The sequence below is a fragment of the Sciurus carolinensis genome, chromosome 15, assembly GCF_902686445.1.
Source record: "Sciurus carolinensis chromosome 15, mSciCar1.2, whole genome shotgun sequence".
Taxonomy (NCBI): Eukaryota; Metazoa; Chordata; class Mammalia; order Rodentia; family Sciuridae; genus Sciurus; species Sciurus carolinensis.
The window spans coordinates 41,243,957-41,388,135 of NC_062227.1; the positions used below are offsets into that span (position 1 = coordinate 41,243,957).

The 144,179-nt window shown below is 38.5% G+C and overlaps 1 protein-coding gene and 1 non-coding gene across 3 annotated transcripts; both read right to left on the minus strand.

Moving 5' to 3' along the window:
• Window positions 1–506: 506 nt before the first annotated feature.
• On the minus strand, window positions 507–62,518 carry B4galt6 (beta-1,4-galactosyltransferase 6). 2 transcript variants are annotated; one of them, XM_047526862.1, is made up of 9 exons: window positions 61,321–62,517; window positions 46,332–46,448; window positions 38,253–38,366; window positions 25,920–26,044; window positions 20,046–20,162; window positions 4,484–4,671; window positions 2,015–2,137; window positions 1,658–1,759; window positions 507–1,167 (listed from the first exon to the last, which is right to left on the minus strand). In XM_047526862.1, exons 1-9 carry the CDS (start codon window positions 61,433–61,435, stop codon window positions 1,020–1,022), a joined length of 1,149 nt encoding a protein of 382 aa, XP_047382818.1. In that variant the 5' UTR covers window positions 61,436–62,517; the 3' UTR covers window positions 507–1,019. The 2 variants fall into 2 exon arrangements, with proteins under 2 accessions (XP_047382818.1, XP_047382819.1); XM_047526863.1 differs by lacking the exon at window positions 38,253–38,366 and having other exon boundaries at window positions 61,321–62,518.
• Window positions 62,519–95,084: 32,566 nt separating this feature from the next.
• Trnad-guc (transfer RNA aspartic acid (anticodon GUC)) lies at window positions 95,085–95,158 on the minus strand. The gene has a single exon. It is a non-coding gene; the product is annotated as a tRNA-Asp (tRNA).
• Window positions 95,159–144,179: the final 49,021 nt, after the last annotated feature.

Genomic DNA, 144,179 nt, shown 5'->3' on the forward strand with positions numbered 1-144,179 from the left:
TAGCTCATTCTTTAAAAAGAAAACTAATTTTTTAAAAATGAAGATACTGGATTTTTTTTTTTTGACTCTTCTGAACTTAGAAATAATAAAACTGCTATTCACTGTGAATTAAAAAAAAAAAAAAATACAGTGTATAAACAACCTTGGGAACATTTTTTGAGGCACAAAATCCCTGACACACCAGAGGTACATGAAAGACATTTAACATAAAGAGGTCCTTTATATCATGTCACATCACAACTTTTAAGATTTTCTTGGTAATACTCATGCAATATGCATAAACAATATGGTTGTGATTTAGCAAAATCTGATGAGATTGCAAGCAAGGAAAAAAAAAACAGGTAATCCTGGCAGGAAGAAAAGCTGTTTAAGTCCTTTCTTCTTTCCCTTTAAAGCCCTACAAAAGCTGTGACTTTTTCCATATGAGAGGCTGGAGATCTAAAGCTGAAAACTAGTATAACAGTTTTTACTGTATTAATTTACTGTCAATTATTGACAGTTCCTTCATTTCACACAAGGGTTAACCTTTGTTTAGTGACATAGATTTACAGTGTTTTTTTTTTTTTTCCCATGCAAATAAAAAATGTCTATAAAAGTCCAATGAAAGCATAACCAATTACATGCAAAACTGTAACACATCTTATTTCTCAACAATTTGAACACATTAATTTACATCACATATGTACAAAGTATGTTTAAACGGAAATAAAAGCATTCTCTTGAATTAAATTATAGATTTCAGTATAAAAAACACTTTCTCTTTGTGGGGAGCTCTCTCAGCTTCCAATCTCAAGCAACAGCTCTGGTTTCTGCAGTGCTCACCATGGGGTGTGTCTCAAAGTAGAGAGGAGGGGTGTAAGAAGGATGATGTATATAATCCCACACTGTAAACATTGAGGACTACTGGCTCTTCTCAGAGATCAGGGTACTGAGACATCCAAACGCTGACCTCCACTAAGAGTGCACTCCAAGTTTATGATCCAGCACTGTGGTCTACCCTGCCATGAGAGCTACTTCTTTTAATAGTCTTCGATTGGAGCTAACTCTGGCATGAGGTTCACAGATATATTTGTATACAACCTATCAACCAGTATTTTTGGCGTGTATAATAAATTGTTCAACCCATCGATGTACTGACGCTCCTTAGAATACCTTAGTAATTTATACCTACAGTGTTAGAGGAGAAAAAGAAACAACACAAACACGTTCAAAAAAGGAAAGCTGATGAGAAAATATTCTAGGTCAACTTACAGTTAAAGCATTTAAAGCTCTTTACAATTTCAGGTTTTTATACATAATTAAAAATCTCTAAACCATTATTCTAAATTAATCTTTTTCCTGGACAAAAAAAGTATTTTTCACTCTTACAACTTAGACATCTTGTGAAATAAAATGTGTTGTTTTATGACAAGGAAACATTTTAAAAACAAATAGTTAACTTAGTTCCTAAATACAATGTATATCTGGGTTCTTAATAATGTAAAATGTGTGTATATATATTTTTTTCACTTCACAACAAGCACAAAAAATGCTTTCCTTCCATAGATAACATTCTCTTTGGCATATTTTAACCTGTAAAACGTTAATGGATATTTTTAACCTTTCATCCATTTAATGCCTTTAAAATGTTGGTATCTGAAGATGACAGTTAACTTACCGTCCTAAAAACTGGACTTCCCCTCGATGGTGATGAGGGATAGACTTGTATTTTCCTAGGTCTCCCTCTGGTCTGGTTACATTATATCCAGCATAGTGAACTCTATAATACAATATAAAAATACATTTTGAGTTTAATTTCAAAATGCAAAAAAAAAAAAAAAAGCTCTAATGTGTACACTGCCAATAATTTCAGAAGGCACGCCTAATGAAATAAGGAAGAAATGTAAAATATGATTTAAGAACTTCAAAATTTTTTCATCCCAAAGAATTCTTTCTTGAAGCAGGCAAATACGATTTACTTGATAAAAATGAAATTTACAAATTCTATTATCAAGGAATTTGTACCTCAACCTACCTGTTCCAAAGGTCATCATCTTCTCCTCCCCATCCCCAGAAAGCATTAGGAAAACCATTGATCTTTCTGAACTGTTCCACTGTCAGTCCACTTACACCACCAAAAAATTCTTTATATGGCAGACTAAAAAAGAAAGCAGGACACAGCAGTCTATAAATGAAATCATAACAGTTTACCATGTGAGATCAAATTTTCAGTCTTTCATGTGCTTCACAAAATGTACCTGTGTCTTCTAAATAAACAAGTAGGCAGATGAAATTGTATTCTGGAAAACGTAGAGTAAATCAGGAAACGTTTTTTTACATTCTAGTGAAGCAAGTATATGTGTTATGTTAAACACCAAATAAAACGTGTGGCAACTAAAATTTAAAATTTATTGTCATTACTTTATATGACTCGAAACTGTGTTCAAAAATTATGTAATATTCTCACAACGTAAGCAAACTTGATTAAATACATTCATAACTGTCAATGCAATGTTAGAGCATTCTAAACTAATAACACTTTAAAAGTTAACTGAATTTATTTATAAATGCATTATTTATTATATAGAAGAGAAAAATATAAATTAGAAAAAATTCTTGCTGAGATACCCCAAGGCAGTAAGAAGAACAGTGACCCTCAAGGCAACCATACTATCTCAGAAGACCCCATAAGGCCCACAATGAGGAGCTCAGGGTTCTAGAAATAATGCTGGTAGGGGTCCCATAGGGCTAATATGTGTCCCTGCAGTGATGTTTTCTCCACACCAGTTGGACTGCTCTTGCCAGGCTAGTGGTTTGGAGAAACCCAAGATCATTAGATATGAGATATGAATGAACGTGTGTGTGCTTACTGACACGTATAAATCAGCAAGCATATCAATTCTACTTGCTGTTCTGCTTAAGTAGAAACAAATAATGGCATTACATACACAATGGGTAAAGATTAGAAAAAAATGAAGGTATAACAGATAAACTAAAGGCAGAAAATGGAGCAACATTTTTGTAGTATTTATCTTAAACTGTCCAAAGTAGGAGAGACTCTAAATCTGGGGGACCTGAGTTTTCAGGTCAGTAGGACCAGAGTGTGATCAACATTGTGGGCAGGGATGCTTCCTCAAGCTTCCCATAACTGCATGTCTAGTCCACACCTGGACCTGCCAGCACCTTCCCTAAGTTACTTTCCAAGGGATAGGCATACTTTGTTTATTAGCAACTGATATTTTCAAGCATTAAAAATTAATTTAGGATTCTTAGTTTTTATGACCTTTATGATATTTTATAGTGGAAAACAGCTGTCCTGGAACCCCTCTGATTCTAGCAAAATCAAGTTTCCAGAAGAGCTAAGAACCAGATCATAAACCTTGATGGACTTTTCCAAAGTAACCCAGACCTGAAGTTCAGATACAGGAGTAATAAGGAAAAGGTTTTCTAATGATGACAGTGATCAGTCAAAAAACAAAGAAAGAAAAAGAAATTTTCCTGTTCTGATGCCAATTAATCTGCTTGTTTGATTGAGACTTTGTGCTTCTCTCTATTCTGTATGTCGGACATCAGCCAATACTATGATGCAGGCCATATCTTCCCTGCTCCAGGCTACAGACTTCTATTCTCTCCATTTCCATTAGCCAGTGAATATTGTTATCTCTTTTCCAGAGTAGACCTGCATTCTTTGATGTCAATTTAAGTTACTCTCACAGCTCTAATAACTTTACATTTTAAGGTATCTCTAATCAGAAAATGAAAAGGTTTGTTTCTTCTAATTAAAGAACAAGTCAAGAACACATAATTTAGGAAGAAGATAACCTGCTGGGTTGTAGCTCAGTGGTAGAGTGCTTGCCTAGCATGTGTGAGGCACTGAGTTCAATTCTCAGCACCACATAAAAATAAATAAAATAAAGGTATTGTGTCCATCTACAACTAAAAAAAAATGTGTGCATATATATATATGTATATATATATATATATATATTTTTTTTTTTACATTTAAAAAACATATTACTAAAAAAAAAAAAAAAAAAAAAAAAGATACACTGCAGAAGCAAGGACTTCACGTCCCTCAACCAGCACTAGAGGGAGGCAAAGCAGGGGCCAGCATGGGCTACACATGTACACGTGGCAGGCTCTGGGCATGTGTGACTCCACAGAATGGCCCTACAGATGGGCTCTATATCAATGAAAGGGAAACCAACCTTCAGAGGTCCAGGTAACTAACCAAGACCTACAAATGTGAGAACACAAATTTAAACCTATATGCCTGCCTGCCAGGTTCTCCTTTCCCCCACACAACACTCTCCAAACCTCTACGTAAGGGAAGTGCCTCGAGAGATGACAAACCACTCCATGTCCTGGCTCCTCACAAGGACAGGTTGGAGTTAAAGATGACATTCTCAAGCTCTCTGATTTAGGCGCCTGATGCTGCTACCATTTCAATGCTACCACTGTCCAAGTACACTGTATGATGTGAGGAAGAGAGCACGCTACTTACATATACATGTATTTATCCAGCTTTGCTGCAAAGTGACGAGGCATTTCTCCACACCCATAATAGTTTCGGTCATTTTCAGGTAGATGATCCACATCGTGGAAGATCACGCAGTCCCAGATGTTGTCCTTCATGGCCTCCTTGAAGCCCACGTTGAAGAGCATCGCACGATTAAAAGGTTGTGTGCCAGTCTTGACAGAGTAGAGAGAAAAGCAGAAATGCACTAAGACTTTGTCATTTTTTTTTCCTACAGTTTTCTCATTTGTTGACTGGTGGGCAAATAACAATAATAACCACAACCCAATCAAATAGAAAAGTCACGACATATGTCAGAGTTTTTAAATGTAGCCAGGAGTCACTGAACAATGCAGATACATTCCGAAAACATGTCATTAGGTGATTTCATTGTTGTGTGAATACTGAAGGACACATACACAAACAAAGCCAGTAATAATGTCACCAGGCATATAACCTTAGGGGACCACCCCTGTGATCTGCTGCTGACTGAAACATCGCTATGCAGTGTGTGACTGCACACTGGTTAAATTTACTTGCACTTGCCATATTTCATTCTTTAGTAAGAAAAGAAAACTAGATACTTAACTGTTATTATCTAGCCAACTGGTACAATGTCACATTTATATAATAATATAATTTACATTTCTGCTTTACATCAAACATATCACGTCATAGATCATAACCAAAAAAATATATACCTTTTATTTTTTAGTGACACTTTCCATCAAGACTAAGGCAGGAAAGTGAAAGCAACTCAAAAAGCAGTAACCTTTCTCTTCTTTTTGTCTCTACATCAAAGCCAGGGAGGTCAAGCTCTGCATTACTAATGCTTATAATAAGGACCAAGAGCATTTTAGAGACAAAAACATCATAATGTACTATACAAACCTAGCCTCCTTTATTATAACCATTTTCCTTTATTTGGAAAAATTCAATAAAGTACACAGACAAGAGTTTGTTTTTGTTATTCTTGCTTATAATAAAGAGAAGAGCATTGTAATGGATAAAATATAGAAATATACAAAACCCAACTTCAGATATCGTCACCATTTTCCTTCACTCAGTAATGAAATATATTAAAGTGTGCTGGCAATAAAAAAGGTATTACCAGTATCTAAAGATAACTAAGGTACTTTTCCCAATGTCTTAACATTTCTCAGTTTTCCAAAACATAAAAAAAAAGGGTTATGACAGAAGTGAATGAGACATGAAAACAGAAGGGAGATCAGCAGAGTAAGTGAAGGGAACCGAGTGGAGAGAGGAAGGGAGGTTTGGAAAGGGGAAGTGCTGAGGAACAACACTGACCAAATTAAACTGTTAAATTGTGTACATGTGCAAATATGCTGTTATGTATAATTATAAACCACCAAAAGGAAAATACATAAATAAAAGAAAGTAATTGATCTTAATGACACACACTACTGTGCTGACTCAAGAGGGGGAAATTACTCATTTTTAGTCCTGGGTCCTGCACCAACTTGAGGTCACAGAAATCATTTTTACCCAGTGCAGTGGTGCACACCTGTAATCCCAGTGGCTTGGGAGGCTGAGAAGGAGAACTGCCAGTTCAAGGCCAGCCTCAGTAGCTCAGCAAGGCTCTGAGCAACTCAGCAAGATCCTGCCTCTTAATAAAATATAAAAAAAAGGGATGGGGATTTGGCTCAGTAAGCACCCCTGGGTTCAATCCTTGGTATCGAAAAAGAAAAAAAAAAAAAAAAAGAAATCACTTTACTTTTTGAAGACTTTTTTTATCAGTGAAATGGAGAAAAGAAAAAGCAGGTAAACTATAACATCACTACTGCAACAATGGCTTTGATAAATAATTTTCTTTTAAGATTTAAAATTTTGTTTTCACTAAATGTTGGCATAATACTCAAAAGGCTTATAATAAAAATAAGTCCTATGTTTAACCCATCTTCATCAGCCAAGATAATACATTTCAATTTTTCTGTTTATGCTAGTGTTCATCTCCATATTCTGAGGTAATGAGAAATCTGGTTATTTCTTGACTTCTTACCATGGAAGTAGAAAAGGTAAAAATACCACAACTACTGTCCCTCCCTCCAGTGCCCCACTATAGTTACAGCACACGTTTTGGTTAAATCAATAGAGTTTAGTTTATTAGAACTACATAAATATTTCTTTGGTGATGAATAAATTGTTTTCTTTGTTAAGCTGAGGGTAACTATTATTTTCTATGTAACAATTATTACTTTGTGTAAAAGGTCCCATAGATATACCCTACACCTATTAATAAGTGATATGATCATAGAAACACATCAGCCTCTCTCTATCTCCCAAGCTCAACTCTCCTGCCCTCATTTCTTGTTTATAGTTGGACTGGAACCATGGGTGACTATCATCTGGGGCTTCTTCATGCCCTAGATCATGCACATCTTTTACTTGGTTTGCTTAATTTGCTGAGGCACAAAATACAGTAGCTCCCTAAGTAAAAGAGCTTGGGCAGGGGGTAAAAATGTATGTGTGTGTGTGTGTCTAGTCAATGAGTGATGGAAAATGCAACTGTCTACCCCTACACCTGAATTGCCATTTTGTCTGGGTAAAAACTTCTAGGTTGAGAGTATGTGAAAGGTCCCGGGTTCAATTCCCAATATTACCGGTCTCCCACCAAAAAAAGAAAGAAAAATATTAGGCCAAAAATTACTTTGCCCTAGAATTTAAAAGGCATGATTCCATGATCTTTCAGTTATCAGCATTGTTAAGAAAATTCCTACATCTCTGATTGATTTGTCATTTTTCTTATAGACCCTTTTAAATATCTTCTTTTACATTTTTATTCTAAAATTTCAAAATAACATACTTCATAATGGATCTATGCTTTATTCATAAGTCCATGTGGGGTCTCTAAAATCTAGCCTTCATGTCAGGAAAATTTTCTTATATTTTTTCTTTGGTCACTTCCTTCCACTCCCAGAAATTTTTTTCTGCTCTAGTTTTTCTAGAACTCTGATTAGTGAGTATATAGTTACCACTTGATGTATTACAAATCACAGCAAAACTTAATGGCTTAAAAATGCCAGGGGTTGTGGCTAGGTCTCAGCAGTACAAAGCTTGCCTGGCATGCATAAGGCCCTGGGTCCATCCCCCTAGCACGAGCGGGTGTGCAGTCATTTATCATGCTGACTGCTTCTCTGGAGAGAGAATTCTGGGAATAGAGAAGAGAGCCCCATCTCTACTCCAGTGTGCGCCCAGCCTCAGCTGGAAGACTGGAAGGCTTGACTGAGGCAGGAAGATCCACTTCCAAGGCAGCTCAACTCACACGGCTGCCACGAGAATGCAGACAAGTCATTTCTTCCCCACAGACTGCCTGAGCACCCCCATGACGTAACAGATGGCTTCCCCAAGAGCAAACGATCCAAGAGGACAAGACAGAAGCAGCAATGTCTTTCATGACCTAGCCTCAAAAGCCACCTCCACAGAATTTGGTTCCTCAGGCAATTCAACGTTACTCCTGTGGACCCTCTTAGAGGGTGGTTATCCCCAAGACACACTGGGACTCTTAGATCCTCCTCTTTTCTTATCTTTGGGTTCTATCTTAAGAATTATTTTATCTTCCAGCTGTCCTAAGTTTTTTAGTTATCACATTTTCATCTTCAAAATTACTCTTATTCTGATTATTCATTATGATGTCCTATTTTTGTTTCACAGATTATTTTTCATTATCTTTCCTTTGCTCTCTGTAGATTCTACTATGAGGTCTATTGACCATCCTTCTACCTTAAGGATCTTCTCTGATTGTCTCTATTTTCCACGTTCCCTTTTTCTGCTTGGTTTCGTCTCTGTAGTGGAAGATTTCTTCAAAACCTGGGACCCTTGACTGCCTATTCACATTGCAGAGTAAGGCACTGCAAAACTAACAGAGTCTCCACTACTGTACCCACGAATTGTTAGAAACCACACTTGACTCACACCACATATACCCCTAAACCCAACTAAAACAACAAATATTCATTGCCCAATGTCCTCATGCCTGCTGCTCAGGAAACAGCAATGTCCTTCCCTATGCAAGACAAAACCCATGGCATCAAGTCTGACTGTCCATCACTCATGCTTCAAGTCTAACTTATCACCAAATAGTAACATTTTTAAAGCAACACAGCCCAAACCTGACCACTGCACACCACGACCACAGGAGCCCAAGTCACCATCATCTCTCCTACTGAAGAATGCAGAAGTTTTCTAACTCCTCTCCTTGCTTCTTCCTGGTCCCACCTGCAGCTTACTCTCTACACAATACCCAGTGTCATTTTTTAAAACAGTAGTTCAATCATGCCAGTTCCTCACTCAAAACCCACCAGCATTTTCTACCTCACACATAGAATAATCCAAGTCCTCACACGGACCTAATCATTAAGTTCTTCATTATGTGCTTTTCACCCACTTTTCTGACTTCCCAGAGTTCTTCATTGGATGCTCTGGTGACACTGACCTCCTGGAGCAATCCACACACCAAGCTTCCTCCAGCCACCCCCTCTTCCCACACTGCCCGTCATCAGTGTGGTTGCTCCTTTGCCTTGTATTATTGGATGTTCTGAGCTCCCCTCCTCATCCATCGAAACTCTCTAGATTAGGGCACCTCTCCTCGCTGCCCTATGCCTTTGGTCTTAGTCCCAAGCTCCATCTGACAGATCATACAATTATCTCCTCTTTCCTCACCAACAGAATGAGGCCTTACCTGGTGTGTGCACTGCAGTACCACCTTTATTCAATGAAGGAGACTGAACTGCATGGAGGTGATAGTGATGAGGAGCCCTATTCCTTTGGAGACCTTCATATATTAGATCTGGAATCTTCTTTCTGGGCATCATCTATTTCTCTGATGAAGTCACCACCATTCATGGCCTGCCCCAGTTGAAGGGGTAGAGGAATTCCTACCTGATAGCTGTCCTCAAAAAGTTAGGGCAAAGGTCTGAGGGTCCCCAGTGTTGGCTGTAGATTGACTTACCACTGTCTTCAGGACCCACAACATAGCTGTGTTGACAGTCTGGAGCTTCTCATAGTTTCTCCAGAGGATAAACTCTTCATTTTGTATATAATACCAGAGAGTAATCACCTAGCACTGAAAGCAAAGACAAGGAACTGGGGACCTCACTGTTTTGTAATCAGACTTCTAAACAATCTCCTCACCACAGCCTGGTACTTCAGCCTAACTTCTCTATTTCAAGAGGTACGGTTGGACTCATTCTTGTCACGATCACCCTCTACAAGAACCTGGTTCTAAACATTCTCTGCTCCTGGGGCAGCTGTCAGTTCCATCACCTACTTAAGAGATTTTTTTCTTTCACTTCCATTTTTGGAGTCTGGAAAGGAGAAGAGGTAAACCCATGCACAATCCTCCATATTCAACTCAGATTTCTGAGTTGCTCTTCAAATGCTTAGCATTTCTCCTGGGCACCCATCCAGCAAAAAAATTAAAAAATAAGAATAAAAATATTCTTCTATTTCATAGATAGATATGTGAAGATATTTCTAGTCAGAATCACACACTATCCAATGTGATCCTGAATTAATACTGATCAAGGCTGTATACAGCTGAGATTCAGGCTTAGCTCTGAAAGTACAAGTACAGATCTTAGTTGTTTTGCAAAGATGTCGTCCTCAACTTCACAAAATAATTAGATGATACTAAACTCACAGGAGAGTATGCCTTGGAAAACACAGACATCTATGTTCTGTCCAAGTACTTTATGGGGAACTGAAGTTTTAAAAAAAGGAAACTAGCAATTGGAAATACTAACCTAGAAATCCACAATTAAGGCTAACAAAAAAGTAGCAGAAAATTCTGACTTTTTATCAAGTAAAAAAAGGTAAATTTTCTGAGTATGGGTTGTTACATTAAGAAGTATCCAGTCAAAAAAAAAAGTAACCAGTCATGACATACAACATTATACACACATAGAAGAAAACTTAAAGGATGATTTCCATATACAGAAGTATGTTATACTAAATACCAATTATTCCAGGAAAGAAAAGCAGAGGAAAAACATTGGAGTGGTGTACGGAAGCAGATCTGGAATCAACCAATAAACCACAAAGGAGGAAATACTATATAACTTAGGAGTAAAAATTTCAGTATCTGCTACCAAAAAGGAAAAAATAGTAATATCACTAGGTTACTTTGTCTATTATTCTAACTTATCTATAGAAAAAGAGGAAAATAAATCCTACCAGGTCTTTCTGACAAGCAAACTGAATGGAATAGAACAGAGAGATTGGACATAGGCCTAATAGATGATACATATATGTTAACTCGTTTTCAACAAAGGTGCCAATGAGAAAAAGATAATCTTTTCTGATAAAGAGTGATAACTAAATAGGTTAAAAAAAATGTATTACCTCATACCATATATACAGAGAAACTCAAAATGGAGTAGTCCAAGAGTTACAACTATAAAACTTCAGGAAGAAAACAGAAAAGGTGAGGTAGCACATGCCTACAATCCCAGCAGAGCAGCTCAAGAGGCTGATGAGTTCAAAGCCAGCCTCAGTAAAAGTGAAGCACTAAGCAACTCAGTGAGACTCTGTCTCTAAATAAAATACAAAATAGGGCTGGAGGGTTGGGGATGTGGCTCAGTGGTCGAGTGCCCCTGAGTTCAATTCCTGGTACCTCCCCCCCCCAAAAAAAAAACACACAGAAAAGCTTAGAGTACAGTTTCACAAATACAAAACAAAAAGCATAAGTTATAAAAAAAAAAATGGACTTCATTATAATTAAAACCTTCTACTTTTCATAAGACATTGTCAAGAAAATAACAGGGGGCTGAGGTTGTGGCTCAATGGTAGAGTACTTGCCTCACGTGTGCAAGGCACTGGAGTCGATCCTCAGCATCACATAAAAATAAATAAAATAAAGGTACTGTGTACCTCTACAACAAAAAAAAATTAAAAGAAGAAAATAAATGGCCAAGTCACAGACTAAAGATAAATAATTGCAAAACTTAAGTCTTACAAAAGACTTAATACTTGAAAAAACAACAAATTCTTACAAACTCAATCAGAGGACAATACAATTTAAAAATAGGTAAAGATTTGAAAAGTTTCCAAGTAATATAGGTAGAAAGTGAATAAATATAATGAAAAGGTGATCAACATCATGAGTCATGAGGGAAACACAAATTAAAATTTCAATAAGTTACTACTTCAGATGCTCTAACCTGCCAAGCACTACCAATGACATAAAGCAATTGAAAAGGTCAGTATACATTAATATAAATTCCCATGCATCACACCCATATGAGGTAACAATGATGAGAGTGTTATAAGCTGGCAAAGAGACCTGATCTTCAAGTGTTACACTTTTTTTTAGATTTTTGAAACATCACTTTATGCACATTTAAAAAGAACATACATAAATTCTTCCTTATGTTTATAATTCACAGTCTTTAAACAAAGACACAGACTATAAAATTAGATCAAGGTCATTTTAATTCTATGTAAACCATGTTCAGGAAATATTGTTTAACTCAGCTTTAACAGTATCTGTTCAAAACAAATGGAATGAACTTTCTTGGTTTTGCCATTATTTGCTAAATCCACTCTCTTCTGGTTATTTCTGTTTCTAAAAGAATCACAGAATCTCTAATTTGGAAGTAATCCTGGGCATCACATGGTTTAGGCCTCTATGAAATGTTTGGCTTTTTGACCTGTCAGTTCACTGGATGCCTATTTACGCGTCAGCTATTGAGATGTGTCCATCCACGGGGAAGGCTAATGCTCCACTGCTAGTGCCAGGCTAAGCAAGGTTAACAAATTAAATATGCGCAGCTACAACAGAAACAGACCAAATTCCTCTACCAGGAAAGATGACTTTCAAACACTACAAAAACAGGACAGCAAATGTTCAATGGATACCACGTTTTTTCTGACTCTCATTCAGGTACCCTTGATTACCTAATAAAGTTGATTCAATATTAATTTTCAGGGCTAGCCAACAACTACTCCACAGTATAAAGACACCCTCAATCACGAACTACCTACGTTTTGCTATTAAAAATCACAATAGGGGTTTCGGGATGGCAGACTAGAGGGCGGCTGCGTTTCGTGTTGCTCCAGGACGCAGGATTGGGGGGGGGATGGTGGGAGACTTGGGACCGGCTCAGGGCCGCTGGGTGGGTCTCTCCCGTTGGGGAGGCGGCCCCAGAGCGCAGGGAACTTTGTGGAGTGGAGTTGCTCGGGGAGACGCCACTCCCCCCACAGGAGCGGACACGGACGGCTGGGATCATCGTGGAGGGGGTGGCTCGGTGCAGCGCTTGGACTCGGAGCGGCCACTGGGGCTCCGGGCGGCTGCCTGAGGAGGAACAGCGTGGCGAGCTGTTTGGACTCAGAGTGATCGCTTCTGGACACCAGGGGTTGCCCGGGAGAGGAGGAGAAGCGCAGCCGATCGCTTGGTCTAGGAGTGACTCATCAGATCTATGGGCGGTTGCCAGAGGAGGAGCTGCGTGGTGAGCTGTTTGGACTTGGAGTGACCGCTTCTGAACACCAGGGGGTTGCTCTGAGGAGGAGGAGAAGCACGGTGGGTCGCTTGGTCTAGGAGTGACTGCATCAGAGCCGCAGGCGGTTGCCAGAGGAGGCAAGTGGTGAGTTGTTTGGACTCAAAGTCACCACTCCTGAACACCCGGGGGGCTTCCCTGAGGAGGAGGAGGAACAGGGTGGGTCACTTGGACTCGAAGTGACTGCCTAGGGCTGCGGGCGGTTGGCGGGAGGAGGAGACGCGAAGTGAGTTGCTTGGACTCCTAGTGACTGCATCAGAAACCGGGCGGCTGTCCGGGGGGAGGAGGTGTGTGGCGGGTCTCTGGGTCTCCGAGCTATTGTGCAGGGCTCCAGGTGGTGGCTCAGAGGAGGGGCCACATAGCCAGGCGATTAGGTGCAGAGCAGGGTCCCAGGAGCTAGGTGACTTCTTGGTGGAAGAGCCACACAGAGACACACCTAGGGGCGGAGCAAAGTTTCCAGGACTGTGGGCAGATTCTCTGAGGAGAGGCAGCCTAAGGAGACCCGTCTGCGAAGGGTGAGGCACCCAGGAGGTAGGTCCGGGCCCCTGGGAACGTTGCAGAGGAAGACAGCCCAGCCCAGGCGGTAGTTGTAGATTGAGGGGAACCTCTAGGAGGGGAACTGACCAGCGAGACCTCCCCGCTGGGTGAGTCTTCCCTGCCGGGTGAGGTTTTCCCACAAGGACGGTAAAACCAGAGACACAGGCACAAACAAGCCTTGCCTCAGTCTGCAGCCTAGTTCCCCTTTGGATGACCATTGGTCAACAAGTGGAGGCACCTCTGCCCACTATCAGGGAATATACCCCACCTGAGGGTCACCATCCCTAGAGAGGCAGCTTCCTTGGGGAGCACCACATTATTAACTTCCTCCAAGAGTGCAGGCTACTGAAGGATAAGAGGGGATATACTAGCAATCTTCAGGGACATTATAAGTCAATAGAGGAAATCTGCAATATCTTAAGGACCCACTGATTCCTGAACAATATGAGAAAACAAGGGAAGAAAATGCCCCAAATATAGATGTTACATCAATAAAATCCAATGACAGCATGGCAGAAGAAATGACAGAAAGGGAGTTCAGAATGTACATAATTAAAATGATCAGGGAAGCAAACGATGAGATGAAAGAGCAAATGCAGGCATTGAATGATGAGATGAAAGAGCAAATGCAGGCATTGAATGATCGCACCAATCGACAGTTAACAGAGCAAATACAGGAAGCAAAAGATCATTTCAATAAAGAGTTAGACATATTGAAAAAAAACCAAACAGAAATCCTTGAAATGAAGGAAACAATAAACCAAATTAAGAACTCCATAGAAAGCACAACCAATAGGATAGAACAGCTGGAAGACAGAACCTCAGATATTGAAGACAAAATATTTAAACTTGAAAACAAAGTTGAACAAACAGAGAAGATGGTAAGAAATCATGAACAGAATCTCCAATAACTATGGGATATCATGAAAAGACCAAATTTGAGAATTATTGGGATTGAGGAAGGCTTAGAGAAACAAACCAAAGGAATGAACAATCTATTCAATGAAATAATATCAGAAAATTTCCCAAATCTGAAGAATGAAATGGAAAATCAAGTCCAAGAGGCTTATAGGACTCCAAATACACAAAATTACAACAGACCCACACCAAGGCACATTATAATAAAAATACCGAACATACAAAATAAAGACAGAATTTTAAAGGCTGTGAGAGAAAAGAACCAAATTACATTCAGGGGGAAACCAATACGGATATCAGCAGATTTTTCAATCCAGACCCTAAAAGCTAGAAGGGCCTGGAACAACATTTTTCAAGCTCTGAAAGAAAATGGATGCCAACCAAGAATCTTATACCCAGCAAAACTTACCTTCAAATTTGTCGATGAAATAAAATCATTCCATGATAAACAAAAGCTAAAAGAATTTACAAAAAGAAAGCCAGCATTACAGAACATTCTCAGCAAAATATTCCATGAGGAAGAGATAAAAATAAAGAAGCAAAGCAGCAAAGGGAGGAATTATCCTAAAGGAACTGTCAAATAAAGGAGGAACCAAGTTGTGTCAAAATAAATAAATAAATAAATAAAATTTTAAAAATGAACCAAATGACCGGGAATACAAATCATATCTGAATAATAACCCTGAATGTTAATGGCCTGAATTCATCAATCAAAAGACATAGACTGGCAGATTGGATTAAACAGAAAGATCCAACAATATGTTGCCTGCAAGAGACTCACCTCATAGAAAGAGATACCCATAGACTAAAGGTGAAAGGATGGGGAAAAAGATACCATGCACATGGACCCAGCAAAAAAGCTGGAGTATCCACCCTTGTTTCAGATAATGTGGACTTCAAGCCAAAGTTAGTCAGAAGGGATAAAGAAGGACATTTCATACTGCTTAAGGGAAGCATAAATCAGCAAGATATAACAATCATAAACATCTACGCCCGAAAAGTGGCTCATCCATGTATGTCAAACAAATCGTTCTCAATTTTAGAAACCAAATAGACCGTAACACAATAATACTAGGTGATTTTAACACGCATCTCTCACCACTGGACAGATCTTCCAAACAAAAATTGAACAAAGAAACCATAGATCTCAATAACACAATCAATAATTTAGACTTAACAGACATTTATAGAATATACCATCCAACCAAGAGCGAATACACTTTCTTCTCAGCAGCACATGGATCCTTCTCTAAAATAGACCATATATTATGCCACAAAGCTAATGTCAGCAAATACAAGAAGATAGAGACACTACCTTGTATTCTATCAGATCATAATGGATTGAAGTTAGAAATAAATGAAAGAGTAAAAAACAGAAACTACTCCAACACCTAGAGATTAAACAATATGCTATTATATGATGAATGGATAACAGAAGATATTAGGAAGGAAATTAAAAAATTCTTAGAGGTAAATGAGAACAAAGAAACATCATATCAAAATCTCTGGGACACTATGAAAGCAGTACTTAGAGAAAAATTTATTTCATGGAGCGCATTTAATAAAAGAAGTAAAACTCAACAAATAAACAACCTAACACTACAGCTCAAAGCCCTAGAAAAAGAAGAACAGACCAACACAAAAAGTAGTAGAAGACAGGAAATAGTTAAACTCAGAGCTGAAATCAACGAAATTGAAACAAAAGAAACAATACAAAAAATTGACAAAATAAATAGTTGGTTCTTCGAAAAAATAAACAAAATTGATAAACCTTTAGCCACACTAACAAAGAGAAGACAAAACCCAAATCACTAAAATTCGGAATGAACAAGGAAATATCACAACAGACATGACTGAAATACAAAACATAATGAGAAGCTATTTTGAAAATCTATACTCCAACAAAATAGAAAATTTCAAAGACATCAACAGGTTTCTAGAGACATATGAATTGCCTAAACTGAACGAGGAGGACATACACAATTTAAATAGACCAATTTCAAGTAATGAAATAGATGAAGTCATCAAAAGCCTACCAACAAAGAAAAGTCCAGGACCAGATGGGTTTTCAGCCGAGTTCTACAAAACCTTTAAAGAAGAGATCATTCCAATACTTCTCAAAGTATTCCATAAAATAGAAGAGGAGGGAACCATCCCAAACTCATTCTATGAAGCCAATATCACCCTGATACCTAAACCAGACAGAGACACATCGAGGAAAGAAAATTTCAGACCAATATCCTTAATGAACATCGACGCAAAAATTCTCAACAAAATTTTAGCAAATCGCACATAAAAACATATTAAAAAGATAGTGCACCATGATCAAGTGGGTTTCATCCCAGGGATGCAAGGTTGGTTCAACATCAGGAAATCAATAAATGTCATTCACCATATCAATAGACTTAAAGTCAAGAATCACATGATTATTTCAATAGATGCAGAAAAAGCATTTGATAAAATACAGCACCCCTTCATGCTCAAAACACTAGAAAAAATAGGGATAGTGGGAACATTCCTTAACATTGTAAAGGCCATCTATGCTAAGCCCATGGCTAATATCATTCTAAATGGTGAAAAACTGAAAGCATTCCCCCTAAAAACTGGAACAAGGCAGGGATGCCCTCTTTCACCACTTCTTTTCAATATCGTCCTTGAAACTCTAGCCAGAGCAATTAGACAGACCAAAGAAATTAAAGGGATACGAATAGGAAAAGAAGAACTCAAACTATCCCTGTTTGCTGATGATATGATTATATACTTAGAGGAACCAGGAAATTCCACCAGAAAACTTTTAGATCTCATAAGTGAATTCAGTAAAGTAGCGGGATATAAGATCAATGCACATAAATCTAAGGCATTTTTATACATAAGTGATGAATCTTCAGAAAGAGAAATTAGGAAAACTACCCCATTCACAATAGCATCAAAAAAAATAAAATACTTGGGAGTCAATCTCACAAAAGAGGTGAAAGACCTCTACAGTGAGAACTACAGAACACTAAAGAAAGAAATTAAAGAAAACCTCAGAAGATGGAAAGATCTCCCATGTTCTTGGATAGGAAGAATTAATATTGTCAAAATGACCATACTACCAAAAGTGCTATACAGATTCAATGCAATTCCAATTAAAATCCCAATGATGTACCTTACAGAAATAGAGCAAGAAATTATGAAATTCATCTGGAAGAATAAAAAACCCAGAATATCTAAAGCAATCCTCAGTAGAAAGAGTGAAGCAAGGGATATCGCAATACCAGATCTTCAACTCTACTACAAAGCAATAGTAACAAAAACCGCATGGTATTGGTACCAAAAAAGAAAGGTGGATCAATGGTACAGAATAGAGGACACGGACACAAACCCATATAAATACAATTTTCTCATACTAGACAAAGGGGCCAAAAATATGCAATGGAGAAAAGATAGCCTCTTCAACAAATGGTGCTGGGAGAATTGGAAATCCATATGCAACAGAATGAAACTAAACCCATATCTCTCACCATGCACGAAACTAAACTCAAAATGGATTAAGGATCTCGGAATCAGACCAGAGACCTTGCATCTTATAGAAGAAAAAGTAGGTCCAGAGCTTCAACATGTCGGCTTAGGACCAGACTTCCTCAACAGGACTCCCATAGCACAAGAAATAAAAGCAAGAATCAATAACTGGGATAGATTCAAACTAAAAAGCTTTCTCTCAGCAAAGGAAACTATCAGCAATGCAAAGAAAGAGCCTACAGAGTGGGAGAAAATCTTTGCCAATCATACTTCAGATAGAGCACTAATTTCCAGAATCTATAAAGAACTCAAAAAACTCTACACCAAGAATGCAAATAATCCAATCGACAAATGCGCTAAGGAAATGAATAGACACTTCACAGAAGAAGATATACAAGCAATCAACAAACATATGGAAAAATGTTCAACATCTCTAGTAATAAGAGAAATGCAAATCAAAACCACCCTAAGATTCCATCTCACCCCAATTAGAATGGCGATTATCAAGAATACAAGCAACAACAGGTGTTGGCGAGGATGTGGGGAGAAAGGTACACTCATACATTGCTGGTGGGGCTGCAAATTAGTGCACCCACTCTGGAAAGCAGTGTGGAGACTCCTTAGAAAACTTGGAATGGAACCACCATTTGACCCAGCTATCCCACTCCTCGGCCTATACCCAAAGGACTTAAAATCAGCATATTACAGAGATACAGCCACATCAATGTTCATAGCTGCTCAGTTCACAATAGCCAGATTGTGGAACCAACCTAGTTGTCCTTCAATTGATGAATGGATAAAGAAACTGTGGTATATATATACAATGGAATATTACTCAGCCATAAAGAATGATAAAATTATGGCATTTGCAGGCAAATGGATGAAACTGGAGAATATCATGCTAAGTGAGATAAACCAATCTCAAAAAAACAAAGGACGAATGATATCGCTAATAAGTGGATGATGACACATAATGGGGGGTGGGAGGGGTTAGTGTTAGGGTTAGAGTTAGGGTTAGGGAGGGGGGCAATAATGGAGGAAGGAAGGACTGTATAGAGGGAAAAGAGGGGTGGGAGGGGTGAGGGGTAAGGGAAAAAAATAACAAAATGAATCAAACAGCATTACCCTATGTAAATTTATGATTACACAAATGGTATGCCTTTACACCATGTACAAACAGAGAAACAACATGTATCCCATTTGTTTACAATAAAATAAAAAAAAATTACATACCAATCATTTAAGTAAATTATTGTTATAATATGATTCTAATAAAAGACTGAGATGTACAATAAAAAAAAAATGATTTCCTACTTAGCAATAAGAATTTTTTGAAATGTAAAGGTGAGGTCTATTCTTTTGCATTTTTTTAAAAAATAAATATTTCTGAGTTTGAACTCCAAAAAAAAAAAAAAAAATCACAATAAAAGATCTTGTCTTTCATTTTCTATACTTAAGTTCAGAAACTGAAATGCTCTTTCAAAATCAAACACTATGAATGCACCTAAGGTGATCCTAGAGTGCTTTGGCGCAATATGAAACAGGACTTTGAGTTACATTAAAATGTGCACTTGCTGAATCTAGAAGGCAGTACACGAGTTACGTGCCCCCAAACAGTCTAAATTACAAAATAAACCATTTCTCAATTACATGAAACTCTACAAAGTTTTCAGGAATAAACAAAACTTATAAACCTAATGAAAGCACAAAATTGGACAATAGTACGAGTCAAATAAATATTAATCCTATTAAAATGAGCAGCTGTACAGAGGTTATTTGAAAATCACAGTTTGACAATCTAATGTTTATAATGTCATTAAAACATACCACAGCTATCATACTAAAGTCAAACATAATTGCTTATCAATTCATCTGACCAAATTAAAATTATTACAAGAAAACTATAATTATTATAAGGAAAAAAATACAAGCTCAATCCAAAATATAACTTTACTGAACTCTAAAAACCAAAGATTTGCATTACCCCATTGATCTTAGCTAGACATTTTAATCAAACCATATCTAAGAGTTTAAGTTTTGAAAAATATTAATATTTTGACCATTCTGAAAAATATTCTTACCTGTTCAATGACATAAAAGGCAAATTCCAGCCGCTGTTTCTGAAGCATTGGAATCAGGTGTAAGAAAAAAATTGGAAGATGTTCATGGCGATTACGGAAAGGAATGAGAACTGCCACCTTTAAAACAAAGAGTCACATTTGTAAATAAGTATAGCAGCAAACCCTGGAGGTGAAGATAAAACAGATCCTTAAAAATTTCTGATGGCTTCAGACGCCTACCCTCATGAATCTCCTCACCAGACAGGACAGTGAGCACACCCACCCAGGTGTGGCCTTTGCCTTCACTGCTTATGGTCTTAGGAAGTTGGGAGGTATGGATGGGCTCTAAAGACAGGTAAGGATTGTGGTCTCTATCCTACAACACCATAGAAAATGACTGGAAGATTTTAAGAGAGTGATAAATACAATTTTGTGAGCACCAAGACTCCTATGGTGGCGGTATGAAGAGCAGACTGGAGAAAACCAAAACTGGACTCAGGGAACAAAAGGAAATGAATGCAACAGTCGAGGCAAGAGGGAATGGCAGCCTGAAGTAAGGTGAGGGAGGAGGGGAGGAGAGGGATGTGGGTTCTCAAAACATGTAAGAGGTAAGTTAAGAGGATCTGGTTATGTTGGATGTGAGGAGTGAAGGAAAGGGGATGTAGCAAGAGAGACTTTTAGGTCTTCTAGCTGATCATAAACAGTAACTCTTGTGAAGGACATGACGTTAAGTGAAAAATGCCAGGCACAGGAGACTTCATGCTCTCCCTCACATGTGGAGGATGAAAATGTTGATCTCAAAGAAGAAGGAATTACTAAAGGTTAGGAAGGGTGAGAGGAGGAGGGATAGAAAGAGGTTAGGAAATGGGTAACCAAAGTATACTTAGATAAGAGGAATAAGTTTTAATGTTCTGGAGCATAGTAGGACGACAATAGTTTGAAACAACCAATCGTGTATTTTATGATGAACTGGGAAAGAGGATTTCATAGGCTCTAAACGCTAAGAAACGACAAATGTATATATGGATACAGAAATGCTAATTATCCTGATTTGATCATTACATATTGCATACATACTGAATCTTCACACTATACCCCATAATTATGCAGAGTCCACTACAGAAACGCAACCATATCTAATAGGACCACAAAATATACATTAAGTTTGATAATTACTATTTTTCACTTAAATCAAATTCATGTATTAAGCTTTTGAGATATATTTGTTAATTTATTTTAGTGGTAGGAAAACCAGTTTAAAATGCAATTGGCAACAAAATTATGTTAGGATGTTACACTTAAAAGAAAGGTTCAGAGACAGTGTACAGAAAAGAAAGAAGTTTGTCCTTTATAAACCAAAGAAATTTCTGGGTGTGGTGGTGCACACCTGTAATCCCAGCAGCTCGGAAGGCTGAGGCATGAAGGTCTCAAGTTCAAAGTCAGCCTCAGCTTTGTGCTAAGCAACTCAGTGATACCCTCTGTTTCTAAATAAAATACAAAAGAGGCTGGGGATGTAGCTCAGTGATTGAGTGCCCCTGAGTAAAATCCCTGGTAGCCCAAAAATAAATAAATAAAACAAACCAAAGAAATATGTGCTCACCCAAAAAGCAAAAGAAAAACATGCATATGGAAACAAATTGTTTCTAAGTACATCAATCTTTCCTTTAATATGAAAAAATGAGCTGGAGATTGTGCTTAGTGGTTGAATGTTTGCTAGCATGAGCAAGGCCCTGGGTTGGAGCCCCAGCAGTGTCAAAATAATTGAAAAATAAAGTAAATTACTTGGAGTCCAGAAAAAACACCACCTTCACAAAAGGTATTACTACTACAAGAAAGTAATTTAATAATTATCAATCATCACTTACTCAAATCCTCTATCTCTTGGACCCAAACTTTTTCATACAACTTAGATCTCTTTACAATTCAGATTTTGCCTTAAAAAAAAAAGCTAAAATGTTTTCTAGGCTATTTTCCATAGCAATTACTGAGTTAGGTTGGTTTTATTATAGTTTGTGAATTTTCTAATAAATTGGAATTTAAGTTTTCTATAAATTCTGAAATTATTAGATTTTCAAAGATTCTAACAGTAAATTATATGTAACTAAGATAACACTGTGTCACTCTATATTCTGAATTTTTAATTTAATTTGATTTATTTTTTATTCTGGATATTTAATATAATCTAAACTGATTATACCAGAAAATTATATAAGATCATTAAATCCAGAATTAAAATTTTTTCCATACTAAATAAAATTTACTAATGAATGAAAAAGTGTAAATAATTGAGAATTCCTAAGTTTACTGAATCCTACTTGTAAAATCAGGGCAATATTAGATATCATCAACCAAAACTAGTAACACTAAGGCTGGGGGGTGTAGCTCAAGGTAGAGAAAGTACATACTTAGCATGTTCAATACCCAGCACAGAAAAGGGAAAAAGAAAAAAAACAGTATTTACCCATGTATTTTGTATGACCAGAATCATAAATGGGACAAAATTATAAATTACTGAGTTTTATTTAAAAAGAGAACAAAGTATGGTTTAGCAAAATTAGAAGTGTCTAAATTAGAAATGCCACTACTCATTCTCCTTTAATGCTGACAGGACAGAAAGAAAAAGACCAAGGCTGATTGGACACTAAAGTTCTCATGTTTATATTAATGATTTTATATTGGATAGGTAGGAGGAACTAACAAGATTCTAATATATGTCCCTGCCAGCTCTACTGAGAATTCCATTCCTATTATTTACCCCATCACGTATATCTTAGCTCAGGAGCCTGTGGACCTCGAAACTGCCACAGCAGTACTGGTCCAATATCCAAGGTGCCCTCCCTAGCTCCCCAGATGGCTGCCTATGGCGCTGGCAGCTCCCTTCTGTGAGGGGAATTGCTAATGCGCTTGAGTGTGGCTGGTATATTCAAGGAATTCCTAAATCACATATAGCTGTTAAGCCAGTTCACAGGTCACTCTTAATACAGGAAATGATTAGTGAAATAAGGGAAGAACTTGCCCTTCCTGATTTTGTTCTTGGCCTCAAGTTGGCTGCCAAAGACATAATGTGAATGGGCTATATAAGTGCTTAAGGCAAACTATAGTCATTTAAGGGAAGAAGCTATCAAATGTCTGCAGTCTATATTAATTAAATACAATTTGGCTAACTGATGAGTTGAATATATAAGTATCAACAAAGGGAAAGTCCTAATTCTTAATACAATAAATTCCTCAATGAAGCACTTGAAATATAAAGAGCTGGATTTTTTGTTTTTTTTGGTTTTTTTTTTTTCAATCTTAGAAGTTAATTGAGATACAAAAAGAAATTATGAGTGTCTTGACAAATTCAAATAAGCTAGATTGACATTTAACAGCAACTAAATATCCAAATTATAATGAGATGCCATAATGAGATTATGAACAATATGCCTAAAGCAAAGTTATTTTTATTAAAATAAAGTTAGATAATATCTTAAAAATTCATTTGGCATGTCCCCTGTAGTTGTGCAACAACATTCGCAATAGTTTACAAATTTATTGTCTAGGAAAAGACCTCAGTGTTCTGTGATCATTTATTTTAAGGTTTAATAGCCTTCCTTTCAGGATATCATACTTCTCTGTGCCCTAACTTGCTGTGTGAGCCATTCTGTTGATACAACCCCAGTGGAGGTAGAGAACATCTGGTCATTATCTTCTGTAAAAATACTTCATCTTCCCAAATCCTTCCTCACCACCTCTTGTTCAAGTACAATTATCCCATTCATTTTATTCCCACCTTCAAACCACTAATCTTTACTGATTTTATGCACAAATTTTATCCTTGCTTATTTTCTCCTAAAAATGCTATGAAGAAGAAAGGTATCTACCATATAAATTTCCTCCACCAAGTTTCTGTCCCACTTTCAAACTTGAGCACATGACCAGTTATGTGCCCCTAAATAACATAGTTTTAGATTTGGTGAGTTTAGGGCGTATCTAGCTATTTGCCGCTAAGTTAGACTAGAGAAGGGGCTGCTCTCATTCTCCTGTGGTGTTTTCAGTTCTGCCTGCCTCTTCCTCCTCATTGCTAGTGCCTACAGGAACAATTCCCAAACTGGTAGCACTTGATTTTAAAATGCATGTTTTTGCACTACTTCGCACTACTAGAGTCAGAATGTCTCAGGACTGAGTTCAAGAACCTGCATTTTTACTGAATGCCTTGGGGAGGAGTTCTGAAACAGTACTGAACCATCCCTTAAGGGACCTTGAACTAAAAGTTGTACCCGTGGCCTCAGCACAGGTAGCAGCACCACGCAGCTATCTGGTTCTTTATGCCTGTAAGTGTTATAAATTTTTAAATCTATCTGGTACGGACTACAGGCAAAACGACAATAATTCTCAAGTTTTCCAATCCCAAATTATCCCACTAGTATGATATACTGTGCACACCAGAGGGGGTACATTATAAATCCTGTTCACATCTCAGCATCAACCTTCATGCCACTCCATGGCCTTGATAACTGAGTGTTTTCTATTCCATTAGCATTCAATATATACACTCATAACTCAAGTAATAAAAACAATTTATTTGCCTAGGACATTTTAAAAAAGTGGAATGTATGTAAATTAGGCCATATTTCATACATTCAATGAATCTGATCTTGGAAAATAGCATAAGGCAATTATAAAAATAGAATACTTTGCATAAAATTGTACTGAAATCCATTGAAGTAGATTCACAACTTGTTTGAGGCAATGAGAAAGGTGAGCATTTATATAATCACTTGTAGCGAAGTCAGGCATTTATTAGTGTCATAAAGTCAATGCAACAAAACTGTTTCACATCTACCTTGTACAAAATAATATGGTCTGCATTAGGGATGTAGATATAAATTGTATGCATTCCTAAACACAAAGCATTTTAAGGTCAATGAAATCAAAGAATCTTTTTCAAGAGTTTAACAACATAAAGTTCTTCCTACCAGCAGTGACTTTTAGGGGCTGGGGGGTACTAACATTCAAATGTTAGAATTTTATTAATATTTTAAAAGAGAAGTTGAAAACTATTCCCAGGCTAAGGTTATATCATAATCTTTTAGGATACAACTTTTGATTTAATCACTTGTATTTCTCATATGAATTACACAAGTGTCATTTCCTATTCAAACATAACATACACTTACTCATCCATTTCGTAGTCTTGAGAACAACTCTAAATCAGGGTTTTCAAAAATTTTAAGAGCAGAAGAGGCAGATCCATCCCCTTACAGATTTTCAAACAAAACATTAAACAGAATTCTGACGTATAAAAAACCAAAAGCTTCCACTCTATCTTCTGAAACAGGTGAAGAGCCCAAAGTCCTCCCTTTCAAGTACTGCAGTGACCTCTGAGTGGCCTCTTTAGAATTAATGACGCAGAGAAACAGCTTGACAACCCCAATGCTGGACACAACTGAAAATCAGAATATTAATATCCTCCCAGTGAGTTCTCACAGCTCCAGAAATTGGTGGGGCTATGCCTGCAGGTGTCTATAGTCATTAGGGACACCTGCAGGAGGCAGAGGACTTAGCCTGTCTCCCAAATAGAAAGGAAAAAGAAAGCAAAACAAAAGAAAAAACCAACCAACCAAAAGGGGGGAAAAATAAACCTGCCTTCCAAGCCAAATTCAAGTGACGTATTTTTTTCTGAGGATGCCTAGAGACTGAACTCATGAGCAGTATGTTTTATACGTGCACAGGTACATTTAGTCTTCACGAGTAACACCGTTAAATCCCAGTGGAACCATAAATATCTATGCACTAAATACAGAATTTATCAACAGTTAATGATATTCCACTCTATATTTTGAATCAAGTGCAATTTTTTTTTTCAAATGCATGGTAATAATCACATTACTTTTTTTAAAAAAACCACTTCACCTTCCACCTGGGTTTACAGTCTTTTGGCCTCCAGTGACCTCCTGGCTCAATATCCAAATCCTTAGAGAAGAGTTGATGAACTTCATCAAAACTGACTTCACTTACATTGACACTGAGGAATCCCCCTATAAATAGAAAACATGAAGAATGGTTTTAATATTTTTTTTTGCCTCTAAGATGCAAAAACCAGTGATGGGTAGGATGACGGCATAACCTACTTAACAACGCAGTACGTTTTACTCTTGTTTTCACCACATAATTATTAGTAGCACCTTTCACTTTCAGCTGACAATTCATATGGCCACCCCAAAGAAAGTCAAGTTCTTTACCTAACCTTTTGCTTTTAATTGGATATTTAATATTTTTTGAAAAATGTTTGCATGTTGTTTTAACATAGCATATTGCTGCAATTCAACAACATTCAAGTATCTTAAAACTACTTTTAGGTTCAATATTTTTAATACAGGGGACACAAATGAAACAGTACTCGAGAGTTAAATAAGCAGTCAGATTGGGAGCCGAATCCCAGCTTCTACTGGGGCAATTACTTAATCTTTCTGCCTTGGCTTCTTCCTCTGTCAAAAAGAGTATAGTGATGCCTGTCTCCCACGGTGGTTATGTCCACTACATTAAACACAGTTGGCCCTCTGTATGGCCAGATTCCTGAGCCACAGATTCAACAATCTTAAATTGAAAACATTCAGGAGGAAAAAAAGAATTGCATCTACACTGATCATGCACAGACTTATTTTTCCTTATCATTATTCCCTAAACAATATAGCATGACAACTATTATAGAGCATTTCCATTGTTTTTTGTATAATATGTAATCTGGTTTTGGTATATGTAAAGAGGATGTGTGTAGGTTACGAGCAAATACTACACCATTCTATGTAAGGATTTTCATATCACGGGCAGGGAGGGTCCTGAAACCATTCCCCCCAGATACTGAGGGAGGGCTGTAACCTGTGAGATCAAGTGCCAGGCACTAGATAAAAAGCAATAAATGTTAGCTACTATCACCATTATCTACTGACATTTCTTTTTTTCTTTCTTTTTTTTTTTTTTTTTTTCCATGCTAGGGATTTTACCCAGGGCCTCTTGCATGCTAAGCATGCACTCTACTACTGAGGTATATACCCCTGCTACTGACATTTCTTAAGAAAGGATATTTGCAAACCCAATTCAACTTATTTGAGTATCTAATATGTACCAGGTCTCTTGGTACAAAACTGAAAAACCAGGGACTTCTAGATGTTCCTGGTCTAACAAGTAAGTGCTCACTCTCCAAATTAATGAATATATATTACTGGAGATGCTTTTTACTGTTTTCTAATGTATACCTTTGAAATAGGAATGAATCTTGGATGAAAAATTATTTCCTTCAAGTCAGTCAAAAAGTGATACAGGAAGCCTCTGTATCTTCGCCTGAGCATTAAAACAGCTTCATGATTACTACCCACCTTCAAAGCAACACAATCCACAGTGTTTTCAATGAAGGTTAGTAGGATTAAACCACAATGGTCTTTTAACAGCTAAACTGTTAATGTCCACATAGGTACAAATTGCTCTGGAATGCCTTCCTGCCAAATTCTTTCCTCTAACTTCCTAATCTCATAAAATATAAACCAACGAATGCTGAGGCATCCCATGTCAAGTCTTCTGAGCCTCTTGTGGTCATGATTTCACATAGAAAGCACTCAGTTCCTCTCCAAAGAGCCCCTTCCCTCCTGCTACCCTATTCTACAATGTTTTCATGATGGCCTCTCTTCCCATTCTACTATCTTCTGATCAGGCAGATCCATCAGTAGCGCTGAGGCATGTCAGAGGAAAGTGCTTTTAGTTGCAAATGCCTATGATTCCCAGAGTAAGCGAGGGGAAAAAAAAATGCAATCTTCTAATATCTGCCTGTTCTACTGACAAATTTATGGTCCTATATAATGAAATACCCACCCTTTAGTGTAACAAGATATATACAAACTAATTTTAGAAAAATCAAATTTACGTAACAGAATGAGAGACCTATGAACTTGGAAAGAAAGGGAAAGTTAAATATAAAAGTGATCAGTCAACACAAATACAGACTATCATGACTCAGCTGACAAAAACAGAATCTAGCACTGTAATCAAATAAAATTCACGCAAATAAATCTGATGCATTTAATAGTATGCATGGTTGCTAAAATGATAGTGATTAGGCTAAATAATAAGCAGTTCATGTAAGTAACTGAAGTTGGCATTCTTTATGCACTGTTAATCCAAATTTTTTTCTTTTTTGCAGCTTTATTGCTTCAACAGCTGTAATCATCATTGTCAGCAGTTTTCTCCAGCATCATCTGCAGTTTAATTACCATCTTCAATGCACATGCACTGCCAAATTGAGATGCCTTGTATCTTTCTCCTCAATGGAAAGGGTTTCCTGTGTCCCTCACTATTCCTGATGCCTGAGGTGCCTAAGTTCACCTTCCCTGTGACTGCCTCCCCATCCACACCCCTCAAAGTCTGTTAGCAGCTTTGCTCTGAGTCCTAACATCTTGCTGGCTGAAGACCAACAATGATTCAGTGGCACTGGGGTGGTCCTTCCAGCAACATCACTATGCTGAGGAGGAAGTGGGGGAAGAAAAGAGTCCTCCCAAGACCACTAGGAAAGTGTGCTCACAGAGCGTGAGATGGAAGAGTGGGACACCAGTGGTACAGTACTCAGGAGTTAAATAAGCAGTCAGATTAACTGGAAGCTGAATCCTAGTCTCTATTGGGGCAATGACTTAAATCTTTCTCTGTCTTGGCTTCCTCTCTGTCAAAGAGTGCAATGATGCTCATCTCCCATGGTGGGTATATCCACTACATGAAATACAATTTGCCCTCGGTATTGGCACCAACTCAGTGAGGAGATCCTGTGCATGACCAGCGAAGGGAAAAGGGCATGCGACAGGAGGGGGCCAGGAAGCAGTACTCAGCAGATGAGCTGGTGGTGATGGATTATCCAAACTGCCCTCAGTGGAAAGAATCTCTCCTGGGAAATCTGTGGGGTTGGCGGGACTTAGGTTCCCCACCAAGGTCACTTTCATGTCATTTACATATTGGATATCCCCTCAGGTTTCACTCAAGTGTTCTAGAGCTTTAAGAAAGCATTTGAAAGCACCTTCTGTGAATGAGACAGGGGAGCATACATCCTCCTTTAAGGTACTTGGAAAATAAGCCACCTGACTAGCCAGCCCCTTGATCTCTTCAAGGGCAATTAAAGAGGAAGGATCCATTGAACTCCACAGCGCCCATCTTCACAGCCCACCTTCACAGTCCGCCTGTCATCTTCACAGCCCACCTTCACAGTCCGCCTGTGCTAAATCTGACAGCTTCAACCAAGAAGTGCTTCCTTTTTCCTTTTGGAGATAGCAAATGCAAAAAATAAATATATTGACTGAAATCTGTTTATCTGCTAGTGTGATCAATCTGTAAATAACATAATTTACTGGAATAAATTTCACTATTTGGAAGGTTGTTGGTGCTGGGGTCAGAAAGGAAATAGCATGAGAACCGAGTCTGGAGAGAGGAGGGGCTAGAGCCTATCTAGAGAGTAAAGGTGAAGAATAGGGGATTCCCAGACAAGGATAAACAACCTGTTATACAGCCAAGTCGATGTGACTATCACTGTTCAATATGTAAATAATGTGCTGTGCTACTGGTTATGTGGAAACATTTATTATAATTCTCTAATGCTGAATTTGCAAAATATGGAATAATGTTTCCCTTTTGGGGAAGCTAGACTTGAAAGATCCTGAGCCGCTTAGGTATGCATGGGCCCAAATGGCAGGTTTGTGGTGTGGATTAAAATGTATCACATGACATGATTTAGGATTTTTTTCTATTAAAATATAATTCTTAAAATAACAAATACTCAATACACATAAATTGCCTATACATACATTCTTTGTAGCATTTCAAGTAAAATTTAAAGCACATAACATATAGTCAGAGTTCTTTTCTCTATAAATCAGCAGTTTTAAATAATTTCTTCACTCAATCTAGGGCCTCTACTTTTTGGTATCAAAAGCCTAATTCTGGACTCCTTGGTCTTTGTCACTGTTCTGCCCTCAGGGTTTTAAATGTACACAGTCCAAAGCTCTGGTGACAGTGTGAAAGACCTGAATTTCCCCCAGAAATGTCCGTTCGGATGAATTCCTCTCCAAAGTCAAAGTTGAATTTTTATGATAAGATGTCATGTTCCCTCCCCCATTTCCACACTACCCTCTGGGTAGAGCTCTGAGGCTGAACAGTTATGAGTCATCCTGCCGTTGGTCACCTACGGTCCCCTCTGAAGCCAACATTAGCAACTATCTATTTCACAGGCTTTACTCAAGTCTCTCCATTTCTAGAATTTTAAACCTCTGCTTAACAAATGACTTCTTACTCCACTATTCTTTAAGTGACTGAATCTGAACATTCTAATCATGAGATAGTGACGGCTTTAGTAACGCAGCCCCGTGCCAAGTGCAGGCCTGGGCACAGGTGAGTGGGAAAAGCAAAACTGGTGATGTCCATTCCTTTCCGCACTCTCCCCCTCCTGCCTATATTTCCATTCCTTGGATCTGTCAAGTGCTAAAATATGTCTTTAAAACACTGTGTAAAAGATGTGCCATGTGTAGGTGGCCCAAAGTAACAGCCCCAAACTGCCCAGGCTCTTCTCTCTCAACCTGACCACAGTACACAGTTCCTAACACCTGTTTTCCTCCCGTGCTTGTGGTTCTCCTTGTTTTACTCTGAATGACTAACTGTAACCTCTAGGCAACAGTCTTTGCTCCCTGTTCCCAGCTTTGCCTCATAATCCAACCAATGAGCAAGGCCTTGCTCTACTCCTAAAGGCCTCAAACCCCTCATTAAACTTCTTCAAATTGTTTTCCTACTCTCTATAATAAAACTGACAACCTCCTTCAAAGTCATAATCCACACATCTACACTCCCTGATTTCTGAGACACATCCGTTCATGTTTTAGCATGCTAACACAGGGTATACCCTATAATGTGTGCATGAAATATACTGCTTCCTTCTTGTTCCCGAATAGCTATTATAAAATTAATAACATGTCTTTCAAGAAAATAGTTTATCATCTACTCCTACTGTCTTTTCAAATGTGTTTCTAGAACCATTTAATTGCCAAGAAATTTCTGTATGTTGCACCTCAACATTTCTTCTAGAATACACTCCCAAGATCTTCATCCTAAGGAAACCGCATTCTTCCCTTTTAATCTGTGCTAAGTGAAAGGTGCTCCTGTTCCCAGGTCTACAGTCTTGAAGACTGCCACAAAAGAAGGTCCTTACACAGACTCACACGTGTATGTTACAAATCATCATTTACTTCCTTCCTCCATAAATTCACCTTTTAAAGTTTGTGCCTGTAGCCACACCACCTTCCCCATGCAGCCATTTCCTGATAGGTGACCTTCTCGCTCTGTACACCACCACTGAGAACCAGCTCTGCTTCTGCACAGTAAGAATCTCAGTCACCTGGCACCAACTGCCTGTCAACAGTGCCACCACTGCTGCCTCTCATAAAGCCTCCTTCCCTTTCAGCTGCCCACCACTCCCCTCCCACGAGATTCCCTCTGCAGCCTCATGGAGATATAGGCCTTTCTGCTATATCTGCATTTTTTCTCTCTACCTATCCTCCAAATAAAGTGGTTTGTTTATTTGGGGGTATGCTTGTTTAAAATGTAAATCCCCAGCCTCCTCAGCACCCGTGTCAATAGATGCCCAGGGCCATGTTTGTGGTCATCAACTTGATCTGGGTACATTTCAGCTACTTGAACTGCCTGTACAAGTCCTGCCTGCCAGGTGAAGACACCATAATCCATTCTCCAAGCCTCTCTGGCAGGAACTCACAAGGTCATGCATATCCAAAGAGGACTGTGAAGCAGGGCACAGCATGAGGAAAGGGGCACTTTGCCAACCTCTTTCAGGAGAAGTAGAGGCAGAAGCATATGGCTTTAGGGGCACCAGACAGTGGCACCTTTTATCTCCAGATCTGAACACTGCTCCACCAAGGGGCAGAGGAGACACTTCACAAGGTGGCCAAGGCCTTGTTTCAGCTACTCAAGCTCTGAACCTAACTCTCCAGACACACAGTTTTTTTTTTGTTTTGTTTTTTTATAAATTCCTTATATTTATAAACCGCATAAAGCACATTCCAAGGTGTGCAACCAAGAACCAAGACTTTGCTATAAGTCTGGGGTTTGATTGTTAGAGGCCTAAATTTTTAACAAGCACCCCAGCCGATAAGGGTACAGATCATCCCTGAACCACTCTCCTAGAAACAAAGCTCTATATGGCCTTCACCCCAATACAGCACCCACACACTCACCATCACCCTAAATTCCCCCTCTCTTCCAGACCTGCCACACGGAGGCTGCAATCCCACCCTGGAGCAATGATTTTCCATTCTCGTATCCTCTATCTAAAAAAACAGTACTGAGGAAAACCATGTAAGCACAGATTTAATGCAATTGTTGGAGTGACAATACTGCAATATTGCCATAAACACAGCAAACATTCAACAAAAACAAGTGTCACATGATGTGTGCATTTGGTCCTCATGGGGGCTGACTCCCCTATTTCTTTCCTATCAAAATTTTCTAAATATTTGTTCCTCCCTTTTGAGCTGCTGAGGTCAAAAATCCTCAGCTGCTTCCTCACACACACAGAGGCCCCCACTTCCTCAGAACAGGAAGCAACACCTTCTCCACTGCACCGCCACATGGCCTCGGGCGCTCCACCTCCTCCCTCAGCGAAGGCTTCACTGTCTGGGTACTTCCGCTTTCCTTTCACTTTCTCTAGAGACTCCTCACCAGCCACCCTCCCTTATACTTCTTATCCCTCTTTTCCAGATCTTTTCTCTCCATAATGCCTAAAACCCACGCTCCTCTACCTCCTCTGAGGAGTCCCTCCCTGAGTCCCACCTCCCAGATTCCTTACCCCCATTCCCTTTCCTACCAAACCTTTTTTTTCCAACTAGTTGTTATGTACGTCTGATTATCTTTCAGGAGTATATGCTTTACTTCTTACCCCAGTGGACTAAATAAAATTGCTTGCATTAACCTCCTACCTGTCACACTCAATGGCCTTTCCACAGTTGCTCATTCTACCTGCTTCTTTGAAGAGGAAACAATCTCTTCTTGAAATGCTTTCCTCGGTGGCCCCTGGGACACTGTCTTCTGACTTCTCTCCGTCCCTGATGGTTTCCTCTTCCGAACACGACTCGGCCCCATGAGTGCTGATCCTCCTAGGGCCCCACTCTTAGCTTTCTTCCAGTTGCACTTCCTCCTATCTGTAGTCCAGATCTCTCTCATAAAATTGAGAACCCCAGTTAATTTTCCTGAACTTCAAACAAAACATGCCCAACCGAATTCATTAACTTCCCCATTCTCCAAATGTGATGTTTACCCTATGTTGCTTTTTTCAGTTAACTGTCACCAAGTCAGGAAGCAAGAAATCAATCCCGGTCCCTCAGTCAGTCTTGACATCTGGCCGAATATGCAGAGCTGCTTTTTTGTGTCTCTTCCTCTCTCCAACACCATGGCCTTGGCTCATGCCCTTGTCCTTTCCTCTCCACCTCGCCTTCCCCACAGGAAGTTCCTCGCTGGCATCTCTGATTCCAGACTTTGCCCATACTCATCACTGTTCAACTTCTCATCTGATCATCTTTCTGAAGCCTCTCCTAGTCCATCATTCATGGGCCTAAAGTCTTCAGTGGCTCTCCATTCCCCTATAGCAGTGTTTTCACTTTTGGTTTTATATCACCCTTTTGGCCCCAGATCCTTTGAAAATTGTGTACTCTCACCTGAGAGAAATGTACACAGGCTCATAAATCAACCCTGCAAACAAGCTCAGGGCCCTGCTTCCCCTGAAGTCCATCTCACGGACACCCAGGGATTCCTTAGTGCTTCGCACAGGGCATTGTGACTCCCCAACCAGTGTGGCCTCCTTCACACCCCGCTTACACCCCCACTCGGTTGTAGCATGCTCCCCATGGTAGGAACACACAGCCCCCTCAGGTGCTGATGGCCTTCTCTCTCAGCGACCTACTGAGTTATCTTGAAGACCCAGCTCCCATGTCCGTCTCTCTGCTGTCTCCCCTCAGTCTCATTCATTACCTTGACAGTGGCAGCTGCCCTTCTCAGGGTGTTGCCTGTTCCTAGCCAGCATGCCCAGCAGCCCACCCTGCTTTGTTCCTCCTCTGCCGGCCCCTGTGAACACCTAGACCTGCTGCGCAGCTGCTGTTCAGCCATCGTTTCTTCACTCTAAAATGGCTGGCACATCTGTCTTTTTACAATAAACATTTGCTTGATGGCTTGTCATATGAAGCATTAGTTGAGTTTTTCTAAAGTTTGCCCTTTTTTCCCCCTCTTTGATGATTTTCATTTGAATTATTTAAATACATCTTAAAAAGCCCTTGTAGCTTTTGTTATATACACAAGATTAGCAACTACAGGAACTATCAGGGTTAAACCATAAAGGCAACTATTCTACAAACAGCAGGAACATAGAAGTCATTGCAAATGTAATCTGTTTGAATAAGAATTAGGAGATAGGAAAACTTAAGGTAAGTCGATATATTTTAATGCAAAGCCACAAATAACATCTTCTATTTCTACCTCATCCAGACAAACCAAACTCCAACTTCCCTGCAAAGCATTTAATATTTTTTGCTTTAGATAGGGCAAAATTTCTATTTTACTTGGTTGGAATAGAGTGTCTTACATAAATTCAACAAAGCTGAAAGTGGATTTGTCCTCTAGAGAATCTGTAAATGTTAACAGCAATGAAGTAGTCACTCGTACTCTTCATATAAATAATATACATTAAAATAGATTTCATAGTGTAATTGACTACTACTAAATATCAAACTGCTGAAATCCATGAAAAGTTTTTATTCTGAATTTCATTTTGAAAAATTCAAACTGAGTGGAAAACCAGTGCTGGTAGTCCCACTGCTACACTAAGGAAAAATCATAAAGATTTACAGTTAGATTATCAAGCACTTTAACTTCACTTTTGGCGATTATACATAAACTAAATACTGCTCCTACTTGAATGGTTTTCATCCAACTGGATCTTATTCTTACCTATATTCCCACTCTTATTTGAGGAGGTATTAAATTCAGTTATTTTGTGTGATACAGCATTTTACATTAGGTAGTTCATGATGTTGTTTTCTATGATCAATGGGAAATATTCTGTTAATTAAAGAAAATACTAAGGATGCTCAGTTAAGTAGAAAACTCTACTTTCTCCTTGGTTTCTTATTCCTTTAATCATAAAATCTAGATTCACTATTCAAAGAAATAGGAAGAGGGATTATCAAATGAATGTCAACCAAGCTTTAAGAAATGCACTTCACTTTATCCAAATACTCTGAAGGTGATATTGTAATCTCAGGTTCTACAGACAGGTAAATCAAAACTCCCCTTTGTACAGGTCACACAACCAGTGAAGGGACTCTCCCAGGTGGCTTATGCAAAATTTCTTGGCGGAAGCCTCAATATGAGGACTGTACCCATGGTCCCTTTTCTCAAGTGTTACCTATATGTGGACATATTTTCTACCAAATAACCCAGTCTCCTGGCCATTACTACCTAGACATGTGATTGACTGGTGCTGAATCCAAAACTGGCAGCCTAAAAGGAGGCCTGCCTTACAAACATGGCTGACAAACCAGTGTGATCTTTCTTGAAAAAGAATGCAAGACTCTAAGGAAGGCAGGAGAAAGCAGTTACAGCACCAAGACTGAAAAAACGGCAGCCACAGCAGCCATGAGGCAATCCCTGGAGCACCAGGCCAGAGGTACTTACAATAAGCTGCAGGACGGGGAGAGAGGAATGTTAGCACCAGGGGGCTGGCAGGCAGACACTTTACAGCTGTTTAATTAGTACTCATAAAGCACTAATTAAGAAAATGGTAACTAAACTAAAGACAGAAAGATTTCCTAAAACCATAAATCCGTGAATATGCATATTATGAAGGAGAAATTACTGTAATCAATATTTCAACAGAACATTACCCAGTGGTTTCAGTACTGCAGATAAAAACACTCATTTTTAGGAAAACAAGCCTGCAATAACAAAGTTATGACAAACATATGGCCACAAAAATCTCTGTCAGCAGAGACAGCAAGGTCAGAATCACTCCAGAATATGTTTCTTTAATACTAGTGCCTAGGCCCCAGGCTAGATCAACAAAATCAGAAATTCAGAGGTCGGGTCCAAGGATGGTAAAAGCTTCCCAGGCAATTCTATCAGGCAGCCAGGGATGAGAGCCACTATTGCAGATGAGGGGGTGGGGGGAAGTCAAAGCTTGGCCCAAGGATCACAAGCATTAGCGTTGGAATTGTTAGAATGAAAATTCTCAGCATCATCTTGGACCTATTAAAACTGAAATGCAAACAATGGGGCTGGCACTGTGTTTTACAAGACCATTCACGTGATTCTGATAAATCTCCAATTGGAAAACCATGGTCTTAGATGGCATAGAAAAGTCAATCTTTTTTTTTTTTAATCTTCAGGCTAGCCTTGAACTTACGATCTTACTGCTTTGGCCTCCTAAGTCATTGGGACTGCAGGAGTGTGCCACCATGTCCAGTCACTATCCTCTAAATCTTGAAAAAATATAAGTTTAAAGGACAATATCAGGGTTACTATCACATATTATATGCAGAGGTTAAGAACAAAATATTAAAATTATTAGGAGGAAATAAAAGTATTTGTATAGCCTTGGGATAAGAAAAGGTTTCTTAAAAAAGCAAAAGCCTTACATAAAGTGACTGACATATTTGAAAATCATAATTTTAAACATTTATAAGATAAAAGACTCCATGAACAAAATAAAAAGACAAGCCCAGGGCTGGGGGTGTAGCTCAGTGGTGGAACACTTGCCTAGCATGTGTGAGGCACTGGATTTGGTCCTCAGCACCACATATAAATAAATAAATAAAGGTATTGTTTCCATCTACAACGAAGGAAGGAAGGAAGGAAAGGAGGGAAGGAGCGAGGGAGGGAGGAAGGGAGAAGAGAGGGAGGGAGGGAGGGAAGAAAGAGTGAGCAAGCAAGCCCAGGACTGTAAAAAAGATCCTTAAAACACACAGAGAAGATAACAGGTCCCTGCAGGAATATAAGGAATCCTACAGATCAATACAAACACCTAATAACCAGCAAGGAACCGATAAATATCATGACCAAGCCAAGTCACAGGACAGAAAACTAAAAAACAGACGTAAAATTTACTTAAGCCCACTAGTAATAATGAAAGTAGAAACAGTGAGATACATTTGTTAACCCATCAGGTTACTGAAAATCAAAAAAGTCCATCAATATCAAATTGGTACATTTATGGAAATATTCATTGGGCATATGGTATAGCTGCTTTAGAACAATCGAAAAATACAGAAAAACAAAGCCAGCATATCCAGTAATTCCATGTCAAGCATATATGTACAGTAAAATCTAAACTACACACAGATCTACATTTATTATTATTATTATTTACTGATTACTATTTTGTGATCACAAAAACATGAAAACAACTTAAATGTCCATCAGCTGGTAAACAGGCAAATGAAACGTGGTAGGTTTGTGTAAAAACACACTCCTCAACAGTTAAGGGAAATAAATTAGATCTGTAGGTAACAACGTGGATGGTTCTCAAAAAAATAAGTAAAAAAAAAAAGCAAGTCACAGAGTGAGACATAATTTATAAGACCATTTATACAATGTTTTAAAACCTTAGAAACTATGTTTTCCATATATCTAGCATCTACCTAAGTTAAAAAAAAATTTAAATAGCCTACATGAATACACACCAAATTCACAAAAGAGGAAAGGTGCCTTCTGGGGGAGAAGATGGAGAACTAGCTTCAGGATGATGGTCAAAAAGGACTTTGGTTTCAATCTGTAATGTTCTAATATATCCAAAAGGAGACTACACGTTACTCTCTATAATGTTCTAATATATCCAAAAGGAGACTACACATTACTCTCATAAAAGCTTTTAAAAGTATTTGGAAGTAAGCCAAATCAAAGTATTTAAATATGGATGGGAGAGATATGGGTATTTGTCATTTTCTCTTCCGTTATTTTTCTTCTACTTTTCAATCACTACCATCCAAAAAGGTGTTCCCCACCCCCTGCAAAAACAAAATAAAATTACATGCTGCATAATATGAACATTAGCACCCACGATAGCGATCTGATTCTGATGTGTTCAAATCATGTGGCTTTTTTATTTTATTTTATTTTTTTTAATTATAACAAAAGTAAACAGACAAGTCAAAATTAGCTCACACTTACGCATGTAAGGCAGTTTTTCTGGACAGGGAAGAAATGGTGAATATGTGAAGTTTTCCGGGAGATATGTTGTTGTTTGAACAAGATAGTCACTTGAATTATTGCCTTCAGGATAATCTTGGAGAGAGAGAAGAAAGTTACAACCAAAATATTGCCTTCTGCTTTTGCTTTCAGTATGAAATGTCACTGTCACCGAGACGACTACAATATGCAATCCCCAGAAGTACTTAGAAGCAATTATCTAGAAAGAAGTAGAGAAAAGCAAACCGCTGATGGAATGGACCCCTGGCATGATTTCCCAGGAGAGGTCTGGAGAGCAGCATGGCCCCACCCCTGCACACAAACAGCGGTGCCACTTGCAACCACGTGAATGCCTGTCCCCGCCCCACTGGCTGGGCCAAATCTGAAGGGAGTGCAGAGACACACCAGCGAATTCTGTCCACTTTCTCGCAGCCACACTCAACCCAGCACACTGCTACCAGCATCTGAAGAGCAGAGGGGTGGGACTAATGTTTTCTTAACACCTCACAGTAAGAAAGAAAAAGATCCACCCACTCAACTTACTTTTCGAACACAGCCTACTCTACACCTTTAAATCAGTCATTCTCAGCCTTCCTGCTGCAGCTCCTAGGGAGCCCTGAGGCTATTACTACAATTTGATCCACTCTCCTTAGAGTCAGCAAGTTATGCTATCCATAGGACAACGGTCCTGAGCACCAAGGTCAAACCCCTGTGTTCAAATTCTTGCTCTTAACATGTAACTAGCTTTCAGGGTATGACAGTATTCAATCTCTCATCTCTGCCTGCCTGCTATTGTCATTTTCAGATTTTGATAAAATATAGTATCTAAAGAGCTTAGAATATGCCTGGGCCTATAAAAATATCCAATAGTTGCTGCTAGGAGTGACTGTCTTAGACATGAACACCTAACACAACATGAGACAATCAAAGCCTTAGGATTCTTAAAGGTGGAGCCAGAGATCAATCCCTCTCTGGAGCAAAGTTCTGAAATGCAAATCTAAGAACTACAACCTGTCAGTTTCCTGCTATGGAGATTAAGCTGACATAAGAGAATACAGTGCATACAGAAGATAAGAGATGGAAGCAGCTGATTAAACTACTGTCTGTCTCCTGGATCCAACCATATACCACAGAAAATGAAAATGTTTGCTCTAGCAAACACTCTAGGAAAATGGGAAGAAATTCTTTCAATTTCAGTGATCAGCTCCAATGAGACTGTAAAAGCCAAACCCTCGGACTCATGGGAAAATGGGAAAAGTATGCTTATGAGGTACGTAAGCAGAGTCAGAGCAAACTAAGTGCTTCCTCTGTACACATGTTCATTCATTACCAAAATGGAGTTGATGGGGCTGCAGCTGGGAGCCAGAACAGCATTTTGGAGCAGAAACGCACCTCAACTCCAGGCCCACCTATGAAAGAGGGCCCTCCCTGCCAAGGGTGCCAAATGGAAGTTGATGAACAAAGGCTCCAAGCCAGACAAGAAGGTCCAGTTTCAAAGCCTGCATGGAAATTTCAGTTATTAATTTGACAGGGCATCAATAAGGTAGTAACTGTAGTTCCAGAAAAAGCCAACACCACAGAGACCAATGATGGTACAGCTGCTAAGGACAACTTCACCAGGAAGTAGGAAACCCCAGTAAGAGAACTCCCCCAGTCCTCTCTCCAGAAGCCCTGGAAAGCATCTGTCAAGGAAAATCCTCTAGGTTACACGGGGAGGAGGGATTCAGTGGGCACTGTTTTGTGTATCAGGGACAGAGCAGGGCCACAGAGACTCCTCTTAAGAGCCCACACTAGGTATCTCACCCACATGTATCTGAAAGACTTAAAGATACTGTAAGACATAAAACGAGTAAGGAAGGTTCTGATTCTTTCCTTAAGATGCTTTAAAAAAAATTTACATATATATCAAATTTCAAGTCCTATTTTAAAAAAGATTTCACTTCTTATGCAGAGTCTTACACTGCTAGTGGTAGGAGCTAATACTCTAAGCAAGAATTAGATTTTTGTCACTTCCACAAAAAAACAAAAATAAAGCTAAGATCATTAGTAGTAACTTCTGATCAAACTCCTTAGAGTTATTTATACGTTAGAGTTATTTATTTATCTTCAATCGACAAATAGATTTTGCTGCTTATTAATAATATAACAAACTTTTTTTTTTTCATTTGAAAACAAGATAAAGCATTCTTATTTCAGGGACACAGCAAGAAAAAAAGATCACATACAAAGAGAATTCTTAAAAATTATGTTTGTCAAAATTTGAAAAAAATCAAATCAAAGGACTGTAATAAAGTCAAAGTAATCTCCCAAAATCTAGAAAGAAGAGAAAAAAATTGGAAAACAAAAAAGAAAGGATGATAAAATTAGAGGATTCTTTCAGAAGCCACTAATCCAAATAGTTCCAAAAAGAAGGGGGAACAAAGCAAGAAGACAAATAATCAAAGAAATAATAGAGGAATATTTTGTAGAACCAACAGACAAGAGGTTCCATACTGATAGGCCCGTAGTACCCAGAGAGAAGAAAAACTAAGCTCTAAGATGTTCTTTGTAAGATTTCATGATCCAAGAAAAAAAAAAAAAAAAAATCCTAAAAGTCTCCAGAAAGAAAGGAAAAATTCATCCACGTATAGTATCTGTGATTAGAATGTTCATCATATTTCTCAAAAGCAATACTGGAAGAGAGAGAACAATGATGTAGGAATACAAAATCCTCAAGTGTGATCACTTCATGTTCCTAAACTGCTCAGGAAAAAATTAGAGATGCATAGAAAGCTTAGTAAATGGAGTGGGGGAGGGAGTGGGGATAAAAAGAATCATTATTAAAAAGATTCACAAAATCGCATCTACTACTTCATTCAAGAAAACAAACCTCCCATGAATTACGTATGTATGTCTTGCTTCTGTAACAGGAAGAGTCACAACTGATAATTAAGAAACAGCAAAATAGGGATGGGACTGTAGCTTGGAATAGACTGCATGCGTGTTTAACATGCTCAGAGCAAGGGGTTCAATCTGGGATGGAGGGAAGAACAGCAGAACAGAAGGAAGATACGCACAGAATAAACTGTTCAAAATTAAAAGTAGTTCTCTTTGAGGATTAGGACTCAGAGAATGTGTGTGATAGGAGACTGCTGTTTTTGTTTGATCCTGGCTGGGTACAGGGGTGCACTGTAATCCCAGCACTTTGGAAGGCTGAGGCAGAAGGATTCTAAGTTCAAGGCCAGCTTCAGCCAGTTAGTAGGACCCTGTCTCAAAATAAAAAAAATTAAAAAGGGCTGGGGATATAGCTCAATGACAAATTGTCCCTGGGTTCAATCCCCAGTACCAAAAAATTAAAAAAAAAAAAAATATATATATATATATACACACATATGTACTACTTAAAATTTAAGAAAATAACTTAAATAGTTTGCTTTTCAATATGAATACATGAATGGTTAAAACAATAACTATAGAACAGCGAGTTCTTTTGCACAAGTTACATAGCTCTCACGCTCACGAGCTCTTACACTCAGACACAAAGTTCATCTTACAGCTTCTATTTTTGCACATGCCACAGAAAGAACAGAATATGAATATGATGCTTTTTCTTAATCTCTTCAGTTAATTTTTCTTAAGCACTTACTATATAATACACATTTGTAGGAGCTAGAAATGGAAGTTAAATAATGTTGTCCTAGAGTCACTGCCTTTATGTGTTCCAAAAACTTGTTTTCTTATAATACTAAGGCAGAAAAATATTAATGTTCTCCTGTATCCTCAAATGATTTCTTAATGTTGTATATTAATTTTAAATCAGAATATTTACTCTGCATAATTTACTAATTTTTGTCATTAATACTGGGGCCTCTCTTCTTATCCATGTGCTATAATTCTACAGACCCACATCCAACTCATTGAAATTTCAAGCTCTCTAAACATTTCCACAAAACAAACTGCTGACAGTCACTCCCCCTGGGAAGTGTGGTGACAAGAAAACCAGAGGGAACTATTTCACTTAGTTCATTCTAATGCCAGAATGATTGAATCTTTCATAAAAGAACACTTCATCACTTTTATCAGCTTTCAAAAAACACTTTTTAAAAAGCTTTAAAGACATGCAATATTATATTCACTTCCTTCAACACAGTTTTGGAGCTAAACGTGTTTTTCTTGGCCACATCATTATAAATGATCCTAAGGAGTTCGATTCATTGTGAGACTTACAGAAACACCTCTGCACTCCTGAGTACTTTGTCCAGTGGTATTTACATCATCCCACTGTAAGATATACATGAGTCTACCCACCGCCTGGGTCCTTCTCTTTTAATTGAAATCCAATTGTCTTTGTTTTCTACCATCCAATAAAGTTGTAGGACATAGCAGGAACATACTGCAAATAAATCCTTTACAACTGATAATATAGCCAATAATGATTTAAGTTTTTGGAGATTATACTGTAATAAACCCATAAAATTGTGATTCCTACTAAAGTGGGTAGGTGAGCAATGTCCATCAAATATAACCACTGCTTTTAAAATAGAAGAGTTTAAAAAGGTTATGCATGTGGAGAGATCCACCACAACGCTGTTAAGAGGCAGACGTTATTTCATCTAATGAATGGATGAAAACAAAATGAGTTCTGGGCCCCTTCCTGTTTCTTCCCATCCAGAACCACACCCAAAGAGGAGGCAGACAAAAAGAAAACCACTGGACAGGTCCCAACTCCACTCTCACTGGACCTTATCACTTAATGGAAAAGGAGAATGGGACCAAAGGACACCTTCTCAATGACTTTATTTCTTCTACAAAGGGCACCTTAAAAGGGGTGGCAGAAACCCCTTGAGTTCTTTCCTGTTCACCACTAGCTTGTGCTGTCAGGCATATACCAAATAAGAAAGCATGCAAGGTTATTTCTAACAAACCCACCAAGCTTAACACTGCATGACCCCAACACCTGCTTCAGTAATTATTCAACAAATAAGTCCTGTTTTCTTAATTTGACTGACTCTGCAGGCATCATTTAATTATGAGAATACATGATTTCTGCACAAAAATACATACCTATTTACATTTGATGCTGCATAAAGTCATGTAAGGTGGTTAAAACTTCTTTTCGAAATCAAATGCACTTATAAATATAACAAGCTATCTACCTTTTATTGTTAAAATTTAAATGAGCCACTATGTATTTATCAATTTTCCACTAGGGTTCAAGTAGCCCTTTGTACACCTTATTGGCTATATCTCCTTTTTGGAAACTTTATATGTATTCATCTGTGCAAAAATAATAACTGCATTCTAAATAACTACATTTCTAGATCTCCAAGAGAAAGCTATATGTAAAGGGAGAATGTTTTTCCTAATCTGAGTCTCCTATATCTAGTTAAGTATACAAACTACATTAACTGTTCAATAAATGCTGTCTAAATGAACCTGGCAGAGCTTCATAGTTGCCTACTTTAACTCAATTTCCTTTCTCCTTAGGTAACAGAACCCCAATTTTATTCCAGCACCAGTGTTCCCAGCTCAATGACTTTATTTCCCAGTGTACTTAAATGTGCCCATGCGATTATGTTCTGGCCAGAGAGATGTATGAAGAAACACCGTGTGGGACTTCTGGAAAGGTTCCTTAAAGGCAGGTACCCAATTTGTTCTTACTTCTTTCATTCTTTCTTCCTATTAAGCCAAATGCAAATACAAAGACCAGAGCCCCAACAGCCAAGGCTGTGAGTTTACTATGATACTATTTGGCAAAGCAGAAGACGCAAAGCATGTGATGACTTATGAAGAAATCTCCACAACAGCCACAGACAACCAACTTCCAAACTTTTACATGAGAACAGAAAGGCTCAAGTGGCTAAGTCACTACTTTCCAGGCATCTGTTAGAACCCCACCCAATTCCTGACTAATGCTATAACTGCCTCCTAAAGACAGTTTTCCCATTAGTAAAGAAATGGTTAAGCACCCTTGATAACAAATGGTTAAGCAATCCCTGATAAGAAATTAAAAAACCAAACACTTTCACATCTTACTAAACCATATGAAAGGCTTTCAAAAGTTCATATTGTCATTATTGAAACTGTAACCTGGTGAAGGGAAGAAAGGATTCCTCTTTCTTTTTGCATAATGCTAAAGGAAAGTTTGCCTTGTTCAGGTAATCATTTATCATTTTTCCTAATTGAGCTCAACATCCACACATAACTTATTCATATCCCAGGGGAAAAAAAATCTATGATATACACACTTTTAATATTCATTCAAATACAGTAACCTAAACCTAATATTTCTTTTCAGTTGAACAGACTTTGTGTGTGTGTGTGTGTGTGTGGTGCTGGGGGTTGGACCCCGCAGGGTCCTGTGCATGCAAGGCAGGTACTCTACCACCTGAGCTATATCCCCAGCCCCATCAGTTAAACAGACTTTCAACAAACACTTTCACGCTGGGTGCAGTAGTGCACGCCTATAAACCCAGTGACTCAGGGATTATGTCACTTAAAGGCAGGTACCCAATTTGTTCTTATTTCTTTCATTCTTTCTTCCTATTAAGCCAAGTGCAAATACAAAGACCGGAGCCCCAGCAGCCACTTTAGGCTGTGAGTTCACTGTGATGCTATGTGGCAGAGCAGAAGACACAAAGCACGTGATGACTTACAAAGGAACCTCCACAACAGCCACAGATAACCAACTTCCAAGTTGAGACCCTAAAAAAGTTAATGAGACCCTGTCTCAAACTAAAAAATAAAAAAAAGGGCTGGGGATGTGGCTCAATGGTTAAGCACCCTTGATAACAAATGGTTAAGCAATCCCTGATAAGAAATTTAAAAACCAAACACTTTCACAACTTACTAAACCAGCACAGCCCTAAAGGAGTTTTTAAAATATTTAGACTTCTCCTAAAATTGACCTCCTATTCAGTAGGCCAATCAATACAGAAGACAGGTTAATGAGATTTTTATCATACTATTAAATAAATTCTGCTATGTTGAAAGTCTTTCTAAAAGAAATTAAGTCTAAAAGATTAAAGGAAAACAAGAGTGTTTTGATTTGTAGCATTGAAAATAAATCAGGCAAATGACTACAATGGATTTTGTAAAAGTATGGGTGATATTAAATTGCAAACTGGTACGCCACAGTCTTGAATTTTTTAGCAGGGTCTAAAACTCCTTTATGCCTTGACGTACTTTTGAGAAAGCACACTTATGGCTAGGAGGTAGGCATTCTACTGAGAGGTGGCAACAGAGACAGCAGAACAGTGACTTCAGGTCTACAGTGGCCCAAACAACCACTGACACAAATTAAATATTTATTTTCAACCACTTAAAATGAGAACACACAGCTCGCAACAACTGGCAATCCCACCAATCCCTTTAAAGTAGCACCGACAATACTCAGGATCCTGACACTGTGGGAAGACAGCCGCAGAGGAGCGTGGGTACTCTTCCAGAGTAAGAAACCCATTCACACCACATTCACATTCACATTCACAGCACCAAATCATTAGTTTGGCCTATTAGATCTTAACTTTTTGTGACTCTAATGCAGATTCTACTTCCAGATGACATTTAAAAAGAAAAGAGCAACTACTGATTTCCAATTTTATAAAATTTCTCCTTTAGCCCCTTAAAAAGTTCATAAAATTAAGAATATTCTATAATGCAAAAATAATTACGTATGTTCCAGAGAGAGTTGGAAAAACATTTTAGATATAAGAATAGCCATACACAGTAGTGTGGCTCATTGAGATGAATTAATTATTCCTTGTGGTTAATTTAAATATAATAGATAAACTGAAAAAGCAGAAGTTGCTCTGAATTTTATGTTTGCAGGAGTGAACTTTTAAGTATCTTTGCACCAAATCCTATCACCCTTGAAACCACAGCTTTATATAGCCTAAAATATGGGACAGACCTGATTTGCATAATAAATTAATATACAAGTGTACTTAGTAGACAAGTCTTCATCTCTAACAGGGAGTTCCTGGGAGGCAAAACCAGAGTTTAAAAGATCTAGTCACATGCTCTATGCCTATAAGGATAAGAAACAAAAGCCAAGTAAAGTGAAAGAGGAAGCAGTCTTACCTGTGCCATTGAGGGTGGCATTTTTATTTGTGTACAGCCTGATCATATGTCCTATTGTTTTCACATTCTCTCTCAACATTATACCTCGAGCTTGTACCATAAAGAGGTATGTGTTGGCTATAAAAAAAAGTGGGGGGGGGAATAGGGATGTCATTAACATGATAAGCTTATTTAATAAAATAATAATTAAAATGGCAATATCCCTTTACTAAAGAGACTAAATGAACAAATTGAAATATCACAATGAACTCTTTAACCATAAATTATTTTCTACTATTAAATGTACAAAGTTATTTCAAAAAATTACCTTATTTTAAATACTCAAACCAAGTCAGAAAGCTTATTTTTTCTAATTCTATGTTAATTCCTTGAAACCAAAAATTCCACAAATATAAAGATTCTTTATATAATGATATATACCACAAATCATAATATTCGGTATGCATGAAGATCTTGCAATGGATCCTGTATATTTTCAATGTGCGTAGGAGAGAAGGCTGTTCTAGAATCAGTATCTATTTTGGTAATTTGTCTAAGAGTTAATTCCTTACCTTTCCATCACAAATAGACCTACCAAGGTTGTGAAAATAGATGAAATATAAAATTAATGTGCATTTTAAGATTGGTCACTTTAGTTCTTTGTGATAAGTGCTTTAAAAACAGCCCCTTAGTTTCTTCCTGGGGAGAAATGGGTAAGCAGGGAATTATAAACCCAGATCCCTTGCTGGTCCCCATTCTGCTACTGCAGTACCTGACCTGGGACACTGGCTGGAGCCCTCACTTTAGAGAGGCAGCCCTGCACCAGGGCCTCTTCCACTCTCTATGCTCTAGTCACAAAGCCAGGAAGTCAGAACTCCATTTAGGAAGCAGAAGTTCATTCCTGGGCGAAAGCTCGACAAGGTTAAGAGAAGCCATCACTGAGCTCAGTAATGACACTTCAAAATATGAATGCTGAATGAAAAAGCAAACAAGGCCACCTAACTTTCCAGGCCCTGCTCTACTCTCTCCAGGTGGCAGGTTGATGAGCAAAACGTGACATTCACTACCTGTCTTCCCATTTTTATGTAAATGTGAACTTGTCCAAATACAAACAATACGGCAACCCAGCCTGAAATAAAATGAGTAGAGGAGTTAATATTTTCTTTCACCTACAATCCATAAAAGATAAACAGAAGCATCCAGGTTTTACATAAGCTTAACCGCAATTATTTTTAAGAGTATGTCTACCCACTTTCTAGAAAACAGTCCTATATTAGATGTTACTTGTTTAGGCTTGATTTTATTATACTGGGCTATAACCACCACAAAATTTTATTATATTTTCCCACTTGAATGGACATGAAAAAAAAATGAAGAGAATAAAAGAAATAAGAAAATGAAAATAACAGTCATTCAAAAATGTACAAAAACATCTGATAAAAGTCAAACTAACCTTAATAATTCTACCTAAACCAGGATCTAAAATTCAATTGAACGAGGTGGGGAAGGGCATCAAGCAGATCATGAACACCAATTGGCTAACAGTACCTGGAGGTTTTTTTTTTAAATCTCAAAATTATATATGACATTTGTTACCAGTGATGTAAATATCTTATATTTGTTCTATACCAAACGATACAAAGGCCACCACAGAGTAGCAGAACTGAGCCAAGGGTAAAAAAACAAACTTCCAGAAATGACACTGGCCTAAGCAAGGAATGCTTAGTGAGAGCATATGTGCATTACCATGTGTCTTGTAAACATAATTTTACAAAATTATACAGCTGGAGAGGTGCAGGGAGGTCAGGCCACAGCTATGCAGATAGCCAGGGCACAGCAGAACAGAGTTAAGGTAGAAGGCAAGAACCAGATTCCCTGATGGTCACCAACAGGGAAGGCCGTGGGGGATACAAGAACAGGAACTCTGAACGGAGGACTAACTGCCTACATCTCCCACATATGCGGGACAATGGAGGGCACAGGATTCTAAAGAGAAGGAAATGAATTAGCATTTACTGAGTACCCACTTTGGTCAGGCCCTGAGCTAAAGTCTGTATCCAAATACATGTAAATATTCACATAATTATATTTCATTTAGTTCTTATAACTGCCGATAGCAGAGTGAATGGAAGTCCCCAAAAAGATATGTCCACATCCTAATTCCCTGAACCTGTGAATGTTACAATATTTGGAAAGAAGTCCTAGCAGATGTATTTCAGTTAAGGATTTTGAGATGAAGAGATCATTCTGGATTATCTGGGTGAGCCCTAAATCCAAGGCAATTGCTCTTACAGGAGAAAGGGAGAAGGGGATTTTTCACACACAAAGGCACATGCACTAGAAAGGCAGAGTTAAGACAGAGGACAAGGGAGCTATGTGGCCACACCCACGCAAGGCAACAGGCACATGACTGAGAACAGGCCAGGACGGTTCTCCCCAAGAGCTTGCAGAGTAAATGTCCTGCCAGCCTTCATTTCAGACTTCTAGCCTCCACAACTGTGAGAAAGTAAACTTTGTTTTAAGCCACTCGTTGTGTGGCGAGGAGATAAGCAGTCCTGGGAAGCTGATACATCATCCTTTGATAGCGATAATGAAAAGAAAAAACTCCAAAGTAAGTTACACAGGTAGAATTAAAAACTCAGGATTCAAGCACTCGTCTGAATGAGTGGAGTAGGGGGCAGGCAGTGAGCTGGAAGAAGTCACAGAGGACATGGAGGGACAAGGAGAAAGAGAAATCTGCAATGTAAAAAGTCACGAGGGAAGTGACAATATGAAGAATAAATCACACTTCAATTACTGTGAGCAGGAGAAAGCCAGAAGAGACATTTTAAAGTTACAGGAGAGAAAGTGTTGCCATATTATCTACTGAACATATATATAAGCAATATTTTAAAAAACAAAATACCTTGTATATTTACCCCTTACTATTACCTACAGACATCAGCTATCTCTGAATTTCTAAGAATGCACGATAATCTTCTTCATATGTTTCATGTGCCAAAAACTATCTTCTTTCTACACTCAGGGCCACATTCAATAAATCCCCAGATATTACTCATCCATGTTGGTAAAGGAAAACATATTACCTCTACTAATAGTGGTGTAAACCTCAGGATTAGGCTAGACTGAATATGTAATGCTGTTTATATTTTGCCTAAGAATAAGGTATTGCTTAGATTAAAAACAAAAAATAAACTTTGACGCTGTTCCAGGCTATTAAACAAACAACTCCTTTTATGTCAAAGTACTACTTAAACAGAGACTATCCTATCATCGTCATAGTAATACAAAGTCAGGTATGGGCTCAAGATCATCTATTGTACAAATAATTACCAACCTACAGTGTCCTCCTCTCCACCTTTCAAGGAAGTCCTGGGCTGTGTTCAGACTTTCATTTTATCAGGCAGATAACAAATATGATGATCACAAACAGTACAGATCTATTTCAGATCTTAGCCAACAGCTCAAACTTTGCTGATGTAGACACTAAAAATTAACAAGAAATTCTTCACAACAGGTCTCTTTATCCCTTCCATTCTGCAGTTAATGGTTTTAAATTATGTCTGGAGATTATCTGTGCTTGAATACTGATCATGGTTAAACATTCTCATATAAAAATTGATTTTTCCAATGGTCTTATATTAAAGATGCTCAGGATGGAGAGGTGTTTACCCAACAGATATTTATTGAATATCTACTATTTACCAAGCAGAGCTAGGGAATAAGGGGCCCTGTGGATTCCTATATAAAGAGCCAAGATCCTTAAGAGGCACATACTGACTAAATGCTCCTTTGCAACAACCAGATCAGGAGGTCAGCCTATTTTGTATGTAGTTGATAATTCAAAACGTAGACTCTGAATCTAGTGGTATGAAAACACTATCTAACGAGATAGCTTTGAGCCCTGTTGATTTACTATGCTACTAACCTAAAATAATGCACAGCTTCTTTAGTTTTATGGGAGCCCAAGAGAGTTAATGAACCACATTGGAAAAAATTAGAATCAGGAGGAAATGAGGGAATCAGAGAAGGAAAAATGCAGGCAATTAAACAGATTTTTTAAAAATCTAATCAGGAAACTCAATGACATTACAGACTAAAAGAAGAAACTATAAGTAAATACACCTAGGAAACACCATAAAACTGTTAAAAATCAGTGGTTTCAGAGTACATAAGGTGAATGTGAAACAATTCTCTTCACTTAGGAATTCTATTGATATGAGAAAAAAGAAAGTGAGAACTATTTGAACTTTATGTTTTACAACTATCCCCAATCTTGTGTTTTCATAATTAAAATGCCTTTTGGGATTTCACTTTACTTATTCATGAAAGAAAAACAAGAAAGAAGCAGAGAAGGGATGCAGGGCAGGAAATTCATTTCAAAGATTTCCAAATCCAGAGCACATTTTCAAATCAGTAAACAAGGTGCCTTGTAATTCTCTACCTTCAGTCTCCATATTCAAAAGAAAAAGTCCAATTTCTCTTCTATGACTCAACCTGGAAACTGCACTATAATTAGAAGTCATAATTCCTTTTTCTTTTTCTTAAGAGACTCAGTCTCACTATGTGGCCTGGCTGAAGAGATCCTCCTGATTCAGCCTCCCGAGTAGCTGAGACTACGGGTATGCACCACCACCCAAATCACTTAATAATCAAAAAGACAATATATGTAACATGGTTTCAGCAAAATCACACTAACATTAGCAAGGCTCAAGTATATAAAAACAAAACAGAATACACTATTTCAATCATAATATCATGTTATAGCAACAAACTTGATATAGCTACTTAAAGATACTACCTTAAAGATACTATCATAAAGATACTATAAAAAGACTTTTCTAGCCAAATACTGGGAAATGTTATGTTGAAATTACTTCCTTGGGTAACTTATAATGCTATACACTTTGAGAACTTCTATTAATCTTGTTAAGTGAATTACAACATATCTTTCTAATAATTATAAACAATAAATAACATTTAAGATAAACCTATAACCCAAACCCCTAGTCACTGCAGTCTCATAAAGGAACACAAGATGCTAGCTGTCTTAAGCAATTTATCGTCCATTTCTCTTCTAGAAGAAAAAAATTCTTCACCATGATAGACAGCCACTTCTATCTTAGAACAAGTTAACCTGGTTTTCAAAATGTAAGATTAGCTCTATAAAAGACTAAATGGCATGATTATCAATTGAGAAAAGTAAACCTATCTAGCACTTAATTCCCTTCCCCCACACCATTTGGGGTGTTTTCCAGAAACATCTTTCCCAGACTGAAAAATTACCTGAGACACATATTAAAAATAAATCAGAATTGCACTCAGAATCTCAGGTGAAATTCCTGGGAAATAAGGTTATTACAGCAGACCAACCTAACTATGGCTTAAACACATTAATATTTGAAAACCATTGCTCACAGTTATTCTCTAAACATAATTAATAATATTTTTAACAAGCCAAAAGGGGATTTTCCTTCTGTATTAGTTCAATTTATACATCCTCCTTCACATAGCTTTCAAATGCATGCACAATTCCTTCAGACCCTGGAGAGTCTATGTGCATCCTTAATCAACAAACAACACAAGGATTTTATGGAGACAAAAATTTTTACTAACTTAACTAATTAACCTGTAAAACAAAGATCCAAGCAAAAAGTCCTATTTGTTATGGGGGTGGGGAGCGGGGAGTTAATTAACAAATTTAATATTTAAAATGACTAAATTTACCTTCCTAAACATTGTGCTGGGCCCCATGTGACCAAAAATATGACTAGTGATAAGCTAACTCCTATTTCAACTAAACAGGGTTTTGCTGTAACTTAAACCAAACTCTGATAAATTTTTTCTATGACCTAAAAGCAAGTGTGCCTACAGGAACGTGACCATGAAATGTAACGAATGGAACAGTTCCAAAGTATGATGTGTACAGTAGGGAAGAGTAAGACTGGGATGTGCCTGACACTCCCTACTGAGCCCAAGAAATGAAATAAAAATTCCCAGTTACAACGAGAGGAAATGCAGTTTTCAAATGGCACGGTAATGGCACTGTAAGTATCCTCAGAAAAATCTGCATTCAACCTTCAATTGACCTGATCTCCAATTTGAATCACTTCTATTACTTGTACATTATTCTCTTTATTATCCTGACAAAAGGCAGAAATGGAAGGAAAAGGTCTTTTAAATATTAAATCACAGTACTTTTCACAAATTAAAAATAATAAGAAGGACAAGCAGAGAAAGGAGAAGAGAGGAATGAATCCACAGGGCAGACTGCTCTGCTTAAATGGGCCAACTGCAGCTCAGGCAATGGTGACAAAAGCCAGGCTGGTCCAAGGCACCAGGATAAAACTACAAAGGCTCGGAGCATGAGGAACAGCCAGATGCCACCTAGGAGCCCAAGGTCTGTGGTGTACCTCCTCCTCCCGCTCTTCTCCCCATGGCCTTTCCACCCACCTCCACAGTTTTTACCTAAGACAAACAAGAAAGGCAGGCTTGAAAGGAAAAAAGAGGCCAGGAAGGCCCCTGTGAGTGGAGGAGGGACAGGTGGCTGGGAAGCCAGGGTGCATGGAGTGAAGGGCACAAGGTCAACCCAGAACAGAGCCACAGAGTTGAAGGGATGTTAGTGGTCTGTCCCATCTCAAGCAAAGCATCTTACTGGCCCTAACAGGTGGTCATTTACCCTCACTTGAAAACGTGCAGGGAAAGGTGGGTTCACAGCCCTCTTACTACCCTGACTCCAGGTCAGTTTAGTACATTAGTGTGCATGTCTGTGTTTCTTAACAATAAGCCTGATATCAGTTTATGAGGTTATGTCAGGAAAGTTTTACCTGTATGGTAATCTTTTCGAATAGAGTTTATATTTTCCCCAAATCTTCAATTTTCCAGAGCAAAATACATCAGTTCCTTCAACTCAGGAACAGGGGGATCAGGAACATGAAGGTGTGCATTTCGGCTCTTCCACCAAGCTGTGTGAGACTTGGGGCAAGTGACAACCTATGGGAGTCTGTTTTTTCTTCTTTCTTCACGCAAAGGCTAGCCCTACTGACTATGGTACTATAATACAAAGCACTGGCTACCTTTGGGGTTTTGCTCCTGGGGCTTCTCTCTCTACATTCTGGCACCAGAAACACCAATGCCTCTGCACCCCTGTTTCTCATGGCCTTGGGCCCCTGCAGAGAGAAGCAAATGGGGACTGTGGTGAGGAAAGTAAGTAGTCACAGCGGGAACACCAGAGCATGAAGCCTAGGACTAGTGCTGTAAGAAGGCTTGAAGCACATCCTAGGATGAACAGGCTTCTCACGGGATAACTGTGTTAAAAATGAGTCAGAACCACGATTTTGGGGGCCTGGGAAAGATGCTGATTAAAGCATAACAGTTAAATATGGCTTGGATGGGTAGGAAATTAACCACCATATATTTAACACTGCCTCGAAAGGAAAATGCATTATCTTCCCAACCAAATTCCAAACAGTGTTTGGAATACTGTTGTGATTTGGATAGGAGGTCCTGCATTAATGATTGGACTGTGAGAGCCATAACCTAATCAGTCCATCCTAGTTTGAATGGACTGGGTGAATGAACCATAAGCTGCAGGGCCACAGCTAGAGGTGGTGGGTCACTTGGGGCATGCCTGGAAGGGTCCATCTTCCCTGTGGTCCCTTCCCCACTCTCCTCTCTGCTTCCTGGTGAGCCACAAACGGAGCAGCACTTCTCCACCACAGCCTTTTGCCATAATGCCCTGCCTCATCTTGTGCTCAATGCAGTGAACTCAGTTGACCTCTGGAACCATGAATGAAAATAAAGTTTCCCTCCTCAGGTATTTTGGTCACAGTTACGAAAAGCTGACTAACACCAAATACCAATCATACACAGAGGTTAGGAGTTTCTTTTTAAAGTATTCACAGATACTGGCTATTCTTATCTTTAGCAAACAAGAAACGGCAGATATGATAAGACTGCAGCAAATAAACATACTACTACTTCTTTCAGCCATAATGTTTACTACATCTCATATTTATTCATAAAATACTAAGGTGCTAAATGGCATTTAGCAGTGCCAGATTTCAATGAATCAATAAATCATCTAATTTCCCACAAGACCACAGGATTTAGATTAATTTACACTGACACTACAGAGCTGAGTTACAGGTGCTACTTGAGAACCGTAATCTGAATGTGGAAGGCCATCTCTAACAAAGCCTGCCACCCCCTTGAGTGTGGACCGGACCCACTGACTCCTTTGTGGTTGTGGAACTCAGGATCAAAACCAGGGTTGCTCACATGCCAATCAAGGGCTCTTAACACTGAGTTACCTCCCCAGTCCAGACTTCTTACTCACAAGACAGGAGAATAAGAAAAGGTAGCAGCATCTCCTGGGATACTTCCATACTATACGTGGACCTCCTCCACATTCTGACGGAGCCCCTATGATTCCATGTTTAAGAGTAACTAACTTAGTGAGTCACTTCCACTTGCAGGAGTGAGTTTATTACTCAGGTGTGCTGGGGGAGAAAGAGATAAATGTCACCCACCCGTGTGCTAAAGACACTCAAAATCTCTCTCCTGGGCCCCAAGCCCATACTTCCATCTGCCTACCTACTAACAAATTCTTCGTGGATGTCCCACAGGCATCCCAACTCAATCTCTCTAAAATTAAAACAGTCCCCTCAAAACATGTCTTTCTACATTCTCTCCAACTAGTATTCTGGTTGTCTCAGTTAGAATCTGAACATCCTCTTTAAGCTAGTCCCTTTTCTTCAACTGCACTATTGACATCCTCAATTCTTCCTGGTACAACTATCAAGACTGATCCAAATCTAACCTTCTGCTGCTTGACCAACTGCAAAAACTTCTCATCTGGTGTCTCTGTCCCTGTCCTCTACACCCCATCATTCATACTAGAACTATTACTCTGAAACAAAAGATTGCATTATTTCCCTTTTAAAAATTTCCGTTACTCACAGCGCAAAACCGGCATGGGATGTGAGGCCAGTAAAAAGGCCCAGAGAATAAAGATGACCCATACCATGGCCCGAATCAGAAGAACCCAAGTAAGGGGCCACACAGGTCAGAGGATTTGGTGAGGAGAACCCAAAAGAACTTGGGCAACACAAAGCAGACAAAAATAGCTCAATTAACCTCCAGGATATAAATAACTCAAAAAACTGAACACCCAAAAAACAAAGAACCCAATAAATAAATGGGCAAAGGAACTGAACAAGCACTTCACAGAAGAAACACGAAAGGTCAACAAATGTATGGAAAAATGTTCAACCTCTCTAGTAACCAAAAAAATGCAAATTAAAACTACACTGAGATTCCATCTTGCTCTAGTCAGAATGGCAATTATCAAGAATACAAGTAGCAGTAAATGTTGTTGAGGATGTGGGGAAAAAGGTACGCTCATACACTGCTAGTGGGACTGCAAATTGGTGCAACCACTCTGGAAAGCAGTGTGGCGATTCCTCAGAAAACTTGGAATGGAACCGCCAGTTATCCCACTCCTCAGCTTATACCCAAAGGATTTTAAATCAGCATACTATAGTGATGCAGCCACAATAATATTTGTAGCAGCTCAACTCACAACAGCTAAGCTATGGAACCAACCCAGTGCCCTTCAACAGATGAATGGATAAATGTGGGATATACACACAATGGAATATTACTCAGCCATAAAGAAGTATGAAATTATGGCATTTGCTAGTAAGTGGATGGAACTAGAGACTATCATGCTAAGTAAAACAAGCCAATCCCAAAGAAAAACAAATGCCAAATGTTCTCTCTGATTTGTGGATGCTAACACACAATAAGGGGAATAGGGAAGGGAAGAATTAGACAAAAGGGAATGAGGGAAGGGAGTAGGAATGGAAACAGGAAAGATAGAATGAATCAGACAGAACTTTCCTATGTTCCTATAGATGAATACACCACCAGCATAACTCCACATTATGTTCAATCACAAGAACAGGATTCTAATTAGAATTAAGTTATACTCTATGTATGTATAATATGTCAAAATACACTCTACTATCATGTGTATCTAAACAGAACAAATAAAATAAATAAATAAAATAGTTCAAAAGAACAGAACCAGGTTAGTCCAGTCAGAGCCAGGAGGCTAAAGGGCTATACTAAGAAAACTGCAGGGCAAATAGCTACTTTCTGAGAAGCCCAGAGATAAGCCCAATCAAAATGACAGGACACCTGCCTATAATCCCAGGGACTCTGGAGGCTGAGGCAGGAGGATCGGGAGTTCAAAGCCAGCCTCAGCACTTAGCAAGGTACTAAGCAACTCAGTGAGACCCTGTCTCTAAATAAAATACACAACAGGGCTGAGGGCTGGGGATGTGGTTCAGTGGTCGAATGCCTGAGTTCAATCCCTGTTACCCCCCAAAAAAATGATAGGAGGAGGATTAAGGGTGTGGCTTACTGACATATAAACCCTTATAGCATGCAGGAGGCCCTTGGTTTGATCCCCAGCACTGAAAGGGGAAAAAAAAATCAGGGGGCTTTGAGCAAGGACCTGACTAGCCACCTCGCCCAGAACACATATGTCTGCACATACACCCTGCACCCTACCGCTCAAAACCAACAACTCTACCACTCCCACCAGGGCACAAACCCCTTGGGGGCCCAAATTACCCAGCACTCTGTCAGGTAATTCCTCAACGGCCCACAGGAATTCAGACCAAAGTGGTCCAATTAGTTTCCACCACTACCAAAAGACAAAACAGTCTGCTAGTATGTGTAGGAAAGGCCAAGGAAACCATCGAGTCACATGGACAGTGAAATTGTCAGTCCCAGGGAGATCACCCAGTCTCCCCCATGACAGTGCCTCAGTGATTACAGGCACATCAATTTCTTTCTTAATCAGAGACATAGATAAAGCTGTGTGAGCCCAGAAACCTTTCCCAATCTGGCCCATCTAACACCCCACACCCTGAGGTGTAGCCAGATGGAATCATAGTACTCCCACTTTCTGGAAGCTTACTCATGCTGTTCGTTCTGACCAGAATCCCTCTGCTCATTCCAGAGAAGTCCTAGGGATGACCCACTCCAACCACTAGCTTCTCTCCACCACCTGCTTTGCAAGGACTTGTTGCAGCTCCTTCATGGGGTTCATCCCCATTGAACTGTTTCTGTCATCTATCTTTGGTACCTCAATGTCTAACTTCTCTTGGGTGCTCCATTTGTTGAATGAATTTTTAAGCTAGCTCATCTTCTCCTGATATGACAACAGGGAAATAACTAGGTTATGTTGGAAGTTATACTGGAAATAGCTTCCTACTAACTGGAATTCTATTTTCAATTCCATCAGGTAAAGATCTTGGAGGGAAACTGCATTTATCTCTTTGCAATCATGCACAAAGGCCAACACAAGATGAAAAACAATTCATGACTCCTACCTCTCCGGGGTAGGCTAGGGCAGTGTGTCCATGGACTTCCTATGGGGTGGTCAGGGGGAGGGTGCCTGCATCCAGTTTCTCTCCACACTAAAGTTAAAGACTATCCTTGCATTTCCTGCATGAATCAGTAATGTCAGGGGAAAAAAATGTTTCAAGTTGTTCCTAAAATAATGAGCTTCAAGTTCTATGGAACTCATTGTAGATGAAGACCCAAATAGCCCAGAAACTGCTAAGCAACATCGACAATCAGTGGAAACTAAACGTCTGCAACTAGCACACTGCAACCAGGTAATATATCAACTCACAGGAGAGAGAGAGGAGACAGGAACACCGGCAAAGGAGACCAAAGGGTAACTAAAACGAGAAGGCCTGTCTGAGAAGTGCACCTGACAAACACAGATGTTGACATAATGTAACTGACACCTACCAAACAGGTTGAAGTGGTAGGATTAACAGAGATGGCTTAACAGCAAAGATTTGATACATTCATTTCAAAGTCAATCAAAAGTCCTACAACATATATTTCAATCATAAGAAAATTTAGCCCCAAGATGCAATTCAAGCTAACATAGGATGCATTTCAAGAAGAAATCACTGTATGTCTAATGAAAAACTCTAAGAAATCCAGCACAGGTAAAGCATTTATTTCTGCTGCCCACCAAAGTACTTTGGTTGTCTCAACCCAAAGCACATGTGCAATGAATGGAGTGTTGCAGTATGAACCCAACTAGCCACATTTTTCAAGGGACATGGTTTTTATTTGAAAGAACAACAAACACATTATGGTTAGACTTGTGTATCTGACCTACATTTTCTCAAATATGAAGAAAGTGAGCCTGACACTTCAAAAAAAAAAATGGCATTGGTTGTCAATGATAAGAATTTGAGCATTCAAGCAAAAAAAATCTGAATTTTTGGAAAATCATTTTCCAATACTTAAAGATATGCAGATAAATAAGGAAGGTTTTGTGGGTTCTGGTTGGAAGGGGGTTTGCTTTGTTTTTTCTGTTTGTTGCTAAGTGGCACAGGATTTTGAATCAGATTCAGTTTAACAAATTTATAGTATTTTATAAGTTTGGTTAAGTTTCTTTTCTAACTATCTTTAATGGGTTTTTTTTTTTTTTTTTTTTAAATAAGATTCACAAGACAGTAGTAGTTTAAACCATGTCAACCTAATTGTTTGCAAGAAAACTGCCCAAATTTTTGACATTAATACGATTGTTCTATGGGAAACATTAAGCACTCAGATAAGAAAGATATATTAGTATTTTACATCAATTAAATTTTAAGACTCTACAGATAGTATATTAATGCACTAACAAAAAAATAAAAAACAAAAGGATGACATCAAATAAAATTTGGAATTCTGATTTCCTTTGGTTAACTTTTCTTCCCCTACCCACCACCCCCTCTGGTGAACTGAACCCAGGGGTACTTTACCACTGAGCCACATCTCCAATCCTTTCTATTTTTTTATTTTGAGACAGGGTCTTGCTAAGTTGCTCAGTCTCATCAAATTGCTGAGGTTGGCCTAGAACTTGCAATCCTCCTGCCTCAGCCTCCTTAATCACTGGAATAACAGGCATGGGACACCCACCACACCCAGTTCTTTGGTTAACTTTTTGAGTAATATAACTTTAACAAGTTAAATACAAAGTAACAAGTTAAATACAAAGTAAGAACATTGATATCTAAGAGCAAACAAAAAGGAAAAAAAACTTTCTCCAAACTCAAAGTTAAATGCCTAATAAAATAACATCCCACTGAGATGTCCAATTTCTAAGAAATTATGTAAGTTTAAAAAAAAAAAAAGCTACAGAATTAGGAATAAGTGTATAAGACTTCCAAAATTTCAAAAATAAATAAATAACAAACCTTAACAAACATGTTGGATAATATCAAGCCAACCGAGTGACAAGAAAGGGAAATATAACTGATATCTACCAAACTAGCTAATATGGTAAAAGGAATAAGAGCTTCTTAATAGAAGAGATGTGAAACTTTGAGACCCATAAAAGGTACTCCTACACACATACATTTCAGCCCTAAGAGAGTCTGGCTCCAAGACATAATTCAGGCTAAAATATGAACTACTGTCAGTATTTTAGGCTTCAAGGGGGTGTATTTTGCTGTTGTGCAAAGAAACTGCATTTATGAAAAGTAATATTAAAATATCCATGCTTCTATAAACTCTACCCTAAAACTTCTATTTTGAGAGACATCAAGGTGTCAGCAATTCACGAGTTCTCAAGTATCATCATCTGAGTGTATTCTTTTCTGGGGTGGGGGGGCAGGTGTACTGGGGATTAAACCTAGAGGTGCTTTACCACTAAGCCTCATCTCTAGTGCTTTTTGTTTTTTATGTTGAGACTGGGTCTCACTAAGTTGCTTAGGGCCTTGCTAAATTGCAGAGGCTGGCCTGGTACTTGTGATCCTCCTGCCTGGGCCTCCCAAATCGCTGGAATTACAGGCACACACCACCCCATCTGGCTTTGAGTGTACATTTCTTACTTGAATCTAAAACCTTAATAAAGAAAAAGTCACATAGTGATTTTTTATATTATAAAATTTCATATTATAAAATTTATAACAATAATCTATTATACCCAAGACAATGCCCAGATAAGAATTCCATCTCGAAATTCTGCAGGTGTTTTCATTCTGTAAGAGGTATCGCATTTTTAACCAACTTAGTGTCTAAAAAGAAATGGTAGGAGATGAACACTGTTACTAACAATTTAACATTAAAAACACAATAACCAAGAAAAATTCAGAAAAGTTTTGAAAATAGCAATGTATTTTAATATCCATATGAAATTCTTATTATTCATTCATCAGAATAATTCCAGGTTGGTTATCAACAAAAGGGAGGATGAGGAATTAGGATATTTAGTAAAGAAGCCAATACTACCTTTCAGACCAAAGGCCGAAAGTGCTAAACAGAAGGTTAAAATTTTAAACTACAAATTGCCTTACATAATTAATCACTATTTTATCTTCGAAATCATCCTAACAGGTAGCTGAGGCAACTTGCCCTTGAAAAGCAGATCCAAGAGTACCAAATAGTGGAGCACTGTTTTTTACAAGAGAACTCAGACCCTAAAAACTCCTGAAGTATGGCCCAAATGTTCACTGACCCCATTCTAAAAAAGTGACCTAGAACACCAGAGTACGAACACTGTTGACCTCGATCACATTCTCTGCTGCCGGTTTCTCCATCATAATTTTACAACCAGTTATTATATCTGAGAATGTTTGAATAAAACTACCATTAAACACTGAGCTTAAGCTTAAAGATTTGATATTAAATGGATAAAGCGGTCATGAATACTTTAGAACGCGACCAGAGCATCCCGGGCCATCACACCTACTCCTACTATGTCCATTTAATGCAATATTTTAAGTTATTTAAACGTACATGTACAAAATGCACATAGCAAAGCCATGCCCCCAAGCAATTTGACACGTCTAAAATAACAGTTCAAATAAAATGCTTTCTGCGGGCCCCTGTTCATACAGCCTCCAAATCCCACAAGTAACAGCCTTAACGTTCCGCATTTCCTCCACTGTGATCAGGGGAGGTGAGGGTGTGTCTCGGTACTTACCGATGCCCGGAGCCACATAGATGAAGTAGAGACACGACGAGGAGAGGGAGAAGAAGAAGATGAAGGCGAGGAGGGAGCGATTGGAGACCCGCATCATCCGCCTGAGCACAGACATCTTCCTCTTCCCAGCCAGCAGCTCGGGCTGCGCTCTCAGGCCGGATCCGGGGCCACCGTCCAGGCCCTAAACTTCCATGAATGTGCTAAGAACCCCGAGAATGCCGAGGGTTCCGCGCGGAGAGGCTCTGGGAAGAGGCCCCGAGCGGGAAGGAGAAAGGGGGAGGAAGCGCACGGAATGAATGGGAGGCCGGAGAGCCGGGGAGGAGAGGCGCGGAAGGACCACGGGGAAGGGTGGAGAGAGGAGAGGAGAGTCCGGATGGGGGTCCGGGGGACCAGAGGACCTGAAGAGGCCGAGGAAGGGCGAGGACGCGCGTTCTCTCCGCCAGGCAGCGGCGGGAGGAGGGGCTGCAGGTGGGGAGAGGCGCAGGCTGCGCGCCGCGGCGCCCTGCGGAGAGGGGCAGCTAACTGCAGCACGCCGGGGTGGCCCGCGGCTCCAGGTATCCGCCCAGCACGGAGCCCCGCGCTACGGGTCCAGCCGCTCGCGTTCGCTCGGCGGGCCTGCGCCGCCTTCTCCGGGCCGCGGCGTCTTGTGCCTGCGCGGGGTTAGCGTGGGCGCCGGGGCCGCAGCCCGCTCACGCGACGCGCGAGGGCCCGCGGGGACCCTGGGGGCCGAGGAGCTGGGCGCTCGCCGGCGCGCAACCTCCACCTCATGCCGCGCCGGACCCCGGCGCCCTGCGGCCGCCTCGGGAGCCAAGCGCAGGCCAGGGCGGCGTCCCGGCCAGCGGCGAGCGCGCTCCGGCTCCGGTTCCTGCCGCTGCCAGCTGCCCGTCCGGCCGCAAGGGCGGCAACGGCAGCGGCATTACCGCCGCCGGCAGGGGTGAGGCGCCCCCGCCGGCGCCGCCTCCCGGACACCGGGCAAAGATCGGCCCCGAGACGCGCGGCGAGCAGAGGTGGGGAGCGCGAAGAGAAGGAGGCCGCACGCCGTCGGAGCCGCTTTTGGGCCGGAGAAGGGGGCGGACCTGGAAAGGCGGCGGCGCCTCGGAGGAAAATCCGGACTGGCGGGCGCGCCCGGAGACCCCCGCAGGCTCCGCCCGCTCGCTCGGAACTCGGCAGGCGGCGCTGCGCCGGGACCCGAGGAAACCTGGAGCCCCCGCCCTCCCCTCGCCAGAAGCACCGCGCGTCCTCATTGGCCCGCTGCGCACTACGCGGTGCAACCCCCTCGGCGCCGCGGGACCAGGGCCCCCGCCGTCTCCTGCGTCACCGCCGCCCCCGCCGCTTGGGGACCCTGCGCTCTCCCAGCCGCACTGGGCTGGCGAACGCGTCCCCACCTGGCTTACGTTCTACCTTAGAAATCGATAATGAAGGATCATATACCTGGAGGGAAAGGGCATCTCGAGAAGGGATTTCGATGGTGTCATTTCCTCCCAAAATACTCAGCGAAAGAGATGTATTTTCTACCTGTATTAATAATTCCGCCCCCCATCCCACCCTTCCGATAGAAATGCGCTGTCGGGGTGCGGTGTGTGCTTTATGCTAGGACTTGCCTTCACTTCTGAAGATGAACACTAGGTAGTCCCCCTGTAGCTCTGTGCACTCCGTAGGCCTCTGAGCGCAGCCGCCCAGCTTCAGTAGACAAGCTGTCCAGTGCTTTAATGGACCTTCTAGGCCATGGGCTACCTGTGTTCAAATGTTTTTTCCAGCCAGCTAAATTAGTTCAGATCCTTAGATCACTTTTTTTTTTCCAACAAATACGTGCAGCCGTAATTTACTTCTTAGTAATACAAGTAGAAAACCATTAATTATGACAACCTAAAATTTTAAGCAGCTATTTTAAGAGTATGGGAACTCTCTCTAGTGGATCAAAAATAATAAAAGAAATGTATGGTGTAATAAATGTAGAACAAAGCTACTGCCATTATTTGCTCGGTATTCCCAGATTGAACTATCCCTTGATCGCCATCAAGTTTGGTACCTTCTTTTTTTTTTTTTTTTTTTTTTTTATTGTAAACAAATGGGATACATGTTGTTTCTCTGTTTGTACATGGCGTAAAGGCATACCATTTGTGTAATCATAAATTTACATAGGGTAATGTTGTCTGATGCATTCTGTTATTTTTCCCTTCCCCCCCACCCCTCCCACCCCTCTTTTCCCTCTATACAGTCCTTCCTTCCTCCATTCTTGCCCCCCTCCCTAACCCTAACTCTAACCCTAACACTAACCCCTCCCATCCCCCATTATGTGTCATCATCCACTTATCAGCGAGATCCATTCGTCCTTTGGTTTTTTGAGATTGGCTTATCTCACTTAGCATGATATTCTCCAATTTCTTCCATTTGCCTGCAAATGCCATAATTTTATCATTCTTTGTGGCTGAGTAATATTCCATTGTATATATATACCACAGTTTCTTTATCCATTCACCAATTGAAGGGCATCTAGGTTGGTTCCACAATCTGGCTATTGTGAATTGAGCAGCTATGAACATTGATATGGCTGTATCTCTGTAGTATGCTGATTTTAAGTCCTTTGGGTATAGGCCGAGGAGTGGGATAGCTGGGTCAAATGGTAGTTCCATTCCAAGTTTTCTAAGGAATCTCCACACTGCTTTCCAGAGTGGCTGCACTAATTTGCAGCCCCACCAGCAATGTATGAGTGTAAGTTTGGTACCTTCTTACCAAGACTCTTAGGCCTTAGATAGTCTCCGTGCTGTGCAAGGTGGAGCCTGAATCACCCGGGCCTATAAAGCCAGGCCTTTTATTAACTGTAAGACCTCTCTTAGTCCTCAAACTGGGTGTAATACCCATTATACAAGGCTGTGCAATGAAGTGGGATATCTAAAATACTGAGCATAGTATCTGGCACAAAAGAGATTCCCTTACATCCCATTAGTTCCTAGGATGGACTCACCAAGTTCAAACTCATTTCCTTTTGGACTACTTGAACAGTTACTGACTTTGTCTAGCTAATTTGATATTTAATGTGAAATGTAACATTTTTAGATGTTTAAGGCGAGTTAAAATGCAAAGTCAGCAACATATTAAATAAAACACTTGTAAAAAAAACTAAACAAAAGAAATTTGAACGGTGAGGAAGCAAAAATTGTGATATTGCCCTCCCCTTGACTTTTCATCTCTATTTGCACCAGTTCATCTGATAGTTTACAAAGTTAATGCCACCAAATCATTAGTCTAGATAGAGTTCCATACCTTTTCTTGCCTACAAATGGACCATGGATCCCAAGTAAGTTTGACTTTTTAAAGGAAAGTTTACAACTAAGAGGGAAGTATTAACATCATAGAACTTTAGGCTTAAGCTTCTTGTAAGAAATGTGAAGTCTACCTTCAGATATGCATAGATGACTGCCATTGGTATCTCTTCTCATTTTAACCTCATTCCTTTTGGTTTGTCTTGTCAGCAAGTGCATCACACATTTGTTAATACTGGTTCTCCCCTGAAGTAAAGCAGGACTTCATCTATTGTACCAGGAAGCAAGGTCAAGGATACAGGCATTGTGAGAATTATATTAAATGAGTTAATGCCTTTAGAGGGCCAGTTACATGCTAATCAATATCGGAAATTCATTAAATTTAATCTTCAAAGCTCTTCTTTCTGTCTCTTTCAGCAGAAACAAGTGATGCTTCACTTGTCTCTTTTTGTTTAAACACCAAATTTCCTAGTCAGTCACCTACTAAGTCCCTCTCTAAAAGTCTGAGGGATGCCTTGAGATCTCAGCTCTTTTTTTCTTTCAGGGGTAGGGTTGGAACCCAGACTCTTATACTTGCTAGCAAGCTCTCTACCACTAAGCTATCTGCTCCATACCCCTCAGCTCTTTTTTAAAGTAGAGGAAATATTCAGACCTAAGAAATTCTGAGTCTTTTCAAACACACATGATCAACAGATATTTCTCAGGAGTCAGATAAGCCCCACAGCAGAGGTGTAACCACAGAAATCTAAGAATTTTAATTTTTTATGACTTTGAAAAGGCCTTAAAACTTGTAATAGTAAGAATAACTTACAATGGTAAGACAGAGTAAATTTTATTTAATAGCTTTGTTCTAAATTTATTACATCTTTTCTTTTATTAGTTTTGGTCCACTAGAGAGAATTCCCATACTCTTAAATATTTGGATAAAATATTAAGTTGTCATAATTAATGGTTTTCCATTTGTATTAATAAGAAGTAAGTTACAGCTAGGAGCAGTGGTGAACCCTGTAATCCAAGCAGTTTGGGAGGCTGAGACAGGAGGATCACAAGTTCAAAGCCAACCTTAGCAATTTAGTGAGACCCTATCTCTAGATACAATATAAAAACAGGGCTGGGGATGTGGCTTGGTGGTTAAGTGCCTCTGGGTTCAATCCCTGGTACAAAAAAAAAAAAAAAAAAAGTAAGTAAATTACAGAGACTACAATCAAAACAAAAAAGAAATTATACTAGTTTAATGAAGTAGGTGACATTCTAGTTGGTTGGTTTATGCTCTCTGAGGATGAACAGTATTCACCCAGTGTTTTGCACATGACCTCAGACACACACACACACACACGCATATGTACATATACACACATATATATACATACACACACATACATTAGAGGGAAAAGGAATGAAATAGTGTATAGAATTTCACTTTTAAGATGGGCATATCGGGGATGTAACGAAGTAGTAGAGCACTTTCCTAGCATGGAAAAAGGCCCTAAATTCAATCCCCAGCATTGGGTTAGAGGCTGCCCTCAGGTGGGGGTGGGGAAGGCGAGGAAAAAAAGAAAAGAAAAAAGAAAGAAAAGCTAGGACTTGTGGCACTTGCAGTTTGTAATCCCAACTACTTGGGAGGCTAAGGCAGGAGAATTGATTGCAAAATCAAAACCAACTGGGGTAACTTAGTGAAACCCTGTTTCAAAATAAAATTTTAAAAGGCCTGGGGATATAACTCAGTGGTAGATCACTTGCTTAGCATATACAGGGCACCGAGTTCAATGCCCAATGCCAGAAAAAGAAAAACAAAAAAGATTGTCATTTTTAAGATTGATAAAAGTTCAAACCTCTGTATAACATCACTGAATAGTCAGGCACAATGGCACATGCCTGCAATCCCAGAGGCTCTAGAGGCTGAGGCAGGAGGATTGCAAGTTCAAAGTCAACCTCAGCAACTTGGGAAAGCCCTAAGCAACTCAGTGAGACCTGTCTCTAAATAAAATACAAAATAGGGATGGGGATTTGGCTTAGTGGTTGAGTGTCCCTGAGTTCAATCCCTGGTACTCCCTGCCAAAAAAAATCACTGAATAAATATAGTAATTAAAATTTTTCCAACATGTGGTCTTAACATTTGAAAGTCAGCTAAAGAAATTTGTTTGATGGATTGTATTTAGACAATTGAATTTTTTAACATATAATGGAATGTAGATTGTATAAAAGTTAAACATGGGCATGATTCATCAAATGAAATATATTTATTCCAAAATGTGGTACAGAAAATTCTTAAGTAAAAATTTCATTATAAATATGACCAAAATTCTGAAAAAAAGATATTTTTCCATTTAATATTTATGTTATACTAAACAAATTTTAAAATAAATCGGTCATATTTAGGAGCAAACATGATCACTTTAAAACCAGATTTTAATAATCTTATGCAATATCTATGAAGTAATACAGTACTTTATGATAACATGGTATTGTTGTTAAAATTTAAAAATAAAACCACTGTGAGGATCCTACTTCAGAGTTTAACCCAAATTTCATACTAATTTCAAAGTTCCGTAGCTCCTTCATCTTAAATCCAAGATCATTCTTTTACATCATGTGAATGCCCTATAGGATTTTTCAAAGTATTCAGATCACTTTCATATCATTTTCAGAAGAGCCCTTGGGGTAGGAACGGCAAGTATTGCTATGTCATTTGGGGATGAGGAAACTAGAGCTCAGTAAGGTAAAATAACTGGCCTGAGGTCACATGGTAATAAGGCAGCCAAGCTGGGAACAGAGCCAAGATGTCATCAACCTAGTTCCATGCCCTTTGTGCAAACCATACCAGCTCCCTTCTTCACGTGGGTTACTTTGCCTATCAAGGCAATGTTTATGTTTAGTGTGTATTTTCATTTTCTAGAAAGAAATCTATGTGATCCATCTTTCAAGCATTCTTTACCAATTTTGTCCTAGGCATTTGTCTTAGGAAAGTATATAAATTGTACTGTATTTGAGGACTGGGGGTACAGCTAAGTGGTAGAGCACTTTTTAGCAAGTATGAGACCCTGGGCTCAATCTCCAGCACCTCAAAAAAAATAATAAAAGCACTAAATAGTACACTGCGATACATAAAGTCAAGGCCCCACTGTCTAGATCTTGCTTATAATCAGTTGGCAAGTCAAAATGAGAAAGTTAGTAGATTGTGTTATCGTTGTTCATTCTTTTTCTTGGCTTAATGCTGGGTTTATTCAACAGATTACCAGTTTTGCCTTAAAGAGAATCTGAGCTGTCAGACAACAGTAACTGACTGACCCTGACTGAAGGTCAGCAAATCCTAGGCTAACTGGAAAAAGAAATCTGCCCAAGAAAAATGAGAATTTGATCAGGAAAAAAAAAATGGATTGGAAAGTAGGAGAACAGAAAAGAATAAGCAGAGATAGAAAGTTTGAAGAATAGCCAAGCCACACAGAAGGTGGTGTACAAGGCCTTCCGTGGACAGGGACAGCCTTCAAGCACCTACCAGGTTAGATGTAGGAGGCTGCCTTCACTCACCTGTAGCCTTGGCTGCCTGGGCCCCATGTGGGCCCCTGAAGACCAAAGGCAATTAAAATCTTGGTACATGCATAACTCAAATGCACAGGGCATCGCAGGTGTTGTGCTCACCAGTTGGACAATTCAACCTGACAGAGAAAGTTCATCACACACACACACACACACAGGTACATACAGGGAGAGAGAGTGTGCTTCCGAAGAGTGGCTAATCCTGAGTGTTAACACATATATCTTTGTTTAAAAGAAGGGGAAAAAACACGATTTCTTGACACAATTCAAAAGAGACTACCAAATAACCCATTCTCATTTAATTTTTTAAAGTCATTTCCTGAACACATTTCGGTGATATACACTAGTATCTCAGAAGCTATTACAAAAATAAGGCAATAAATAATTATTGAATGAGCATATTCACACACTCTTTAACCTCTTACATAATTGTGCATGACCCTTTAAAGTTTACTATAACAAAAAGTACAAGTTTTGTTCACCTTACCTCACTGGGAACATTATCAAAAGGCCATCTTCATAGGATCATAGCCATCTTCATAAAAGTAAAAGATAAAATACATAGATGAAAGATAATATGTTATGAAAGTATTCTTCTAGTGTATTTAGAATCTTATAACTAGCTGACAAAAACAATCCAAGTAATTTAATTATGATACAGAGTAACTTTTAATAAAAATTTCTATGCCATTTTCTATCCATTTATTGTCATATAATGACAGGATTTTCTCAGACTCGTCTTTTAGTGATTAAATCACTCAGGAAAGAAAAAACTACTCTTAGAGCTTTAATGTGTTAATATTGAAGTGAGAAATAGGATTCAGTTATACTCAATGAAGGATTTCAGTGTTTCTGTGCTTGAAAAGAGAAATCTGAACTATCAATGTCCTCACTTAAGCTAAAATCCACAGACTCATAGTCACAGGAAGGACTATGTTAATGTAAAAAGACATGTAAAAAGTAAGAACTTTAGGTATGACAGAGCTATCCAAAAGAAGGAAGTCAAATCCTATTAGCCTGAAAAGTATGACTAAAACCATTTCACCATGACCAAGGAAATGACCCAGAAATGCAAACATCTGACAACATTACACAAATTATTAAAATAATCCAACATATTAGACCAAAGAAAAATACAGTACATTTTTTAAAGATATTTATTTAAATATGCCACAATTTATTTGCCTAGGCTATTATTTGTGAATGAGCATTGCTTTCAATCTGAGTTAACAGTGAATAAAACTAGCATAAACAGGTGCACATATGTATGCATTTCCCTTGGTGTTATACCTAGTAGTGGAAATTCTAGATTTTATGATCTATGTGCACTCAGATTTAAGAGATAAAGGCAAAGAGCTTCCCAAGGTGGTGATACCAATTTATACTCCCACTTGCATCATTTGAGAGTTCAAGTTGCTCACATTCTCATCAACACTGACAGCAGTCAACCCTATTACTATTAGCATTTCAGGTAGAATGTAGTGGTATCTCATTTAATTTGCACTTTTCTGAGGTTTAATGGGATTGAGCAAATTTTCATACACTTATTGGCATGCAATGTCTTTTATACAGGCCAGGAAAGCCTTTGATACAATTAACAATTTCTAATGTTAAACTTGTCATAAAATAGGGAAAAGAGAAGATGGTCATATTTTAAAAAGAGCTAGTTCAAGGTGCATCAACATGATTACTGTAGAATTAGCCCCATCTAACTCTTGAAAAAGATACAGGTTAGCAAGAATTAGCCGGTACACTTGGATGAGAAAAGTAAGAGGTAAAAATAAGCCAGGCATGATATCACATCCCTGTTATCCTAGTGACTTAGGAAAGCTGAGGCAGGATGTTTGCAAGTTCAAGGCCAGCCTCAGCAACTTAGGAGTCCCTGTCTTAAAATAAAAAGCAAAAGCATCACTAGGGATGTATCTCAGTGGTAGACAGCACCTGGGCTCCATGCCCAGTACCAAAGAAAGGGAGAAAGAGAAAGAGAAGGAGGGAGAGAGAGAAAAGGGGTAAAAATAGTGGAAATAAATTATCAGTAGGGTATGTGATTAATGGGCAGGAAGCATTAGCCAAAAACCCCATTATTTAAAACTCATTCAAAATTATTGAATAGTCAATCAAAAATATATGCACACTTATATAACATTGGGTCATATTCCTAGAAATTAGGGTTCCAACTGAATTTAGTTATATGGGTTTCTGTAGTTCCTGTGGAGAAGTATTTTAGGCATTTACTTAAGCAAGTATTCAATCATCTCAGTTTCCCTTCAAACTGTCAAAAGACTGCTATTAATCTCTTAATTGTCTTTATTCTCTGCTGTCTCAAGTGTGTCTTTAAAAGGATCACATGTTGTCAGCAGATGAATTCTAATCTAGCACCTAACCTCTTCCCTTGTTCTTTTGTAGTAGGTAGAGAACCACAGTACCATAACTTTGGAAGTCAGAGGATGAAAACATTGTTTACTGGGCCTCAAAATAAAAATCTGGAAGGAGAGGCTCAAGCAGAGGAAACACACGTTGTAGAACCACTCAGCTCAGGATGGTTTGGATTTTGCTTTGGTACTGGTTGCATTTGGTAGCAGTATAGTGCACAAGTACATTACAAATGAAATATCATGGTGCTCAGAGCATGGAGAAAATCTCATTAACAGGATAATATGAAGACTGCTTAATATAGAAGTGTGTATAATACATATAGCATATCCTATTTTTTAAAATATCATAAGTAACAAATGAAATATAATATAGCAAATTGTATTACAAAATGGATAAAATTTAACAGCTTACCCCATATAAATGTTACCCTGTGAGATCATGTAACAAATACCAACAAGATCTCAAATGCTATAGCAACAATATATATATTATATATATATATATATTGTTTTGTATATATATATATTTATATATATATATATATAATACCTAAGGAAATGAATAAAATGAATATATTATATATATATTATATATATATATATATAATACCTAAGGAAATGAATAAAATGAATATATTATATATATTATATATATATATATATAATACCTAAGGAAATGAATAAAACCACCCTGAAGGAAAAATATCAGCAACAAAAAGTAGAGACAAAAAGAAGACCAGAAAGGATGGGAAATTCAGTATTATAAAGTAGTGGATTCTCCCTAAATGTGACCATGAGTATTGGAGGATGACCAATCTAGAAAGTTACAATCATTTATCCCTAAAATAGGTAGTTTAAGACAGGACAGTAAGCCTGCTTCCAAGACAAGAGACAGTGCCATAGCTAAAATAAGTCCTTGATTGATTCCAACAATATTTATGATCACTACCAGTTTTGCTTCTAGTATTCTTCACCTGCCTAGACATGAAAAATATGTTTATAGTTAGGGTATGTAAGAAGATGGATCTATCTTTAAAGAAATGAAGTCTTTCCTTCAGGGAGATGTAAACAGGAACAGTTCTCCAGGTCAGTCTGCTGGAGTCCAAAACTTGTACTTATAACCAAATGTCTCCTTTGCAGCTGGAGTACTTTTGCTTGAACTAAGCGTAACCCTTTTACCCAGAGTTGCAGATGTGGTCCAAGCAAGCTGGACTTCTTGAGACACACCAGTCTCTTCAGGATGATAGAGTGCTAGACAGAGGATGAGTGCTCTGAGCCTTTTCAATCTCTGCACTGGGTTGAAAGAGACAATGTATCAAGGAGAGGACTTGAGGAGACTTCAGACAGAGTCCTTTGCTATAGGATCTTCACCACTGCTTAGAATAAATTACAGCTGTGGGAACATTTGTTCACTCGGTTATTTGCAAACTGGCAATTATTACTGAGTTATAATTAACTTAGGTTGTGGTCTTGATATAAACTGTCTTAAAATAATCTATTTCAATAAAAATAGTTTCCCCATTTTTTCTGTATGATAAGAAATGTAGGTCCAGGAGCCTAGGTAGATGATAGAGCATTTGCCTAGCTTCCATAAGAACCTGGGTTCAATTCCAAGCTCTGCGAAAGAAAGAAAGAGGTCGGGGGTGGGGAAGAAAGAAAGAGAGAGAGAGAGAGAGAGAGAGAGAGAGAGAGAGAGAGAGAGAGAAAAGAAAAGAAAAGAAAAAATATTCTCACCAAAAACACCACATTACCAATTATGAATCATCAAAACAATAGGTATAAATGACCAGGTTTGGTGATGCACACCTGTAATCCCAGCGACTTGGAAGGCTAAAGCAGGAGGATCGAAAGTTCAAAGCTAGCCTCAACATCTTACCAAGGCCCTAAGCAACTTAGGCTGGGGACGTGGCTCAGCAGTTAAGTGCCCTTGGGTACCAAAAAAAAAAAAAGATAATTTTGATAACTAAAGTCAAGAATACAAAACAACCGAAATAAGTTTTATTCCTCTAATTTTACATGCTAGTTATTCCCAGACCCTATACATCTAAACTATTAATGGTGGGATAATTTTAGCATATGAATTGTGCAGTGATTTTTAATTTTAAACATTCTTAATCAACTTCCTGACCCCGACTTGTAAAATGACATTAAAATCTCCTAAGAGCCTTTAACATATGGCAATCGTTAACTATACTATACCACTGTTACGGTTTAGATTTGCAGTGTCCCCCAAATGCTCCTGTGCTAAGGCAGGAGTGTTCACAGGTAAAATGATTGGATTGTGAGAGCTGTAACATAATCAATCCATCTGTTTGAACAGACTGGGTAGTATCTGAAGGTAGGTGGGGCATGACTAGAGAAAGTAGGACATTGGAGGCCGGCCCGAGGAGAGTTCATCTTCCTGGTGGTCTCTTCCCTGCTTCCCCTCTCTGCTTCCTGGCGGGTCATGAATCAAGCATTCCACCATTATCTTCTGCCACAATGTCCTGCATCACCTGGGGTCCAGAACAATGGACATAACCAACCACGAACTGAATCTCTGAAACCCTGAGCCAAAATAAACTTTCTCTCCACTAAATTGCTCTTGTTGGGTATTTTGGTCACAGTGATGAAAAGTTGACCAACAACTGTGGAGAGAGAATATTAATGTTTGAACGCTTAAGTCATTAAATTAGGGGTGACTTTGTTCCTTTTTAAAAAAATTTTTTTAGTTGATGGATATTTATTCATTTATTTATATGCAGGGCAGAGAATCAAATTCAGTGCCTCACACATTCTAGGCAAGCACTTTACCACTGAGCCGCAACCCCAGCCCTTGTTCCTATCTTTAAGAAAAAAAATGTTGGTAAATCCTTCATTGCCATAGGAAAAGGGGGCTAAAACCTTATTTGTAGGAAGAAGGAAGCATGTTATTAAAAGTTGAGCTGGCATAAGGTGTTTTCCTGTTTTATGAAATGCCACAAACCCTCACAGAAATTAATAAAACATCTTCCAAGTTACCAGAGAACATCTATAACCCTGAAAAGTCATGCAGGAAGAAGGCCTAGGAATACTGTCCACTGTCAGAAAAAAAAAAAAAAAAAAAAAAAAAAAAAAACTAGGAGAAGATTCTGCTCAGAACACTTAGGGCAAAACTTAAGGGCAGAATACTCTCAGGTCATGGAACCCCCCACGTGGCAAGACAGCCTCTTCTCCTGGAAGGAGGGGCTGCATCTGGGCTGCCTGGAGAGTCTCTTGGCTCCTTTTGACAGCATGGGAAAGAAGAGGCATTCAACAAGCAATGCACACACACACATAGCATTTCCATAACAAGCAGGCTATCAATCTGGCAAGGGGAGGCAAGCCTTGGAAAATATGCAGCCCCAGCCAAGTTTTATAAGTCGAAGAGTAGTGAAAGCTAAGTCAAAGGTAACCACACTTTTATGTTTACAGGAAAATCGTATCACGCAGAGATTCATGAAAAACCAGTGCTACTTCTCCTAACCTGGAATAGAATCACGTCATGGGACAAAATGCCAGTAAGAAAGCTTTCATAGGCAACGTCTTGCAATCCTGCTGTGCCTTAGGGCACTCCCTGGCCTGCACTCATGACTAGACCAGGAATAACTCCATTCAAAAAGAACTTATCCAGAAGGAACCAGGGTAAAGAACAAAAAGAAGTAGAGGAAAAAGAACATGATGTATGAAAGGTAGATAACCACTTATCAGAAAAATTATACCAAGAGTGAGATTGAAACCAATGTGTTAAACATCAAAAGAATTCTTACACACACACACACACACACACACACACACACACACACACACACACACACCATCCCTGGGAAATACAGACAGAATTAGAAGGGCTCAAGGAAGCAGAGGCAAAATGAGCTGGCATACTGGAAAGAAAAAAAAAATTTTAAAAGATCATCCTATTGTCACAAAAATCATGGCCACGTGGAAAGCAGAAACAAAAAGGTAATAGATATTCCTGAAAACACAATTAAAGGTATGAGATAACAGGTTTGAGAAAACTGAGCGTGGGAAAATAATAGAAAACAAGTAAACACATTTCAACATATGTACATTTGGTATTATTACTGAAGAAAACAGAGAAATGTGGGCTGGGGATAGAGCTCAACTGGGAGAGTTCTTGCATCCCAAGCACAAGGCCCTGGGCTCAATCCCCTGCACCACAAAAACAGAATAAGTGCAAAATGATATTTAAACTAACTAGAAAGGAAGAGGACCTCTATCTTCTAGATTCTGTTAGCTTCTTTTATTCACATCATGTCATCATTTTTAATCAAGTTATATTTCATTGCCTGTTTCTCTTCACTGTTTTCTACATTTTGTTATTTCATTGATTTTATTTATTCTATTATTTTATTGATTATCCATTTTAACATGCACAGCTATTTTATTATTTTAAGTAGTTCTAAAATTATCAGTGAATATTTCACAACCAAAGATCTAGAACAATTTTGCTTCTCTCCAATGAGCCTTACCTGCCTATTTTATTTCAATTTGTTTTAAAGCCCATCAAATTGCTTTTTAACGAAGGGAAGGAGGGGGGATAGGAATAGGAAAGACAATGGAATGAATCTACCTAACTTTCCTAAGTACATGTATGAATACACCACGATGAATCTCACCATGGTGTACATCCACAAGACTGGGATCCTAATTAGAATAAGATATACCCCATGCTTGTATAAATATATCAAAATAGACTCTACTGTCATGTATAACTAAAAAGAATCAATAAAAAAGAATAAAAGAAAGTCATATAAAAAATAAAAACATAATTGCTTAGGCTACTAACAAAAGTTTAAAATGAAAACTGCTGAGATGGCTCACTGTCAGGCACCTATCATCCGCCATTTGCCTGCCTCTCACCTGTCCATCGCCTACCTTACACCTATCCATCACCCACCGCATGAGGTTCACCTCCCGATTTTAATTCTGTCTGTATTTCCCAGGGATGGTGTGTGTGTGTGTGTGTGTGTGTGTGTGTGTGTGTGTGTGTAAGAATTCTTTTGATGTTTAACACATTGGCTTCAATTTCACTCTTGGTATAATCAGCAAACTGATCACCGACCGCCAGTGGAGCACCAGCTGCCTGCTGTTGCCTGGAAGTTCACTGTTACAGTACCTGCAGGTTTGATTACACATGGCTGCCACCATTTTGAGACAATAGCCAGGTCCTGTAGGACCCCTGGCCAGACTGACTGAGCCCCGTCTCCAGGACCCCTCAGCCCGACACATCACTCCCTGCCTCTGGGGCCCTCACATCGACTGCTCTCCATCACCGGGATCCCCAGACTGACTGACTGTGCCCTATCATCAGGACCCCAGACATACTGATTGCACCCTGCCTACAGGATCCCGCAACCACACCAAACACACCGGACCTCCAGGACCCCTGCCTGCCCAACCACACCCCACCTCCAGGACCTCCAGTAGACCATGTCCACACCCGAGCTGCAGCTCCCCATTTGCCAAGACATTTGGAAGCCAGAGCAGCCATCTTGGATAATCCTGGAAGCCCTAGCTCCGATCTTTAGGTGGGGAAAAACCCATCCTGAGACACCTGCTGGAGACTTGAAGCTCACTGTCAGGTACCTCTCATGCATCAGGCTACTGAAGACTGGGAGGTTTGAATACTATATGACTGTTATACTGTAGATTTTTTTTTCTCCTTATTGAACAATTTTAAGTTTTTATTTCTTTACTTTTCTTGCTCTCTTTTCCTTTTGTTTACCTGTTCCCTCAGAGTCGCTTTCTCCCTTTTTGCATGCTAACATCCAATTTCTTTTGATTATACTCTCACCCTTTCTATTATCTAGAACTTCTGTATGTTCTTTCTTATCCCATTAACAGCTACATCCTACATCCCTCTGCATCCTCTTTGTCCTCCATTAGAAACTGCAGACCTTATTACAAATCTGTTTGTTATACTGAAGATAATAATTGAAATCATTCTGTTTAGTATGACAATATTGTTAATGTCCTCATAGGGGCCATTTGGTCTAGGATTGCATACTGTTTGATTTGGGCACTGCTAATATTGATCTCCCCTTAAAGAAAAGGTTTTGGAAACCTATAGGGCCACTATAAGCCTATAGGGGGGAATCTGTAATACCCCAGATCTGCACTGCTAGAGGGGAAGATACATGAACAACATGAAAAAACAAGGGAAGAAAATGATCCAAACAAATCTAGGTTCTATTTTAATAGACTCCAATGACAGTATGGTAGAAGAAATGTCAGAAAAGAACTTCAGATTATACATGATTAAGATGATTCATGAGGCAAAGGATGAGATAAGAGCAAATGCAGGCAATGAATGATAATACCAATAAGCAGTTGAAAGAGCAACTGCAGGAAGCAAAAGATCATTTCAGCAAAGAGATAGAGATTCTCAAAAAAAAAAAAAAAAAAAAAAACAAACAACAACAACAACAAAAAGAAATGGAAATCCTTGAAATGAAGGAAACAATAAACCAAATAAAAAAACTCAATGGAAAGCATCACCAAAAGACTAGACCACTTGGAAGACAGAACCTCAGACAATGAAGACAAAATATTTAATCTTGCAAATAAAGTTACCCAAACAGAGAAGTTGGTAAGAAATCATGAACAGAATCTCCAAGAACTATGGGACATCATGAAAAGACCAAATTTAAGAATTATTGGGATTGAGGAAGACACAGAGATACGAACCAAAGGAATGAACAACCTATTCAATGAAGTAATATCAGAAAATTTCCCAAACCTGAAGAATGAAATGGAAAATCAAATACAAGAGACTTACAGAATACCAAATGCACAAAATCACAACAGAATCACACCAAGGCCTAACATTCAAAATAAAGATAGAATTTTGAAGGCTGCAAGAGAAAAGCATCAGATTACATATGGGGGGAGACCAATATGTATAGCAGCCAACTTCTCAACCCAGACTCTAAAAACTAGAAGGACCTGGAACAACATATTTCAAGCTCTGAAAGAACATGGTTGCCAACCAAGAATCCTATACTCAGCAAAACTAACCTTCAGATTTGAAGATGAAATAAAATCCTTCCATGATAAACAAAAGTTAAAAGAATTTACAAATAGAAATCCTGTGCTACAGAATATTCTCAACAAAATATTCCAAGAGGAGGAAATGAAAAACAACAATGTAGGTCAGCAAAGGGAGGAACTACCTTAGAGAAAAACCCACTCAAAGGAGAAACCAAGCCAACTTAAAAACCAAAAAGCAGCCAAATGACTGGGAATACAAATCATATCTCAATAATAACCCTGAATGTTAATGACCTAACTCATCAATCAAAAGACATAGACTGGCAGAATGGATTAAAAAGAAAGACCCAACAATATGCTGCCTGCAAGAGACCCATCTCATAGAAAAAGACATCCACAGACTAAAGGTGAAAGGATGGGAAAAAACCTACCACACACATAGACTCAGTAAAAAAGTGCGGGTTTCCATCCATATATCAGATAAAGTGGACTTCAAGCCAAAGTTAGTCAGAAGGGATAAAGAAGGACATTTCATACTGCTTAAGGGAAACATAAATCAGGAAGACCTAAGGATCATAAATATTTATACCTCAAATAAACAGTGCATCCCTGTATATCAAACAAATCCTTCTCAATTTCAGGAATCACATAGACCACAACACAATAATTCTGGGTGACTTTAACACACTGCTGTCACCACTAGATAGATCTTCCAAACAAAAACCACACAAAGAAATCATAGAACTCAGTAATGCAATCAATAATCTAGACTTAATAGACATATATAGAATATTTCATCCATCAATGAGCGAATTCACTTTCTTCTCAGCAGCACAAGGATCCTTCTCAAAAATAGACATATGTTATGCCACAAAGCAGCCCTTAGGAAGTGCAAAAAAATAGAGCTACTGCCTTGTGTTCTATCAGATCATAATGGACTGAGAGTAGAAATCAATGACAAAATAAAAAACAGAAATTACTCCAACACCTGGAGACTAAATAATATGCTATTGAATGAAACATGAATAACAGAAAACATCAGGGAGGTGATAAAAAAATTCTTAGAGGTCAATGAGAACAATAATACAACATATCAAAATCTCTGGGACACTATGAAAGCGGTACTAAGAAAATAATTCATTGCATGGGGCGCATTCCAGAAAAGAATGAAAAGTCAACAACTAAATGACCTAACATTACAGCTCAAAGTCCTAGAAAAAGAAGAACAAAACAACACCAAAAGTAGTGGAAGACAGGAAATAATTAAAATCAGAACTGAAATCAATGAAATTGAAACAAACAATTTAAAAAATTGACAAAACAAAGAGTTGGTTCTTTGAAAAAGTAAACAAAATAGACAAACCCTTAGCCACACTAACAAAGAGAAGAGAGAAAACTCAAATTACTAAAATTTGTGATGAAAAAGGAAATATCACAACAGACACCACTGAGATACAGATCATAATGCGAAGCTACTTTGAAAATCTGTTTTTCAACAAAATAGAAACTACTGAAGACATTGACAAATTTCTAGAGACATATGCTCCTCCCAAACTGAACCAGGACATACACAATTTAAACAGATCAATATCAAACAATGAAATAGAAGAAGCCATTAAAATCCTACCATCCAAGAAAAGTCCAGGACCAGAGAGATTCTCAGCCGAGTTCTACAAGATCTTCAAAGAAGTACTCATTCCAATACTTCTCAAAGTATTCCAGGAAATAGAAAAGGAGCATACCCTACCAAACTCATTCTATGAAGCTAATATCACCTCATACCCAAACCAGGGAAAGACACATCAAGGAAAGAAAATTTTAGACCAATATCCTTGATGAATATAGATGCAAAGATCTTTAACAAAATACTGGCAAATCGTATCCAAAAACATATTAAGAAAATCGTGCACCGCGATCAAGTGGGGTTCATCCCTGGAATGCAAGGATGGTTTAACATCCGTAAATCAATAAATGTAATCCATCATGTCAATAGACTTAAGGATAAGAATCATATGGTTATTTCAATTGATGCAGAAAAAGCATTCGACAAAATACAACACCCCTTCATGCTCAAAACACTAGAAAAAATAGGGATAGTAGGAACATACCTGAACATTTTAAAGGCTATTTATGCTAAGCCCATGGCCAACATCATTCTTAATGGAGGAAAAACTGAAACCATTCCCTTTAAAAACAGGAACAAGACATGGATGTCCTCTTTCACCACTTCTATTCAACATCGTTCTTGAAATACTAGTCAGAGCAATTAGACAAACTAAAGAAATTAAAGGGATACGAGTAGGAAAAGAGGAATTTAAGCTGTCACTATTTGCTGATGCCATGATTCCATATTTAGAGGATCCAAAAACCTCCTCCAGAAAACTTCTAGGCCTCATCAATGAATTCAGCAAAATAGCAGGCTATAAAATCAACACACATAAATCTAAAGCATTTTTAAACACAAGCAATGAAACATCTGAAAGGGAAATGAGGAAAACAACCCCATTTGCAACAGCCTCAAAAAAAATAAAATAAAATACTTGGGAATCAATCTAACCAAATAAGTAAAAGATCTATACAATGAAAACTACAAAACATTGAAGAAATTGAGGAAGTCCTTACAAGATGGAAAGATCTCCCATATTCTTGGATAGGCAGAATTAATATTGTCAAAATGGCCATACTACCAAAAGTGCTATACAGATTCAATGCAATTCTAATTAGAATTTCAATGACATACCTTACAGAAATAGAGCAAGCAATCATGAAATTCATCTGGAAGAATAAGAAACCCAGAATAGCTAAAGCAATCCTTGGCAGAAAGAGTGAAGCAGGGGGGTATTGCAATACCAGAATTTCAACTATACTACAAAGCAATAGTAACAAAAACTGCAAGGTATTGGTACCAAAATAGACAGGTAGATCAATGGTACAGAATAGAGGACACAGACACAAACCCAAATAAATACAATTTTCTCACACTAGACAAAGGTGCCAAAAATATGCAATGGAGAAAAGATAGCCTCTTCAAGAAATGGTGCTGGGAAAACTGGAAATCCATATGCAGCAGAATGAAACTAAACCCCTATCTCTCAATGAATGAAACTAAACCGCTGCACAAAACTCAACTCAAAATGGATTGGGGACCTTGGATTCAGACCAGAGACCCTTCATCTTATAGAAGAAAAAGTAGGTCCAAATCTTCAACATGTCAGCTTAGGACCAGACTTCCTTAACAGGGTTCCCACAGCAGAAGAAATAAAAGCAAGAATCAATAACTGGGATAGATTCAAACCAAAAAGCTTTTTCTCAGCAAAGGAAACTATCAGTAATGTGAAGAGAGAGCCTACAGAGTGGGAGAAAATCTTTGCCAATCATACTTCAGATAGAGCACTAATTTCCAGAATATATAAAGAACTCAAAAAACTCTACACCAAGAATACAAATAACCCAATCAACAAATGGGCTAAGGAAATGAACAGACACTTCACAGAAGATCTACAAGCAATCAACAAACATATGAAAAAATGTTCAACATCTCTAGTAATAAGAGAAATGCGAATCAAAACTACACTAAGATTCCATCTCACCCCAATTAGAATGGCGATTATCAAGAATACAAGCAACAATAGGTGTTGGCGAGGATGTGGGGAAAAAGGTACATTCATACATTGCTGATGGGTTGCAAATTGGTGCAGTCACTCTGGAAAGCAGTGTGGAGATTCCTTAGAAAACTTGGAATGGACCCACCATTTGACCCAGCTATCCCACTCCTTGGCCTATACCCAAAGGACTTAAAGTCAGCATACTACAGAGATGCAGCCACATCAATGGTCATAGCTGCTCAATTCACGATAGCCAGATTATGAAACCAACCTAGATGCCCCTCAATTGGTGAATGGATAAAGAAACTGTGATATATATATACACACACACACACACACACACACAATGGAATATTACTCAACCATAAAGAATGATAAAATTATGGCATTTGTAGACAAATGGATGAAATTGGAGAATATCATGCTAAGTGAGATAAGCCAATCTCAAAAAACCAAAGGACAAATGATCTCGTTGATAAGCGGATGATGATACATAGTGGGGGGTGGGAGGGGGGCAGAATGTAGGAATGAGGGACTGTATAGAGGGAAAAGAGGGGTGGGAGGGGTGGGGGGCAGAGGAAAAAATAACAGTATGAATCAAACATCATTACCCTCTGTAAATGTATGATTACACAAATGGTATGCCTTTACTTCATGTACAAACAGAAACAACATGTATCCCATTTGTTTACAATAAAAATAAATTTTAAGAAAATTTTTTAAAAAAGAAAGAAAACTGCTTTGGTTGCTGCCTTGAGTACTAATACACAGATTTACCTGAGATATTTTGCTCATTTCTATTTTCACCATGACTTTTTGCATTTGTTACTTCATGAAGGCTCATTTTCTTGCTTCTTAAAGTCTGTCAATTGTAGTTCTAGCAGTAAGGCCCTGTGAGTATTAAACTCTTGGTCATATGTATAACTTTTCTCTCACTAAGTGATTATTAGCTTGGTATAGAATTCTAGGTTGACAGGTGCACCTTTGAATGTAAAATCTTTGAAGGTATTGTGGTCATTGTCTTGTGGTATCTATGGCTTTAATTTGTCTGATTGTCATTCTTTTGTAGATAGTTTCTATTGTTATTGCTGTTGGTCCCTTTTTTCAGATTTTCTGTGGTTTCAATATTACATTTCTCAATTTATCCTGCTAAAGACTTGGTGCATAATCTTTCTTAAATTCTGTCAAGTTCTCAGTCATGAATTCTCTGAATATTGCTTCTCCTCCACTCTATGTACTACACACAGGGCAAAAGCCAAACCCATACCCATTTGTACCTACCAGCTCACATTGAGTCTAACCAAGATAAGACCTTCCATTTTATTAAGTGACTGATATTTTAGGAATAATTTCTATCACAGCATGACATAGCCTATGACAACTAATTAATTAGACTAGTAAAACCATTGAACAGATTAGAAATTCAGAATTAGACACAAATGAATATGGACATTTATTATATACGGCATTTTTTCAAATCATGTGGAAAAGGATAAGATTAGTGAAATGGAGATGGAACAATGTTAGCAACTGAAAAACTGAGATCTGCTTAATTCTTTGCACTAAAAAGTTCTAGGGAGTTTAACGTTTTAAACTCAAAAATATAAAAAGTAACAACTGTAAAAATACTAGAAGAAAAACTGGGTGAATTTTTCAATTGTCTTAGAATGGGGAAGGTTACTAAGAAAGACATTAAGAGAAATGACTGATAAATATTAAATTTTTTTCCCTTGGAAGTTTTCCACAAGCAAAGTTAGAAATCAATAACAATCTGAACACAAATATTTGAAGTGCATGATAAAGACAAAGGCTTAATTTTCTTAATATAAAAAAGAACTTTACATATCAATAAGAGACACAGGGGAAGGGAGTTCTCAGGGAAAAATATTTTTAAATGAATGGAAAGTTGTTAAACTTAAATATTTAATGTGCAAATTAAAATGGCAGTGAGATACTACCTTCCACCTATGGTTTGGCAAAGACTGTGCTATATTGGCAGGACATTGTTTTTGGCAATATAAATGAATACAAAATTTAAGGGGGGTAGTTGTCAATATTTATTAATATTTTAAATACAAAAACTCTTTGGTACAGCAGTTACTATTTTTAAAAATTTTCCTGGGGCCTGTGGGTGTATAGCTCAGTGGTAGAGCATATGCCACTGGTTTAATTCCTAGCACCAAAATAATTTTAAAAATTAGTGAAAATAAAAATTGTCCTGCAAGTCTGCTTATATGTATATGCAAACATATATGCACAACAATATGTATTTGCAATGATTTAAACATAGGATGACTGGAAACAATCTAATTTCCACCAATAAGGGACTGGGTAAATAAATTACTTCAATGTAATTGAAAATTACACCTGTAAAGGCCTAAGGTAGATTTCATGTGAGTTAGTCCGGCCTGACATCTGAGCTCTAGAAAATTGTGCTCAGGTTGTATCTTTGGGAATACCTGCAAGCAATCCCTCAAGCTGAATAAACTGAGTTTTATAAAGAAGCTATTTATAAATTGTGGATGGGAGGAAGAGAAACCTGATAGTATGAGGCACCGTGACCACAAAAATTCCTGAAAAAATGAGATAGGCAAAGTTACCAGAACTGGAAGGAGGAGTGTTAAGGGAAGGAAGTAGTTAGGGAGAGCAACCAATGAAAACTCAGGAAACCAGGCCAAGGCCCACCTCTCTTCTCCGGATATCTTCCAATATAAAGCTAAAGGTGGGGAATCTAAGGATGCATTCCCTGTGGATCTCTGAGCAGGGACGAGAGGTAGAGAGTGAACTGGGAGGGTAAGTGGCAGGTATACAGCAGCAGAGACCTGAAGAATTGAGGCCTTTTAGATGGGGAGAAAGGAAATCATGTTGTCTCTGCATTGTCTCTTTAACTATTGAAAAATGTTTTAATCTTATGCACCGGTGTTTTTTATTAAAAAGTCAGCGGGTGGCAGTACTTTTTATAGGGAGGGGGAAGAATTATCTTGGGAGTGGGTAGAACTGAAGATTGAACCCAGGGACTTACACATGCCAAGCAAGGGCTCTGCTCCTTGTAATGTACAAAGCTCCTCCCCCGACCTTTCCAATGCAGTCATTTCCCCAACTCCCAACCACTTGTCAATCTGTGAACATCCTAGCTAGCTATTGGTTCATCAGTCAGCTTGCAAGTATCCTTCTCCGATATTGGTCCCCTATTAGCCCGTCGGAATTCAACTGCTTTACTGTAGCTACCCCGCCATCTTTTCTCATTCTTCTCTCTCTCCTCCTCACTTTCTCTATCCTCCTGCTTTCACACTCTCTCTGCGCATGCCCTTTCTCTTTCTCTTTCTTTTCCTCTCATTTTCTCTCTTACCCTGCGGGGAGACACTCCGTTTGCTTAATAAACTCCCTTATGTGATTTCCCGTGTCCAGTGTGGTTTCTGTGGGATTCCTTACACTCCTGAGCTTCACCCCCAGCCCAAAACTCTAGTTTTCATTTTTTATTATATTTTTTTGATGGTAGGGTAGGAGGGATTGAACTCAGGGGCTCTCTCCAGCCTGATTTTGTATTTTATTTAGAGACAGGGTCTCCACTGAGTGGCGCCTGAGCCTCCTGAGGGGCTGAGATTATGGGCGTGCACCACCGCACCCTGCTCAAAACTCTAGTTTAACAAAGCATCTTGGGAGCCATCCCAGCTGAGGAAAGAAACACTTGTGAAACAAAGGAGCAAGGAAAAAAGGGGGAAACCAACTCTCTTTTCCTAATAAAATGTTAATAATTTGGAGAGGGAAGGAGGAAGTCCAGGAATGGGAAGAAAGTGAAAAGTGAAAAATTTAATTAAAAAGAGGATACAAGGATACAACCTTGAAAACTCTGGGTAGCTGAGACCTGAGTAGGAAAAAAAAAAAAAAGAACAAGGAAGACACTAACTTCTAAGAACAGGTGCTCTAATAATACTCAGTTTTGTGTTACGCCAATCCTTCAGAAACTCCAGCCTCACTCGTAGGCTGTATTTATGTGGTTAGTGTGGGTGGGAGTCGTTAAAGGAGAGGAACTCCACTTTCAGTCTGGATTGTCTTAGGACTGAGAATCAAGAAGAGCCTCAGTTGGACAAACACTGAAAAGAGATTTCATCCTAAACCAGAAATTGGAACAGAGCCTAACTCCAGAAAACCTAAGGCCTTAGAAAATCTTCAGTAATATAGGAGAGATGTTGATTCTCACCATATTTGAGGTTGAAGAGCAAACAGTTTTAAGCAAACAGTAAGCCTGGTGACCTGTGCAAAAAAGGAAAAAAAAGATAAGAAAAGAAAAATATATATATATATATATATTTATATATATATTTATATATTAAGGAAAGCTAAATTAAAGTATTCAAGACAGACCTGACTCAGGTATTCCCACAGATATCTAAGAGTTCATATTGATAAATACATAAATCTCTGGAGTTCAACTGCTTTGCCTTGGCTTTTTTGCATATCAGCAAGGGTGAGAAGTTTAAATGTCATTCTGGAAGTTGATTGTCAGTACTTTGTTTCAGAAAAGGCTAACCATCAGATTTTTTTCTAGTCATGATAAATCATGTAATCAGACCCAGGATTTTAATCCTTGTTTACTGTCTCTGTTTTCAACACATACAACATCAAGGACAACACCAAAAAATGAATGTACAAAACTGGTCCTACAAGTTTTGCAGTAAATGATAAATCAGAACATTAAGTAAAAGCAATAATTATTATTACTAATCTTACAGTTAGTATTAATCTGAAGAACCGAGAGGACTCCAAGATAGTTAGAAATAATAGAATAGATGAGCCTAATCTTATCTAAAACTTCATAAGAAATCTCGTATCAAAAAAGGTAACTATTTTTGGTTTGTCATGCCTTAATAGAATCTGATGAAGTCAGGTTTTCCTAAGAGTGACAGTGGGTTTCATCTTTCTTTAGAAAATATAATGTGTAGGTTGTTGCTCTTTCCCTAGCAATAATATATATTTGAATTAACCAATTGGTTTAGGAATACCAACAATGCCCTTAGAAAAGATTTTTCATATTTACATTAAACAACTTATAATAAGCAACCTCATTTGTAAAACACATATGATAACCAATGGGGTAAAGTGACCCAGAGTCTTAGAGAAGTGAAAGGAGTCGGTCCCATGATTAATAATTAACCTACAGTTTGAAAGATATAGAGAGAAGTGTACATAGGCATGCAAAGTTAAATATTTATTGGTATAACTCTACACTAATATTGTTTACTTTCCAAAAGAATGTGGCATAACCCATAACTTGAAAAATCACAGCTAAAATACAATGCCAAACCAGTTAAATGAGACAAATAAGATGAAGTCAGGTAACAAATATGTAACCCCGTGAATGTAGTTGTTTTTAATTTATACATGAGGATGTAGAATAGAGATGGCTAGCTCAAACTCAGGTCTTTTTACTGCCTTATAAAATACATGCAGTTGAGCATATTTTAGTCTACTGCATTTTCTTAGCTCTACCAAATTAATGAGGATAATAAAAACTTACACTTGCTAGGAGATGTCTAATACTTGGATACAAGCAAAGAGAACTCAGAATGAGCTTTCAATGTCATCCTGGGGCATTGTTTAACCAACCCACTCACAGATTACTTAATTATGCAGGGTAATGTTGTTCCTTTGTTTGATTTGTACAGACCTTTATGTATAATTTATACATGAATCAAGAGTTTAGACTCTGTGGAGTTAAATGTTAACTTGTAGGTAGATCCAGTGGAGTTACAAGTCATTTCCTTAGGGTAGAAAAGTTATCTTTTTTATTGTACTATAGAACAATCTTATTCGAACATTCCTCTTAAATGCTAAAAACACTCAGTTCCTCAAAATACTCTTTGAACAGCTTTATCCTCTTACCAATTCCATCATTAATGAATTGATAAATCTTTAACATTTATTCATCCTATATTGGAATAAGAATCATGATTTTAGCTTTCTAAAAATTATATTTAGACAGGTAGTTATGGTGGCTAAATGCAACAACATGCCTAGAATATAGTAAATACTCAATATATAGTAAATTTTATTAACTTTCATGTCCCAATCCCTCCAACATTGTAAGAAAAAAAAAAAAATGCAGCACTATTCACAGAAGGAATGGATACTCACATGTATGTGGTGTGTAAATATATATAAATGTAGATGCATATGTACATACACATAGATATATTCATATATATTCATAAGCAAAGGGAGTATATGTATATACATAATATATATGGGGTTTTTTGGGAGGTGTACTGTGGATTGAACTGACAGGCACTCAACCACCGAGTCACATTCCCAGCCCTATTTTGTGTTTTATTTATTTTAATGTGTTTTCACATTCATCAAAATTTACCATCAAGAACCTTACATAACTTGTAAAGAATCTCTTTATTCCCATATTCCTATGATCAACTCTAATATTTTTTAAAATAAATAAATAAATAGCAAATAACAATGCACTCAAGCCTGATTTTGGCTGAGAATCCCAAGTAGAAAGTACCTCATAGACCCAATCAGAAATAGCACGAGCTGAAGAAATAAATTGTTTTGGAGAGCGCTCACCTAGCATGCGCAAGGGCCGTGGTTCGAATCCCTGGCTCCTCAGAGGGGGGAAAAAAAAAATCAAAGAAAAACAAATAAACAAAAAGAAATAGCAATAGCAACATTACTAGGATAACTTCCTGAGAACTGTACTGATTCAAGAAGAAATACTTTCTGAGTGCTTTGAGGGAATTCCAAGGGGGGATGGAAGGAGGCAGAAAGAAATAGCATAGAGACACATACACAACCAGAACTACTGTGTACTTTTTCTCTCTTTCTTCATAGGAGTGGTCACATGGCAAACAGTCTGGGGAACTATTCACCTCTCAAATAAAAATATGAAAATCAGTTTTTCCTAGACTTTTTATTCAGGGACCCAAAATAGTTAACTATAACCATAACTGTGAGAATTGGCAAATTGATTTTTAAAAATTTTTTTTTGTCCTTAATGCTACATAGGAAACAGAATCTATTTCTCACTCTTAATTAATTATTCACTCACATTCCAAGATACCGTAGTGTTACTACATAGCAATAATATATTTCATGATATTTGAACCAAATGGTACATCTAGCCTAAAAAATGATCATTTTATTTCTTTCTCATTTATGACTTCTGATCAACTTATCCCATTAACCGTTATAGCTGTTGCCACAATGAGAAAGGTGAGAAGAGAATTTTGTATTCTCTGTTGTATAAGAGGTTAATTTACAAGATAAGTGAAACATGTGCTATCTGTAATTTACAATGTTTGAAAAGAGAAGGCTCAGGGAGGAGATGAATAAAACATTTTCCATGTGGTAAATTATTTAAATGATATTAATTAATTTAATCCTCCTCAGAAGCTTCTCTGACATTGTCATTTAAAGACAGGGGCTCCTTGAGATTCTAGATGGCAGATTAGAGGAAAGCTGCATTTGCAGTTGCTCCACAGCTTGGCATTTGGGCAGTGAAATTACTGCTTCTCAGCGAGGTAGGTGAAAAAGGAAATTCACTGAAAGTCAATACCAGACAAGTCAGAGTCTCTTAGAGACCCAGAAATTCAGGTTCATTGAACAAAGAACCAGCAATGGTACTGATTAGCTGCAGAGGGGAGGGATAGCATAGAGATTCAACGCAACAGACAAATTTATCATGTAGATCAGAAAAGCAACCTGAACTTAGCTGATCCAGAGGCTTCATAGCAAACTGATGTTTGAAAAGTGCTCTGTGTTGCTGAACTGACTGCAGAGAGCTGAGTCATCTTAAGGTGGTCACACTGCAGCTGCTGCTGTGGGAGTCAGTAAACCACAGCACACATTGCCATTCTGCCCCCGTTGTACTGTGTGGCCTAGGGTGTAACTAGCAGGATGAGACTGAAACAGGCACAGAGAAGATTGTACCTGAGGGGATTCAAGTCAGAAAAATGGAGGGGATTGCAACTCACTTTCCCTTTGAGCCTGGTGGCTCACATGACCAGCTGAAGAGGATCTGGAAAAGGAAGGTGTGAATACACTCAGGGACTAAGCCCGGGAAGGATGTATTCATGGGAAGCACAGTGTGTGGGGGATTGACTCCCTGGACGCAGGAGTAGAATTCTTGGAAGGCTCCTGAGATCCAGATTCCCAGAAGAACATCTGCCTGACTCTAGGGGTGTGTTGATCTAATTTCTCCAGAACAGATACTGCCCAACGAAGCCCCGAGTCTTACTTAGACTTAAGTCCCACCTTCCTGAACTCCACTCCTAGAACTCTGCAGCAGCCTCACCCTGGGAGTGCATTGATCTTGTTAGTCTGTGCAGAAAAAACTCCATCTGACAGTACTACCCATTCTACCCTAACTAGTATGGGTGAGAAGGGAACCTGAAGTGTCCTATTGTTTTAGGACACTCCAGCTGGCAGCTGGGTGTGCAACAAAAAAGAGGAAAGAGTTAACAACCCCCAGCCCTTGCTCTTGCTCTCTTCTGGTACACAGCCCAAGAAGAAAATAAATTGGGGGGTGGGGTACCAGGGATTGAACTCAGAGGCACTTAACCACTGAGCCACATCCCCAGCCCTATTTTGTATTTTATTTAGAGACAGGGTCTCGCTGAGTTGCTTAGTGCCTCACTTTTGCTGAGGCTGGCTTTGAACTCACGATCCTCCTGTCTCAGCCCACTGAGATTACAGGTGTGTGCCATGGTGCCCAGCCCAAGAAGAAATTAAAGAGGGACAGTTGGACAGAGGCGGTGACTACCCATCCTCTTTGATAATTTTGACTACTTCAGTGGAGACAATTCTCTCATTTTTCACTATGGATTTGTGTGTGTGTGCGTTCTTGCTGTGCTGATGGGTTTCTAGGAATAAATAAATATGTTCCTCATATGTTTATTTTCTCATTTTTATCATTTTTAATGATAGTTATTCTTCCTTGTCTTGAGGGTTAGGATTTTTGGTTTGCTTATTGTTTTGCTTTATTCCTGTTTGTTCATTTCTCTTATTTATCTATCTCTCTATTCTCCCACTAACAGCCAGATTCTCTTGTTCTCTCCCCCTTTGCTTTGTTTTTTTTTTTCCCATTTTTCTCCTCCTCCATTATAAACACCACTTGTCTATCTCTTCTGCATTTTCTGTCTTTACATTTTGAAAGTTTTAAACGTTCTTCTACCCTCCTATCCTATATTCTTTTCTCTTAATGAACTGTATTTTTTACCATCTTTTAGAACTATTTGGTTTAAAAACTCCTAGCCCCACCATTCATGTTGGTGCAGTGATTGGTACTGTGGATGATATAATTGACACCTGCTATTGACTTTAATGTCTGATCAAGTTCATGGCTATTTATTATTTTTGCTGTTAGCAATTCCAGTCCCACTATTCCTGTTTTTGTGGTAATTGGTGTTATAGATGTCATAGTAGGCATTGGGTATTTATTTTAATGTCGAATATTGTTTGCTTTGGTTGATACTATTGTTTTTTCCCCCTTTTCTGTCAAGTGCTAGGAATCCACAGAAATACAATTTTACAGTATAGAGACTCTGCTGCTGAATTAACCCAGTCAAAAAGACAGCATACTTTGCTCTACACACAAATTATCCAAACTCAAACTTCATTTATACTTCAATACAAAGAATAGAAGAAATAAAATCCCCAAACTAATGAATAGACCCTGAGTAGAAACTTCTGGAGCGGGGGGACCCTCAGGTCCCACTCATGAACACCCACTCCTACAACAAAAAACAGAGAGAAATAACACAAAGGCTGTAGATACCACAGGCAAACACAGTCTCAGAATGAAAGTGAAAAGATGGAAATTGATATACCATAGAAATGGAGCCCCCAAACACGCAGGAGTAGCTACTCTTTTAGCTTCAAGCCAAAATTAATCAGAGACATATGTTACTTAATAGAGATAAAGGGAACAATTCAACAAGAATATATAATGATAGTAAATATTTATGCCCCAAATGTTGGTGCTCCTAATTACATAAAACAGACACTACTCAAATTAAAGACTAAGATAAATCCATTACAATAACACTGGGTGATTTCAGTTCACCTATCTCACCAATAGATAGATCTTGCAGACATAAACTCAGTAAAGACTCTTCAGACCTAAAAAATATTATAAATCAAATGGATCTAATAAACATCAGTAGAATATTTCATCCCAAAATACCCAAATGCATTTTCTTCTCAGGGGCTCATGTAGCCAAAATAGACATATTTTAGACCACAAAGCAATTCTTAGCAAATCCAAAAATATATATATAAATTCCTTGCATCTTATTGGATCATAATGGAATGAAATTATAAATCAATCTTAAAAAACCTTACAGAAACTACATAAACATATAGAGGTTGAACAATATACTTTTGAAGGCTGGATGGATGATGTAAGAAATCAGAAGAAATTTTAAAAGTCTTAGGATTGAATGGGAATAGTGATACCACTTACAAGAACCTCTGTGACACTATGAAGGCAGTTTTCAGAGGACAATTTATAGCTATGAGTGCCTACATTAAAAAAAAACAAAAAAAACCAGAAAGATCCCAAATAAACAACATAATGATGCATCTCATGGTCTCTAAAAAACAAGAACAAACCAATTCTAAAACCAATTCTAAAAGTAGAAGCAAGGAAATAATTAAAATCAGAGCCAAAATCTATGACATAGAGAATTTAAAAAATAAAAAGGATCAATGTAATAAAGAGTTGGTTCTTTGAAAAGATAAACAACGTTGACAAGTCCTTAGTCAAACTAACCAAAAGAAAAAAAAAAAAAAAAAAAGAGGGAGAGAGAGAAACAGGGAAGAACAAATTAACAAAATTAGACATGAAAAAGGAGAAATCACATTATAGAAATCCAAAGGATCATTAGGGACTATTTTGAGAACTTAAACTCCAATAAAATGGAAAACCTAGAAGAAATAGATATATTTCTAGACAAACATGACCTGTCAAAATAAAATCCAGAGGATGTAGAAAACCTAAATAGACCAGAAACTAGCAATGGGATAGAAGCAGCAATAAAAAGCCTTTCAACAAAGAAAAACCCAGATGAATTCTCAGCTAAATTCTACTAGACCTTTAAAGAAGAACAAATGCCAATGTGCTACAAATTTTTCCACGAAACAGAAAGGGATGGAACACCTCCAAATTCATTCTATGAAACCATTATCACACTTATACCAAAACCACATAAGGACCCATCAAGGAAAGAAAACTACAGATCAATAACCCTGATGAAATTAGATGAAAAAAATCTTAAAATATTAGCAAATCATACTCAACAATATATTAAGAAGATTGTATATCATGACCAAGCTGGTTTTATCCCAGGGATGCAAGGATGGTTTAACATATGCAAATCAGTAAATGTAATTCATCACATAAATAGAATCAAGGACAAAAATCACTTAGTCATCTCAATAGATGCAGAGAAAGCCTTCAACAAAATTCAGCACCCACTCATGATAAAAACACTGAAGAGACTCAGGATAGAAGGAATCTGCTTCAACATTATACAAGGTATATATAAAACACCCAAAGTCAACATTATAGCAAATAGGGAAAAACTGAAAGCATTTCTTTTAAAATTTGAAGCAAGACAAGGAAGTCCACTCTCACAACTCCTACTTAACATGGTACTAGAAATTCTAGAGAGCAATTAGGCAAGAGAAGGAAATAAAATGGATTAAAAATATGAAAAGAAGAAGTCAAATTATCACTGTTTGCACATGATTTGATCCTAAACTTAGAAGATTCAAAAAGATCCCACCAGAAGACTACTAGAGATAATTAACAAATTCAGCAAAGTAGTGGGTTACAAACTCAACATACAAAAATCAATAGCTTTTCTATATGCCAATAATGAATCTGCTGAGAAAGAAATTAGGAAAACAATTCCATTCACAATAGCCTCAAAAAAAATAAAATGACTAGGAATAAATTTAACCAAGGGAGTGAAAGACCTCTATGATGAAAACTATACAATATCAAATAAAGAAATTGAAGAAGACACAGAAGATGAAGGACTTCCCATCCTCATGAATAGATAGAATTAATATTGTTAAAATGACCATCCTACCAAAAGCAATATACAGATCCAATGCAATTCCCATCAAAATACCAATAACCTTATTCACAGAACTGGAGAAAGTAAAGGAAAATGTCCTACAATTCATTTGGAAGAATAAAAGTCAAGAATAGCCAAAGCAATTCTAAACCAAAAAAAGCAATGCTGGAGGCATCCACAATATCTGACTTCAAATTATACTACAGAGCTATAGTAATAAAAACTGTATGGTACTGGCATAAATACAGACACATAGACCAGTGGGACAGAATAGAAGACACAGAGACAAACCCACACAGATATAGTCATCTGATCCTTGACAAAGGTACCAAAAACAAACATTGGAGAAAATTTAACAAATGGTTCTGGGACAACTGGTTTTCCATATGTAGAAGAATAAGTCTAGACCCTTATTTCTCACTCTGCACAAAAGTCAACTTAAAAAAGATCAAAGATCTAGGAATTAGACCAGAAACTATGCAACTCCTAGATCAAAACATAGGGTAAATACTCCAGCATATAGGCACAGACAATAACTTTTTCCCTTAAAAGCTCAGGAAATAATGCCAAGAATTAATAAATAGGATGTCAATAGCAAAACTTCTGTAGAGCAATGGAAACAATTAAGAATGTCAGCAAGACATTCCCATCAAAATACAAAGTGGGAGAAAATTTTTGCTAGCTACTCTTCTGACACCAGATTAATATCTAGAATATATAAAGAATTAAAAAACCTTACACCAAAAAAACCCCCAAGTAATTCAATTAATAAATGAACAAATGAATTAAGCATACACTTCTCAAAAGAAGAAATACAAATGGTTAACAATTATATGAAAACAATGTTTAATGTCATTAGAAATTAGGGAAATGCAAATCAAAACTACACTGAGATTTCATCTTACACCAGTCAAAATGGCAGTCATCAAGAATACAAACAACAAAAAATGCTGAAGAGGATGTGGAGAAGAAGGAACACTTTTATACTGTTGATAAAATTGTAAATTAGTACAACCACCTACTATGGAAATCAGTATGAAGTCTCCTCTAAAGACTGTACATGGAACCACCATCGCACCCACTCCATACCACTCCTTAGCGTTTATCCTAAAGGATTAAAGTTATATAATAAAGTGATACATGCATACCCATGTTTATAGCAGCACAATTCACCACAGTCAAATTATAAAACCAGCCCAGGTGTCCATCAACAGACACTTAGGTGGTATATATACACTATACAGTTTTATTCAGCCATAAAGAAGAATGAAATCATATCATTTGCTGGAAAATGGATGGAATTGAGAACATTAAGTGACATAAGCCAAATTCTGAGAGTCAAGAATCTTATGTTTTCTATCACCTGTAAAAGCTAGAGGGAAAAAAGGAAAAGAAAGGTTGTTTGTGGTGGGGAGAAATCTCATGAAAATCAAAGGGAGATCAGTGGAGGAGAGGAAAAGAACCAGGGGAAGGGAGGAGAGAAGGGAAAGGGAAAATATTGGGGAATGATATTGTCCAAATTATATTGCTACAATGTGTGCATGTATGAATGTGTAACAATGAATCCCACCATATGTACAACTATAGTATACCAATAAAAAGTATGAAAAAAATAAAGAGAGGAGCTCCTGGGAAATTTCTAATTCTAGTATTTTCCCCTAATTATGAATGGTTCAAAATAGACTCATTAAAAATTCAAAATCAGGAAACCTCTAATACCACTTCAGTATACTGCCTCTATAGTCTTTCAGACATATTTACACACATACCTGTTACATAATACGTTATATTTTGCATATATAATAAGTTATATACTACATGCATGAGATATGTTACAAAATAAAAGAAATTATCTTAAATCTTTTTTTTTTTTTTTTTTTTTTGTGGTACTGGGGTTTGAACCCAGGGCCTTGTGCTTGACAGGCAAGCACTCTACCAACTGAGCTATATTCCCAGTCCAAATCTATTATTCTTTAACCTGACTTTTTACTCAACAAATTGTGCATATTTATCCGTGTTAATTTGCATTGATCTGCATTATCTTTTTCCATGGTTGCTTAGTATTCTCTTGTATGAATTTATCATGATGTAATTCACTGCATCAATGAACAGATTTCAATTTACTTTAGGATCTCTGTGAAGTTTGATAATTATCCCACAGCTTCTACATAGAATCATGCATCACATAAAGTTTTGGTCAGTGATGACCACATACACAATGGCAGTCTATAGATTATATTGCCTAGTGACATTGTAGCTAATTTAGTTCATGTAAGTACACTCTATAATGTTCACACAACAATGAAATCACCTAATGTTGAAATTCTCAGAATGTAGGCCAGTCATTAAGTGATGCATGATTGTAATTAGATTTGGAACACCTGTGTGGGACTCAAACATCCACATTTCTAAGAGTATTCATCCAGATGCAGTGGTGCCTCCCAGAGGCTCAGGAGGTTGAGGGAGGAGGATCAGTAATTCAAAGTCAGCCTCAGCAAAAGCAAGGTGCTAAGCAACTCAGTGAGACCCTGTCTTTAAATAAAATACAAAATAGAGCTCAGTAGTCAAGTGCCCCTGAGTTCAGTCCCTGGCACCCCCCTTCCCCCAAAAAAAGAGTATTCAGATAATACCCTAGTGCAGTTGAAATTATGCGAGCTATTTTTTAAGAACTTTTTTGATGGTGGGCATCTAATTTTTATTTTCTTATGTATGACATTAAAATAATATTTGCACCTGAAAAAAGAAAAAAAATAGAAAGGGAGGGAAAAAATCCCACTTTTCTCTGTCTTTCTTCCTTCCCTCAAAATTTGACCTTCCTTCTTCATATTGCATAGAAGGAAAAGCAGTAAAGATTAGCTAGATCCTGGGAGAAAATAAAGAGAAAAAGGAAGCTGGGCAGGGGAAAGAATTCAGTAGAAGATGCTGAGAGATTTGGGCAGAAGGAAAGATGAAATAATGTTATCAAAAAAAATTCATTTATTCAACTAATATTTTTAATTTGATATAAAATGATCATGGCAATGTGGAAGAGAGGCCATCCTTGCGTTTTGAAATAAGCACATGAAAAAGAATGAGACCAGGTTTGCCATTCTAGATGCATCATTATGCAATAGGAATGCCTGGTTTCAATAGGCTTCTATATATCTCGTTTTCAAAACTGTTGCGAATTTAATTGTAAGCAGCAGATGGGAGCTGAATGAGCACTGGACTCTAGTGCTCATTCACTCTGCGTCTCTGACAAACAAGTTAATACCTCTGTGCATCTGTTTCCTTATCTGTAAAATATGCAAACTAAATTAATCTATAGCCCCTTTCAGCTCTAGCATTCTTTAATTCCATGAAAGAAAAAAATTTTTTCACTCTGTAACCAAACCCATTTAAGTATTCTAATTTAAAAACCTATGGACAATGGAGTAAGTAACAATGAGCATTCCAAACCCCTTAAATATATAGCCTACTGTAACCTTTCTCATCTGAGGTGCATCAGACACCAACCTCTTCTGAAACACCAGAGAATCCATTAACTAAAGTTTTAATACTTCACTGGAAATCAGTCTGCAAAATCTAGTAAGTAGGAAAATGATACCTCTAGAATATCAACAATTGAAAACAAGTTTCAATCTAATCGAAAATTTAGGCTCAAACTCAAAAGACTACCCAGCAACAGCTCAGGGACTTTTCTCAGAAAAAAAGAAATGTGTAAGTTGGTAACTGTGCCTTTCTGATTAAGACAATTGTCTCATAACAGTAAAACCAAACCATACAAGTATAAAATAAGGAAGGAATGCCTAGGGTAAATAAATACCACATGCGAGGTGCGATGGCACACACCTGTAATTCCAGTGGCTCAGAAGACTGAGGCAGAAGGATCAAGAGTTCATAGCCAGCCTCAGCAATGATGAAACACTAAGCAACTCTGTGAGATCCTATCTCTAAATAAAATACAAAATAGGACTGGGGATGTGACTCAGTGGTCAAATGCCCCTGAATTCAATCCCTAGTACCCCCCCCCAAAAAAAAATAAAGAAGAAAAGAAAAATAAATAAATACCACTTTAATTTTAAATATTTGAATAACAACAAGACTTAAGCTGATGTAAATAAACAATGCAGTGGTCACATGCTATCAGATTGGAAGTTTCTGCCTGCTCACTTTCCTAATGTATTACCATGACTTCTCTTTTACTGGGTTGAATGATGGCCTTTCAAAGATATGTCCACTCAAAACCTGTGGTTGTAACCTTACTTGAAAGAAAAGAGACAGAGAGAGAGAGAGAGAGAGAGAGAGTGCTATGTAAATACATATGTAAATACAACCTGCAATTTAGGGTAGCCTAATCCAACGGCAAGTGTTTCTGTAACAGAGAAGTCAATGTGAAGACAGAGGCAGAGATTGGAATGAAGCATCTACAAGCCAAGGAAAGCCAAGGACCACCAACAGCCTGCAAGAAGCTGGGAAAGAAACCTGGGATGGATGCTTCCTCAGCACCACCACACGGTACCAGTTCTGTGCACACCTTGATTTTGAACTTCGGAGTTTCTGGCCTCCAGAACTATATAAGAAAAAAAATTCTGTTGTTTTAAAACACTTAGTTTTTGATAATTTTTCAAGGTAGCCCTAGGAAACCAATACACTTCTTTTAAAATATAGTTTCCGAAAATAGTGATCTGCTCAGAGTTCTGTACACATATATACTGTACCCGCATATAACATAATCCTCAAGTTTTTTAGGGATTACGTGATCTTGGCCTAACTCTTACTTAAATTACCTGTGACAGTAAAAACAAAAACAAAAACAAAAATCTTCCCATGCCTGTCCTGTGAATTCCCATGTGGGCTGCCACATTGAGTGGTGCAGGCTTCCTGACCGGAAGAACTTTTGCAATGCACAGCATGCAACCACTGGCATTTCAAAGCTATGCACCCTGCCATGGCACTATCATGCCTCTTTCTTGCACAAAGATACAACCCAGTCCCAAAGAGACATCTTTTTAAATTTTATACAACAGTGTTATATCCTCAGCAATGATCTTGGTAGTTGTCACCATCTGCTCTGTTGCCCTGGTCCTGTGGTTTCAGTTCTCCTTAAAACTGCTATCTACAAATAATTCCTAAACATCAAGCATCTCTTAGGCCTACTAATATTACAGCTTGATGATAACACTTAGAAAGCGGAGCCCTGAATATTTGTTCCCAACACCCTGCATTTAGCAAATACTGAAATGTTTGTTTCCTAATAATTTTTCTCATAACCAAATATCCTAAAGGGATTATAGTCACTTAAGTTTAAGCTCCTGTTACTTTCCAAAAATAAATAACACTAAAGGCTAACAAGTTCTCCTGGCCACTACCACTTTTGACGACTTAGACACAAGCTATAGCAGACATACATTTTCTTATTTACTTTTGGATTTCTGCAATAGTTTATGGTTTCCATTGTCTTTTTTGCATGTCTATTGGTTCATCTTTCTTCCTTATACTTTTCTCAGACAGTATCTTTTACAAAGATCACTTTCATTTCCTCCTTCCTAATTCCCTTCATTATATTCACATTTATATTCATTGCAGTATTTTTCAGGATTTTTAGTGATGCTATGCTCCATCTGAATTTGATTTCTTTTTTATTTCTGGTTTCTTTTCAATTCCAAATTAAGAATACCACTAAACATAGAACAGAGTATTAATAAACCTGTCATCTCAACAGGCTCAAAATGCAATTATTTTCTTATGAGGTCTATTAGATTGTAGCTAACAAGTTTAATTCTGAAAACATGTAAAATGTCTTTTATTTCCTCCATATAGACTACAACACTTTATTTTTGATTTATTAAAAAGAAAGATACATTTTTCTTTTCATAATTTAGTTCTCACCAGTTTCTTTCCAAATTGATGTTTTAAATATAAAAATTATAAATCAAGTTAAAGTAAATTAAAATAAACTACTTCCTGAATTTTAAGTTCATTACTGAGCATGGATTATAAAAGCGTTTTACATACTTCATTTTGTTAGGACTGTGTAACAACACTGTGCAGCAGAAGCCATTATTGACTTTATGTTACAAATCGAAAAATTAAGGTTCTGAGAGGTAAAAAGAATTGCCTAAAGTTGTCTACTTAGAATGTGATGAATTCAGTGTACAAACCTGCTAAAACAGAGGTTAAAAGCCTTTGATCTCCTGGATTTGACCTCTTTTATAATTAGTCTGAGAAAGTCACCTTTTGATATCTGCATAAGAGACCTCCTAAGATCCAAACTCTTTAAGTAAAATTATGTTTAATAAATATTTTTCATAAAGGTGACACAATTTTTTTTCAAATGACAGTTCCCAAAACCAAATGCCTGTGGCAACCAGTAGACAAAATAAAAGGATGAAACAGGCAGGCATAAGACAAAACAAAAGCAAAATAGCTTCTGATAAGCTCAAATTAATTGGAGCCTTGAAGGGACTGTTAGCCTGGTGTTGCCAGATATCCTGTCGTTTTGTTTTGTTTTTAAAAGCCTAAAATTCAAGTTTTCTCCTCAAATCTCTTAATTATTAAATGTCCACAACTAAATCAGGTTTGTTTTTCTAACTACAAACTAAATAAATCTAAGAAGCCCACAGATTATGACTCTGGTATAAACTGACTTGGCCCTTAAAGCACATGTCCAATTTGGTAGCCCTGGACTACTTGCAACTATTTAAACTCAAATTTTAGTTAAAGTTAAATAAAATTTAAAACACAGTTCTTCAGTTGCACTAGCAACATTTCCCACATTCAGCCACTACATTGGCTGTGGCTACTATAATGATCAGTGCAGAACATTATGATTGCAGAAGGTTCTGTTGGACTGCACTGAACAAGAACAACAAAAGAATCTTTGCTGTTTATCTATACTCAGCCATGATTCACCTGCTCGTACTACAGTGTTAAAGTTACTGGCCTCGGGACCATTCCTGACACTCCTCATCCATCTGAGCAGAGAGGATAAACAGACAACCCCCCTGACTGGGCTTGGCTGCAACAGAGAGCAAGTCAGACCAGGACCAGCTGGGAAGCAGGCAGAGTGCATCTTCCCCTTTCCACAGAAACCAGGGCCTGCTATTCTCTCTGTTCACCCTCAAATACTTTTTTAAGGTTTTTTTTTTTTTAATATTTTTAGTTGTAGGTGGACACAATACCTTTATTTATTTACATGTGGTGCCGAGAATCGAACCCAGTGCCTCACACGTGCTAGGAAAGTGCTCTACCACTGAGCTAAAATCCCAGCCCCAGGGTGTTTGACTATAGGACAGTATAAATGATTCTTACCTGATGTTTCTAGTTCCCTTGGATGTTTCATTTACAACATACAAAATTTTAAGAGTGAAATGTCAAGTTTAGAGGAGATGATGAAGCAGGATATTTTTATTCTCATAAGAGAAGACCATGGTCATTGCCCGCCCTTGACCTTCTGAAATCTTAGACAACCAGCTCATTTTCCTGGTTTTATGGCACGCTGTGTTAGGATGGGTAGTTTCAAAAACATACTGCCTGTGAGACTCACCTGTGGAAGGTTACCAGCTTTAGCAAGTGAAAATACAAGATTCCCACTTAAATTTGAGCTTCAAATAAACAATGAATAAGTTTCAGTGAAATTATGTCCCATTCAATATATATATATTTATCTGGAAATCCCATAGCAATGGGTTTATAAAAATAAAATTTTGTGGTGGGCACGGTGGCACACATCTGTAATCCCAGCAGTTCAGAAGACTAAGGCAGGAGGATCATGAGTTCAAAACCAGCTTCAGCAACTTAGCAAGGCCCTCAGCAACTCAGTGAGACTCTGTCTCTAAATAAAATATTGTTTAAAAGGGCTGGGGATATAGCTCAGTGGTTAAGCAGCCTTGGGGTCAGTCCCCGGTACCAAAAATAAATAAATAAGTAAATAAATAAATAAATAAATTTTTAGAAATTTTGTTTTTTAATTTTTTTTTTTTTTTTTTTTTTTTTTTTTTTTTTTTTTGCGGTGCTGGGGATCGAACCCAGGGACTTGTGCATGCAAGGCAAGCACTCTACCGACTGAGCTATCTCCCCAGCCCTGTTTTTAAAATTTTTTTAAAAAATTTTATATTTGTAGATGGACAGAATGCATTTATTTATTTTTATGTGACGCTAAGGTTCAAACCTAGTGCCTCACACATGCTAGGCAAGCACTCTGCCACTGAGCTACAGCCCCAGTCCTGTGTTTTTTTTATTTTTTATTTTTTATTTTTTTGGTTTTGTTTTGTTCATAGTAATTCTAATGTTTATTCAAGTTTAGGAACCCTGATCATATTTAATTCACCTGCCTCTGGGCCGCGTTTTATTCTTAGCTAAAACTCCATCTCCTACCGAACTGACTTTTTTCAGTGGATCCACGGTCTCCTTTAGAAAATATGAAGCTACACATAAGTGATGCCTTGGTTACACTACTTGTCATCCGTCAACCCTGTAAATGTGTGCAGAGGGGAGCGAGAGATCAAGCCAAGAATCTCCCCATTTTGCCAGTGAGAAACTAGAGGCTTAAAGCCTTAAATTTTTGAGGAACAACTAATGGTATGGCAAATCCAGGACCCAAACGTAGGTCTTCTGGGCTCCAGGTCAATGCTCATGTAAGTATTTGGCACTGAGTGGGAAAGGATGGCAATTGTAAGAGACAGCGGATCGTTTTCAGGGAAAGTGTGGCTAACTAATTACCACTCCCTGGACTCAGAGTCCTCTCCCCACCAGTCAGTTATGAAACTGAAGAGGAAGATCTGGAACTGGAATTCAAAAGACCCCACATCTCAGAAATCCAGCATTCTGAAGCAGAGTTCCAACAAATCAAAATAATCTAGAAATCAGTTTGGGGGCTGGTGATGGCAATGATGACTGAGAAAGCCTGCAAGAATGTTTTATGCTCAGACGGTTGTTAAACTGAGTCATGAGATGGGATGCCTGTAGTTTACCTCAACCACCAAGTTCACACCCTGGAATTTCCTCGCAATAAGGTAATGAGTAGCTCTGCACCTGACCTGCCCCAGGTGCTGCACTGTGGCAGCGGGGTCAGAGAAAGGTCACCGCTGTAAAGGGAGAAGCAGGAAGAAGCCGTAAACCCAGGCTCCCAGGCTCCCAGGCTCCAGGGAGAGATGACTAACACCCCAGCTGAATGCCTGGGCTGGTGGCAGAAGTGAAGCGCCCCCAGGATTCATCTCTAGAGGCTCTTTGAGAGCAATTCCTCGGAGGTACCCATGTCGTTATGTTAGGGTCCAATATCGACTGGTCCCGATATCGACTGATCCCCAGAGAGTCAAAGTGCACACACGGTAATGCAAGACACACAACAAGGTTTTATTGCAAGCTCAAGCCTGGACCGCAACCAGCCTCTCAGACCATTGCAATGGCTGAGTGGGGAGCGGCCCCCAGGGGTGAGAAAGCCCTCTATTTAAGAAATTTCCAAGCATTCACACACAAAGACCTGTACGTTATTGATTAACATTTGAACAGCTAAACATTAGTCCTCCTCTGGTTGGGTCCTGCCAATCTATTTGATTCTCACTGGGTCCCGCCAGAACTGAACGGTCCTAGAGGAAGAATGGAGAAGGGAAGGGGTGAACTATGCAGGAGATGAGTCGGGGCTAGGCCCCCCTGTCCTTGATAGATAAGGTTTCCAGGCAGCTGCACATTCCTCAGACAAATATCTCTTAACAACCTCGATAAGCACGGGGACCCAGCAGTCCTGTTTGTCCTGTACTGGCTCTTGAGGGTGCAGTCGCAACTGCCTGCATCCTGGTGATTAAGACAGTTAGCTGCACAGATATCACCCTATTCTCAACAGTTACATGTCTATAATTACAGGAGCATCGCTGTTTCCAAAAGAGAGATGCCTTCTATTAAAAAAAAAAAAAAAAAAAAGACAGTGAACTGAATTTTCAAATAAATCAGAGAAGATGTAGTATCATCTATCCATTTGAACCCTTATCTCATGTTTAATCTTTTCTATAAGCTTATTATTGAATCTTGTAATATCCATGAGTACTGATGCTTGGTACCCAGTATAGAAAACTTAATGCATGATTGCTCAATCCATGTAGAATGCAAGGGATGAGAGCAGAGGCCATCCCGTGCTGTAACTCAGTCAGTACTCTTTTTTCTTTCTTTTTCTTAAATTTGTTTTAATTAGTTATACATGATAGTAGAAAGTTCATCATACATGAATGGAGTATAATTTCTCATTTTTCTGCTTGTATATGATGTAAAATCCCACCAGTAGTGTAGTTATATATGTACATAGGGTAATAATGTCTGATTCATTCTACTATCCTTCCTATCGGCTAATACCCCTCCCCTCCCTTCACTCCCCTCTACCTAATCTAAAGTAACTCTATTCTTCCCTAGTCCCTGTCCCCCTGCCCTTATTGTTAGTTAGCATCCACATATCAGAGAAAATATTCAGCCTTTGTTTTTTGGGGATTGACTTATTTCACTTAGCATGATATTCTCCAACTCCATTCATTTACCAGCAAATGCCATAATTTCATTCTTTTTTTAAGACTGAGTAATATTCCACTGTGCATATATACCACATTTTTTTTAAATCCTTCATCTGTTGACGGTCCATAGTTTAGTTGGTTCCATAGTTAAGTTATTGTGAGTTGAGCTGCTATACACATTGATGTGGTTGCATCACTGTAGTATGCTGATTTTAAGTTCTTTGGGTATAAACCAAGGAGTGGGATAGCTGGGTCAAATGGTGGGTCCATTCCAAGTTTTCTGAGAAATCTCCATACCACTTTTCATAGTGATTGCACCAATTTGCAGTTCCACAGCAATGTATGAGTGTACCTTTTCCCCCACATCCTTGCCAACACTTTTTGTTGCTTGTATTCTTGATAATTGCCATTCTGTCAGTCAGTACTGTTAATAATGAACATTCCTTATGGGGCAGAGCAAATGAGTTATTATTACAGACACTTGACCCTCATTACAAAACCTTAAATATAGAATCATTCTGGACTTTAGTAATCTCTAAAGCACTTGAAAATGCCCTTGAATGTAATACTATTACTTTCTATTGCATAGAAAAATGCACAAAATACTCAGCTTTCTTTTTCACTATTTCATGGTAATACAATGGAGAACATGTTAATGGTTTGAGATACAAAAAGCCTAAGGCATTATTTTTCATATTCAACCAGGAAAACACCTAAAAAAATTTGTTTTCTTAAAGAAGTCTTTTGACTGGGGCTCTAAGCAGTGTGTTGTTGCCTTTAACCAGCCATCGGAGTTAGTAGAAATAGGATCCAAGAGCTTACATGTTGATCTAAAATAGTCATCCCACATGGAAATTAAGGGATCAGATGGCCTCACAAGTTATTTCCAGACCCATATTACAGTTGCTAATGTACACTTACCAAAATAAAACATTAAACAGATATTCATTCCTACCCCTAAGTTTGCAAAATTATCATTGAAAGAAAATAGCTAGGATATCATCCCGTGTGAGGTCCATGTCTCACTGTATCCATTCTGGTGCTATTCTAAGAACATGATGAAGACCACTGATCAGTTAGTCTCAGATTTTGCAGTCAGAGTTGCTGGGTAACAAAGAATGTGTGCAGAGAGGAGTGAGGGATCAAATGTCCAGGCCTGCAGAAGGCCGGCCTGCCCTGTGAAGCTGGACTTCAGGAAGGAAGGGCAGGGAGGACTTTCTAGAAACCTCTGCTCTCAGAAACCCCACTATTGGCTAGAGATAAAGGATGGCCTTGAAGTTTGCACAACATAGCCTTACTTCCTTTCTCTCAGTCTTAAAAACTTAATTCTCTTAAAAAAAATAAATCTCTGTCCTGGGTGATCCTATCTGCTGTCACAGATGGCCCCTTTATACTAATAATGGACAAAATGTATGTTGGAATTAGTTGTAATCATTTTCTTTCTATTATTTCTTCTAGAAGTTTGAATCTGGTTTCAGTTAGGTGACCTACCTAACAGTTCAAATGAGATAAAATACTTTGTTGTCTAGAACAAGAACGACAAACAGATGGTTGTCGCACGTACAGATTCCCATCAGGACCCACAGGATCAAATGCCATGATGGATAAGTGATTGTGTCATGGGCGTGGAGGGGAGAGAGCTGGAATGTGGACCAGGTTCACTATTCTCATCTTAGCATAGGACAAATCTGACGCTCGCAGATTTTCAATGGATTCAGTGTGAAATCCAAAGCCATTCTTTTCACAGTGAGGAACAAGAAAATGAAAGAAATTATCTCCAATAATACTGAATACTTTCTGAAATGTTTTAGCCAAACAACTGGAAGGGGAAAGAATTATGTGCTATAGATGTTGAAAAGGCAATGACAAGAATTATCTTATTTTCAGATGACATTCTGCTTCCTCCCAAATTTAGAAGAACTACCAACAACAGTTAGACTGAGCAACAGAAATTATTTTTGAAAAATAGCTCATAGGACTGGGGAGATAGCTCAGTTCATAGAGTGCTTGCCTATCAAGCCCAAGGCCCTGGGTTCAATCCCCAGCACAGCAAAAAAAAAAAAAAAAAAAACTAAAATTAAGTTTAAAAATCAGTAGTTAGGAATTTCAGGATAAATGTGACCACCTCAGTTGGTGTTAACTTTATGGAAGTCACACAAAAGCAGAAAGGAAACTAAATAAAATTTCACATACTTTGTTTTCAATAAAGCTAGAGATAGATGTACAGGGCAGACTCCAGAACATGTACAATTCTCCCTTCAGGGACTGGCTGGAAACTGAGCGGGTGAGGAGAAGCAGCTTGCTAAGAGCACAGCAAAAATATATTTCTCGAGAATGAGGAACTCATCTCACAAGGAAAGTATGTACTTTTGGTTCACAAGTGGAGAGAATGGGTTAAGTAGAGGGAGAAGTGGAGTCAGGAGCAGGAGTCTTCCTGAACCAAGTTTGATTCCAGGGGTGGACAGCACAGTAAACCAGACTGATAAGCCACCTTTGCCGGAAGAACAGGCTTCCTTCAGTATCCTCCAGGGTGAGTTCCAGGACCCACAGATAACAAAATCTGTGGACTTTCAAGTCCTGTACATAAAATGGCATTGTCTTTTCATCTAACCTACACACATCCTCCTATAGACTTTAAATCATCTCTAGATTATTTATAATGCCTCACACAATGTTTACGCTGCATAAATAATTGTTACACTCTGTTTCAAGAAATAATAACCAAAAAAGTCTGCATATGTTCAGTACAGATGCATTTTTTCCCCGTTGTTTTTGATCTGCATCTGGTTGAATCTGCAGAGGGAGAACCCATGAATGCAGAGGGTCAAATGTGGTCCCTCTCTGAGGCTACAAAAGAGAAATCATGCAATGATGACACAGAATTAAACCTGGCCCATTGATAGAAAGATAATAAAAGAAAATATGTGAAAAAGACCAGAAAATTTAATGAGAGATCATCCACATTTATCAGAAAACTGTTCCTATGAAGCTGTTGAAATTTGTGACCACGCATATCAACATGAATTTTAAAAACTTACAGAATTTGTTTTGTGAAGGAATACAACAAAGCAGAAACTGCAAAATTCAGGGAAGAAAAATAAATAAATTATTAGTTAATTAAATAGAACATAAGTTGGAAGAATTTTAAAAGCAGAATGAAAAAAAATGCAGAAAAGAATGTATTAAAAGGAAAACAAAATAATAAGATTTTAAGCACTAAAATGGGGACAGAGGAAAATAAAGGTGAAAATTTGTATAATCTTGCAGTAGAAAAAGTCTTCCTAAACATTACCAAAAAAAGACAAAAAGGATAAAAAATATCGATGTATCTGATTATATTAAAGATCAAATATTTCTGTTTATAAAAAAAATAAGTTCTGGGAAACATTTGAAACATGATAAAAATAGTTATTCTTCAGATACACAAACACATCTTTTAAGTTAATAAGGAAGATATAATACTCAATACAAAAAATAGAGGATATGAACAGACGACTCACAAATAAGAAATAATGAATGTATGAAAAATTGTTCAACTTTACTAATAAACAAAGAAATGCAAATCAAAACAATGACTCAGCATTGTTGGCTATTGGAATGGTGAAGATTAAAAAGAATGGAAGTCCCCAGTAAGACTAGAGTGTGGGGACAGCATATTGACACAGAATTGATATGAACTTCATGTGCACACTGTTTGTCCTAGTACTTGTACACCTGGAATTTTCCTAAAATATTTTTAAAAGGTGCATAAATGTGCACAAACTTGTGATTGTTTTCTAAAAAACACATTTTCATAACATCCAAGAGTTGGAAAGACATGAATAAAGAGATAACAAATAATATTGGCCTGTACTTAACAATACAGTACCATACACTTAAAATTTTTAAATAAATAAATAAGGGAACTTAGACACACACACACACACATATGCACACACACACACACACACACACACACAAAAGACATGCACAAAGTCAATAATCACATTAAAGCTTGTTTAACAAAATGAATAATCCGTGAAATTTAAATTGAAATCATAATAAACTCATGCCCATAGAATATCTAAAATCAAATACACTGAAAATACCAAATGATAGAGACTGTAAAATGGCCAAATGACTTTGGAAAATCATTGAGCAGTTTCTAAGAAAGTTAAACACACAAGTACCCTACAACTGGAAAATCTTCTTCTAGATATATAAGCAACAGAAATGGAAGATTATGTGCCCACAAAACACACAAAGCTTGAATAGAAGTGTTTAATTCAAAATACCCCCATAAAAATGGAAACATTCCACTGGAGGATAGACAAACATTGTGATTTTTATATAAAAAGAGAATTAATTATATTTCAATAAGTCTGTTTAAAAGTGAATAAATAATGAATTAAAACATACTATTTAATAATAAATGTGGAACAAAAACATGCAGAAATCACAAAAACATTAGGTAAGAAAAAGAAGCTAGACAAGAAAGAATATGTACTTTCATCATTTTATTCATACAAAGAACTTGATATCAAAATAGCAATCACCTCTTTAATGAGAATTACAATGTGGAATTGGCTGGAAAGAGAAGCAAGGGAAATTTCTGGATGATGCAAATATTTATATCTTTATTTGTATAATGGTAACTCGATGGCATACATTTATGGAAATTTATCAGACTATCTGCTTATGATCAGTGTATTTTCCGCATGCAAAATAAATACATACCTCAAGCAATAAAATAGCTAGTTAAAAAACATAATTGATAAAATTATGTATTCATACAATAAAATACTATACATTTAAAATGAGCATGTAGTTCTCTATTTATTAACTTGGAAGCCTGCAATATATTATTAAATATAAAGTATAATACAAAACAGAATGGAGAATACTGTTTTTATAAAGAAAAATAATTTAAATACTTATGTGGGTATGAATGGCAGCAAAAAGATAGGCAGAAATGAAACTACTGAAATATTAAAACTGGTGACTACTGGGAAAATATTTTATGATGAGTTTTATTACTTCAATAAAAAATAAAGATAATTCCATATTTTTAAAAGGCACACAATTAAAGCATTGCAACAACATCAAAATAAGACCAAGGTCTAAACTGGTGTTCTCAAAGGGGGCTATTTGTGCCTCCCTGTCCTTCCCACCCCAGGGACAGTTGGCAATGCCTGGGCACATTTTTGATCACCTCAATTAGAAGTGATTATGGCATCTAGTGAGCAGACTCCAGCATCAACTAACAAAGAATCACAGAACCTAAAATGGAAATAGTGCCAATGAGAAAACCTGGCCTATCTAAGTGGAAATAGGCCTGTTTGTAAGAAAGAGTGAAGATGTGTTTGTTGGCTTCTTATGATTAGCTGTACATGTATGATTACACACGAATGATGTGAATCTACATCGTGCACAACCATGGAAACGAAAAGACGTACCCCATTTGTGTACAATGAATCAAAATGCAGTCTGTGAAAATAAAACAAATTAAAAAAAAAGAAAGAAAGAAATGTGTCTGAGCATTCATGTCCTCCCCCCAAAAAATTTTCAAAACTGTAAGTCATGTATCACTAAACAATGGGGATATATTCTGAGAACTGTGTCATTAGGTAATTTTGTCCTTGTGTAAACATCATAGAGTATATTCACACAAATCTACAATCTACATGGTAAGGCCTGTTGCCCTGACATAGGGCCTCTTGATGCAGTTAGAGACACAGTAAACACAAGATGTATGAGGCTGCTGCTGGTATAACATGACCTAATGTTTTACATGAAACTTTTTTCTTTTTGTAAGTAGGAATCCACTCTAAAACAATGGTTAAGAAATGTAGCATAGTAAGTGCATAAACCAGCAACATAGTCATTTATTATCACTAGCAAGTGTTATGTGCTATACATCATTACAAAGCCTATACTTTTAGACTACTGGCAGCACAGTAGGCATGTTTATACCAGCATCATCAAAAACATGTAATATGTTATATTACAATTTCCTGTCAGCTATGACATCACAAAGCTACAATGTCTCTAGGCAATAGATATTTTTCAGCTCCGCTGTCTATGCAAACCATTGTTGACTAAAACGTCATTATGTGGTGCTCGGTGGTTCTTAAGTTATCTCACATTCAGGATCTGCATAAATCCCAAAGGCGTCCAACCTCCCTCCATGCTTACCACAATGCTCTCCACATATGTGGAAGGATGGTGCTTACAGATTAGCTATACAAAGCCACCAAGAATCAGGCTTGACTTCCACGTCAGAGAGGAGACCTGCAGAGGCTGAATTCTCTGAGACGGATGTAAACCACCAAGAGGGTAACTATGACACGTTCAACTCTTGGTGTCCTCCCTAGTCCTGAGGAAAGAAGCTATTGCTAGGAAGGGCACTGCTTATTGGGGAAACCAGTTTCATTTCATTAACCTTATGACCCATATAACCAACTGCTTCCCAGAAGAAAGATCTGGATTTGGGGTGTTTGATAACCAAAGTGACTTTATTTTGTCTCTAGTAAGCAGTCACCAAGATAAGTTTTAGAAGAGAAATGATTTTCTATGTTCTTTAAGCTCCAATTCATATATCTAGATTCAGTCCCTGCTGAATTCACCATTCAGCCAGGTATAGGAAAAGCTAAGGCTGTACTGTAAGGGAGACTCTGCCATGTGGGAAGGGTAAAACTGACGTGTTTCATTCCCAGAGAAGGTGAGAAGGAGAAATAGAATCAGTGGGAAAATGCACCTCTCTGGCAACCTGCTACATGTCAAATTCCCAGAGTGGAAAAGGCAGTGATCATATCCAGACAAACATGAGAGAAAGACGGAGCTAGTTGTTTCCTTCACTGTGCATAGCCTAGCGGAGTGGAGATCCTCCAGGAAAAGGTCATGTTGTTTCTGATAGGAAGAAAACCAGGTAGTTGAAGGGAAAAAAAAAATGCTCATTTCTGAGTAGAATGTGCCATGGGTCCTGACACTGATGTGTACCCTGAGAAGGAACAAAGGGGCATCAAGATGACCTACAGATTTGGCAAGGATTTCAAAATGGTGGGCAAATGGCAAGTCTTCAGCTACTGTACCTTCATTGGATCCAATTCTGGTAGGCATGACCTGTCGGTAACACTTCAGAGGACACCAGATCCAGAGCAGGAACCGGGAGGGTGCGGGATGGCTCCCCCTGCCTCCCACCCCGTATGGGTTAGTTCTCCCTCAACTCCTTGCTACCATGAAGTTCCTTGAATCCTTCCCCAAACCCAAATATATCCGGATGTCATTTTGGAGAAAAGGAAAGAAAGAGAAGAAATTCAAAGTTGGAACATTCACTTGAGACATTGTATGAATTGAAAAAGGACCAAAGTCATGTAAATTGGCAACACGTGTGCATGCGTGTATGTATGCCTCTGTCCATCTTCACTATCCATAGCACAGGGTCCTCACAACCAGGGTTAAGTTAGAACATAGAGAGGCATGTTTACTTGCATATTTGAGCAGTTGTTGGTAAATGCATTTCCCCTTTGCAGACTTTTCTCCAGAACAAAACCAGGCTGAGAAGTCCACACTTGTGCAGAGGCTCTGTTAAGAAAGGCACTCTGATTTTTGTCAAAAGCTAGTGGAGGGAGTTGATGGCATGTACGTTCCATGTCTTTCATTTGTTTTACACACACACACACACACACACACACACACACACACACATTATGGAAGGATATATAATATCGGGCAATATTAATTGTTTGGGGGTATAAGATAATCCTTTTGCAACTTTGGAATTTGGTGTGTAACCCATCATGAAAAATAGTCAATTAGAAGATAAAATAAAAAGGCATACCACAAAACATTTTAAAGAAATCCGGGGTGGCCATCCCTATTACCAGGAATCCTCCTCCCTGCAGTGCCCCCTGGTTTGTGACTGCCCCCTAGAGGCTGCCTAGAGAAAAATCTGAGATGAGTGTTTCTGTGACCTCCTCCCTGATCAGCCTGGCTCCACTTAGTCTAGTAGCACAGGCCTCAAAGGACTGCTTACAGGGTGGTTTTCCTCTGACTCCATGCCTTGGCTCCATCTGGCAACAGAGGTTCTTGTTCAGTTGGCAGTCAGTGGTTATTACAGTGGGAAGAATCAGGATCTGAGTGAACTGCAGCACTATTGAAATCTCTTTCTTAGAAACAGAATCACATATTAAAACAGAATTGAGTCAGTCTTAAATCACTAATGGAATACTTATATTTTTTTATTAACATTAATTTTACAAGTTCAGGTGTTTGTACCATTTAGATAGATGTATATCTAATATTTCTTTATTATTCAATTTTTGTCAAAAATATAAAGTTGTGGAGTAATTATTCATTTATATTTATGTGTGCAGTTTTTGACATATCAATGAATTGCATAATAGTCATGATGTTGAATTTTAAATCCTGATGCACTCAAAACATACAGAAAGGATTTTGTAATCTCATGTTCTCACTGCATGCCATAGCTGAATAGTGAAAAAGAAAAAATAAATTTTTAAACAATGCAATGTTTTGAAATTTAAATATATAATTTAACAACATAATACAATTTCCACCATTGCATGTTATTAATATTTTTCATATCTATGTCCAATTAATTTCTTTTTTAAAAAATTAATTGTTTTTGCAGATTAGAAAATTGAAATATTATTGACAATTTTGAAAATATGAAAAGTTTAATGGTATTGGTAACATTAACTAAAACAATATGAAATTGATTTCAGTAAATTTTTAAGTCGATGCAAATATTCATGACTTTCAAGTCTTCTCTATAAAAGTTTATTTAATCTTGTTTTAGTTGCTATTAAATTTTTTGCAGATTAGTATATAACAATATATTTTAATAATGGATTAGAAGAGGAAGAAGCAATCTATCTTATGGTTACTGTGTTTTTACTAATCATGTCCGAAGAGTGTTAAGTAGTTAGGAGAAGACAGATTGGTTTAGGTACTCTGTAAATCAAGTTGAAGATACACCCTGATTTTCCAGAACATAAGCTCTCACTGGTATCTCTCTCTGTGATCATTAATGCTGATGTTCACCATGGTCCTTTCCTAGACATTGTGTCTTCTACACGCTCTCAGTGCTGGATCCTTGCATTCTCCTGGTTTGGTTGTCACCTGCATGCAGATACACTGGATCACAATATCTAATTAGTTGAGCTCCAGGATTGCCCATATGGTTGCTCCTTGGATGCATCAAACTCAATGCACTTAAAAGTGAACTCACAATTGCCCACCCCCAAACTACACCTTTGTCAGTACTCACTGTCGCCCACTTAGTCGACCCAGAAGCAGGGAGCATCCTATGTTATTCTCCCTCCTTGTTGTTACATCACATTTCTTGTCTGACCAAGTTTACTACCAAAGTATTGCAAAGTCTCCTATTTTCCATCAGGCCCTAGACATCTCTTTTCTGCACTTATTCAATCACTACTTAGAGATTTTGCCTGACCCCCATCTTGCTACCCTCTGCATCACCCACAATGCAACCAGAATGATGGATCCAAAATGCAGTTCTGGAGAGAAACTAGCACTTTAGATCATACCATTTTGTAGAGACATGTTTAAGTAGCCCTAAGATGGCAGCTGGTGTTGGGCCAAGAGGTGGCGCATAATCAGTGTTAACACAGTGTGATCTCTTATGACCTTTTGCCTGATTAATGTCTCCTCTGCGCTAGTGGTCAACAGATGTTCCTCATTCTTTCTTGATTGGTACCATAGTGCATGCTCCAACCGTGCTACTTAATCCTAAGCTGATTGGCTGCCTTAGTGTATATAAGACATTCTCTTCACCTGGGAGGAGATTGCAGATCGCAGAATGCGGGACTAAGGACACACCTCTAGGTCACAGGTTGCAGGTTGCAGGATGCAGGCTGCAGGCCGCACCCTGCACCCTGCACCCCACACCTCCAAGAAGCGACCCACCTCTAAGAAGCAGTAGACCTCCGAAAGCGTAGCCTCTCTGAAAGCATAGCACCTCTAAAATTAAGCAAAATCTCTCTTCCTCTAAGCAAAGCCTCTCTTCCTCTCAAAGCCTCTCTTCCTCTAAGCAAAGCCTCTCTTCCTCTAAAAGCAAGCAAGGAAGCAGCTCAGAAATAGAAGTAGTTCATTCCCAGTCCGCCTCCGATAAATTCCCGGGGATTGTTGCTGCGGACAGCAACACCATATGATCTAAGAAAAAGCATAAAATCCAATAATCCCATTATAGTCTCTGGTTTATTTAAAATATCTTTTAATATATAGAGGAAAAGGCTAGGGATGTGGCTTAGTGGTGAAGCACTTGCCTAATGTGCATAAGGCCCTGAGTTTAATCCCCAGCACCTTAAAAACAAAAAGGAGACATTTGTGATTGATTAATAGACGTTCATAAGGAAGTTTCTGACTTCAAATTCCTGACATATAAACATCTCTTACCTGGAAATGGGTATTTCATTTGAGAATTCAGCTCCTCCTGTTTCCTACTAAGAACAGGGCCTCCCATTATCCAGTATCTGGTACACTGAGATCTGTGTGAGGGGCACCCTTCTAAAGGGAATGGTGACCCTAGAGTTGACAGCAGAGTGCACGGCCCTCTGTGCTGGAATTGCCACCTCCCATTCTCTGCTTTCCATTTCCTTCCCCTGCTGAGGACAGTGGGAATCTCTGCCTCCTCCTGATACTTCTGGGGACTCTTTTATGACTCCCTACTACCACTTAGGTCACCAGGACCTTACTTAACCGCTTAGAGTTTCTACCGATGCCCTAAGAATGCTTAAAACCTCCCTGCTGATGCTGAGACTCTACAAAGCTACAGAATCAGAGTAGGCTGGGTCAGGGGGAGATTGTGAACTGGTCCCACCAATGTGACCCAAAATAATTTTCTTAGGGAAATAATGCTATGATTCTGGTTATGTTTGATACTATTAATAATACAAAAATTAAGCCACGTGTGGTGGCACATGCCTATATTCCCAGCTACTCTGGAGCCTGAGGCAAGGAGAATCACAAGCTCAAGGCCAGCCTGGGCAACTTAGCTAGATCCTGTCTTAAAATAAATTTTTTAAAGGGCTAGGGATGTAACTCAGTGGTAGTGTACTTACCCAGCATGCACAATATTGAAAGACAATCCCCAATATTGAAAGACAAAACAAAACAAAAAAGCCCTCAAAATAACAACAACAAAACATAATTAAGTTCAAAGGTGCTCAATAGGACTTTGAGAGTCGTTCTGTAAAATTGAAGTATTACATAAGCAGTGAGGCTGTGGGAAATATTTGGAATGTAATCAGCTAATATTTGAGCCCAAATAAATGAACCTGAGAATTGTGTTAATGTTTAACTTGAATTCTTTAAAAATAAAAACAAAAACAAAAAGTCCAAAACTCCACTAGAGGCACTGCCTCTGGGAACTGTAGTATTCATTTTTACTAGTGCGTGAATTTTCAGATATTTTTTCTAGCACTCCAGAGCAATGAACATGGCTTGTATTCAAGGGTTGTCATGTTCCCGGAATTCCAGTGAGATAGGACTTAAAATGTTTGGAGAAGTGTAAATGATGCTCCCTATCTGAAATCAATTTCTAGTGTTATTTCTCTCACCCCTTTGTTCCAGCCTTGCTGGATTTCTTGACATTTCTTGAAAATGCGAAGGTCATACCTACCTTAGTGTATTACCATTGTCTAGATTTTTCCCAAGATTTTTGCTTGGCTCCCTCCATAGCTGCATTTGTTCTCCCTCGAGAAAAAAAACACAGCTGATTACTCAATTTTAAATAGCCTCTTCATGGGGCTGAGGGCATAGCTCAGTGGTGGAAAACTTGCCTAGCATGTGTGAGCCCTGGGGTCCATCCCCAGCACCACCAAAAATTAAAAAAAATTAAGATTAAAAAAAAGTCTCATCCTGCCTAACATCTTTGCTCTGCTTTATTTTTCGTTAAGACATTTGTTTACTATACACACACACACACACGTACTTGTTTTCTGCTTCTCCAACTAAAATATAAGGTGAATGAGAGCAGAGAATTTCTCCCTCGCCTCATGGCTAAAACCCCAACCACAAAGTAGACTCTCTATATATGAATGATTTTGAAGGAATCAATTAATTAATGTGATTTATATTATTTCTTCTCCCTTTTCTTGGTCAAATTTGTTAGATTCTCTAACTGTGCAAAGAATAGTTCAGTGGTCCAGAGAACAGACTTTTGAATCCAGTTGGAATTCTGGCCCCAGCATTTATCAACCTTGGGATTCTCGATAAATTATCTCACCTCTCATCTCCAATCCCCTTTTATTATACAGCGGCAAAGAATTATCCTTATTGAGTGAGATGACATTAAATGAGTCAGTGCATAGAAAGCACCAAAACATGGTGCCTACAAATTGTTTAAATACTAATAAACTCATGGTTTTATGAGTTCTGGTTTGTAGGTACTCATACACAGGGTTTTGCTTCCTAATATATTTTTACTTTTATGATATGTTTCTAGTAGTGTGTTGGATTGTTGTAAAGGATTCTAAAGTCAGTTCACTGGTGATTATTTGCTCTAAATTTCCTGATAATTTTGCTTGAATGTCCCATTATTTTCCATTTGTTGACCATTTTAATGAATATATAATCAAGTGTTTTCCCAGGTGCAATTGGTAGAGCAATTTAAAAGAGAAAAAAGAGCCTATTGGTTGGGCTTCACTATTTAAAAAATTCCTCTTGATTTTTGTTTGTTTGTTTTTTGCTGTACTGGGGATTGAACCCAGGGCTTCATGCATGCTAGGCCCCCACCCCAAATTCCTCTTAGGTTAAATTAAACATCACTGGTAACAAGAGAAATGTAAATTAAACCCACAATTAAATATCATTTTGTGCTTGTCAGATAGCTATTATCAAAAAGACAAAAGATAACAAGTATTGGTGAGGATGTGGAGAAAAAGGCACTCTTGCACACTGTGGATGGGAATGTAAATTAGTGCCCCCATTATGGAAAACAGTATAAGCTTAGTTTTGTTTTGTTTTTTAATTCAAATTGAACTACCATATATTCCAGGAATCCCACTTAAGAGTATATCGAAGGACATGAAATCAGTATGTTGAAGAGAAATCTGCATTTCCAAGTTCATATGAGCAATATTCACAATATCCAAGATATAGAATTAACCTGAGTGAAGAGAAGAATGATAAAGCAAACACAGTGGAATGCTTTTCAGTCATTCATGCTAACATGGAGAAACCTGGAGGACATCATACTGAGTGAAATAAAAAGGCACAGAAAGACAAAGATGGCATGGTCTCCCTTATATATGCAATCTAAAAAAGTTGAACTTAATAAAACAGACAGTAGAATGATGGCAGCGAAGGGATTGGGGGGATAGGGAGGGTTGGGAGATGTTGGTCAAACAGGACAAAGTTTCAGTTGGATAAGATGAATAAATTCTGAAGATCTAGTGTATAGCATGGTAACTACAATTAATAATAATGTATCATGTGCTTGAAAAATTGCTGACAGTAGATTATTTCTCATTATCAACTAATAAGTACATGAGGGGATGAATATAATTAGCCTGATTTAATCATTGTATAATGTGTGTATATCAAAGCAGTATGTCTTATATACCATAAATATTTATGATGTATATATAATTTTATTTATCAAATATGTCTTTATAAAGCTGGGAGGAAAAATAAAAAGTAAACACATACACAGATAGAATGTTTTAGTTAGCTTTTTTCATTGCTGTGACTAAAGGACCTGATTGGAACAACCGCAGAGGAGGAAAAATTTATCTGAGGGCTCACAGTTTCAGAGGTCTTAGACCATAGAAAGCCAACTCTATTCCTTGGGACTTGAGGTGAGGCTGAACATCATGGTGGAGTGTGGCAGAGGGAAACAGTTCGCATGTTGATCAGGAAACAGAGAGCAAGAAACTCCACTCTCCAGATACAAAATACATACCCCATAGCTATGCTCCCCATTAATCACTTCCTCCAGCCACACCCCACCTGCCTCCAGTTATCACTCACTTAATCCTATCAGAGATTAATTCACCATTTAGGTTAAGATTCTCACAACCCAATCATTTCTCCTCTGAACCTTCTTGCATTATCTCACCCATGAGCTGTTGGGGGACATCTCACATCCAAATCATAAAATAGAACAACTAAATCACTTCCACTTAGAAATATAGGTAAGAAAAAAATGTTAAATAGCCAATCAAATTAACAATGTATTAATGAACCACTATAACCATGTAAGGTTTGACTTAGGAATTCAAGAAGAGTTCAAGCACTAGAAAATCATGATTTAACATTTCAAGAATATTGAATCCTTGGAGGAGAATAAAAATAACTGGCACTATAAAGTTCAACTAGCTATTCTTTATATTTTAAAAAGACAGAGCAAATCTTCCAAATATGTCAAAGTTTATTTACTCAAAATCAATAGTAGACATTTTAAATACAGAAACACTAAAAACATTTTCATTAAAATTGAAAAAATAATGTTGTCTATTATCACTAAGAGTCAACAGTGATGGAAGTATTATAGACTATGCTGTAAAATAAGAGAAATATTCAGTCTAAAAATGAAAAAAATACCCTTTCGATACCATTTTCTATCTTGTTTATAAGTGAACTCAGGTTCTTTAAAGGACCTGAAAGTAGCACATATTAATGTCCTATTACCACAGCTGTCCCAGAAAGACAGGTCATGAGCTTTCTCTATTTATGGCGACAACTGAATGTGATTGGAGGTAGATGGGCCAGGTGTCCAGGACCAGGCCTTCAGGGGTTGAGCTACTAAAGATGAACCTAACTTTCTAATCCTTTAAACATAGGGAGTGAAAATCCAGTCCCATGTTTATTTATCGAATGCAGCATTGACTCTCAAATTCAGACTGTTACATTATACTGCAATTGCCTCAGTCAGCTAATTTTATCAGTAGACTGATGACCAAAAGAAGGTATTATTATAAAGTGATATTTGTTCTCCAGGTGTGGTGGCACATGCCTGTAATCCCAGCAGCTCCAGAGGCTGAGGCAGGAGGGTTGAGAGTTCAAAGCCAGCTTCAACAGAAGCAAGGTGCTAAGCAACTCAATGAGACCCTGTCTCTAAATAAAATACAGAATAGGGCTGGGGATGTGACTCAGTGATCAAGTGCTCCTGAGTTTAAACAAAAAATTAAATAAAATAAAGTGAGATTTGTTAGTAGAGCATCAAGCCCCCAAATGGGATTTCCAATGGCCATAGTAGAGCAGAGCAACCTCACAATTCTGCCTCCCAGCCACAAAGCTATTTAACCCAGGATTTTTTCAAATGCGTTTCTTTAAGAAATTAGATCATTCATTATAATTAATTTGGCAAGCAATGACAGCCAGCTGCTCAAGCAGGATTCCAAATTTTCTAACAATTGAATAAATACTAATTTATTTGTTTATTGATATGATTATGGAATTAGCAAAATGGCCTGTTCCTCAGCATGAAAAATTAAGATCCAAATTATTTCATTATGGCTTATTTCTGTAACAAGCTAAAATGAAATGGAAAGTCTATTGTTCAGATACCAAAAAAAAAAAAAAAAAAAGAAAGAAAGAAAGAAAGAAAAAAATTTAAAAATTCATTTAAACATAGTTTGAAACTTTGACCTTCAGGTTGCGATCTTCATGTGTTCTCCAATATACATCTGTTTTTCTAATACTGGTACCCACATCCTACTTTCTTTCCTTTTTTTTTCAATGCATGGTTGGGGACTGAAGGCAAGGCCTTCTACGTGTTAGGCAAGTGATCAACTGCTGAGCTACATTCTCAGCCTTTCCACATCCTAGATATTTAGTCCCAAATTACCTTCTCCACATGATCAGAAAAAAAATGTTTTATAAATGGAGTCTCACTAAGTTCCTGAGGATTGCCTCAAACTTATAATTCTGCCTCAGCTTCCCAACTAACTGGAATTATAGTTCTTGCCACTGCAACAAGCCAGCTAGCATTGTTTTGTTTTGTTTTGTTTTTGTTTTTTGTACTGAGGATTGAATCCAGGGGTGCTTTATCACTGAGTTACAGACCAAGTCCTTTTTTTAAAATTAATTAATTTATTTTTTATTTTGAGATAAGTTCTAAGTTGCTGAGGCTAGCTTTGACCCTGTGATCCTCCTGCCTCAACTTCCTGTGTCACTGGAATTATAGGTTTGTGCCACCAATCCTAACTGGAAATCTTATTTTTAATATGATATTCTTCCCCTCTGCTGCAAATTGAACCCAAGGCCTTGTAAATGCTAGGCAAGGGCTTTAACATTGCTCTAAAACACCCCTACCCACATGATAAATTTTCATGAAGACTTCATATTTTATGATCTCTACGTACATTTCCATTATTTGCAACAGTCTCTCAAGATTCCAGGAAAGTGTCCGAGGAGGTTTAGATGTATTGTTTTCTCATCATTTAGGCTTAAAGGAGATTAAATGACACTTTGTGCAGAAATGACACTTTGCCTCGGAAGGACACCTTGTGTGCAGTTGGGGAAGGAGACTGCTCCTCTCAGGTTGTTCTCATTTCCACGATGAGGATGGCACCATGCTGATAACAAGTCAGGTCTCTCCTCCCTGCCTCTAACTGCCTGCTTCCCTTGCGGCGAAGACAGAGGCACTTGTTTGAAAACTGCAGGTACAAAGCATAGCCTCTTGGTGATTCTTCCTCAGTCTTCCTGCAGGTTCTCCACCCCTCCTTTAGTTCTTTGCTGAGCCATGATCACCAAGGAGTAGGAGTATATCAGGGAAGAGCCTTGGACTTCTCTTTGCATCGGCCCTGGGAACCCACAGTTCTCTGCACTGGCTAAACCATGAAGTGAGTTAGGTTCCCCATCTAGCTGGAGAGATAAGTGGGCAAGAAAGTTCTAGATTTGGGATAGGACATGTAGGAAGATCTAGTCCAACTTAGCAGACCAAGTGCTTATATTTGGGGATAATTATTTTATATCATTTATACCTCATATAACTTCTATGTTGATTTTTTCCCCAAATTTATTGAAAGGTGAGAAAGAGTATAATTCTTCTTTTTGAGTTGGCATACCTCACCTCACACTCCCGCCCCATTACTAGGTCATCCACTTTGTACCCCTGAAGACTATGGATTAAGAAACTACTAAAAATTATTTCTTTGCTGTCCCACAGAGACTCACAACCTGGGAAACAGTTTCAGGATCCTGGCAGGTAGAAGAAGAAGCAAGGTGCAGTTGGGATAGTAGACATGTTTTATTTGGAGGTAGCCGCAGCCCCAAACTGTTTAGTACCCTGAATCTTTCCATAGGCCTTTTTTATATGCAGGCCAAAGAAGGCCTATTGCCACAGGTTAAATAAGTGAGCATATGCTCACAAGCAGATGTTTACGACCTTGAGTGCATATGCTAAATCAGGGTGTCCATGACCTTGACTACATACTAAAAACATAGCCCAACAGAAATCTCAGTGAGAGAGCCATCTTGGACCTGCCCTACAAGTCACCACTTTAGGGTCCCTTATAGTACAATCTATGTGGTTGACATCTTCTCTAGTGATCCATTAGTATGGAGGGCAGAGTGCTGCCTCCATAGGCTACAACAACAATACAAACTGCAACAACATACAACCAGAAGACGAGTCCCACCACCCAGGAATACTAAAACCATTGTCAGTTTCATCCCACATTTAAGTGACAATGAAAGCCTTTCCCAGTCATATTCAGGGGACATATTGGATTTTCCAGGGTAGCCTAGCAGCAGAACTCACTGGCACTTCAGTGCATACCCAGCTGGCAGAAGGGATTGCTGCTCTTTTGTAGGTGTTTGCCCAGTCCACAGTTGTGTTGGCAAGGACACACCTGTGAATGAAAAGACAAAGCAGTTACAGTCACTAGTGCAGATAAATCACATCCATCTTGAAGACTACATGCCAGCTTTGAGTCCTGGAAAAGCACAGTGGCCACCTGTGGTGGTTTCCCTGAGCGGGCAGGCTTTGTGTGTACCAAAACTGGGGGATACATAATTGATCAAAAGGAAATGAAAATGTGCCCTTTAAAAATCTGGGTCTCCAGGTATCCCACTCCTTGGTTTATACCCAAAGGACTTAAAATCAGCATACTACAGTAAAGCAGCCACGTCAATGTTTATAGCAGCTCAATTCACAATAGCTAGATTATGGAACCAACCTAGATGCCCTTCAACAGATGAATGGATAAAGAAACTGTGATATACATACACAATGGAGTACTACAAAGAGGAATAAAATTATGGCATTTGCAGGTAAATGGATAGAGTTGGAGAATATCTTGCTAAGTGAATATGTCCTTTGGGTATAAGCTGAGGAGTAGAATAACTGGGTCAAATGGTGGTTCCATTTTGCTTTTTTGGTATTAAGTTTTTTGAGTTCTTTATATATCCTGGAGATTAATGCTGTATCTGAGGTACAGGTGGCAAAGGATTTTCTCCCAGTCTGTAGGCTCTCTCTTCACATTTTTGAGTGTTTGCTGAAAAGAAGCTTTTTAGTTTGACTCCATCCCTTTTGTTGATTCTTGGTTTTACTTCTTACACATTAGGAGTCTTGTTAAGGAGGTTTATTTCTAAGCTGATATGATGTAGATTTGGGCCTACTTTTTCTTCTATTAGGTGCAGGATCTCTGGTCTAATACCTAAGTCTTTAATCCACTTTGGGTTGATTTTTGTGCAGGGTGAGAGATAGGCGTTTCATTCCATTTTGTTAATTTTGCTACATATGGATTTCCAGTTTTTCCAGGACTATTTGTTGAAGAGGCTATCTTTTCTCCAATGTATGTTTTTGGCATCTTTATCTAGTGTAAAATAACTGTATTTATGTGGGTTTGTTTCTCTGTCTTCTATTCTGTGCCATTGGTCTATGTGTCTGTTTTGGTGTCAATACCATGTCATTTTTGTTACTATAGCTCTGTAGTATAATTTAAGTTCTGGTATTGTGATACCTCCTGCTTCACTTCTCTTGCTAAGGATTGCTTTGGCTATTCCTCCCAGGGCTTTTGCCACAGGACTTTCCCTTGATACAAGCACAGCTCTCAGTACATATCACTATGGGAGATACTTCATTTGGTACCACCATCCAGATGGTGCATAGCTCCCCTCACTGTCTACTTTTTTTTTTGCACCAGTATCAAACCAGACAATGTCTGCAATGTCTATCTCTGACTCCACGGTTACCATGGTCCACACAGGCTGGGGCCATCAGTGTACTAAGCACTAGACACTGTATGTACCTCACCTATATATGCTTGTTTCTGGTTCACCTACACCTAGTACTTCTTAGAGTCTATGTCCTTGCTGGCTCCTAGCACACCTGGCTCTTCTAAATGCCTCCATGGCGTTGATGTTTTGCAAACCTCTGCTATAAGGAGAAGTGCTAATCCCTCCATTTTTAGGGTGCTACACATAATGCTATTTATTTATAAATCTCACAGATGTAACAACAAAGCAGCAAGGGACTTTCCTGACCTCCATCTAAATTGTTTTCCCAAGTCCAACTCCACTTGACAGGTGGAATGTGGTGAATTTGGTTACCTGACCTGTCCCTGCCAGTTGCCCACTGGAGCCTTTGGCTGCTATTGCTTCCTTTTCTGCATTACCAATGGCCAAGCAGGTGTTAATCCTCCTCCTCCTCTTCTGACTCTATCATTACTACAGGGGAGACTGAGGGGTATCTTCAAGATATAGAAATCCTCCTCCAGTGACGATACTCTGGTTTTCAAGGCCTCTTCCTTATCTTGCAACTTCCCCATCTTGGTAGTTTCTTGTAAAATTGCATTAGTTTTTGCTCTCAGAGCTGAAAGAAACACCCATCCAATGGGCCCAGAGGTCATGCGTGTAGCTTCTTAGGCCATTTCTTCATCCTGTCTGAATTATCTCTGCTGTCTTTCCCCTTGGCCCTGAGCTTCACCACTCTATTGACAGTCCACCTTACTGAGTCCATGTTGCTCACAGGGAAATCAGAAGCCTTCTCTGTGCTCATAAGGAATCCATCCACAGTATCCCAACTCTCCACAGGAGTTCATACTAATAGGACTGAGTACTACATGCCACTCAGTGGCCATAGTTCCCTCCTCCTCCACCAGAGTTGAGGCATCTCTCACCTGCATGGGATCCTGCCAACTATGTCAATTGCTGTGCAGAGGCTTAAACCCTGGGAAACAGATCTGTGATTCCAGCAGATGAAAGAAGATGTGAGGAGCAGTTGGGAGAGTAGACATGCTTTATTTGGCAGTGGTAGCAGCCCCAGTTACATTAGGCCCCTGAATCTTTCCATTAGCTTTTTTATATGTAGAGCAAAGAAGGCACATTGTCAACAAATTACGTAAGTGCATACTCAGAAGCATATGTTTGTGACCTTGAGTACATATGTTGAATTGGAGTGTTTATGAACTTGGCTACATACTAAAAACATAGCCCACCGAAAGTCTTGCCAATGGAGCCTAACTATTGCCATCTTGAGCCTATCCTACACTTTCCTTTCACGTTAAAGGATATTGGCCAAGGTGGCGGGGGGCAATAGAAACAAGATAACTGAAATTCTAAACAAGTATCTAAGTTCAATACTAGATGTCACCATCCTGATATTTTGAATTATGTATTTTTCCCAATCTTCTTTATGTTCTTCCTAAAAAAAAAAAAAAGGATCCAGTCATGGGTCACATGCCTGTAATCCCAGTGGCATGGGAGATTGAGGCAGGTGGATCACGAGTTCAAAGTCAGCCTCAGCAAAAGTGAGGTACTAAGCAACTTAGTGAGACCCTGTCTCTAAATAAAATACAAAATAAGGCTGGGGATGAGGCTCAGTGGTCAAGTGCCTCTGAGTTCAATCCCTGGTACGAACCCCCACAAAATAATAATAATAAATGTCAAATATTTTACCCTAAATTATCCTCAGCCAAATAAATGACTGTGCTTTTTCTTTCTACCTGTCTTTCTAGGCTCTGAGAACATTAAGTTCAAATTATAGTAACCCCATGGTAATCTAGAGCAGCAGTTCTCAATCTTGGATGCATAATAAAACTATTTGAAAGACTTTTTAAAACTACCCCTGCCTGAGCCCCTCCCAAATATTCTGATTTAAAGGGTAAAAGGTAGAGTCTATATTTGTTTAAAATTAAACAAATGGGTGGTTCTAATGTGAAACAAAGATTAGGACCCTCAGAACCAGTGGAAACTGGCTTCTGAATTTGAGCACATATTAGAATCACCAAGGCCCCTCCAGACTTAGTGTAAGATAGGAAAAGCGAACACTGGTTTTCCTTCTCCAACACTCACACTCAACACACTCCTGAGACCAAGTATGTGGGTTTCTCCCACACTAACCAATTCTTTTTCACCAGCTGGGTGTCCTATACTTCAGTCGAATTCTAACACTAATCAGAGTAAATGCAGAGCCCACAAGTTAAGATATCAGGCCCACAAGACTGTCCAATACCAATTGCAGAGAGTAGGTCCCCAGGTTACCCACAACTTATGCTAGACTTGGCTACAAATCAAAGACTCTCAATGATTCCCTTCTTGTGTTTGATAATTTGCTAGAATAGCTCATAGAACCCAAGAAAGTAGTTTATTTATGGGCAGTGATTTATTGCATACCACATATTAAAGAATACAAGTGAAAGCCAGATAAAGATATACATAGGGGCTGGGGATATAGCTCAGTTGGTAGAGTGCTTGCCTCACATGCACAGGGCCCTGGGTTCAATCCCCGGCACCCCCCACCCCCCATAAAAGAGATACATAGGGTGCAGTGTAGCAGGGTCTGGCACACAAGTACCTCTGCTCCTTAGAATTAAGATGTGCCATCCTCCCAGCACACAGATTTTACAACAGGAAGCCCTGCAAACCCCATGGTTTGTGGATGTTTATGGAGGCTCATCACATAGGCATGATCAATTATGAACTCCATCTCCAGCCCCTCTCCCCAGAGGATGAGGATGGGGCTGAAAGTGCCAAGCTTCTAATCGTGGCTTGGTCTTTCTGGTGTCCGGCTTCTATCCAAGAACCCACCAAAAGTCACCTTGTCAGAACAAAGGACACTCCACCACTCAGGAAATTCTAAGGGAGTAGGAGCTCTGTGTCAGGAACCAATTGTCAAAGACCAAATATTAGAACAAGGGTGCACTTGTCACTCCTATCACTCAGGAAGTTACAAGGGTTTTTGGAGTTCTGTGCCAGGTACTAGGGGCAGAGCCCAAATATTTATATATTATTAGGTCATGTCTAATCAATCAGAATTTCTGGAATCTACCTCATTTTGTTTTGCAGTGCTAGGGATGGAACTCAGGACCTCCTGTACAGTAGGTGTTTTGGTCAGCTTTTGTGTTGCTGTGACCAAAATACTTGACAAGAACAACTTAGAGGAGGGGATGTTTATTTGGGGCTCAAGGTCTCAGTTCATAGATGGTCAACTCCATTGCTCTGGGCCCAAGAATAGGCAGCATATCATGGAGGAAGGGCCCAGTGGAGGAAAACTGCTCAGCTCATGGTGGAATCAGGAATTAGATAGATAGATAGATAGATAGATAGATAGATAGATAGATAGATAGACAGATGATGGAAGAAGAGGCCATAGGGAAGATGCACCCTTTCAGAGCACTCCTTCAGTGACCCACCTCCTCTAGCTATGCCCCATCTGCCTACAGTTACCACCCAGTAATTTAAAATAGGATAGACTGATTAGGCTATGACTCTCATAATCTAATCATTTTGCCTTGAATCTTCTATATTAACGGGAGATTTTGGGGACACCACAAATCTAAGCCAAGATACCAGACATGTGCTCTACCACCAAGCTACATCTCCAGCCCAGAATCTATATCTTTAAATGATCCAAGTGAACTACAGACATGGCATTTAGAGGTCACCAGAATTGACGTCTACTTTCTTATATCCTCTGTGATCTTCTCAGACATGCTATTATCACATCATGTTTGCTATGCAGGATCTCCAGTTTAAGCCCCAATGATTTCATTTCTAAAGTATTCTAATGGTCAGTCTTTGCCTTCCTTCAGTTCCTCTTGAACAGTGACACAGATTTGCACCAAAAATGTAACGTTGCTGCAGATGTTTTGACAGGTGGTACGTTTTATCACTTTGCCACATCAAAGAATTCTATGGAAACATAAAGCTGCTCTTAAAAACTCAACTTAACATTAAGTACAAAACTGCTGAGAGCCATCTACGAACAATGTGTGTGAACCGAGTGACATTTGAGCCATAGGCAGGGAAGTTGCTGTCTTGGGAACTCCCAGGTGGAAATCCACTGGTGTGAGACCACCCACTTCATGTCGGCCCGACCTGCTCACCGCTCAAGTTTTAGCACAGCCTTCCTGAGATGGGTGTAACTTGCCAAACGCCAATCAACCCGTTTACTGCAAGACCCCTGCCACACCAGGAAATAAGCCCTGAAACAAAACTCCTCCCACTGAACCCTTACCCCTGCTTTTGATGTACTCCCCCTTAAATAAAGAATTGGGTCCTTTCTCAGTTGTTCAGTTCCAGTTCCTATCAGGACTGCAAGAGTCATGAAGCGCTCCACTTTTTGAATCTAACTTTTGGCTTTGTCCCTAATCTTTTACTGATTATTTCAGACTTTTCATTTTCTCAGGCGGCTCACACCATCTGAGCAGGAACCTGATCTGTTCTGGTGCTGGCACTCAGTCACGAAACATCATCAGACATTCCTGGTCCTAGTCTACCCCTAACTTTCAACCCGTTTGGATCAGCTATGGTTTGGATGTGGTCCATCTCTGCCAAAACTCATGTTGAAATTTACTTGCCAATGTAAGAGTATTGAGAGTTGGTGGGGCCTCTATTATGTGTTCAGTGAGATGATGGGATTAATATAGCCTCTGCAAAAGTAAATTAATATGAGAACAGGTTGTTATATAGCAAGGCTGGAACTTCCTCCCTTCACGCATGTGCTCCTCTTCCATAAATGCCCACTTGTCCCTTCCACTTTTCTATCTGAGGCCCTCGCCAGAAGCTGAGCCAACACGACTGCCATGCACTTTAATTTCTAGACTCATGAGCTAAAATAAACCTCTTTCCTTTAAAAATGACCAAGTCCCAGGTATTCTGCTATGGCAACAGAAAACAGCATAAGACAGGATTGCAGACTTGGCCCTGGCCCTTATTTCCCGCTCAGAGCCATCAGTATATGTAACCTTCCCTAATTCCACAGGGAGTCACTTCATTCCTCACTCCACCCCTGATATCTACCCCAGGAATATACATCAGCAATGGTAGGAGGCTCAGGGATGTGGTGAAGATTGCTACTTTGCAGATTACTTGGGGGTCTAGAAGTCTGAGAGTTTAGTGATTCCTCCCCACCACCACCACCACACACCACACACACACACACACACACACACACACACACACACACATCAAAACCCACCCCTGCCTACCAAGGTTCAGACTCCACAAATTCTAACAAAACTGTAATTGTAATGTAATATAAAGCTGTTCCCCTGCCCTTTCCAATGCGGTCATTTCCCCGCCTCCCAACTACTCTGTCAGTCTGTGAACATCCTAGCTAGCTATTGGTTCATCAGTCAGCTTGCAAGTATCCTTTTCCGTTATTGGTCCCCTGTTAGCCCAGCGGAATTCAACTGCTTCACTGTAGCTATCCTGCCATCTTTTCTCATCCTTCTCTCTCTCCTACTCACTTTCTTTCTCTCTCCTTCTTGCTTTTCACACTCTCTCTTGCACACGCCCTTTCTCTTTTCCTCTCATTTTCTCTCTCATCCTGCAGGGAGACACTCTGTTTGCTTAATAAACCCTCTTATGTCAATTCCTGTGTCTGGCGTGGTTTTCTGGGTTCTTACAGTGATTCCTGGTATAATTCAAAGTGCAACATCTGCCACTCTTTGAGGAGTAAATTGAGCCATGGTATGAGGGTGTGTCTGGTCACAGGAACAGAAAGGCAAGAAGTAGAGGAAGAAAGAAGTAGAAAGAGGGAAAGCTGGAGTAGCGTGCAGTTCAAGTTAGTATTGACCATTGCAAAGAAGGCTGTGGAATTAAGAGCTAACTTCAACCCATTGAACAGGACTTGCTCAGGCTTCTTCACTGGAGGGGAGCCCTATGTTTCTGAGAGCCTCACCTTTCTGTCCAGCAAGAGCAGCATCCCCAAAACAGCAGCTCCACCACCTCAAATGCCCAGGGGTCCCATCCATCAGACTTGGCTTCCCCACAACCTGACAACTTTGCTGATCTTCTTTACTTCTCAGATTCATCTTCTGTTCCATTCAAACTCCCTTCCAGACATATTATTTCATATCCCTTGAGTAACGGCCTCCTCTGCCTCTTCTTCACTAATTTACAACATGCAACTTTCCCAGTGTGCATGATTTCTGCTCTTTCCACCCTTGTCTCTCTCTACAGTCTTCATTTCTTCCCATTAATGTTTCCTGATCTGCATGCTCACTCGAATACATTCACTACTTTACTTCCCCTTAGCAGAGTAATCTGTAGAAGAATAAAATAGATGAAATCTTGTAGCCTTTCTTATGCTGATTCAGATTGCAGGATTGAAGCACATTCTACCAATATAACACAATAGGAGAAAGAGTAATCGTCTGCTGACATGACACAAATTCTTTCAGAAGGTGATTGAGAAAAGCAAACAGTCTGTTCTCTTACAATTAAAACATACTGTGGAGCATTTCAGATATATTTCAATTTCGCAAATACAGCATAAATTCTGTGAGCCCAGGCAGAAAGAGAAGCATATTTTTATCTCAAGTAAGTTAATGCTATTTCCCAAGTAATTTTCAAGGGCTATAAACCGCCAAAATCATCAGCAAATTTGACTGCAACATTTTATTTATTAAGAAATTTCTCCATTACAAATGAAGTTCGTTATTAGCTTCCACAATAATTACTCTATGATGGTCCATAATTAAGTGACACAAGATAATACAGAGTCAGTACATTAGATGTAAATTCTCATGCACACTATTATAATTTCACACGATAACAACTTAAATCGGCAGGCAGTTGAAAACAGACTATAAATTTTTCAAAAATATTATTCCTAGCCAGTCGCCACATCGTACACCTATAAGCTCAGCTATTCGGGAAGCTAAGTCAGGAAGATAGCAAGTATAAGACCAGTCTGGGCAGTTTAGTGTAACCCTTTCTCAAAATAAAACCTAAAAAATAAAAGGAAAACTGGGCTCAGTGGCACACACCTGTAATCCCAGCAGCTTGGGAGGCTGAGACAGGAGAATTGAGAGTTCAGAGCCAGCCTCAGCAAAAGTAAGGTACTAAGCAACTCAGTGAGACCCTGTCTCTAAATAAAATACAAAATAGGACTGTGGATGTGACTCACTGGTTGAGTACCCCTGAGTTCAATCCCTGGTACCCCAAAATTAATTAATTAATTAATTAATTAATTAATATAATATTCACTTTTCAATAAATGTGGAGGAAAAAAAAGTAAACATCATCCATTGCTGCTGCCTGGTACACAGTGGTCACTCTATAATAAATTATCACATGTTGTATTGAAGCCATCTGCTAGCCAGGGCTACTAGCATCATTCCATTCTCCCTAGTAATAGGAGCCTCCACTCTTTCTGAGAGAAAAGCTATTTCTTCAAGGACCAGAGGGGTTGCTTCCCATCTTTGGATGTTGCATGATCACAAGTAAGGTTTTTATCCTTTCAGTTCTGCCTATAAAATTAGAACTTCAGGCAAGTCTTTCAGATTTCATAGATCAAACAAGAAGGTCTACCTGGAACCTCATAACATCATGCTTTACCACGCCATCACTTATGTGGCTTCAGTACACACCAGGAGGGACCAGGCCCATCTACCCTTCTTGGACCTATCTCTTCCCTCTTTCTTCCTCACCTTCACCCTCATACCCTTTACTCCCTCTCACCCCCACTCCAAAATGGATAAAGTTAAATTCTTAATGTATATTATTAGCAATACAGACCCACGAGGGCCCTGAGTTCTCCTGGACATGAGCTCTGAGTAATCAAAGAGCAGAATTCCTGCTCTGATTGCTAGCATTTTATAGTTATTACAAAATCAGCAATTACCAGGGAGTGGTGAAATCATTAATGGGATGATGGTGAGAGAGGTATGTGTAGCAGAGAGGAAGTGGGAAGGTGGCCTGAATGTAGTACAGACCCCTAGGCAGCAGAAGAGCACTAGTTACCTCTGGAAGAGTGTCCAAGTTCTAGGAAGAGGTAGGAGGAAAAGCAAAATTGTAATAAAGAAATTTCATTTAGCCTATTTTACATTGGAGGAAATGTAAATTATTATAGCTACTATGTAAAACAGTATGGCGATTCCTCAGAATGTTAAAAATAGAACTTCAATATATTATACACTTGAAAATTGCTAAAACATTTTTCCATATTGTTATTGATGTATTATAATTGTATACAACGGTGGACTGGGATTGGTGGCATACCCCTGTAATCTCTGGCTCAGGAGGCTGAGGAAGAAGGACAACAAGTTCAAAGCCAGCCTCAGCAATTTAGCGAGGCCCTAAGCAATTTGGGGAGATTCTATCTCAAAACAAAATAAATAAATAAAAATTGCTGGAGATGTTGCTTAGTGGTTAAGCATCTTTGGGCTCAATCCCTGGTGCCTTTCCCAAATGGTGGGATTTATTGTTACATATTTGTATGTGCACACAATATAACAATATAATTGAATCATTATCATTCCCCAGTATTTCCCCCTGCCCTCCTTTTCTCACTCCTCCTGGCCTGTTTTTTTACTGTCCTGATCTCCCTTCAATTTTCATGGAATCTACCCACTTTTCTTTTCCTTTTTCCCCTCTAGCTTCCACATATAAAAGAAAACATATGAATCTTGATCTTCTCGGTTTTGCTTATTTCACTTAACATAATGTTCTCCCTTTCCATCCGTTTTCCTGCAAATGACATAATTTAATTCTTCTTTATGGCAGAGTAAACTCCATTGTATACATATATATACCAAATTTTCTTTAAGGAGAAAACATTTTAAATGTTCTCACCACACACACACAAGAAGTTGCAATAGGTATGTTAATTCATCTGATATAATCATTTCACAATTCATATATCAAAACATCATATGTATACCACAAATATATGCAATTTCTATTTGTCAATGAGAAAGTAATAACAGGACTAGGGGTATAACTCAGTGGTAGGGAAAGAAACCCTAGGTTCCATCACTAACATGGCAAAAAAAGAAAAAAAAAGTAATAATTATTTTATTGGTGCATTATACTTGTACATAATGGTTGAACTTGTTGTTATATATTTGCACATGCACACAAATCAACAATATAATTTGAAAAATATCATTCCCCATATTTCCTCTTTCTCTCAACCCTTTTTTTTAAGAAAAAAAAAAACCTGTATCTCGGAGAAAAAAATATTCCCTAAGATGGAGCAAAGTATGTCTTCTCATTTAAAAGTAGGATTCTCTTAGACCAGAAACCCTGAACCTACTAGAAGAAAATACTCCATCATGTCAGCTTAGCAACCAGGCTCTGAGCTCAAGTGGTTTAAAATGCTCTTTCAAGGTAGAAAATTTTATAGGTATTTGTATTATATGTAAATGTAAATTTCATTTTTATATGCGATATAAACCTTATATATAACAATGTATAAATGAGCTTCATTTTATAATGTTTATATAATAATTTATGGTGGCCACAGTAAAGAGAAAGTCTTGAATAAGTAATCTCTAGTTAATAAGCAAGGTTTTACCCAGATAAGCAATGTATTGTCTCCAAAAAATTGGTCTGTAAGAATTTCCTGAAGCAAATGTTGAAGTTATTTATTAGTTTGCAACCTTATCTTTTGTGGGCAGGTGATTTCAGGAACAAAAGTGAAGTCATGTTGACACAGGAGGTCCACAATCCTTTCAAAGTCACATTGATGCCATTGTAACAAAAATTTCTTTTAAGCACTTGCCTGTGTTAAAACTAATGGGTATTGAAGGTGGAGAGGAGACATGGAGAATCAAAGAATGGCTGAATTGTTCCACATAAGACAAAACATGGAGATACTCAGAGAAGAAATACAGGGGATGGAGAGAGTGGAGGAGCCTGGCAAAGTGGAGGAGGTGTGGGGGGCACTGGTGATCAAGAGGACTAGTTTGGTGGTATGAGAGTAGCATATAAAAAAGAGAATAAGACAGGAAAGGGAGTGGATCTGAGGGGGACTGTGAAGATTGGAACAGAGGGGAGGGACTGTTACCCAAATATGATTACTAGGATGTGTGTGTGTGGGTGTGTGTGTGTGTGTGTGTGGGTGTGTGGGTGTGTGTGTGTGTTAGGCAGTATAAATTCCCTGCTTCCAAATTCTCAATAAATGTTTGATAAAGTCTTGCATAGAACCTGATTTGTGTTTCTTTCATATGTATAAACCATTCATAGATTGGACTCCAGGGGGACCAGGACATTTAGATTGTTCTTTAAAAACAGTAAATACTGCATGTTTATTCTGAGTCAATCTTCACTAAGTGACAGGTCTGCTGGCTGATTCCAAGATCACTCTAAGAGACTGTGTAAGTCAGCTTTTTCACTTTTGTGACTAAAGGACCCAACCAGCACAAGTAGAGGAGGAAAAGTTTATTTAGGGGTTCATGGTTTCAGAGGTCTCAATCCATAGACAGGGCTCAAAGTGAGGCAGGATATCATGTGGAAGAGTGTAGTAGAGGGAAGCAGTTCACGTGATGATCATGAAGCAAGAGAGACAGAGACTCCACTCACCAGATACAAAATATATACCCCAAAGCCGTGCCCCAATTCCCACCTCCTCCAGCCACACCCTACCACTTCAATTACAACTCAGTTAATCCCTATCAGGGGATTAACTAACTGATTGGGTTAAGACTCTTTTAACCAATCATTTCTCCTCTGAACCTTTTTGCATTGTCTCACATGTGAACTTTTGGGGGACATCTGACATCCGAACCATAATAGAGACCCTAATAAGAAAAGGATGAAATTTGATGTTACAGTTAGAAAGTTTAATCACAGGTGTCAGCATAACCAATCTAAAAAGAAAAGAGTCATTGAAGAACAGGAGAAATAAAATGGGCAAAATAAAGTAAGGTTATGATACACAATCCATGAAATCATTAGAGAAAAACAAAGAACAGACAAAGACCAGGAAGGAAGAAGTAGACATTTGGAAGGAAATAATAGCCAAAAGATGAAAACAAAATTAACATTGTAAATGTCAAATGAAAGCTAATTTCATACCAGAAGTATACAGGGAGAGAAACAAAAGTGAAATAAAAAGGAGAAAAGAGAACAAGAATAATAGTTTCATGGCTTGAATGCCTATCATTAGGTGACATATTAGGTGGCCTACTAAGCATTTTATTTCATTAGTAATTTTTTAAAAAACCATTTGCAGTAAATATTACACTATTTTCCAGATAAAAAACCCCAATGGTCACTGACCTAAAGTTATGGAAATTGTCAGTACATAGTGAGGGTTTGAACACAGATACATCTCATTCTAGAGCTTATGTTCTTCACTACAAGTAGTTTGTACTGTTATTTTGGTGTACTATTGTAAAAGTACATGGGTGACAGCTATCATCATTAACTATAGATTCTGATGAGAAGAAAATGACTTACCCTGGTGCAGAAATATCAGGTGCCATCATCCTGACAGAATATTAACTAAGGTTCATGTTACTATGTGAGCCCAGAGTCCTACACATCAAACCAAAACATAAACATAGTTCCACACCACCAGTGTCTGGTTTGTGAGAAGGAACTCTTTTAGAACAAGTATGGCAATTTACTCCAAATGAGCTGAATAACATTAAAACCAGGCTCATCCAAATATCCCTAAAGTCAATAAATCCCTAGACATTCAAAGCATAGACACTCTTTCTTAAATCATATAACCTTCTCCAAGAAAGCCATGAAGATGCTTTCAGTCATTTTTCTAAGGAAATGCTACTAAAAATTTTTCAAATTATCATTTTTTAAAAATGTTATCATACACAGTCTGCTTCCTGGTGCCATGTTCCCACGCAATTCCACCATGATGTTTTGCTTTACCTCAGGTCCCTGAGGAATGGAGTCGGCCATCAATGAACTGAGACCTCTAAAACTGTGATCGCCCAAATGAACTTTTCCTCCTCTAAAATTGTTCTCATCAGGTGTTTTGGTCACAGCAGTGAAAAAGCTAACGAAAACAGAAATTGGTGCCAAGAAGTGGGTCATTGCTATGACTAACCTGACCATGTGGATCAGAAGTTTTTGGAACTTTTTGGAATTTGTGAGAGGAATTTTGAAGATAGAAATGCTTTAGATTATTATAAGCCAAGCTTAATGGATGATTCTTCTAGGAATTCAGAAGACAGAATGCAAATAGGACCACGTACAGTCAAGACAGGACTCATGAAGTTTCAGAGGAAAAAGAGGACTCTATTCAAAATTGAATTAGAGGCAATTCATGTTTCATTCTGGCTAAGAAGTTGTCTGCATTTGTCCATATCCTGAGACTTTGTGTGAGGTTCAATTTAAAGTTGATGGATTAATTAATCTGGTGGAGGAACTTTCAAAGCAGTACAGCCTTCAGAGAGTGGTGTGGATATTGTGGGCAGCTTTTAGCCAAGTGTATTGTGATAATCAGGAGTAGAAAGCAGGGATGAAAGATTTGAAAAACTTGTAGTTTGACCAGAAAACTGAGCAAACCACAGCTAAGGAACCTGTGTTTGCTAAAGACATTACAGCCACTAAAGCTAAAGACTTTACCCAGAGACAATGGAAAAGATGCTCGAGGGCATATCAGGAATTGGCAAGATCAGATCCATCTCAGGCTCAAGGGGATAAAAGTAAAAATTCCTTTGAGAAGAGACCAGTGGGGCACCCTATTTTGTACAGAGTGACCTAGGAAGTTGTTTCAATATGCTCAGAGACTGCTGATCAGAGTCCCTGAGGTTTGGCTATTGCTCAAGATGGCAGCAGCCAAGTGAGATGGTGCACACCTGCAATCCCAGCAGCTCCGGAGGCTGAGACAGGAGGATCACAAGTTCCAAATCAGACTCAGCAACTTAGTGAGACCCCATCTCAAAATAAAAAATAAAAAGGTCTATGGATGGTGGTTATGCACCCCTGGGTTCAATCCATGGTACCCCCCAAAAAACAAGATGGTGGAAGACCACATGGTGTGTTCTGCAGGAAAGCAGAGTGCTGGAATTAGAGGGTCATGGAGGCTTCCATCAAGATTTCAAAGGAAGACCTGGAAAACCAGGCAAGGTGCAGCAGGTTCAGATTCCCTGCAGGCATCTGCTGAGTGGATGATACATGGAGATGTGAGAAAGAAGTCAAAACTGCAGAGGAGACCCGCAAGATTAAGAAATGCCAGTACCATGGAAAGTCTGCAGAGAAAAGCTGCAGGAATCAGTCAGAGACAAGTCAAGAGAGAAGCCGTGTGGATTGCAACCAGCAAAGCCATGAGGGTGGAGATACACAAACCCTTTAGCAAGAAAATGCTGCCATGTGCTCCAGATGCCAGACATGAAACTACAAGACATGTTTGTCCAGCTGGATTTTGGTCTTGTTTTGGTCTCATCCCTTATTTCCATGTTCCTATTTCTCTCTTGCAGTATGGAAATATATACTCTACTTTTTTATATTGGATATATGCAACTTGCTTTTGATTTTTACAGGGAGGGTCTCATGCTGAGAGTTTGTTTTGAGTCTTAAAGGACACTTTAGGCTTGGACTTTTGGGCAATCTTGGAACTGTTGACACTATGGGAACTGTTGGAGATGGATTAAATGCATTTTGCATTGTGAAATAAACATGAACCTTTGAGGGTCAGAGGTAGAATATTATGGTTTGGATGTTAGGTGTCCCCCAAAAGCTCATGTGTGCAGGAAAGTTTAGATGTGAAATGATTGAGTTGTGAGAACCTTAAACCAATCAGTGAATTAATCCCCTGATAGGAACTAAAATGGTGGTAAATGCAGGCAGGTAGGTTGTGGCTGGAGGAGGTAGATCCCTGGGGACATACCTTTGGGGTATATATTTTGTCCTTGCTGAGCAGAGCTCTTTTTCTGCTTCCTGGGTGCCATGTTCCCAGCTGCTTTCATCTGTCACACGATTCTGCCATGATGTTCTACCTCATCTCAGACCCCAAGGAATGGAGTGGGTCATGTATGAACTAAGACCTCTGAAACTGGGCGCCTCCAAATAAACTTTTCCTAAAAAATAAAAAGCATACACATAGCAAGAAAAGTGACTTTGAGTGTAATATTTTAGGAGAACAAAACAAACATGATATCTAAGACCATAAAAGCACAAGAGCTAGGAGCTCATATTCAACTGCTCAGACCTTGGAATAATTTTTTTAAAGAAAAAAAAAATAGGTGTGGAGAGGAGAATATGAATAAAAAGTAAAAAGTTCTATACACACACATAGAATTTTAGTGCGGGAATTTTAGTGTCTGAGGTTTTAAGAGACACACATTAAATGACCTCAAGGCCCATTACTCTTCAGTTGGTATTTTCAGTAGTGACAAATGTGAATATTTCATGTATATGTAAACAAGAGGAAAGGAAACCAAAATAAGCTCCCTCCCAAGAACAGTGGAAGACTTCAGCCTACAGAGTAGACCACAGCACCTGCTACCTCACCTGCTGAGGTGCATTGCCTACTCTCAAAGAGTCAAATGACAGCTTCCCTGTCCATCACTCTAAAGAACGGCTATAGGGCATTCCTTCCACATAAATCATATAAACTCCTAGTCCTCTTTAAGGTTAGTGAAAAGAAATGATTAAAAACCTTTTCATGGAAGGAGAAAAAAAGTTTGAAGCATTCATCTAATTGATTTTGGTAGCAACGACTTTGATTAGAAATTTAATTGCTTTGTGTTGCAAAGATAGCACCTTAGGGGCTAGAAGGATCTATTGGTTTTCTTTGCTTAACTTTCTCTCTAATATTGATAGTGGATTCTCAGTGTTACCATAGCCCTTCTGTCAAGCAATCACAATGTCATGAAAAACAGAATGACCTTTATAGCTCCTGGAAGCTTTTCCTAACTCCTTAGTCCAAATGAGGACCCTTCTCTGCATCACACTCTATACCCAAGTGTGGCACATGTTTCACAGTACTGTGTCCAAAGTTCACTAGGTTTAAGGCTCTCTCTCTCTCTCTCTCTTTTTTTTTTTTTTTTTTTTTTTTTTTTTTTTTATTGGCACCAGGGATTGAACCTAGGGTTGTTTCACCATGGAACTATTTTATTTTTTTATATTTTGAAACAGGGTTTCGCTAAATTACTCAGGGCCTTGCTAACTTGCTGAGGTTTCAAATTTGCAATCCTCCTGCCTCAGCCTCCCAAATTCCTAGGATTACAAGTGTGCATCACTGCTCACATATTGTTTAAGGCTTCCTGAAGATACAGTACACGTCTCATTCAACTTTGAATCCCCAGTGTCTCAGCATATGGTGATGTCTTCATCAGTTGAATAATGTTCATGGCTTCTGTATTGCTAATGAGTCAAAAACATGATTCCAACTGATGTAAGCAACTCTAGCAGGTGAGGATAAAAGAAGGAAGGGTAAATAAGAAAGAAAGAAAAGAAATGAGAAAAAATATTGCAATTGGGGGCTGGAGTTGTGGCTCAGTGGTAGAGCACTTGCCTGATGTGTGAGTCCCTGGGTTCAATACTCAGCACCACATATAAATAAATAAAATAAAAGATCCATTGACAACTAAAAAAATTTTTTTAATTGCAATTGGTTAATTTTCAAAGCAATTCTCCAATGCATCTGCACCAAAAGAAGTGGACTGTGAAGAGGGGAACAATTCTTGATGCTCTTAGGTTCTAGTGGTTTGGGGTAGGGTTTATCTTCTAGTACCCTCTGTGCCTGACAAGTCCAGGATGAAAAAAGTGACTTTCCTTTCTAAAGGAAGAAAATAAGAGGAAGAAAGTGAGGCATGCAGAACATCTTGGCTCATGCAAGTGAAAATTGAAAAGTACAGGAGCAGAAGTCACTTCAGGTACTAGCGCTGTGTCTTCCTCCATGTACATATTTCCCAGCTCCACATGACTCAGTTCTGACTTCATTTTCCAACAGTACCACCCTGGGACTTGAAGCTTCTGTTCTGCTGGTTTAGGAAACCAGGGTGAAGTGATTCACTTTATGGGAATGCATGCCAATCAGCCCGAGAGCTGTCTTACTGCAATTACTTGGGCCTTGGGTCCATCCCAAGTGACGAGCATCTGGAAGGAATTTGGAAGTGCTCCCCTTGGGGGCACACAGCCCGTTCATATTGGAGCCAGTAAGAGGAGCTGGAAAATTGTTTTGGAAGTTGAGCCATCGCCACCTTTTTTGACCAAGTTTGCAGTTTCTTGGACAATATAACTAGACAGTTTTTAATTGAACCACTCCATGGACCAATAACTAAAGCCAGAGGAACTATTCAGCTGTGGTCTTGGATTTCAGACTCCTTGATTGTGAGGGTTTGACTCTTAGCAGCAATCCTGCTACCATTCCAGCTAGTCCTCAACCTATAGTCTTCCTACGAGCCCCTGGGAAGACCAACCGTTATCTGCTCATCAATTTCCTCACCTCTTGGTTATGTCACAGTTGGTGGTTCTTTACAATGGAGGCAATTGCCACCTTTCTCAAGCTACTAAACATCTGCCACATGTGTGGGAACAGCCCAGAAGGACAAGAATGAAACTTCTTTCTAGTCCCTATCTTGAGTTCTGATATGGTTTCCACCTTCTAGCATTTGCTAGAAGTGATTTTAGCCGAGAACAGAGAATTCTACTTTTTAATTCAAAGAAGCTTGAGATATCTAACATTCTAGGTTGACTGATATAGGAGGAAAGGCCGTCACTTAGCAAAGCTGTCTTGCCTCCCCTTGTTGCTTTCAGATGGTCCATTTCTAACCAAACTTGTCTCTCTAGTAAGAGTTTACCAAAGGCTACAGAATACATTCATCTTACTCTCACAACCTATCATTTTTCTGACACATCTCTAACTTTCAACCTCAGTGACCACACGGTCTGAGCTCCAAGATAAAATAGATGAGTTCAACCAGCTGCTCTGCAACCACATAACAGAGATTGCCAGTTCCTGTGCCAGTTGCCTTATCCCATCTTGACTGAGTCAATTCCTGATTTTACAATCTCACCTCCAGATACAAATTTAGGAATCATTCAGAGTTTTATATTAGTTTGTGAGGGCTGCCATAATAAAGTACTATAAACTGGTTTGCTCAAACAATGGAAATGTATTCACACAGTTCTGGAGGTTGGAAGCCCAGGATCAGGTGTCAGTAGGTTTTAGTTTTTCCTTGGCTTGCATATGGTGACTTCTTCTGGTTCCCTTAAGTGGTCGTCCCTCAGTCCTGGTGTGTTTGTGGCCTAGTCTCCTCTTCTCATAAGTCCCACTCCACTGACTTTGATTTATCTTAATTTCCTCTTTAGAGACCCTGTCTCCAAATACAACTATGTTTCAAAGTTCTGGAGGTTAGGACTTCAACACAGGGCAGGAGCACAAATCAGAGCATAGCAAGCCTTTCAGTGATAAAACAACCTTCAAATTGGTTTGAGCAAAAAGAAAGAACATGTTGTCTCATAACTGAAGAGTCAGTAGGGATAGGGCTTAGCTGGATGCAGACTCACATAACAGCAGCAGGAGCCACCTGTCTCTTCCTTTGACCACATCTTCCCATATTGACTTTCTCCCCATGGTGTGATGATGGTCACAGCCACCACAGGTACAATCTGTTGGTTTGGCAACATCACTTGAGACAAATTCTCTTTTCAAATAATTCCAGAAGTTTTGAGAATGGACTCATTGGCCTAACTAGGTTAGGTCATAGGTTCAACATTGAATATCAGGTCACCCCTTAAAAGGGGAGTGTGGCTGACAGAGCATCAGCCCCATCCAAAGCAGATACCCTTAGATAAAAGGCAGCCCTGAATACAGGTTAACATCACAGACTCAAGTTTGACTCCTGAGTTCAAATCCATACTGATTGGCCATGTGACTTTGTCAAGGTATCTAACCTCAATTTTATAAATCAGGGATAAAATAGGAAATGTTCACCTTTCTTTTTATTATAAACAAATGGAATATATCTTGTTTCTCTGTACATGAAGTAAAGGCATACTACTGTAATCATACATTTACAGAGGGTAATGGTGTTTGATTCAATCTGTTGTTTTTTCCTCCCCCCACACCTCCCACCCCTCTTTTCCCTCTATATAGTCCCTTCTTCCTCCATTCTCACCTCCCTCTCCCCGCCCCACTATGTATCATCATCCGCTTATCAACGAGATCATTTGTCCTTTGGTTTTTTGAGATTGGCTTATCTCACTTAGCATGATATTCTCCAATTTCATCCATTTGCCTGCAAATGCCATAATTTTATCATTCTTTATGGCTGAATAATATTCCATTATATATATATACCACAGTTTCTTTATCCATTCATCAATTGAAGGACATCTAGGTTGGTTCCACAATCTGGCTATTGTGAACTGAGCAGCTATGAACATTGATGTGGCTGTATCTCTGTAATATGCTGATTTTAAGTCCTTTGGGTATAGGCCAAGGAGTGGGATAGCTGGGTCAAATGGTAGTTCCATTCCAAGTTTTCTAAGGAGTCTCCACACTGCTTTCCAGAGTGGCTGCACTAATTTGCAGCCCCACCAGCGATGTATGAGTGTACCTTTCTCCCCACATCCTCGGCAACACCTGTTGTTGCTTGCGTTCTTGATAATCGCCATTCTAATTGGGGTGAGATGGAATCTTAGGGTGGTTTTGATTTGCATTTCTCTTATTACTAGAGATGTTGAACATTTTTCCATATGTTTGATGATTGCTTGTAGATCTTCTTCTATGAAATGACTATTCATTTCCTTAACCCATTTGTCGATTGGATTATTTGCATTCTTGGTGTAGAGTTTTTTGAGTTCTTTATAGATTCTGGAGATTAGTGCTCTATCTGAAATATGATTGGCAAAGATTTTCTCCCACTCTGTAGGCTCTTTCTTCGCATTGCTGATAGTTTCCTTTGCTGAGAGAAAGCTTTTTAGTTTGAATCTATCCCAGTTGTTGATTCTTGCTTTTGTTTCTTGTGCTATGGGAGTCCTGTTGAGGAAGTCTGGTCCTAAGCCAACATGTTGAAGATCTGGACCTACTTTTTCTTCTATAAGATGAAGGGTCTCTGGTCTGAATCCAAGGTCCCCAATCCATTTTGAGTTGAGTTTTGTGCAGCGGTTTAGTTTCATTCATTGAGAGATAGGGGTTTAGTTTCATTCTGCTGCGTATGGATTTCCAGTTTTCCCAGCACCATTTCTTGAAGAGTCTATCTTTTCTCCATTGCATATTTTTGGCCCCTTTGTCTAGTATGAGAAAATTGTATTTATTTGGGTTTCTGTCCATGTCCTCTATTCTGTACCATTGATCCACTTTTCTATTTTGGTACCAATACCATGCGGTTTTTGTTACTATTGCTTTGTAGTGGAGTTGAAGATCTGGTATTGCCATACCCCTGCTTCACTCTTTCTGCCAAGGATTGCTTTAGCTATTCTGGGTTTTTTATTCTTCCAGATGAATTTCATAATTGCTTGCTCTATTTCTGTAAGGTACATCATTGGGATTTTAATTGGAATTGCATTGAATCTGTATAGCACTTTTGGTAGTATGGCCATTTTGACAATATTAATTCTTCCTATCAAAGAACATGAAAGATCTTTCCATCTTCTAAGGTTTTCTTTAATTTCTTTCTTAAGTGTTCTGTAGTTCTCACTGTAGAGGTCTTTCGCCTCTTTTGTGAGATTGATTCCCAAGTATTTTATTTTTTTTGATGCTATTGTGAATGGGGTAGTTTTCCTGATTTCTCTTTCTGAAGATTCATCACTTATGTATAAAAATGCCTTAGATTTATGTGCATTGATCTTATATCCCGCTACTTTACTGAATTCACTTATGAGATCTAAAAGTTTTCTGGTGGAATTTCCTGGTTCCTCTAAGTATATAATCATATCATCAGCAAATAGGGATAGTTTGAGTTCTTCTTTTCCTATTTGTATCCCTTTAATTTCTTTGGTCTGTCTAATTGCTCTGGCTAGAGTTTCAAGGACGATATTGAAAAGAAGTGGTGAAAGAGGGCATCCCTGCCTTGTTCCAGTTTTTAGGGGGAATGCTTTCAGTTTTTCACCATTTAGAATGATATTAGTCATGGGCTTAGCATAGATGACCTTTACAATGTTAAGGAATGTTCCCACTATCCTGATTTTTTCTGGTGTTTTTTGCATGAAGGGGTGCTGTATTTTATCAAATGCTTTCTCTGCATCTATTGAAATAATCATGTGATTCTTGACTTTAAGTCTATTGATATGGTGAATGACATTTATTGATTTCCTGATGTTGAACCAACCTTGCATCCCTGGGATGAAACCCACTTGATCATGGTGCACTATCTTTTTAATATGTTTTTGTATGCGATTTGCTAAAATTTTGTTGAGAATTTTTGCATCGATGTTCATTAAGGATATTGGTCTGAAATTTTCTTTCCTCGATGTGTCTCTGTCTGGTTTAGGTATCAGGGTAATATTGGCTTCATAGAATGAGTTTGGGAGGGTTCCCTCCTCTTCTATTTTATGGAATACTTTGAGAAGTATTGGAATGATCTCTTCTTTAAAGGTTTTGTAGAACTCGGCTGAGAACCCATCTGGTCCTGGACTTTTCTTTGTTGGTAGGCTTTTGATGACTTCTTCTATTTCATTACTTGAAATTGGTTTATTTAAATTGTGTATGTCCTCCTCGTTCAGTTTAGGCAATTCATATGTCTCTAGAAACCTGTTGATGTCTTCAAAATTTTCTATTTTGTTGGAGTATAGATTTTCAAAATAGCTTCTAATTATGTTTTGTATTTCAGTCGTGTCTGTTGTGATATTTCCTTCTTCATTCCAAATTTTAGTGATTTGGGTTTTCTCTCGTCTTCTCTTTGTTAGTGTGGCTAAAGGTTTATCAATTTTGTTTATTTTTTTGAAGAACCAACTATTTATTTTGTCAATTTTTTGTATTGTTTCTTTTGTTTCAATTTCGTTGATTTCAGCTCTGAGTTTAACTATTTCCTATCTTCTACTACTTTTGGTGTTGGTCTGTTCTTCTTTTTCTAGGGCTTTGAGCTGTAGTGTTAGGTCATTTATTTGATGAGTCTTACTTCTTTTATTGAATGCGCTCCATGAAATAAATTTTCCTCTAAGTACTGCTTTCATAGTGTCCCAGAGATTTTGATATGATGTTTCTTTGTTCTCATTTACCTCTAAGAATTTTTTAATTTCCTTCCTAATATCTTCTGTTATCCATTCATCATATAATAACATATTGTTTAATATCCAGGTGTTGGAGTAGTTTCTTTTTTTTCTCTTTCATTTATTTCTAACTTCAATCCATTATGATCTGATAGAATACAAGGTAGTGTCTCTATCTTCTTGTATTTGCTAATATTAGCTTTGTGGCATAATATATGGTCTATTT

Excerpts from the sequence above, each read along its gene's own strand:
- B4galt6 (XM_047526862.1), bottom strand. The coding sequence starts at position 61,435 with ATGTCTGTGCTCAGGCGGATGATGCGGGTCTCCAATCGCTCCCTCCTC. Across the intron at positions 4,672-20,045 it reads CCTTTTATGTCATTGAACAG|ACTGGCACACAACCTTTTAA; the intron begins GTAAGAATATTT and ends TACTCTGTCAAG. Across the intron at positions 1,168-1,657 it reads GAAGTCCAGTTTTTAGGACG|GTATAAATTACTAAGGTATT; the intron begins GTAAGTTAACTG and ends CTAACACTGTAG.